Source organism: Amblyraja radiata, chromosome 25 (assembly GCF_010909765.2).
Source record: "Amblyraja radiata isolate CabotCenter1 chromosome 25, sAmbRad1.1.pri, whole genome shotgun sequence".
Classification (NCBI taxonomy): domain Eukaryota; kingdom Metazoa; phylum Chordata; class Chondrichthyes; order Rajiformes; family Rajidae; genus Amblyraja; species Amblyraja radiata.
In genome coordinates, this window is record NC_045980.1 from 29,474,128 (window position 1) to 29,578,587 (window position 104,460).

At 44.2% G+C, this 104,460-nt stretch overlaps 1 protein-coding gene across 2 annotated transcripts; it reads left to right on the forward strand.

The window, feature by feature from the left end:
* The first annotated feature begins 5,644 nt into the window (after positions 1–5,644).
* Positions 5,645–94,346, forward strand: acads (acyl-CoA dehydrogenase short chain). 2 transcript variants are annotated; one of them, XM_033043671.1, is made up of 10 exons: positions 5,646–5,848; positions 11,651–11,814; positions 19,219–19,368; positions 21,758–21,869; positions 24,530–24,681; positions 47,524–47,694; positions 63,424–63,561; positions 65,672–65,767; positions 84,217–84,273; positions 92,749–94,346. In XM_033043671.1, the coding sequence occupies exons 1-10, from the start codon at positions 5,812–5,814 to the stop codon at positions 92,899–92,901; spliced, it is 1,230 nt and encodes a 409-aa protein (XP_032899562.1). In that variant the 5' UTR covers positions 5,646–5,811; the 3' UTR covers positions 92,902–94,346. The 2 variants fall into 2 exon arrangements, with proteins under 2 accessions (XP_032899563.1, XP_032899562.1); XM_033043672.1 differs by lacking the exon at positions 65,672–65,767 and having other exon boundaries at positions 5,645–5,848.
* Positions 94,347–104,460: the final 10,114 nt, after the last annotated feature.

The window sequence follows — 104,460 nt, forward strand, 5'->3', positions numbered from 1 at the left end:
TAATTGCATTTAGCATTCCAGTGAAACTAATGAGTTGTACAAGATTTTCGACTTTGCTGCTTCAAAGCTATATTACCAAAGGAGTCAATGCATAAACCAGCAAAAATTAAGTCCACATTAAAAAAAAACACATGATTGCTTTCTTGTCTTTGGAAGACTGAAACTTTGGATAATTTAACCTTCATATGTTGTTTCCTGGCTTCTTTCTGCATGGGTCCGATATTATAATGCAACATGAAATCGGGCCGCCTGTTTTAATATCTATTATATCCACTAAGTTTCAACCGCAATTGACTAGATTTCCAGAGGATAGCTAAATGTGTGCCTGAAATGTCCAGGTGTGACCATTAGCCTATTTGAATTGCAGTTGCATTGTTGACTCTGTATCAATTGGCTTCTGTTTATGGAGGGGTGCAATGCCATATACATGAAGTGGAGCTGTTTCTGTTGGTGATACTTGATTTGTAGGGGTACAAATATCTGCTGTATAATTTCTTCTTCCTTGGCAAGTGGGCATGTGCTGACAGAATATAGATGAGATTTGATACAGCAAGTGAGAGCAGTTAACATTTATTGCTCATTTGTCTGATTCTCTGCAATGAAGTTCAAGCTGTTCAAACTATACATATAAATTGAAAACTTGTTTTTGTTTCCCATGGGCTATTTACACCAAAACTTCACAGAAACTAAAATGTTCATTTGAACAAGTCTCTAAAGCTAAAACTAATTGAGAATGCATGAAAAATAAGGCAGTTTGGAGATGTGCTTGATGTAATGGTTTTCAAAATCTATCCCTAATATGTTTAGTGTTTCACTTGTATCTTAACACTGTTTATTTTTTAATTGTTCCACTGTTTCATCAAAACTTCGCCCATTCCACATTGGTACCAAATTGAACTGGTGATGTGAAATGTATTTTGGGGGCTTTTATGAAGGGTAATAAATGTTGCTGAGTAAATATTATATTTTTGAATGATAATTTGTTTAATATTTTCACAGGAAATGTAAGATGCATAAATTCACATCTGTGAATGCTTTGTAATTGCATTAGAATGTTGAACTGTATTTTGTAACATCGGCATCAGTTTTTTCATGTTTTAAAGTGATAGGTGGCTTGTTTGTATAAAATGTTATTTTGTCACAACAGAATAGTAATAAAGATTTTTCATTTACAACTTTGCATTTGCTAGTTATGTGATAATAGCCAATGGAGATTTCTGACTAAATATAATTCTAATCTAATTTTAGATTAAAAACCATGCAAGTGATATCCCTGACAACTTCTGCAGAAACTTGTATTACCCATTTGGGATGCAGGAGTAAAGACCATCTGAGCAGCTGTTGTTGTCTTGGTCTGCTTCTCTGAAGTTTTGCACTCCTATAACATCACTTTTCCCAGACATTAAAAAGCACTTCACAGATCACATCTCTGCAAATTCCTCATACCTTATCTACCACAGGATGGAAGGCTTGACAAGATCCCATCATGAAAAACAATCATGTGGGAGACTCGAACAATGCACCTTTTGTTTAATATTGATGAGATATTAAAGTTTCAAGTTAACATTATGAGCATAAACCTATTAACCTATCCCGCAGAATCAAAATCCCACTGCTCTTGCTTCCCCTCCCCCCCCCCCCCATTAAAATATTTGATTACTTCCGGCTCTCTGCCTTCTAAAGCCTCCAACCTTATTCCCCAGTCCCGCATGGCCCAATTTTATCTTCTCCCCAAAATCCAAAAACCGAACTATCCTGGCAGACCCATTGTTTCTGCTTGTTCATGTCCCACTGAATTAATTTCCACATACCTCAACACCATCCTATCTCCACCCCTTTCTGCTTTCTGCAGAGACCGTTCCCTCCGCAACTCCCTGGTTAACTCGTCCCTTCCCACCCCCTCCCCAGATACTTTCCCCTGCAACCGCAGGAGATGCAACACCTGTTCCTTTACCTCAACTCCATCCAAGGACCCTGACAGTCTTTTCATGTGAGGCAGACGTTCACTTGCACCTCCTCCAACATCATCTACCATATCCGCTGTTCCAGGTGTCAACTCTTGTATATCGGTGAGACCAAGCGCAGGCTCGGCGATCGTTTCGCTGAATACCTCCGCTCAGTCCGCCTTAACCTACCTGATCTCCCGGTTGCTCAGCAGTTTAACTCCCCCTCCCATTCCCAATCTGACCTTTCTATCCTGGGCCTCCACCATTGTCCGAGTGAGGCCCAGCAAAAATTGGAGGAACAGTACCTCGTATATCACCTGGGTAGCTTACACCCCAGCAGTATGAACATTGACTTCTCTAACTTCAAATAGCCTTTCTTTCCCTCTCTCTCCATCCCCTCCCCCTTCTCAGTTCTCCCACCAGTCTAACTGTCTCCGACCACATTCTATCTCTGTCCCGCACACTCCCCTGACACCAGTCTGAAGAAAGGTCTCGACCTGAAACATCACCCATTCCATCTCTCCAGAGATGCTGCCTGTCCCGCAGAGTTACTCCAGCATTTTGTGTCTACCTGCAGAATCAAAATCCAGATTGGACATTAAATGCAATATTTAATCTCAAATACATTAAATACTCATGACGAGGAACTTGATGATGACAACAGTGTAGGCAAACTATCATACTTAACAGTGGGAAGCATTTTTTTTTAAAGTGTTCAACTGAAAAGATGTTTTCTGACGATGGAAAAACGTGTTGAGTATCAACGCAAGATTCAATGGATGAATAAACACACGGGAAAAATTTGGCACATGGAAAGAGGTTCACATTGAGTATGTAGAAAGTGGATGATAGATAAGATGAAAAGAGCAAGGGAGAAGTAAAATCATATTAGGGAGGGCTCAGGAACTGTAAAATTATGTTATCAAGAAACATGGAATAATAAAATATTTTCCAAGCACATTGAAGAGAGATAGTTATGGGAATGGGGCCATTAGAAGACAGATAGCACAATGCCACAGATAACCACAGGAAGATGACAGACATATTAAATCATTTTGCTTTTATGTTTACCAGGGAGTTAAATAGGCAATCGTGACATTGGAAGATGAGATGAATAATAAAATGGTGCATTTTCAATAGAAAAAAGGGACGTATTAAATACACTAATCAAACTCACAGAATAAATCATTTTGTCCAGATAGATTGCATTTATGCTTTTTAGAAGAATCTAGGGAAAATAGCACAGAGGTAATACTATACATATTTAATAATTCATCCGTAAAAGGTGTTGTGCCAGAGGATTGGCAGATAGCAAACACAATTCTTATATTTAGGAAGGCTGACAGAACATGTCTAGGGAATTACAGAACAATCAGTGTAGTGATAATGGTGGCAGAAGAAAAATAATGGAATCCTTATAAAAGAATATAGAAGGGTGAAAATTATGATAATAAATTTTGAACATAGATGTCAAAAGATGAAATATTGTTTGACTAGCCTTATTACATTTTTGAAAGATAATAATGTTTCCAAATTGTTATAAGGGTGCATTGAGCTACCCAATAATGCATTAATAAATAAGGCCAGAGTAAGCGAAATGGGAGATAAGAGACAGAATAGAATACTAACTCGCTTTGAAACATAAAGAGAGCAGGTCTTAAGTAAGACCACACTTGCAGACTATTCTCTGCAGTTATCATACCCCGGTTTAAGAAAGAGACACTGGAGGGGATGCAGAAACAATTTATAAAACTTTAAATACCGTCAAGGTCGGCAGAGGAGCGGCAGGTGAAGGAGTGAGTGCGGGAATTGGCTGAGGAATTTAATTTGCAAATCGGTAAGTTAGCAAATTAGTCAAATTATCAGCTCATTTAAGCAACGTTTGCTCTAGTGGAGCGGCCTTGTCGAGGGAAGTGCCTTGTGAGGAAAGTGCGAGTTTGGTTCGAGAGTCTAGTGAGAAAAGTGCGAGTCTTTGGCTCGAGAGTCTTCGGCGAGGAGGCTAAGGCAGGAGATTACGCCAGAAGTTGCAGAGGGTGAGGCGCAGTGAAGAAATGACAGGTAAGCTGATTCGGTGTGATGCTTGCAGGCTGTGGGAGGTCTGGGACACTGATGGTGCCTCTGGCAAAGTGTGTCCAGGTTCAGCTCCTGAAGGACTGTGTTGGGGCATTGGAGAGGCAACTGGATGACCTCAGGAATATCCAGGAAAACGAAAGTTTCATGGACAGGACCTACAGAGAGATCGTTACACTGAAGAAACTGGAAGAGAGAAGGTGGGTGACGATGAGGAAGTGAAGGAAGCTTGGGGACAGGGGTTTCTGCGGCAACAAGCGGGTTTCAAGGATGGTGTGTTGCGTCCCTGGTGCTAGGATCCAGGACGTCACGGACCGATTGCAGGACATCCTCATGGGTAAGGGTGGGCAGCCGGAAGTGGTAGTGCATGTCGGCACAAATGACGTCGGGAAGAAGAGGAAAGAGATTCTGCAATGTGACCAGAGAGTTTGGACGAAGGCTGAAAAGCAGGACCTCCAGGGTGGTTATCTCCGGTTTGATTCCAGTTCCTCGTGCTGGTGAGGGCAGTAACAGGGAGATAAGGGATCTGAATGTGTGGCTAAGGAGTGGGTGCAGGGGGCAGGGATTTAGATTTTTAGACCACTTGGATCTGTTTTGGGGTAAGGGTGAATTGTACAAAAGGGATGGGTTGCACCTTAACAGGCGGGGGACCATTGAAACTGAAACGAGAAAAAACTTTTTCACCCAGAGAATTGTGAATTTGTGGAATTCTCTGCCACAGAAGGCCCATCCACTGGATGAATTAAAAAAAGAATTATCTAATTCTCTAATCTAAAAGAGAATTATCTAATAGGGGCTAGGGGAATCAAGGGATATGGGGAGAAGGCAGGCATGGGTTACTGATTGTAGATGATCAGCCATGATCACAAAGAATGGCTGATCACAATCGAAGGGCAAATGGCCTCCTCCTGCACCTATTTTCTATGTATCTATAAATGGGACATTCACATCAGGAGAGGATAGATTTCTTTTCCCTTTTCCCACTTGCCTCCGTTTGGCCCATATCCCTCTAAACCTGTTTTATCGATGTAGGGCATGTTTTGTTTTTGCTTTACAACACCAGTTCTCGAGATATTATCTGACCCTCCTTTTCACAAAGCAACGCATAGTCACACGTAGGAAGGTACTGAGGATGTGTAAGAAAGAACTGCAGATACTGGTTTAAATCAAAGGTAGACACAAAATGTTGGAGTAACTCAGCAGGTGAGGCAGCATCTCTGGGGAAGAAGACACAATGCTGGAGTAACTCAGCGGGTCAGGCAGCATCTCTGGAGAGAAGGAATGGGTGACATTTCAGGTCGAGACCAAAGATACTAGAGGAGCTTTGGTCGAGACCCTTCTTCAGATTGAGAGTCGGGAGGGGGAGACTAAAGATATGGGAGGGTAAGGTGTGAAAACGACAGATCAAAGCAGACAAAGCTCATGGACATTTTTGAATGGTTCATTGTCGGCTGAAGGGGTTGACAACCCGGCATACAAACAGAAAAAACAATCAGAAGGACAATCAGAAGTTGCTCCTGAACCTGGATGTGACCAATAATGAAACTAGTGGGAGAACTAGGGTGGGGGAGGGACAGGGAGTGAGAGGGAAATCAAAGGTCACTTGAAGTTGGAGAAATCAAAACCAAAGATCTTTGATTAAACGTGTTTGCGTCAATAACTAGTTTCACCGCGATATTCCGCAACTCTAGAGGGACCAAGGGTTCAGGCCGAGTGTTTGTGAGCGGAACGCAGGGCCCGCGTCCGGAGTGAGGGGGGAACGCGCGGCTGGGTGCACCAGGCCAGGCCCGGCCCGATGGCTTCACTGTTGTGGAGAGTCGCCGCAGCTGCCAGTGAGTCTGACACCACGGAGCGGGCTGTTTAGTGAAGGACGCGGGAGGCCGGGACGCGGGGTCGGTAATGGCGGAGAGCGAGGATGGAAGTGCGAGCTGCTGAGAGGTTGCGAGCAGTTTCTGTCGAGGCCTGGCCATGAAAAGTCAAAGCAGAAATGCTGGAAACGCTCAGCCGGTCAGGCAGCGTCTGTGGAGCGAGAAATAACTGCTCACGCTTCAGGTCAAGAGTGTTTTAGTGTCATATGTCCCAAACTAAACAATGAACAGCACGACAGAGTAAACAAAGTTGTCTGCAAACAATATAATAAATTTAAAAAAAATCAGAATACACACACACACACATATATATATATATATATATATATATATATATATATATATACACATACATACAAACACACGTGTGTGTCCGTGTGTATCTCTAATTGTCTAAATAGGTGGTGATTGCCCTAATTAATCAAATCAGGTTGTTTAGTTTTTTATATATATATATATGTATATGTGTGTGTGTGTGTGTGTTTGATATATATATATATATATATATATATATATATGGGTGTATATATACATACATACATATATATATAATATATACACACATACATACAAAGATAGACACTAAATGCTGGAGTAACTCAGGCAGCATCTCTGGAGAGAAGGAAACATAGAAACATAGAAAATAGGTGCAGGAGTAGGCCATTCGGCCCTTCGAGCCTGCACCGCCATTCAATATGATCATGGCTGATCATCCAACTCAGTATCCTGTACCTGCCTTCTCTCCATACCCTCTGATCCCTTTAGCCACAAGGGCCACATCTAACTCCCTCTTAAATATAGCCAATGAACTGTGTGGCCTCAACTACCTTCTGCGGGAGAGAATTCCACAGATTCACCACTCTCTGTGTGAAAAAAGTTTTCCTCATCTCGGTCCTAAAAGATTTCCCCCTTATCATTAAACTGTGACCCCTTGTTCTTGACTGTCTCGACCCGAAACATCACCCACTCTTTCTCTCTGGAGATGCTGCCTGTCCCGCTGAGTTACTCCAGCATTTTGTGTCTACCTTCGATTTAAACCAGCATCCGCAGTTCTTTTTTTATACATACTGATACACGCACCTACATGACGATAGACACAAAAAGCTGGAATAACCCATTGGGTCAGATAGCATCTCTGGAGAAAAGGAATATGTGACGTTTTGACTTAGGACACTTTTCGAAAGAACGTCAACTGTTCTTTTTCTCCAGAGAAGCTGTCTGACCGCCTGAGTCACTCCAGCTTTATGTCTATCTTCGGTTTAAACCAGCATCTGCAGTTCCTTCCTATACATACATACACGTATACACTCACATATACATATATACACCCACACACACATATATACATATCTACACATGTATATACACACCAAACAAACAAACAATAATACTTCAAAAACACAAAACCAATGCCCCCAAGTCTGTAGTTCAGAGCTCATTTGGAGGTTATAGTGTTAAGGGCCTGTCCCACTCTCACGAGTTATTCACAAATTCTCCCAAGTTTTCCCCTTGATTCAAACTCGCAGAATGTTTGTAACAAGTCCATAGGAGGTCGTAAGAGTTCGTAGATATATCGTAGCGGCTCGTTATGCCAGCGTAGGTACCTGTGGCATCAGGTAAGTCGGGACGTTTTTTCCCGACCGGTAAAAAATGTCCACGAGTAAAAAAAATGGTCGGGATGAAAGAAATTGCAACTTTTTACTCATAAGGAGGGCATTGAAATAATCGTGGGAATTCGCAGACATACTCGTAGTAGTTCGTAGAAGTTCGTGAACATAGTCGTGGAAGGTCGTAGGAGTTCGTAGATTACCACGATCTTGATTTTTATTTTAGGTCCTTTAAACTCGGCAGAGGTTTTGAATTAAGTTGTAAAAGTGGGACAGGCCCTTAAATAGGCTGATGGTTGTAGAAGTTGGATATTAAAGTTTTCAGGCTCTTATATCTTCTTCCCGATGGCTAGAGTGAAATGAGTGTGTGGCTAGGGTGGTATTAGTCTCGGATGATGCTGGCTGCCTTTTTGAGGCAGCGACTTGTGTAAATGCCTTCAATGGTGGGGAGGTCAGTACCTGTGATGGACTGGGCAGTGTTCACCACTTCTTCACTCCTGAGCATTTACTGTAAGTTGCCGAAAAAGGCCATGGTGCAACCAGATAATATGCTCGCTATTATCATGTGGGTTTTCTCCAGGCGCTCCAGTTTCCTTCCACAATATAAAGACGTGGGTTAATTGGCTTCTGTAAATTGTAAATTGTTCCAAGGATGTACGATAGTGCTAGTGTTGTGTGCAGTGTTACCACTGAAAAGGCAGACGGACAGCTAGAAGCTGCACCACGTGTGTCCCTGACAGTTTTTAACAACAGTGTGGGTAGTCTCTGGAGGTGTGTGAACAATGTGAAGTCACTTCTGAAGCTGTTCCTGCATGATTCTCTGACGTCAATGGAATGTTTAGTTTAGTTTAGAGATATAGCGCGGAAACAAGCCCTTCGGCCCACCGAGTCCATGCCGGCCAGCGATCCCTGCACACTAACACCATCCTACACACACCAAGGACAATTTACAATTTTGCCAAGCGAATCAGCGTGCAAACCAGTACATCTTTGGAGTGATGTGTTGGGCTCCTGTGAGTATTTCGATTCAGTTGTGGTCTGGAGCCTTGTGTTCCAATTTATGTTGATGCAGGTTAAAACTAACATTACACGACAATTAAAGTCCAGTAGGTACATACACATCTCCTGCTGAGCATATGTCTAGTGTGCTAGGGCCGATCATGACTGGAAGTGTGTATTCATAGATACATAGAAAATAGGTGCAGGAGTAATCCATTCGGCCCTTCGAGCCTGCACCGCCATTCAATATGATCATGGCTGATCATCCAACTCAGTATCCCGTACCTGCCTTCTTTCCATACCCCCTGATCCCTTTAGCCACAAGGGCCACATCTAACTCCCTCTTAAATATAGCCAATGAACTGGCCTCAACTACCCTCTGTGGCAGATAGTTCCAGAGATTCTCACTGAGGCCTCTCCCTACATCCCCCTCACAGGCTGTGCCTTTGCCTTTGATCAAGAACAAACTTGGATATATTATACTTGGTCCCCTCATCTAAATCATTGATATTGATAAGGGACTGTTGGGACTCGCCACTTATCCATTCAGCACCCTACTAGTCACAGCTCTGAATCCAAATTAACCCATTTACTTTTTTTTCTCTTTCCATTTTTTTTGCTGCTATGTTTTCTGGCTGAGAATGTACGAATAAAGATTGCACGATAAAAGAGTGAATTACATATCGATGACATTTTTTCCATGTGGATACAAGGAACTGCAGTTGCTGGTTTATAAGTAGAAACTCTAAAAGTTCTGGAGTAACTCAGCGGATCAGGCAGCATTTCAGGTTGGCTGCCAGTGACTAGTGGAGTTCCGCAAGGGTCGGTGCTGGGGCCACTTCTCTTCATGTTGTATATTAATGATTTGGATAAGGGGATTGAAGGCTTTGTGGCCAAGTTTGTAGATGATTCTGAGACAGGTGGAGGGGCAGGCAATTTAGAGGAAGCAAGGACTCTGCGGAAGGACTTTGACAGGTTAAGAGAGTGGGCAGAGAAGTGGCAGAAGAAATTCAGTGTAGCAAAGTGCGGAGTCATGCATCTTGGTAATAAGATTAAAGGCGTAGATTATTTTCTAAATGGAGAGAGAATCCAGAAATCGGAGGTGCAAAGTGATTTGGGAGTGTTGAAGCAGGACTCGCAAAAAGTTAATTTGCAAGTTGAATCGGTAGTAAGGAAGGCAAATTCAATGCTAGCATTTATATCAAGAGGATTGGAATACAAAAGCAGAGATGTAATGCTGAGGCTCTATAAGGCGTTGGTCAGGCCGCATTTGGAGTATTGTGAGCAAATGTAGGCCCCATATCTGAGGAAGGATGTGCTGGCTCTCGAGAGCGTCCAGAGTAGTTTACAAGATTGATTCCAGGAATGAGTAGGTTAACATATGAGGAGTGCTTGACAGCACTGGGCCTTTACTTGCTGGAATTTAGAAGATTGAGGGGGGACCTCATTGAAACTAACAGAAGGATGAGAGACATAGATAGAGTGAATGTGGAAAGGAGTTAATCTGTGGAACTCATTACCACAGAGGGCTGTGGAGGCCAAGTCAGTGGATATTTTTAAGGCAGAGGTAGACAATTTCTTGATTAGAATGGGTGTCAAGGGTTATGAGGAGAAGGCAGGAAAATAGGATTAGGAGGCAGAGATCAGCCATGATTGAATGGCTGAGTAGACTTGTTGGGCCGAATGGCCTAATTCTATTCCTATAATTTGTAAACTTGTGAGAACACGGATACGTGACGTTTCAATCCGAAAGGTCACCAATCCGTGATCTCCAGAGATGCTGCCTGACCTGCTGAGTTGCTCCGGCACTTTGTGACATGTTTCCCTTGCATGTATTTAGGTAACAGGTGCCTCTTGTAGTCATGCTCACATTTTGTTACCTGTGGATATTTTAGCCATATGGCTCAAGAATGAAACCTTTGCATCCTAAGAGCAGTTGGGCGAAAGTGTCCTGATCTTCACTGCTTACTGTGATTGGCAATCCAATACCACAGGACTAAGCTCTTTCCTTTGAAAATATTTCCCAAATATTAGAATGCATGATTTGCTGTAGCAAAAGGTTAGCTCGCAGATTTAGTGAGTAATTATGGTAGGCAAAAATGGTAGGCAGCATCTATGGAGCGAAGGAAATAGGCAACGTTTCGGGTCGAAACCCTTCTTCAGACTTTGTTTATTGCTCGAGCAATTGAATAGGGAGGTTAAGTAAGGGAGGTTATGCTTCAGTCATGGGCATCGGTGAGGGCACATTGGTGTGGGTGAACACCACAATTGGTGTTGGTCTCCTTATTTAAGGAAGAATGTTGATGTGCTAGAAGCAGGGCATAGAAACATAAAAAATAGGTGCAGGAGTAGGCCATTCGGCCCTTCGAGCCTGCACCATTCAATATGATCATGGCTGATCATCCAACTCAGTATCCTGTACCTGCCTTCTCTCCATACCCCCTGATCCCTTTAGCCACAAGGGCCACATCTAACTCCCTCTTAAATATAGCCAATGAACTGGCCTCAATTACATTCTGTGGCAGAGAATTCCAGAGATTCACCACTCTCTGTGTGAAAAAAGATTTTCTCATCTCGGTCCTAAAAGATTTCCCCTTTATCCTTAAACTGTGAGCCCTTGTCCTGGACTTCCCCAACATCGGGAACAATCTTCCTGCATCTAGCCTGTCCAACCCCTTAAGAATTTTGTAAGTTTCTATAAAAAAACATAGAAGGTTTATTAGACTATAACCGGGAAGTGAAGGTTACCTCTGAGCGTAGGTTGGGCAGGTTAAGCTTGTAACTGGCACACTTTAGAAGAACGACACAAAACACAATTGAAACATAAGATGCTAAGAGATATTGACAGTGTTGACAAGGAGGACATGTTTCCTCATGTGGGCTTACCTAGGTCAACACATCGTTGGGTTCATAAAATGAGCTGGCTATTTAAGATGGACAATGCCATTGTTTTCTCTCAGTGGTGTACAGTCTATGGAATGGTCTGCCTCAGAGGACGGTGGAAACCATACTTGATCTTCATCCATCATTGTCCCAATAACCATAACATGGATGAATTAATCGGACAATTTCGGAATATTCATGATTTTGCTGTGAGATGGCAATGCAAATGTTACCTGTTGTTTCTTGTAATCTTGTGTGTTCTCGTTTCTCCTTCCAGCCGTGAAACCAATATGTTTACGCCGACTGCACACTGTCTACCAGATGGCTGAGCTCCCAGAAACCCATCAGTTATTGAGGGACACCTGCAGAGCCTTTGCAGAAAAGGAACTTGCTCCCGTTGCTGCGCAGCTCGACAGAGAACACAAATTTCCCGCGGAACAGGTAACGATCTCTGAAAACAAACCCATGGATGCTGACGGAAACTGAAGGATGGAATCCTTCCCACGCCACCACCATTGGTATCTGGGTCTCTATTGCTCTCCCTTCCCAGTCAACCCACATCCTCATTTCATGCCTGTATTTCTAAACATGAAAGTGGTCTGGAGAGAATGATGTCAGCAAAATATGTATTTTGCAACTTACTTACAGTATCATAAATAGATGATGGTGAATAAACAATAGACAATAGGTGCAGGAGTAGGGCATTCGGCCCTTCGAGCCAGCACCGCCATTCAATGTGATCATGGCTGATCATCCCCAATCAGTACCCCTGTTCCTGCCTTCTCCCCATACCCCTTGACTCCGCTCTTTAAGAGCCCTATCTTGCACTCTCTTGAAAGTATCCAGAGAACCGGCCTCCACCACCCTCAGAGGCATAGAATTCCACAGACTCACAACTCTCTGTGTGAAAAAATGTTTCCTCATCTCCGTTCTAAACGACTTACCCCTTATTCATAAACTGTGGCCCCTGATTCTGGACTCCCCCAACATCGGGAATTTTTTTTCTGCCTCTAACGTGTCCAATCGTTTAATAATCTTATATGTGTCAATAAGATTCCCTCCCATCCTTCTAACTCCAGAGTATACAAGCCCAGCCGCTCCATTCTCTCAGAATGATCTAATGTTTTCTGCCTCCCTCCCCAACTTTTCTCCTGCCATCTTCTCCCCAACTTGGAATGTCAGAAGTTGCATGGAAAACCTGATAGAAGTGTATCCAATTAAGAGAGCTATAGATAGGGTAGACAGCCAGAATCTTCCTCCCAAGATGGAAACACTTTTCAGTTTTCATATTCATAATCACAATAATCATAATCATACTTTATTAGCCAAGTATGTTTTGCAATATACGAGGAATTTAATCTGCCATACAGTCATGCCATTAAAAAACAACAAAACACATTTTAACATAAACATCCACCACAGTGACTCCTCCACATTCCTCATTGTGATGGAAGGCGAAGATGGAAGTTAAATTCCATCTGCTATTCCTTGGTCCACTTTCCCAGTTTACGTTGAGATGCAGTCTCAACCTGAAACAACGACAGAGATACAGCTTGATCTGCTGAGTTCCTTGGCAGTTTGTTTTCTCGTTCCAGATTCCTGCATCTGCAATCTCTTTTTTTTCTTCAGCGATTATTACTACTGTTTCACTGTAACTGAATCCCCCCCATTGTTCTGATTCCAGAATTGGGTAATTGCTGCCCTTAAGTAGTTTCAAAGATGCCTGATATCTGGTTATTTTGTCAAATATCCTTGAATTCAATGGCTTGCTGTAAAAAACTGTACAGGTATAGGTTTATAATTATAAATCACCACAAATATTACATGCAAAGGGGTACATGTCCTCACCTCAAATGCACCAGTTATTAGCATAATAAGGTTTTAAACCAGGATTTTTTATAAGATATAAATGGCCGATTAAAATGAACAGACACAGAATAAACTGAGTTTTTTCAATCAAAGGATTTGAAGTCATTCTCAGCAGACTCGAGATATGATTTCAGACGCATTACATTCCAGCAGGGTCAAATTACTCATTTATGAATAATGAGAGAGATTTTTACTTTTTCAAATTTCTAGCCAAGACAAAGATTTTTTCTTTAACCCATTGTTAACCCAGCACAGACCTTTGGATTGATGTGAGGACTAAATGGACTGTTTAGTTTAATACCGCTCTGCATTGACTGATTTCTCAAGGGAGATTGGTTGATTGTTTTTGAAAGCTATTTAATGGCAGAGTTAAAATCTTTGGATTATTGTTTCATAGATGTCGTAAACTGTTTACTGTCCATGATTGATTTAGCTGGGAGCAATTGATTTTCTAATTTATTAAATCATTGTCTAATTTTTCCTCAACCAGTTGGTACTGTCCACAGAGATACCGATCTTATTGTCTTCCTGTCTTTTCCAGTAATTAAGATTGAACAACACACCAACATCATCTGTAAGGCAGACTTCAATCATTCACAGATTATAGCGAGCCCATTGCTGGCACTGTTCTTTAACTTCCCTAACGAACTTAGTTTAGTTTAGTTTAGTTTAGAGACACAGCGCAGAAACAGGCCCTTTGGCCCACCAAGTCCGCGCCGACCAGGGATCCCCGTTCACCAGCACTATCCTACGCACTAGGAACAATTTACAATTTACAGAAGCTAATTAACCTACAAACCTGTACGTCTTTGGAGTGTGCGAAGAAACCGGAGCTCCCTGGAGAAAACCCACATGGTCATGGGGAGATCATACAAACTCCTTACAGAGAGCACCCGTAGTCAGGATCGAACCTGGGTCTCTGGCGTTGTAAGTCGGCAACTGTGCCGCTGTGTCACCATGCTGCCCTGAACCAACAGTTCATAACCTTAAAATTCTTCCACTAGGATCGGGAGGATATTAAAAGCAGCAAAATACTGTAAAAGCTGATGTTGAGATGAATAAAAATGCCTCAAAGGTGCAAATCTGAAATATAAACAGGAAAAAAATGAACATTTAAGTTCCACTCGAACCTTGGATCAACACTATCTCGATTACAAATCTAATCATTTATCAGATGCTGCTTAACGTGGTACATTTTAACATTTTGTATTTCTCACAATCATGAGGTAAAATTTTCTCCGTTCAGCTAAAGATTTATGTTGCATTGGTGAAAACCAAGTCTTCCAATCAAATGGGGGAAGAGATAGAGAGAGTGGGTCTGGTGGTTTAATAATGAAAGAGAAAAGTTAGAATTGCCCTTTTGATGCCATTTGTTACATTGCTGTGGATGAATGGTACCCTGCCGAGTGATTTTCCGACATGGATAAAATTGATACATGGAGGCCTGTTAATCGTAATCCCGTTCCATTACTTGGGGACAGCCTGCAGTATTGGGCTTGTAGGAATGAGAAACTAAACTACAGATGGTGGTGTGCAGAAAAATGCTGGAGTAACTCAGTGGGTCTGACAGCATCTTTGGTCGGGTCAGGGCCCTTCTTCAGACTGTCCAGTCTGAAGGAGTATCGGGCTTCAGTTGGACAATACCAGGTCACAGAGGTGAATAAATAGTGGTGTAATATGCAAGATGCTGCATGTAACTTCTGACATAATAAAATAAAAATAAAATCCTGTACATAAAATCATGAGAGGAATAGATGAAATGAATGCGCTGAGTCATTATCCTAAGGTAGGGGAATCAAAAGCCAGAGGACATAGGTTTAAGGTGAGAGGGGAAAGATTTAATAGGAACCTAATGGGCAATTTGTTCACTCAGAGAGTGGCGAATCAATGGAAAGAGCGGCCAGAGGAGATATTTGCAATAACTTCTATAACAGCATTTAAAAGACACTTGGACAGGTACAAGGGTAGGGAAAGTTTAGAGAGATATTGGACAAACGCAGGCAAATAGGGTGAGCTTAGACGGGGCATCTTGGTCGGCATGAGTGAGTTGGGCCAAAGGGCCTGTTTCCTTGCTGTATGACTCCATGACTTGAATTTTCAACATTGCACCTTTTGCACAGTTGTTTTTCTCCTCTTTCTTTAATATATCATTCCATCAGATAGAAATCTTGTGGGTAATGGCATATCATTAGCTAGAGCAGACTCAATGATCTGCCAGAGACATTCCTCACAGTGCTATTTAAGAGTTTTACACATCATAGCTATTTTTCAAAATTCAGTACATTTGTTCTTGGCTAAATTGAAACTTAATTTCTCTCTTAATTATTTTTCTCTCCTTCTCTGGAAGGATGGCTCCGTTAAATCATTCCCAGTGGTGCACACTACCACCTATTTCGTCCCTCAACTTTCCCAGAGTTTCCATGCTACTCCCTGTTTCCACTGGCCCGCTTCCGTGCTGTGTGACCAAGATCACCAGTTGAAGACACAACTGGCGATCTTGGTCACCCGCTGAGATGACGCAGAGACACGCAGCGGACACAACTGGTGACCAGCACAGACGGGGCGACTAGGCTTGTATTCACTGGAATTTAGAAGGATGAGAGGACATCTTATAGAAACATCTAAAATTCTTAAGGGATTGGACAGGTTAGATGCAGGAAAAATGTTCCCGATGTTGGGGGAGTCCAGAACCAGGGGTCACAGTTTATGAATAAAGGGTAGGCCATTTAGGACTGAGATGAGGAAAAACTTTTTCATCCAGAGAGTTGTGCATCTGTGGAATTCTCTGCCACAGACGGCAGTGGAGACCAATTCAATGGATGTTTTCAAGCGAGAGTTAGATTTAGCTCTTAGGGCTAACGGAATCAAGGGATATGGGGAGAAAGCAGGAACGGGGTACTGATTTTGGATGGTCAGCCATTGAATGGTGGTGCTGGCTCGTAGGGCCGAATGGTCTACTCCTGCACCTACTTTCTATGTTTCTATATTTCTAGATAAATGCCTTAATATATTCTTATATTCTACTGAATATTAGGTCATAAATTTGAATTTTTACAAGCATTTTTAATACCCAGAGCAAAATGTGCCAGGAAGAAAAGTTCATTTACATAGCGCCTTTTCACGAGACCAAAACACTTGCGTGAATTAAATATGCATGGGGTGCACAGACGGGTCTTATGTAATTAAATGTGTGTGTCAAACACACAATGAATGTTCCTTTCCTTCATGACACAAATCTAGCAGTACATGGAGAAAGCTGATTGAGAGCAAGGAGCAGATAATAGGTCATGGACATTGAACAGTTGGCCAGTTGCCAAAAATGACTTTGAAAATTGGTGCTTGACCTTTGTGTGTGGAGCAAGTAATAGTCTTGGCTTCTTCCTTCATCTCAATAGAGAACAATGAATTTATAAACAGATTGGGAAAATGGTACATGCACCGTCTCGCCGAGACACTCCCTGTGGATTTGTGACCCTGAGATGGAAACTGCAACAGGGAGATCCTATTTAATATAATCCCTGTCTTAATTGTGCACAAAAATAGAATCACCCAAAGAGGGATAGAAAGCTTAAGAAATCTCCACATGAATTGAATTAAAAGATTTTTTCACAAGTGTGAACAATATGCTGTGTGGAAGAGGTTAAGAAAATGAAGCAACGATACCAGTATCCTACCAAGTGCAGTTTTTGAAATTGGTTATTTATATAAGTAGTGGGATATTTGGTTAGATATTGTCTTTGCACCACTAATAATTTTAAAAAAACAACTATTTCCAAGCTCTTTCTGTGTTATAAGATTAAGAACAATAAGCAGAAGCTTGTGGAACTTCCATAGTCTCCTTACACTAGATACTGGGTCTGGATTTGCACTCTCTTAAAGGGACTGCCATGCTCATATATCACAACAAGAAGCTTTAGAATGGACTCTTATCATATCCTCATTGAGGATCCATGTGCAAACGCCCAACGTTTCGTGTAATAGGGTGGGGAAGGAATTTCAACTGATTTTAGTTTAGTTTAGAGATAGAGCGCGGAAACAGGCCCTTTGGACTATGGAGTCTGTGCCGAACAATGATCCCCGCACATTTACATTACCCTACACACACTAGGGACAATTTACAATTATACCAAGCCGACTGACCTACAAATCTGTACATATTTGGTGTGTGGAAGGAAACCGGAGCACCCGGGGAAAACCCACGTGGTCACCTGTAGTCAGGATTGATCCCTGGTCTCTGGCGCTCTAAGGCAGCAGCAACTGAATCACTGCCTCCCACGGGTGTTTGACTTTCGTATACCTGTGGCTTAGTTGCCATTCACAACTTACGGTGTAATTATTGCAGTAACAACTCCTGCAGGGCCTTAGGAGCCATGCCGTTACGGAAATTTACAATGATCATGAAGCCAGCATGGAGGGTGATGATGAAACATGGCTGATATGAGTGCAATGTGTGTAAACCATGTCAATAACTTCCGTTGCATGACTTTATATGCTGTGTTAATGTTGTTGGAATGTCCTCTCTAGAGAATTTATAAGGAGTCCCATTTGACAAAGCTAAATTAAATCAGTTATTACTGTGCCATTAGAAAGTACAATGCATAAACATTAAAAAAATCAATGCCCAAATCCCTTTGATACTCCTCCTCAGGCAAATATTAAATAATCTTTTTAACAAAATAATAAACTCTTCATGGAATTGGGAATTCTATGTTTATCCCAGCTTATAAATACCTGACAGAGGTTTGCATGCTCCTCTTCTAACCTCATTTACTGCATTTGGTGCTCTCATTGTGGCCTCCTTTACAGAAACTTGGCCAATTTTGCGCTTGGTCAGCCATGCCTGCTGGAGCTCCTGGTTGCTAACTCCTTTTCCAATTCCCATGCCGACCTTTCTGTCCTGTCTCTCCTCCAAACTGGAGGGACAGAGCCTCATATTCCACTTGCGTAGCTTAAAACCCAACAGCATGTACAATGAATCTTCCAATTTTAGGTAACCCCCTTCTTTTACCCTCCCCTATTTTCTGTGCCGCCCTTCCACCCCTTTATGCACTAATTTCACCCCCTATCCTGCCCTCTCCCCATGTCCCCTTCCACCTATATCCTTGCCTTCGGCTTTACATTTCACTCCTCTTCTCTCATATCTGACGCCCTTTAGTCTCCTTTTCATTTCTAACCTTTGTCCACTCATCTGCCTATCTAAACCCCCCTGTATCCACCTATCCCTCACCAGCCTTTGTCCCACCCAAACTTATTTCCCAACTTTCTCCCCCCACTTCATCAGTCTGAAGAATGGTCCCCACCTGAAATGTTGCCTATCCATTTCCTCCACAGATGCACTTGGGCGGCATGGATGAGTTGGGCTGAAGGGCCTGTTCCCGTGCTATATGACTCTATGACCCAATAGTTCAAGGTGACTATCATAAATTCATTTATTCCATTTACCACATGACATTGCAACAACTGTCACACCATGCTTTAAAGTACTTCTCACTCCCAGCAAACATAGTTTACCTTTAACCGTTTACACAGTTTTCTGTGATGCTGCTTGGAAGGCAATAGGTAGTCTTATAATAATGATTTTTAAAATATTAATGGCAGAACATTCCCCATGGACGTGAAAGGATGTACTGGAGCAAGTGATTCAATAGGTTGCATTTCAAAACGTAGAATTGATAAAGGATGTATCAAACACACTGCAACAATACTTCTCCTTCAAAACTATTATTTGTGTGAAAAGTGCTTCTGGGATGACCTGAAGTTCGGAAAGGTGGCCTATAATGCTATTTGTTTTAACAGAAGTGGAAACAATTCCATTGTACAGTTGGACTACGTGATCCATGCTGCTGCTGACGTTTTTCATTGTCACAATAAAGTTGACTTGACTTGAACAAGTTGTCTCTGCTGTGAATGACCCATGAATTTTGAATGCGTTTTGGTTTTGCAATCCTAAGAACCTTTTCACAATGCTCTCCCCAGGTAAAGAAGATGGGAGAACTTGGGCTCTTGGCAATGGATGTGCCGGAGAAATATGGTGGAGCAGGATTGGATTATCTGGCATATGCCATTGCCATAGAAGAGATAAGCCGAGGCTGTGCTTCCACTGGCGTCATCATGAGTGTAAATAACGTGAGTCCGCCATGTCTATCAAGCAAAAATCATAATCGAAGGATTGTTTCAGCACAGGACTTTCTTAATGAACACTAGTCATTAATAATTTAGAGTCATATAGTCGTAGAGTGATACAGTGTGGAAGCAGGCCCTTCGGCCCAACTTGCCGACACTGTCCAACATGTCCCAGCTACACAAGTCCCACCTGCCTGCGTTTGGACCATATCCCTCCAAACCTGTCCTATCCACGCACCTGTCTAACTGTTTCTTAAATGTGGGATAGTCCCTGCCTCAACTACCTCCTCTGGCAGCTTGTTCCACACACCCACCACCCTTTTGTTCAACTACATTTTGAATATTTCACAATTATTGATGTATTTCTGATACTGTTTAACTTCTTTAACTTCCCTGAGTGCTATCACTTGGTTAATAAGTGAGGAGCAAAGCCACAGAAGCTAAGAAATGTTAGTGTCAATAATGATGATTCAATGATTCAATATTGTTACATGGACCTAAGTACAGTGAAATGCTTTGCTTTGCATACAACCCGGTAAAATCATACCGTCGACCTCACCTAGGCAGTACACAAGTGATGCCATGTTTTGGTGCCGACAAAGTTACAGATGTTAACCGGTCTAAACATTGTTGGTGATTTCAGGTGAGAAGGTTAGAGCACCTGAGCAACTCAGTAAGGCAGAAGGTATGTTGTAATTGGTATGAGTATCATTGTTTGGAAAAGGTTGCAATAAGGGGGGGGGGAAGAGAGAGGTGGCTGGCGAATTAAAAACATGTTAGGCTTGTAAGTTCTAAACACCTTGAGCTTTCTGCTGAACTTGCACACATGGGCACTGGATGAAGTTGCCGTGGCTCTGAATGTGTACGCACTGGAGGTGAGTGGCAGTGAAGCAAATGATTTGAAGGACATGATTGAGAATTAAGGGACAGAAGTTTAGGGGTAACATGGGGGGGGAACTTCTTTACTCAGAGAGTGGTAGCTGTGTGGAATGAGCTTCCAGTGGAAGTGGTGGAGGCAGGTTCGATTTTATCATTTAAAAATAAATTGGATAGGTAATAATAATAATGGATGGGATTTATATAGCGCCTTTCTAATACTCAAGGCGCTTTACATCGCATTATTCATTCACTCCTCAGTCACACTCGGTGGTGGTAAGCTACTTCTGTAGGCACAGCTGCCCTGGGGCAGACTGACGGAAGCGTGGCTGCCATTCTGCGCCTACGGCCCCTCCGACCACCACCAATCACTCACACACATTCACACACAGGCAAAGGTGGGTGAAGTGTCTTGCCCAAAGACACAACGACAGTATGCACTCCAAGCAGGATTCGAACCGGCCACCTTCCGGTCGCCAGCCGAACACTTAGCCCATTGTGCCATCTGTCGTATATGGACGGGAAAGGAATGGAGGGTTATGGTCTGAGCACAGGTAGATGGGACTAGGTGAGAGTAAGTGTTTGACACGGACTAGAAGGGCCGAGATGGCCTGTAATTGTTATATGGTTATAGGGTTATAAATATATCCGAGGTGGTGAGAAGTTCCAGAGAGAGACAAACTGTTGTAGAGGTGGCATATATTTGAGTATTAGTTTAGAGATAAAGTGTGGAAACAGGCCCTTCGGCCCACCGAGTCCGCACCGACCAGCAATCCCCGCACACTAACACTATCCTACACACACTAGGGACATTTCTTTAACATTTCCACCAAGCCCCAATTAACCTACAAACCTGTACGACTTTGGAGTTTGGGAGGAAATCGAAGATCTCGGAGAAAACCCACGCGGGTCACGGGGAGAACGTACAAACTCCGTGCAGACTAGCACCTGTAGTCAGGATCGAACCCGGGTCACTGGCGCTGTAAGGCAGCAGCTCTACCGCTGCGCCACAATGCCACAAAAATAATAAAGTAAAAATAATAGAGGCGTTGTGCATCAGTGAATCTTTGGAATTCAATACCACTAAGAGGAATGGACGCAGAGATAATGGTGTATTTGGACTGATGGGGAGTGCAGAGTATGGGAAATAGCCAAAAATGCGGAGTTGAGGCCAAAGTCAAGTGATCCAATGCAGATTTAGTTTCGGTTTATTTTCTCAGAATTTCTTCCCAATCTCTCTTGTCAGGTCCTTGCCGGGTGGTGTTTCCCAGATACTTGATGCCGCAAAGTATTTTTTCAACTTAAAACTGTTCGTCTTCTGCTCATTTCTACTGCCCATTAGATTCTTCATGTGCTCCTTTGGATAGTTTCCGAGCCATCTTATGCCTCGTAACCTTACTACCCCTCATGCTGTTCCTCTTTATTTTGTTCCCGACCATTTTGGCATTTATGTTCTGCTTGCTGTTATGTTATTTGCTGAAAATGCAATAAAATCCATGATTTTCTCTTTTTCCAGTCATTGTATTTAGGCCCACTTCTGAAATTTGGTTCAGAAGAGCAAAAGCGCAAGTGGGTAACCCCATTCACAGATGGAACTAAAATTGGCTGCTTTGGCCTGAGCGAGCCAGGTAGGTCATAGTATATGCATGAGCACAGGTGCATTAAGTCAATACATGCATGTCCCGTCCCTGTCTGGAGGTGTCCGAGGTGGCTCTGGGCTGGCGGCGGCAGCAACCTCCTCCCCCTCCCTTGCCCAGAGTCAGGGCCAGCTCCAACTCCAGGTCGGGGCTGAAGGCCGCCCGCAGAGCGACCCAGTCGAGCGCCGGGCCAGAGGAGGCCTCGCTCAGGCTGGCTCTCTGACGCAGGCGAGGCCGGGGCCCTCGCTCCTCCTCGGGGTTGTGGATGAAGTGGCAGCGGGTACCGTAGGGGCAGATGCCGGTGGTGTGCAAGGGCTTGTACTAGGGATGGCGGCTGATGGAGCACAGCTCGGCCAGGCCGTGGGCGAACTGGCACTTGTCGCTGTAGCGGCCCATCGGGGAGCGGGTTCCTCTGGAGTTGGAGCAGGGTTGGGCTGGAGTTGGCAGTTCTTCTCCACACTGGCTGTGGGCTTGGGGCCGCTGGTGTCGTCAGTCCGGGGCTGTCGGTTGGCCTGGCGGGAGAGGCGGAGGTGAGCTGGGGATGGTGCTTTTCCATGCTGGCTGTGGGCCTGGGGGCCGGTGTCCTGTCGGTCTGGACCAGGGGGGATGGGGACGGCCCAGTGGTGGTTCGGCAGCGCTTGCGGCACCGGGGACCCAGGTTTGATCCTGGCTGCAGATGACGCGCAGGTCTGTGTGCATGCAGCTGCCGAGAATGTCTCTCCGCCAGTCAAGTCTCCCCCATCCCTCCACCTACCACTAGCATCTGCCCCCTCTATCTGTCCCCTGAATAATACAAGCTTGAAAAAAGACCAAAAATCAGACCCAAACTCACTGTATCTACAGCGCTTTGTTCAATTTTTATTTAGAGCATTTGACCCTTTGACAAATCCCATGATTCCTTGCGTTTATCAAACTCGCTTATTTACCAAGGAAAATAAAATGATGCAAAGATAGGTGACGTTTCGGGTCAGGACCCTTCCCCACTCTGACCCAAAAACAGCATCTATCCATGTTCTCCAGAGATGCCTCCTGACCCACTGATTTACTGCAGCACTGAATGTTCTTTTGTGCATTAAACCAGCATTTGCACTTCCTTGATTCTACAAAATAGAACAATGTGCGGTAATAGGAAGTAGACTAAGGCATATTCTAATGCATTAGGGAATGAACTGAACAGTTGTGGTGTTGTGCATGTGGATTTAGTTGTAAAGTATGTCAAATCACAGGATCGTTATAGCAAGAAAGAAACAATTCAGTCTATTAGATCTATTGTTCATTCCCTATGAAGCAATTCAGTATGTTCTGTTTATGCTTCCCATGGTCCTGTAGATTATTTTATCTCAACTGCCCAATCGGTTTAGTTTTAGTTTTGGAGATAGAGCATGGAAACAGGCCCTTCAGCCCACCGAGTCCACACCGACCATCGATCAGTGCTATATTATCCCACTTTCCCCATTCACTCTCTGCACACCAAGGGCAATTTACAGAAACCAATAAACCTACAAACCCACATGCCTTTGGGATGTGGGAGGAAACCAGAGCACGCAAAGGAAACACATGCGGTCATATTGAGAACATGCAAACTCCACACACACACAGATGAGGTCAGGATTGAACCTGGGTCTCTGGTGCTGTGAGGCAGCAGCTCTTCCAACTTATTTTTAAAAAGCCACATTGATTGTTTCCATCACTGCTACGGGTTGAAAGTTCCGTACAATAAGCTTTTTCTGTATCTTGAAAACAAATTCAAGCATGCTCCTGTATATTTTGTCCATTGAACTTGAATTCCCTGGTTCATGAATCCGTGATTGGGAACAGCTCAGCTCCATTTATTCTACCTGAACCCATCATGAGCTTGTATGCCTTGAACAAATCTCAAATCAACCTTTGTTACGCTAGGGCGAACTATCCCTGTATCTTCAGTATACTCTTGTAGAGTATCCCTGGAAAGATTCGTAATCATCACAGCATGGTTTGGGAACAAATCCATCCAAGACTGCAAGAAATTGCAGAGAATTGTGGATGCAGCCCAGACCATCACACAGACCAACCTCCCTTCAATTTTTATACTTCACGCTGCCTCGGCAAGGCCAGCAGCACAATCAAGGACGATTCGCATCCCAGTCACTCCCTCTTCTCCCCTCCGCCATCGGGCAAAAAGTATAGAAGTGTGAAAAAGCACACCTCCAGATTCAGGGACAGTTTCTTCTCAGTTATCAGGCATCTGAACCATCCTACCACAACTGGAGAGCAGAGCTGAGCTATTATCTACCTCATTGGAGACCCTCGAACTCAACAAAAGAGAAAATCGATTTTGAGAGAAAAAATGCACAGTCCAGCTAAATGTCCTTTCATGAAGAGGCTATATAATAAGTTAACAGAGGTCACTGAATTACTTCAACCAAATAATATGATAGACTTGGAACTGGTGCTTTTTAGCTTAGGGATATTTTTACTTCGAAGAATTTTGTGCTCTAAGATACAACCTAACTTTTTTTTAAAAAGCAATCCGGTTGCTAAGTTTAAAGTATTCTTTAAATTGTCCATAAGGTAAATTTAGGTACAATGTGCAAATAAATACTTAATGGAAGCCATGGAATGGTTACTGGAGGCTGACAGAGCCTTACAACACTGTGGCCCTGTGCTTTCAGGCAATGGAAGTGATGCCGGAGCAGCCTCGACCACTGCCAGGCTAGATGGCGACAACTGGATTGTCAATGGCACCAAGGCCTGGATCACAAATAGCTGGGATGCTTCTGCTGCGATTATCTTTGCCACCACAGACAAAGCACTCAAACACAAGGTAAGTGGAAGCGACATGTGGTAGCAGATTCCCCAGTGCAGGGGCTATTTGGATGTGGCATTGGTCTAACGATGGTGCACACAGATTATTGCAGTTTAATAATAATCTGGGCTGGATTTATGACTGAATTTGTATATTCTTTTAAAGGTTAATGTTGGCAGTGTGCATAGCGTCAGGAAGTTGCACGAGGAAGTGACTTTTTTTTAATAATGCCATTTATTTTTAATTCTACACATACCAGCAAGAATTCCCCTGCGTTTCAGGGTGCTTTCTGTGAAAATGTTGTAGACCATTTCCTATATTTTTTTTACTATCTTGAAATAGCCATGTATTTTTTGTTGATAGTGCACTGTAAGGAACTTATCTTTGCAAACCAAATACTAAATACTGAGAAAGTAGAAAAATAATTTTGGTTTGTGGTTCTTTGTTCTTTATATAGAGAATTAAAATGCAATTGTAGCTAAGAGTAGGGCAAGAACAATGGTATGTGTGGATAATGTATAGTGAGAACTTTCCAAATACTTGTATTTTGATTTCAGTAATCTTTTGTATAGGCAGTTGCACATTTGGGTATGGATGGTTTTAAAGATATTTTTCTATGAACGCATCACCAACAAGACCAGTATCCCCCGATATTCAGTTTAGAGATACAGCGTGGAAATAGGCTCTTCGGCCCACCGAGTCTGTGCTGACCAACGATCACATCCTACACATTGGGGGCAATTTACAGAAGCCAATTATTAACCTACAAACCTACACGTCTTTAGAATGTGGGAGGAAACCAGAAAACCCAGTCGGTCACGGGGAGAACGAACAAACTCCGTGCAGACAACACTCATTGTCAGGATTGAACCCAGGTCTCTGGAGGTGTAAGGGAGCAACTTTACCACTGCGCTGCCTTGTGTTCTTCAGTCACTTGCAGTCTTTGTTGAACCATTGTAGTCCATATTGTCTGGACGATCTGAGAGTGTTGCAGGGCTGTGAGTTTCCAATGTTTTGACTCCGGAATGATGAAAGAGTGATGATGATATTGGATGAACAAGATTGTGTGCAACTTTAAAGTGATAGGAATAACATACACCTGTTGCCCCTGCCCTGTAGGTAGACGTGTGTTGAATGGCACTGGTTAAAAAAATAGAGAAACCTGTGTGTATGTAACCCATTGTTAGTACATCGAGGATAGACACAAAATGCTGGAGTGACTCAGCAGGACAGGCAACATTTCTGGAGAGAAGGAATGGGTGACATTTCGGGTCGAGGCCCTTCTTCAGACTGACCCAAAAAGTCATCCATTCCTTCTCTCCAGAGATGCTGCCTGACCCGCTGAGTTACTCCAGCATTTTGTATCTTGATCTTCGGTGTAAACCAGCATCTGCAGTTCCTTCCTACACCATAGGAGACAGTACACATTGGAGATAGTATATGTGACTATACATGGGTATACTGTTTGTGTACAGTGTGAATAGTTATTCTATAGATGTACCATGTTGATATGCTTGATTGCTTAATGATGTGGAACAGTCAATTACAATTACTGGTGTCATTTGAACATTTTCATGATATTTTTTAAACCCAATTCTCAGATCAAATAGATAAAAAGTCCTTTAAAAAGTTGAAGTCAAGATTTAAGTTGCCAGCAGTGAGTCTGAGCCTTTCATCAGTTGCTGACTGATCAAGGATCTGAAAAATAATGACTGATCTCGGAGGTTGCATTGCTCTCTAAAAACCACCCCTTCGGAAGTGTTGCTTGGTGCTCTTCCCCTGGGAAGTAGCTTGACATCTTCCAAAGATTCTGCAGCCCCAATAATTCTGCCGCATTACTCTTCTCATCCGAATGTCTACATTTTTGCTTAAAAAATATCCAATTTCCCTTCCATTTTCTGATATTTTTCAATACATATTTTCCATGTGTGAATATAAAAGCCAAAGGAATAGAAACAATGAAAGTGAATTATTTAGTATTTATTGATTTAATGTCCACATGCAGGAAGTCAATGAAGATCTGGAAGTGATGCCTGACCATCCTTGCATTTTTCTTTCTAAAAAGACAGACACAGAATTATAAGTTTGCTTCTTCAAGAAGTAATCATAGGAAATTTGTTGATCATGTGTGGCGCAGCGATAGAGTTGCTGCCTTACATGCCAGAGACCCGGGTTCGATCCTGACTACGGGTGCTGGCTGTACGGAGTTTGTACGTCCTTCCTGTGGCCTGCGTGAGGTTTTCTCCAGGTGTCCCAGTGTCTTCCCTTAGTTCAAAGCCGTGCAGATTTGTCGGTTAATTGGTTTGGTATAATTGTAAAGTGTCCCTCGTGTGTGTAGGATAGTGTAAGCATGCGGGAATCGCTGGTTGGTGCGGACTCGGTGGGCCGAAGCGCCTGTTTCTGGGCTGTATCTCTAATTCTCCACGCAATTTATTCACAAGAGGTAAAGGAAACTAAAGTGGCAAGACTTGTCTTCTTCATCCCATACTTCACTAATAATTTTTTCCACATGTACTTTGTTAGTGCTGGTGCTGGCTCGAAGGGCCAAATGGCCTACTCCTGCACCTATTGTCTATTGATACTTTTTCTTGTGTTCTCTTTCTGCAGCTCTGATAGAAGCTTTGTAGTTCTATGCTGTGTTTTATATACTTTGCCAAAAAGATATATAACACAGCACAGAATGTATAAGAATACATATCAATATATATATATATATAGACTAGACTAAGTGGGACCCGTTGGGTCCCAGCATCACATAGGAGGGCTGGTCATCCAACGCAATATTCCACCTCTCCACCAATTCTAATATTGGTGGCCAGTTGGGGGGGGGGCTTTCTGGAGCGCTAGTATGGGTGTTGTGGGCTGAAGGGACTAGTTTCCAGAGGGCTAGTATGCAAATTGTACGCCAAATGGATTCTTGGGCTGGCGTCTCAGTCAATCAAGCCTGTTGTGCTGGCAACTCACTCACTCACGGCTGGTGGGCTGGTAGTTGACTCACGGCTAATCCTCGAAATTCTATTTCAAGCAGGGTATAAGGCCACCAAATTCAAGTGCAGTTTCTTACCACTTCTAGCAGGGTGCAAGGCCACCAAATTCAAGTGCAGTTTCATACCATTTGAAGTAGCGTGCAAAGCCACTAAAGACAGCGAGTCGTGACCTCTCCCTCCTCCATCTTGCAGAGACTGAGCCACACCCACATTTCCGGGTTTTATAATCCCCCACCCCCCCCACCGGAAAAGGTGTGGCTTTCATGGAGTGATTGACAGGAGAGAGATTTTCAACATTTTTTAAAAACCTAATAACACTTTTATTTTTAATTGATGGGAAGAATTCTCTGCACCTGCTCTGCACCTGCTCAATATACAGTGCAAACAGGAAGTGCATTTACAGTAGTGCCTTTTAATTTCAAGCCAAACCACCCAAGCCACCATTTGCAGTAAGTAGTGCCTTTCAACTTCATGCTACCATTAGCAGTAAATAGTGCCTTTCAACTTCAAGCCATTGCATCCAAGCCACCATTTGCAGTAAGTGGTGTCCCTCAACTTCAAGCCACACCCAATCCACACCCAAGCCACCATTTGCAGTAAGTAGTGCCTTTCAACTTCAAGCCAAAGCAACCAAGCCACCATTTGCAGTAAGTAGTGCATTTCAACTTCAAACCAAAGCTCCCAAGCCACCATTTGCAGTAAGTAGTGCCTTTCAACTTCAAACCAAAGCTCCCAAGCCACCATTTGCAGTAAGTAGTGCTTTCAACTTCAAGCCAAAGCACCCAAGCCACCATTTGCAGTAATAGTGCCTTTCAACTTCAAGCCAAAGCTCCCAAGCCACCATTTGCAGTAAGTAGTGCCTTTCAACTTCATGCCACCATTTGCAGTAAGTGGTGTCTTTCAACTTCAAGCCACACCCAAGCCATCATTTGCAGTAAGTAGTGTCTTTCAACTTCAAGCCACACCCAAGCCATCATTTGCAGTAAGTAGTGCCTTTCAACTTCAAAGCTCCCAAGCCACCATTTGCAGTAATAGTGCCTTTCAACTTCAAGCCAAAGCTCCCAAGCCACCATTTGCAGTAAGTAGTGCCTTTCAACTTCATGCCACCATTTGCAGTAAGTAGTGCCTTTCAACTTCAAGCCAAAGCAACCAATCCACCATTTGCAGTAAGTAGTGCCCTTCAACTTCATGCCACCATTTGCAGTAAGTGGTGTCTTTCAACTTAAAGCCACACCCAAGCCACCATTTGCAGTAAGTAGTGCCTTTCAACTTCAAGCCAAAGCAACCAAGCCACCATTTGCAGTAATAGTGCCTTTCAACTTCAAGCCAAAGCTCCCAAGCCACCATTTGCAGTAAGTAGTGCCTTTCAACTTCATGCCACCATTTGCAGTAAGTAGTGCCTTTCAACTTCAAGTCACAATTTGCAGTAAGTAGTGCCTTTCAACTTCAAGCCAATGCACCCACGCCCCCATTTGCAGTAAGTAATGCATTTTAACTTCAAGCCATTGCACCCAAGCCACCATCTGCAGTAAGTAGTGCCTTTCAACTTCAAGCCACACCCAAGCTTTAGAACCAATAGTCATTTTTTGGCAAGCTTTAGAACCAATAGACACTTTTTGCAAGCTTTAGAACCAATAGACACTGTTTGCAAGCTTTAGAACCAATAGACATATTTTTGCAAGCTTTAGAACCAATAGACATATTTTTGCAAGCTTAGAACCAATAGAGACATTTTTTTTTGCAAGCTTTAGAACCAATAGAGACACTTTTTGCAAGCTTTAGAACCAATAGAGACACTCTTTGTAAGCTTTAGAACCAATGGACACTTTTTGAAAGCTTTAGAACCAATAGAGACACTTTTTGCAAGCTTTAGAACCAATAGAGACACTTTTTGCAAGCTTTAGAACCAATAGACATTTTTTGAAAGCTTTAGAACCAATAGACATTTTTTTGCAAACTTTAGAACCAATAGACATTTTTTTGCAAGCTTTAGAACCAAGACACATTTTTTGCAAGCTTTAGAACCAATAGACACATTCTGCAAGCATTGTAGAACCAAAAGAGACACTTTTTGCAAACATTTTAGAACCAATAGACACATTCTGCAAGCATTTTAGAACCACTAAGGACACAAACATTTGAGTGGACATGTGTTCAGTGTTATTCACAGCTCAGAGAAACGTGACCCTCTGCCTTCCTCCAGCTTGCAGACACTGATTGAGGCATACCACTTCCTGGTTTTATAGTCCCTCCCCCCTGCCGCCAGCGGGGGCAGCAGAGAGAATGGGGAATTTTGTAAAAACGTTAATATCTCTGTCATTTTTAATCGACGGGAAAAATCCTCGGCACACATGCGGCGGAGGGGGGCTCTGAGCAAGGTGGCCAAAAATGACGGCCGTAGGTGGCGGCGTTCTCTCGGAAATCGCAGCACAGATGGCCAAAACCGGTCAAGAACAGACTTTTAGTAATATACTAGACCAAGTGCAGACCCGTTGGGTCTGTTTCCCCAACGGCGTTTTGCAGGGGGGGGGGGGGGGGGAGGGGGGGCTGCGGCATCAAACTCATATTAACCAACCCCCAAACACACAGGTGGGGGGAGGGAGGGGGGATGTGAAGAGGGGAGGGAGGGGAGAGGAGGTGGAGGAAATGGGACAGATTTGGGAGGGAAAGGAGAGCGGGGTAGGGGGTGAGAGAGGGGGATGGGGAGATAGATGTGGTGGTGGGGGAGGATGGGGAGGTAGGGAAGGAGGGAGGGAGGGGGAGAGGGGTGGGGGAGAGAGGGGAAAGAGTGGAGAGGGAGGTGGAGAGGGGTAGGGGGAGTGATGGAAGAGGGACAGAGGGGTAGGAGGAAGGGGGTGGCGTAGAGAGGGAAGGGGGGTGGGGGAGAGAGGGATGGGTGGGAGAGGGGTTTCGGAGAGGGAAACATAGAACCATTGAAATTAAGTGCAGGAGTAGGCCATTCGGCCCTTCGAGCCTGCACCACCATTCAATATGATCGTGGCTGATCATCCAACTCAGTATCCTGTACCTGCCTTCTCTCCATACCCCCTGATCCCTTTAGCCACAAGGACCACATCTAACTCCCTCTTAAATACAGCCAATGAACAGGCCTCAACTACCTTCTGTGCCAGTGAATTCCAGAGATTCACCACTCTCTGTGTTAAAAATGTTTTTCTCATCTCGGTCCTAAAAGATTTACCCCTTATCCTTAAACTGTGACCCCTTGTTCTGGACTTCCCCAACATCTGGAACAATCTTCCTGCATCTAGCCTGTCCAACCCCTTAAGAATTTTGTAAGTTTCTATAAGATACCCCCTCAATCTTTTAAATTCTAGCATGTACAAGCCGAGTCTATCCAGTCTTTCGTCATATGAAAGTCCTGACATCCCAGGAATCAGTCTGGTGAACCTTCTCTGTACTCCCTCTATGGCAACGATGTATTTGAACATTGGGCATTGTGACATCACACGATGGAACGTTCACCAGGGGCTGGGGCTGGTGCTGCTTCTATGGGTGAGAAGCCAGTTTAGTTGTGAAATATTGGGGGGGGGGGGGTGGGTTAGGATTTGATTAAAAACGTGCACTTAAACACGACGACCAATGGCAAACCCGTTGGGTCTGATCCCCCAACGCAGCCGTTCCCTACCCGTAGCCCCCACTGGGGGGGGGGGTGGGGGGCGGGCGCCTCACACACACTAACCACCCCCACACACAGAGTTGGAAAAGTGCATAAAGACCGTTCCCTACCTGTAGCCCCCAGGGGAGATTTGGTCGTCGAAGTCGGGTCCCTGCCGTCTTAAAATATCGTATCTTGAAGTCGTCGAAGTCGGGTCCGTCTCGGCAACGCGTGGGGGGGGTGGTGGGGGGGTTAGCGGTGCGGCATCACACACACGAAGCTTCGACACACACAGAGCCTTAAAAGTGTAAATGCCCGACCTCTTTTCCGTTTTTCTCTAATTTAATTAAGATGTGCAGGTGGTGTTCTTATCGAGGTTCAGGGGTGAATGACGTAAATATTTTCACACAATATGGGAACATCTCATGTTGTCTTGAAGGCTCCTCGGCCCACATCTGACTCTCTGTACTGTCACTATGGCAACGATGTCTATGAGCACTGGGCATTGTGACATCACACGATGGAACGTTCACCATTGGCTGGGGCTCCTGCATAGGCATATGTAAATGAATCCATTCCGATTGGACATATGTGAAGATTGGGCATTGTGACATCACACGATGGAACGCTCAGCAGGGGCTGGTGCTGGTGAAGGTTCTGTGGGTGTGAAGCCAGTTTAGTTTTGAAATATTGGGGGGGGGGGGGGGGTTAGGATTTGATTAAAAACGTACACTTAAACACGTCGAAATGTAATGAGGAACGGATACTTAGAAAGAAAAGAGAAATCTCTACCAAAATGGAAAAGATGTCGGCGATTCAGCGTTCCCCCTTATCCTTAAACTTTGACCCCTTGTTCTGGTCTTCCCCAACATCCGGAACAATCTTCCTGCATCTAGCCTGTCCAACCCCTTAAGAATTTTAAACGTCTCTATAAGATACCCCCTCAATCTTCTAAAATCTAGCGATTACAAGGCGAGTCTATCCAGTCTTTCTTCATATGAAAGTTCTGACATAACAGGAATCAGCCTGGTGAACCTTCTCTGTACTCCCTCTCTATGGCAACGATGTCTTTGAGCATTGGGCATTGTGACATCACACGATGGAACGTTCACCATTGGCTTGGGCTCCTGCATAGGCATATGTAAATGGATCCATTCCGATTGGACATATGTGAAGATTGGGCATTGTGACATCACACGATGGAACGTTCAGCAGGGGCTGGGGCTGGTGAAGGTTCTGTGGGTGTGAAGCCAGTTTAGTTTTGAAATATTGGGGGGGGGGGGGGAAGGATTTGATTAAAAACGTGTACTTAAACACGACGGAATGTAATGAGGAGCGGATACTTAGAAAGAAAAGTGAAATCTCTACCGAAATGGAAAAGATGTCGGCGATTCTGCGTCCAGTTTCGGAGTTGCAGGGAATCAATGGAAGAAATGTGGCAGCCGGACGGAGTTCCGTTTCGGAATTTTGGGCGAGAGTTTTATATATTAACTAGACCAAGTGCAGACCCGTTGGGTCTGTTTCCCCAACGGCGTTTTGCAGGGGGGGGGGGGGGAGGGGGGGCTGCGGCATCAAACTCATATTAACCAACCCCCAAACACACAGGTGGGGGGAGGGAGGGGGGATGTGAAGAGGGGAGGGAGGGGAGAGGAGGTGGAGGAAATGGGACAGATTTGGGAGGGAAAGGAGAGCGGGGTAGGGGGTGAGAGAGGGGGATGGGGAGATAGATGTGGTGGAGGGGGAGGATGGGGAGGTAGGGAAGGAGGGAGGGAGGGGGAGAGGGGTGGGGGAGAGAGGGGAAAGAGTGGAGAGGGAGGTGGAGAGGGGTAGGGGGAGTGATGGAAGAGGGACAGAGGGGTAGGAGGAAGGGGGTGGCGTAGAGAGGGAAGGGGGGTGGGGGAGAGAGGGATGGGTGGGAGAGGGGTTTCGGAGAGGGAAACATAGAACCATTGAAATTAAGTGCAGGAGTAGGCCATTCGGCCCTTCGAGCCTGCACCACCATTCAATATGATCGTGGCTGATCATCCAACTCAGTATCCTGTACCTGCCTTCTCTCCATACCCCCTGATCCCTTTAGCCACAAGGACCACATCTAACTCCCTCTTAAATACAGCCAATGAACAGGCCTCAACTACCTTCTGTGCCAGTGAATTCCAGAGATTCACCACTCTCTGTGTTAAAAATGTTTTTCTCATCTCGGTCCTAAAAGATTTACCCCTTATCCTTAAACTGTGACCCCTTGTTCTGGACTTCCCCAACATCTGGAACAATCTTCCTGCATCTAGCCTGTCCAACCCCTTAAGAATTTTGTAAGTTTCTATAAGATACCCCCTCAATCTTTTAAATTCTAGCATGTACAAGCCGAGTCTATCCAGTCTTTCGTCATATGAAAGTCCTGACATCCCAGGAATCAGTCTGGTGAACCTTCTCTGTACTCCCTCTATGGCAACGATGTATTTGAACATTGGGCATTGTGACATCACACGATGGAACGTTCACCAGGGGCTGGGGCTGGTGCTGCTTCTATGGGTGAGAAGCCAGTTTAGTTGTGAAATATTGGGGGGGGGGGGGGTGGGTTAGGATTTGATTAAAAACGTGCACTTAAACACGACGACCAATGGCAAACCCGTTGGGTCTGATCCCCCAACGCAGCCGTTCCCTACCCGTAGCCCCCACTGGGGGGGGGGGGGGGGGGGCGGGCGCCTCACACACACTAACCACCCCCACACACAGAGTTGGAAAAGTGCATAAAGACCGTTCCCTACCTGTAGCCCCCAGGGGAGATTTGGTCGTCGAAGTCGGGTCCCTGCCGTCTTAAAATATCGTATCTTGAAGTCGTCGAAGTCGGGTCCGTCTCGGCAACGCGTGGGGGGGGTGGTGGGGGGGTTAGCGGTGCGGCATCACACACACGAAGCTTCGACACACACAGAGCCTTAAAAGTGTAAATGCCCGACCTCTTTTCCGTTTTTCTCTAATTTAATTAAGATGTGCAGGTGGTGTTCTTATCGAGGTTCAGGGGTGAATGACGTAAATATTTTCACACAATATGGGAACATCTCATGTTGTCTTGAAGGCTCCTCGGCCCACATCTGACTCTCTGTACTGTCACTATGGCAACGATGTCTATGAGCACTGGGCATTGTGACATCACACGATGGAACGTTCACCATTGGCTGGGGCTCCTGCATAGGCATATGTAAATGAATCCATTCCGATTGGACATATGTGAAGATTGGGCATTGTGACATCACACGATGGAACGCTCAGCAGGGGCTGGTGCTGGTGAAGGTTCTGTGGGTGTGAAGCCAGTTTAGTTTTGAAATATTGGGGGGGGGGGGGGGTTAGGATTTGATTAAAAACGTACACTTAAACACGTCGAAATGTAATGAGGAACGGATACTTAGAAAGAAAAGAGAAATCTCTACCAAAATGGAAAAGATGTCGGCGATTCAGCGTTCCCCCTTATCCTTAAACTTTGACCCCTTGTTCTGGTCTTCCCCAACATCCGGAACAATCTTCCTGCATCTAGCCTGTCCAACCCCTTAAGAATTTTAAACGTCTCTATAAGATACCCCCTCAATCTTCTAAAATCTAGCGATTACAAGGCGAGTCTATCCAGTCTTTCTTCATATGAAAGTTCTGACATAACAGGAATCAGCCTGGTGAACCTTCTCTGTACTCCCTCTCTATGGCAACGATGTCTTTGAACATTGGGCATTGTGACATCACACGATGGAACGTTCACCATTGGCTTGGGCTCCTGCATAGGCATATGTAAATGAATCCATTCCGATTGGACATATGTGAAGATTGGGCATTGTGACATCACACGATGGAACGCTCAGCAGGGGCTGGTGCTGGTGAAGGTTCTGTGGGTGTGAAGCCAGTTTAGTTTTGAAATATTGGGGGGGGGGGGGGGGTTAGGATTTGATTAAAAACGTACACTTAAACACGTCGAAATGTAATGAGGAACGGATACTTAGAAAGAAAAGAGAAATCTCTACCAAAATGGAAAAGATGTCGGCGATTCAGCGTTCCCCCTTATCCTTAAACTTTGACCCCTTGTTCTGGTCTTCCCCAACATCCGGAACAATCTTCCTGCATCTAGCCTGTCCAACCCCTTAAGAATTTTAAACGTCTCTATAAGATACCCCCTCAATCTTCTAAAATCTAGCGATTACAAGGCGAGTCTATCCAGTCTTTCTTCATATGAAAGTTCTGACATAACAGGAATCAGCCTGGTGAACCTTCTCTGTACTCCCTCTCTATGGCAACGATGTCTTTGAGCATTGGGCATTGTGACATCACACGATGGAACGTTCACCATTGGCTTGGGCTCCTGCATAGGCATATGTAAATGGATCCATTCCGATTGGACATATGTGAAGATTGGGCATTGTGACATCACACGATGGAACGTTCAGCAGGGGCTGGGGCTGGTGAAGGTTCTGTGGGTGTGAAGCCAGTTTAGTTTTGAAATATTGGGGGGGGGGGGGGAAGGATTTGATTAAAAACGTGTACTTAAACACGACGGAATGTAATGAGGAGCGGATACTTAGAAAGAAAAGTGAAATCTCTACCGAAATGGAAAAGATGTCGGCGATTCTGCGTCCAGTTTCGGAGTTGCAGGGAATCAATGGAAGAAATGTGACAGCCGGACGGAGTTCCGTTTCGGAATTTTGGGCGAGAGTTTTATATATTAACTAGACCAAGTGCAGACCCGTTGGGTCTGTTTCCCCAACGGCGTTTTGCAGGGGGGGGGGGGGGGAGGGGGGGCTGCGGCATCAAACTCATATTAACCAACCCCCAAACACACAGGTGGGGGGAGGGAGGGGGGATGTGAAGAGGGGAGGGAGGGGAGAGGAGGTGGAGGAAATGGGACAGATTTGGGAGGGAAAGGAGAGCGGGGTAGGGGGTGAGAGAGGGGGATGGGGAGATAGATGTGGTGGAGGGGGAGGATGGGGAGGTAGGGAAGGAGGGAGGGAGGGGGAGAGGGGTGGGGGAGAGAGGGGAAAGAGTGGAGAGGGAGGTGGAGAGGGGTAGGGGGAGTGATGGAAGAGGGACAGAGGGGTAGGAGGAAGGGGGTGGCGTAGAGAGGGAAGGGGGGTGGGGGAGAGAGGGATGGGTGGGAGAGGGGTTTCGGAGAGGGAAACATAGAACCATTGAAATTAAGTGCAGGAGTAGGCCATTCGGCCCTTCGAGCCTGCACCACCATTCAATATGATCGTGGCTGATCATCCAACTCAGTATCCTGTACCTGCCTTCTCTCCATACCCCCTGATCCCTTTAGCCACAAGGACCACATCTAACTCCCTCTTAAATACAGCCAATGAACAGGCCTCAACTACCTTCTGTGCCAGTGAATTCCAGAGATTCACCACTCTCTGTGTTAAAAATGTTTTTCTCATCTCGGTCCTAAAAGATTTACCCCTTATCCTTAAACTGTGACCCCTTGTTCTGGACTTCCCCAACATCTGGAACAATCTTCCTGCATCTAGCCTGTCCAACCCCTTAAGAATTTTGTAAGTTTCTATAAGATACCCCCTCAATCTTTTAAATTCTAGCATGTACAAGCCGAGTCTATCCAGTCTTTCGTCATATGAAAGTCCTGACATCCCAGGAATCAGTCTGGTGAACCTTCTCTGTACTCCCTCTATGGCAACGATGTATTTGAACATTGGGCATTGTGACATCACACGATGGAACGTTCACCAGGGGCTGGGGCTGGTGCTGCTTCTATGGGTGAGAAGCCAGTTTAGTTGTGAAATATTGGGGGGGGGGGGGTGGGTTAGGATTTGATTAAAAACGTGCACTTAAACACGACGACCAATGGCAAACCCGTTGGGTCTGATCCCCCAACGCAGCCGTTCCCTACCCGTAGCCCCCACTGGGGGGGGGGGTGGGGGGCGGGCGCCTCACACACACTAACCACCCCCACACACAGAGTTGGAAAAGTGCATAAAGACCGTTCCCTACCTGTAGCCCCCAGGGGAGATTTGGTCGTCGAAGTCGGGTCCCTGCCGTCTTAAAATATCGTATCTTGAAGTCGTCGAAGTCGGGTCCGTCTCGGCAACGCGTGGGGGGGGTGGTGGGGGGGTTAGCGGTGCGGCATCACACACACGAAGCTTCGACACACACAGAGCCTTAAAAGTGTAAATGCCCGACCTCTTTTCCGTTTTTCTCTAATTTAATTAAGATGTGCAGGTGGTGTTCTTATCGAGGTTCAGGGGTGAATGACGTAAATATTTTCACACAATATGGGAACATCTCATGTTGTCTTGAAGGCTCCTCGGCCCACATCTGACTCTCTGTACTGTCACTATGGCAACGATGTCTATGAGCACTGGGCATTGTGACATCACACGATGGAACGTTCACCATTGGCTGGGGCTCCTGCATAGGCATATGTAAATGAATCCATTCCGATTGGACATATGTGAAGATTGGGCATTGTGACATCACACGATGGAACGCTCAGCAGGGGCTGGTGCTGGTGAAGGTTCTGTGGGTGTGAAGCCAGTTTAGTTTTGAAATATTGGGGGGGGGGGGGGGTTAGGATTTGATTAAAAACGTACACTTAAACACGTCGAAATGTAATGAGGAACGGATACTTAGAAAGAAAAGAGAAATCTCTACCAAAATGGAAAAGATGTCGGCGATTCAGCGTTCCCCCTTATCCTTAAACTTTGACCCCTTGTTCTGGTCTTCCCCAACATCCGGAACAATCTTCCTGCATCTAGCCTGTCCAACCCCTTAAGAATTTTAAACGTCTCTATAAGATACCCCCTCAATCTTCTAAAATCTAGCGATTACAAGGCGAGTCTATCCAGTCTTTCTTCATATGAAAGTTCTGACATAACAGGAATCAGCCTGGTGAACCTTCTCTGTACTCCCTCTCTATGGCAACGATGTCTTTGAGCATTGGGCATTGTGACATCACACGATGGAACGTTCACCATTGGCTTGGGCTCCTGCATAGGCATATGTAAATGGATCCATTCCGATTGGACATATGTGAAGATTGGGCATTGTGACATCACACGATGGAACGTTCAGCAGGGGCTGGGGCTGGTGAAGGTTCTGTGGGTGTGAAGCCAGTTTAGTTTTGAAATATTGGGGGGGGGGGGGGAAGGATTTGATTAAAAACGTGTACTTAAACACGACGGAATGTAATGAGGAGCGGATACTTAGAAAGAAAAGTGAAATCTCTACCGAAATGGAAAAGATGTCGGCGATTCTGCGTCCAGTTTCGGAGTTGCAGGGAATCAATGGAAGAAATGTGACAGCCGGACGGAGTTCCGTTTCGGAATTTTGGGCGAGAGTTTTATATATTAACTAGACCAAGTGCAGACCCGTTGGGTCTGTTTCCCCAACGGCGTTTTGCAGGGGGGGGGGGGAGGGGGGGCTGCGGCATCAAACTCATATTAACCAACCCCCAAACACACAGGTGGGGGGAGGGAGGGGGGATGTGAAGAGGGGAGGGAGGGGAGAGGAGGTGGAGGAAATGGGACAGATTTGGGAGGGAAAGGAGAGCGGGGTAGGGGGTGAGAGAGGGGGATGGGGAGATAGATGTGGTGGAGGGGGAGGATGGGGAGGTAGGGAAGGAGGGAGGGAGGGGGAGAGGGGTGGGGGAGAGAGGGGAAAGAGTGGAGAGGGAGGTGGAGAGGGGTAGGGGGAGTGATGGAAGAGGGACAGAGGGGTAGGAGGAAGGGGGTGGCGTAGAGAGGGAAGGGGGGTGGGGGAGAGAGGGATGGGTGGGAGAGGGGTTTCGGAGAGGGAAACATAGAACCATTGAAATTAAGTGCAGGAGTAGGCCATTCGGCCCTTCGAGCCTGCACCACCATTCAATATGATCGTGGCTGATCATCCAACTCAGTATCCTGTACCTGCCTTCTCTCCATACCCCCTGATCCCTTTAGCCACAAGGACCACATCTAACTCCCTCTTAAATACAGCCAATGAACAGGCCTCAACTACCTTCTGTGCCAGTGAATTCCAGAGATTCACCACTCTCTGTGTTAAAAATGTTTTTCTCATCTCGGTCCTAAAAGATTTACCCCTTATCCTTAAACTGTGACCCCTTGTTCTGGACTTCCCCAACATCTGGAACAATCTTCCTGCATCTAGCCTGTCCAACCCCTTAAGAATTTTGTAAGTTTCTATAAGATACCCCCTCAATCTTTTAAATTCTAGCATGTACAAGCCGAGTCTATCCAGTCTTTCGTCATATGAAAGTCCTGACATCCCAGGAATCAGTCTGGTGAACCTTCTCTGTACTCCCTCTATGGCAACGATGTATTTGAACATTGGGCATTGTGACATCACACGATGGAACGTTCACCAGGGGCTGGGGCTGGTGCTGCTTCTATGGGTGAGAAGCCAGTTTAGTTGTGAAATATTGGGGGGGGGGGGGGTGGGTTAGGATTTGATTAAAAACGTGCACTTAAACACGACGACCAATGGCAAACCCGTTGGGTCTGATCCCCCAACGCAGCCGTTCCCTACCCGTAGCCCCCACTGGGGGGGGGGGGTGGGGGGCGGGCGCCTCACACACACTAACCACCCCCACACACAGAGTTGGAAAAGTGCATAAAGACCGTTCCCTACCTGTAGCCCCCAGGGGAGATTTGGTCGTCGAAGTCGGGTCCCTGCCGTCTTAAAATATCGTATCTTGAAGTCGTCGAAGTCGGGTCCGTCTCGGCAACGCGTGGGGGGGGTGGTGGGGGGGTTAGCGGTGCGGCATCACACACACGAAGCTTCGACACACACAGAGCCTTAAAAGTGTAAATGCCCGACCTCTTTTCCGTTTTTCTCTAATTTAATTAAGATGTGCAGGTGGTGTTCTTATCGAGGTTCAGGGGTGAATGACGTAAATATTTTCACACAATATGGGAACATCTCATGTTGTCTTGAAGGCTCCTCGGCCCACATCTGACTCTCTGTACTGTCACTATGGCAACGATGTCTATGAGCACTGGGCATTGTGACATCACACGATGGAACGTTCACCATTGGCTGGGGCTCCTGCATAGGCATATGTAAATGAATCCATTCCGATTGGACATATGTGAAGATTGGGCATTGTGACATCACACGATGGAACGCTCAGCAGGGGCTGGGGCTGGTGAAGGTTCTGTGGGTGTGAAGCCAGTTTAGTTTTGAAATATTGGGGGGGGGGGGGGTTAGGATTTGATTAAAAACGTACACTTAAACACGTCGAAATGTAATGAGGAACGGATACTTAGAAAGAAAAGAGAAATCTCTACCAAAATGGAAAAGATGTCGGCGATTCAGCGTTCCCCCTTATCCTTAAACTTTGACCCCTTGTTCTGGTCTTCCCCAACATCCGGAACAATCTTCCTGCATCTAGCCTGTCCAACCCCTTAAGAATTTTAAACGTCTCTATAAGATACCCCCTCAATCTTCTAAAATCTAGCGATTACAAGGCGAGTCTATCCAGTCTTTCTTCATATGAAAGTTCTGACATAACAGGAATCAGCCTGGTGAACCTTCTCTGTACTCCCTCTCTATGGCAACGATGTCTTTGAGCATTGGGCATTGTGACATCACACGATGGAACGTTCACCATTGGCTTGGGCTCCTGCATAGGCATATGTAAATGGATCCATTCCGATTGGACATATGTGAAGATTGGGCATTGTGACATCACACGATGGAACGTTCAGCAGGGGCTGGGGCTGGTGAAGGTTCTGTGGGTGTGAAGCCAGTTTAGTTTTGAAATATTGGGGGGGGGGGGGAAGGATTTGATTAAAAACGTGTACTTAAACACGACGGAATGTAATGAGGAGCGGATACTTAGAAAGAAAAGTGAAATCTCTACCGAAATGGAAAAGATGTCGGCGATTCTGCGTCCAGTTTCGGAGTTGCAGGGAATCAATGGAAGAAATGTGACAGCCGGACGGAGTTCCGTTTCGGAATTTTGGGCGAGAGTTTTATATATTATATGATAGATATAAGATAGATTGTCTTACAGGATATGTTTATAAACCTTTTATTTTCATTTCCCACTTTGTATCGCATCTCCAGATGAATTAAGTTGCCTAGTAAGCCAAGTAGAGCACTTTTCCGCTAGGATTATGTACATATCATGTATTCTACCAGATGGTCCTTTTAACGCTATCATCTCTACTTTTAACTGTTAACAGTTATTTTCTGACTTGTTGCTTTAAAGTCTCCCTTATTCAAATCTCAAAGTAGTTGTTTATGACTATTTTTGTCACTCTCACCTTCGATAAATGTAATCATGATACATCATTGGTTGTCCTGATAGACTTGATGCTCCTTCACTGTTAAATTGTAGATTAGTCCAAGACTAACCCATTGCTGAATCCAATAGAGGTTATATAAATAAAACCAGCAGATGGCACACTCTGACAGGTTTTTATTCTCAACGAGCCAAATTAAAAAAAATAGGAAAAGGGTTAGATAGTAGCAACAATCTTTTATTTTACTGCTTCACACAGTATAATCTTTATTTTCTTTACTTCAGACTTTACTTTAGAGATACAGCGCGGAAACAGGCCCTTCGGCACACCGTGTCCGCGCCGACCCGCGATCATTAGCACTACCCTGCACACTAGGGACAATTTACAATTTTACTGATGCCAATTAACCTACACACCTGTACGTCTTTGGAGAGTGGGAGGAAACCAGAGCACCTGGAGGAAACCTAAGCTGTCACAGGGGGACCTTACAAACCCCGTACGGATATCACCTATAGTCAGGATCGAACCCAGATCTCTGGGGCTGTAAGGCAGCATCTCTACCGCTGCGCCACTGTGCCATCCGATGGTCAGCCTTTTTTGTTGAGGTGGAGTGATTGCTAATTGTTTTACAAAATCCTTTGCTCATTTTATTGTGTATTGAGGCCCAGAAGATCAGCTTGAAAGACGTGATAAATAATAGCATGTTGTTTAGTTTTATCACAGTGGAAATGAAGATGTATCATTTGTTCAACAGATAAGATTGCCCTTAGATGTGCCCAATTAAAGTGTTATTCAAACTCCATAATCTTCAAAAATCAAAAACATTTCTGTAAAGTTTTCATTTAATATCACATGAGACATTCATCCTAAATTAACCTAAATGCTTAAATGCAAACTGGTGTTACTGGCAGAACAATAATTTAATCTAATCAGTATGAGAATCAAAAGTTACGGCGAAAGGGCAGGAAAATGGACGTGACCTATTGCAGCTTTATCTTCCTGGAGGATTCAATATTATTATAGGCCAAGTTAGAAGTAGATTAACAATTACTAAGACAAAGAACAAGATGCTTTTGAACTACTTCGTCACCCTCAAAGAGATATAACTCTTGCAACAATAGGAAGATCAACGATGTGGATAAGTTAAAATCAGTGCATCGTACAACTGTTTGCAACCTTCTCCAAATATTGCGGTGCCCGTACACTGATTGGCAAATGCCTTGATAGGAGAACAGATAGGAGGTTCTGTGGCCGCAAACAGGACTCCAGAGAGGGTTGCAGGAAGGAACTGCAGATGCTGGTTTAAACCAAAGATAGACACAAAATGCTGGAGTAACTCAGCTGGACAGGCAGCATCTCTGGAGAGAAGAAACGGGTGACGTTTCGGGTCGAGACCCTTCTTCAGTGTGGTGTGTTGCCTCCCTTGTCGAGGCCAGGGTCGAGGATGTCTCTGAGCGGCTGCAGGACATTCTAAAGGGTGAGCAGGCGGAAATTGATGTGCATAAATGACATAGGTCACTGCCTTGAGGGAGGGGGAAGGACAATGGACAACAGAGGACCCGGTATAGGTGACCGACGTGGGGGGGGGGGGGAGAACAAAAGGGGGACCCGGTGTGTGGGGGAGTGGGGGGGGGGAGCAAAGAAGGAGCCAGCGTATGTTGTAACTTTGTCAGTGCCGTAGGTGGCTGCTATTTGCATACCTTGGGTATGCAAGCAAAGAATTACACTGTGCCGTGTGACATGTGTCAATAAAGTATTCCTTTCCATAGGTAGGACAAGGGATGAGGTCCTGCGGAGTGAATATAGGGAGTTAGGCAAAAGGTTAAAAATCAGGACTGAGAGTGCAGTTACATTAGGGTTACTCCCAGTCCCACGTACTAGTGAGTGTATGAATACGACAGATGATTGCATGACTGAGGAGTTCAACATTTTGGATCTTTGAAATCTCACCTGGGGCAGGGGTGACCTATTCAAGAAGGACGGGTTGCAGATGAATTAGAGGGGGACTAATATCCTGGCAGACAAATGTGTTAGTGCTACTCGGGGGGGGTTTGAATTAGATTGACAATTGTGTGGGATCCAAAGCAGTAGTGGGGCAGATGAGAGGCTGGAAGTTGATCCAGAACCCTGTTGACAAGACAGATAGCAGCATGACAGGGAGCACGGACTGTTGGATTCAATTGCATTTATTTCAAAGCGAGAAGCCTTGGGCGGCACGGTGGTGCAGCGGTAGAGTTGCTGCCTTACAGTGCTTGCAGCGCCAGAGACCCGGGTTCGATCCCGACTACGGGTGCTGTCTGTACGGAGCTTGTATGTTCTCCCCGTGACCTGCGTGGGTTTTCTACGAGATCTTCGGTTTCCTCCCACACTCTAAAGACGTACAGGTATGTAGGTAAATTGGCTTGGTAAATGTAAAGATTGTCCCTAGAGTGTGTAGGATGATGTAAATATGTGGGGATCGCTGGTCGGCGCAGACCCGGTGGGTCAGGCAGCATCTCTGGAGAAAAGTAATAGGTGAGGATTCGGGTGGAGAACCTTCCTGTACAGGGTGGTCGCTGGTCGGTGCAGACTTGGTGGGCTGAAAGGTCTGTTTCTAAACTGTATCTCGGAAGTCTAAAGTCTAAATGTGAGATTAGCAGATATGGAAAACTGTGTAATTTCATTGCTAGGCAGATAGGACATTCCCTCTCGAAAATAAATGGACAGGGTAGAGGATACTGATTACATACACGCTTCATGAAGGATTCCAGCTTGGTTAACTGGTCCTTTTATTGTTATAGTGTGTTTTCTAGGGTCGATCTGCTTAATGTGCTGTAACAGTCAGTTAGTCCTTAAGGTAATTATCTGTAATGCCTTTTCCATGATACCAAGCTTTAGTTGGTACCGGCTGGTAATGATTTTACATTAGTTTCACTTGGTTAAATTAACACAAAAGGCATACAGAATAGTAGCAATTTGGTTTCCCATCCATTGCATGTTTCAATATAAGTTTGGGGATTTTGGATCACGTAGGTGGAGAATGAACATTAATGGAGCGGGAAGAAATCTAAAGGAATATATAAATGTCTCAATGGTATTTTATTGTCACGTGTACCTAAGTGCAGTGAGATTATTATTTATTTTGCATAGAGCTCAGTGACAATCCTGCTATATATGAGGCACTATCATACTAAGTAAGGTAGTAGACCACACCAAGTCCGCACACAAGAGTCGCCATGTTTTGGCGCCTTCTTATTCCCTTCAAGCCCGATATGTTTGAAAGAAGTTAGTCTTAGCTTGGCTTGCCAGACATGACATCCGGAGATCCATTTCTTGATGTAGATTGTGCATATCCTCGGTTATCAAGTTTCTGCGTAGCCTGCATCCAGGTCCTTGGGACTGAACTTTTGACATTGATCTTCACTGATATCTAGATCTCTTGAGTGACTTTAGGAAGGTGAACCCTCATGAGGTGTCTGCACCTGATGGTGTACCTGGTCGTGTTCTCAATACCTACGCGGGCCAACTGGCTGGTGTTTTTGCAGACATCTTCAACCTCTCATTACTGACGCCTGAGGTTCTCACCTGCTTTAATACCGGTGCCCGAGAAGAGTAAGGTGACGTGCCTCAATTACTATCGAATGCCCAACCACACCTCTACTCCCTTTGAAGATCGACAAATACCCCCTTGAACTTCTACAGGTGTACGGTCGGTCGAGAGCACGTTGACTGGTTGCATCATGGCCTGGTTCAGCAATTTCAATGCCCAGGAATGAAATAAATTACAAAAAGTGAAGAACGCTGCCCAGTCCGCCATCGATACTGACCTGCGCACCCTGACAATGTCTCATTTCATTCCTGCCATCAGGAAGAAAGTACAGGAATCTGAAAACTGTAATGCAAGGTTCAGGAGCAGTTTCTTTCCAGCAACCATCAGGCTATTGAACACTATAAACTCCCAAATAACCAAGAGCTGCCTGGATTTCACTGGGAACTGACTTTATTTTGATTTAGCACTATATCATTTTTTATTATTGAACTTTTTTAGTTAGTTTGTCGTGTTATCTATGGAGTACAGTGTTTACAAACCTGTTCTGCTGCTGCAAGTAGGAATTTAATTGTTCCGTTTTGGAACATATGACGATAAAATACTCTGACTCTCTTGACTGCCATGACTTGTTCCAGCTGTAGCTCATCTCCCATTTTGGAGGTGCAGCCTGCCATTAAACTAATGCAAGCTGCTCATAACACTGGGCCTCTGGACATTCACTAAGGCAGTCAGGCATACTGGATGCTGCAATCAGGATAACGAGTAGGCAGCTCAATTGCACATTTGATTCCGCTGAACATTTTCTAGGGCTGTTCAATTTAACAATGTTTCAAATCGAATTTGTGAAGTATGTGAAAATGAAAAAATACATACAGAGCTGAGGTGGATTAAAGTAAATCGTTTCAGAACAGGCTGATGGACTGGTTAGCATCCTTCGCCTTATCATTTCTGAGATCTTTATATATTTTTTTTCGCCTCAAAAAAACTGGTTTGAATTCATCTTAAACCAATAAATGATGTCCTCACATAAAATGCAATGGCACAGTTTCAACCCAGTGTTTTTGTTTGACTCAGAATAACACATCGCTGCTTGGATTTTGACATTGTTTAGTTAAAAATTGCTCTTTAATTAACCTCGGCATTTCAGCTAGGCACTAATCTTAATGCCAGAATTATCCTTCTTGTTGATGTTTTTCCATCCTTTACAATGCACTTACATCACTAATTTGTGCTGTCTGTATATTCCCGATTGCGTCTGTCATAGAGTCACAGTGAGAAAACAGGACCTTCGACCCAACTTGGCAACACCGACCAACCAACATGTCTCATCTACACTAGTCCCACCCACCTGCATTTTGCCCATATCCCTATTCTATCCATGAACCTGTCTAAATGTTTCTTAAACGTTGCGATAGTACCTGTCTCAACTACCTCCTCCGGCAGCTCGTTTCATACACTGGCCACCCTTTGTGTAAAAAAGGTTTCCCCTCTTTGTCCTTTTAAGTATTTCCCCCCCTCCCCCACCCACCCATGCACCCATCTTGTTCTCGATTCCCCTACTCTGGGAAAGAGACTCCTAGGGTGCGTTTACCCAATCTATTCCTCTCATAATTTTGTACACCTCTATAAGATCACCCCTCATCTTCCTGTGCTCCAAGGCGTAGAGTCCCAGCCTGCTCAACCTCTCCCTATAGCTCTGGCCTTCAATACATGTTTGTATTTAAAAAATAACCTTTGCCGACAATCTCAGGTTATGTCCATTGTTTACATTTATTAATTTTCTTCTTTCATATATTATTGATACATTGTCACATCCACTGGACATCGTAGATCGATTGCAATCAATATTCTTGCGATTTGTTTATTGTGGTTCTCGTTAATAGCCTTTGCATCAGTTATGAATACCCAGCCTTTGATCCTGCCTGCGAGAAACTGACAAATAAACTTGCCCAGGGTGGGCCTTCCACACATAATGAATAAATATCCATCTCTGTCAAGCAAGCAATTAGATTAAATGGTATTTTGAGATGCTTATGGTGCCAGAGGAGATTGGTATTAAAGGGAGAGAAGCGATAAGGGCGAATAAGACTTTACTTTAGACCTTAGAAATACAGTGCAGAAATAGGCCCTTCGGCCCACCGAGTTGACACTGACCAACTATCCCTGTCCTGTACAATAACACACTAGGGACAAATTTACCGCTATACCAAAGCCAATTAAAGTGCAAACCTGTACGTCTTTGGAGTGTGGGAGGAAACCGGAGCACCCGGAGACATTTTACGCGGTCTCAGGGAGAAGGTACAAACTCCGTACAGACAGCTCCCATAGTCAGGATCAAACCCTGGTTCCTGGTGCAGTAAGGCAGCAACTACACTGCTCCACTGTGCCACCGAATATTGTGTGCTGCAGATTATTGTGAACGAGAAACTGAAAACAAATGTTACGTATTCAGTTTTCATATGTTGTTGTACATTAAGTGTTTTTCTTGCAATATGTTTACAGGGAATAAGTGCTTTCTTGGTTCCAATGCCCACACCAGGGCTCTCCTTGGGAAAGAAAGAAGATAAATTGGGAATTCGAGCATCCTCCACTGCAAACCTGATTTTTGAAGACTGCAGACTTCCTCGGGAAAATTTATTGGGTGAACCAGGACTTGGATTCAAAATAGCCATGGTATGAGCTTATACTATTTGAACATCTATGTATATAATTTGTTTTGATTGAAGTTTGGAATATCACAAGACTGACATTCGAATCTTCGGAATTTCACCTCAGTAATCAAAGGTGTGAACACTGAAACAATGTAATGTGAATCGTTGTGTGAGCAGCACCATGTCCAGGAACTGCAGATGTTGGTTTTCCAAAGAAAACACAAAGTGCCTGAGTAACTCGGTGAGGTAGGCAACATCTCTGAAGAACATGGGAAGGCGACATTTCGGGATGGCACACTTTGGCCTGCCCCCTCCTCTCTCCCAGTTTTTCACCCGTACCCCCCCCCCCCCCCTTACAATCAGTCTGAGGAAGGGTGCTGACCCGAAACTTGAAACATCACCTATCCATGTTTGGGTCTGCACCCTTCTTCAGGCTGATGGAGTAGAGAGAGGGAGGTTGTAGAGAGAGGTGAGGGAAAGGGATGGGGCAAGAGCTAATGATAGGTGGTTCCAAGAGAGGTGGCTGAATAACTTCCTCTTTAGTAAACTTTGTATGAATGCAAAGAAAATACACAAATATAGTGCAAAATGTGTAACAAAATGCATCTGCTCGGGAATTGATGCAATGAGAATTAACACCTAAAAGAAAAGGGCATCTACATTTTCTCAGTATTATTTCAGTTTAGCTATTAATATTATTAGGAAACCAATAAGAATGTAAGCAAAGTATGCAAACTTTTTCCCCTGAGTCTCAGTGCTTGGAAAAGGTGAGAGTATCAACATTGATATGTAAATGTCAAGTCAAACTTAACGAGATTAGCTGAATTTTTAAAAGCAATAGCTAACGTGGTACATGAACATTTTTCTAAGGATGATATATATGCTGACTGGTCATAGAGTCATAGAGTGATATAGTGTAGAAGCAGGCCGTTCGGCCCAACTCGCCCACACCGACCAACAATGTCCCAGCTACCCTAGTCCCACTTGCCTGCGCTTGGTCCATAACCCTCCAAACCTGTCCTATCCATGTACCTGTCCGACTGTTTCTTAAACGATGGGATAGTGCCAGCCTGAACTACCTTCTCTGGCAGCTTGTTCCATACACCCACCACCCCCTGTGTGGAAAAAGTCACCCCTCGGATTCCTATTAAATCTTTTCCCCTTCACCTTGAACCTATGTCCTCTGGTCCTCGATTCCCCTACTCCTGGTAAAGGTCTCTGTGCATCTACCCGATCTATTCCTCTCATGATTCAGCACGCAACAAAAGCTTTTCACTGGACCTAGATCCATGTGACAATATACTGAACTAAACTGGATCTGTATAAGCTTCCACATAAGATGTTGATAACAAAACTGGGAGGGCCTTATGAATGGGCACTTAACGAAACAGAACAAATCCTGAGGGACAGAGGGTGCCAAGTGGGTTAGTGGGGATGTGAATGGGGTGGGCTGTGGGGATGCAGAGGAGAGAGAGAGAAAGAGCCGAGGAAGTGACGAGAAGTGGAAGTGGGCACAAGCGAGAGAGGGAAGGGGAAGGGGAAGAGTCCGGGGGAATGAAAAATCAAAGGGGGAAAAACGGAAGGAGTGTGAGAGCGCAGGGTCAAAGTAGAGAGGTCACACATGGGAAGGAGAAGGATGGAGGGAGCTGTAAGAGAGAAAAACGGGGAAATAATAGGAGCCAAGAGGAAGAAAGTTGACATACTTTATTTTCCTCTCCTCACTAGTGTCTGAATGTTTCTATTTTGATGGGTTTTTGTCTTTTTTGTCTCCAGCTGCCAGTTTTTGAGTAATGTTACTTTGATAACGTTAGTCTTCACCCTACTACCACAGGCATTGCCTTGGTTCTCTCCACATCCCCCTCTTAAACAGCTTAAATCACACTTGCTTTCTCACTTTGCCTGCTGTGATGAAAGCTTCTTAACTGGAAACGTTGTCTCTGCTTCCGTCCCCACGGATGCTACTTGAGCCACTGAGCTTTTTTTGTCTTCTTGTGATAACGTTTCCAAAGCAATTTGCTTCTCCATTTGAACATTTTTAGATGTGTGTAAATTAACAAATGTTGAAAGCCTCTGAGTTATAGGATTTGAAAGCATAGTTAGAGAGAGCACGTTTCCCCTGCCAGAAATTAAGAATATTCAGCACATAACCATAAATTAGGCTGTTCTACTCTTCCAGAAAGCTGTTAAGTTTTTTCAGTTGAAAATTTCAGGACTGAATTTCACAAAGAGTATGACGAATAGCTATCTGTGAGATATATCAATCATGATTTATTTAATTAAAGGTGATATCTACAGCGGTCTGATTATCAAACTTGTGGAACTATTTAAAAAAACCCCAATAGTTTAGTTTAGAGAAACAGCCCACCAGGTCCGCCAGGATCTGTATAAGCTTCCACATAAGATGTTGATAACAAAACTGGGAGGGCCTTATGAATGGGCACTTAACGAAACAGAACAAATCCTGAGGGACAGAGGGTGCCAAGTGGGTTAGTGGGGGATGTGAATGGGGTGGGCTGTGGGGATGCAGAGGAGAGGCCCTTCAGCCCACCAAGTCCACACCGACCAGCAATCCCCCATGCATTAGTTCTATGCTACACATTGGGGACAATTTCCAAAAGCAAATTAACCTACAAACCTGCTCGCCTTTGCAAAGTGGGAGGAAACTGGAGCACCCGGAGAAAACCCATGCAGTCACAGGGAGAACGTGCAAACTCGGAACAGACGACCGAACCTGGTCTCAAGCGTGTATGGCAGCAGTTCTACTGCTGCACAACTGTGCTGCATGCAATAGGGCTGTGCAAATGGCCTCCATGTTTTGCTGCTTTAAGTGAATGAATGTGGTTACATAGAAATAGAAAAAAGGTGCAGGAATAGGCCATTCGGCCCTTCGAGTCAGCACTGCCATTCAATATGATCATGGCTGATCATCCAAAATCAGTACACCATTCCTGCTTTCTCCCCATATCTCTTGATTCTGTTAGCCCTAAGAGCTATATCTAACTCTCTCTTGAATACATCCAGTGAATTGGCTTCCACTGCCTTCTGTGGCAGAGAATTCCACAGATTCACAACTCTCTGGGTGAAAAAATGTTTCCTCATCTCACTCCTAAATGGCTTACTTCTTAAACTGTGACCCCAGGTTCTGGACTGTCCCAACATCGGGAACATTTTTCCTGCATCTAGCCTGTCCAATCGCTTAAGAAATGTATATGTTTCTATAAGATCCCCTCTCATCCATCTAAATTCCAGTGAAAACAAGCCCAGTCGATCCATGGTTGGGATCCATGTTTGGTTGTCCAGTTGTTGGAATCTTGCAAACCAAGCACTTGTGTAATTGAGCATCTGAGAGGAACAAGTGCATGCCCTCAACAATAGGTCACAGTCTTTATTTAGACCTGAATAAAATAATTAATTTCAAGAAAAAGCTTACATCAAGATGTTTAATGCATGAAAATGTTGAGGCTTCCTGGTAATAAAAACAAACTTCCTCAATTTTGAAATAATTTTCTTTACACCAGCAAACCTCATGTAGGCATATCCTGATCTACCCACCAAATAAAAGGCAAGGTATAAGTGCAAACACAAGGAACTACAGTTGCTTATTGACAGGAAAAAAACCACACAAAGTACTGGAGTAACACAGTGGCCCGAAACATCACCTATCCATGTCCTCCAGAGATACTGCCTGACCCGCTGAGTTACTCCAGCATTTTTTTTTCTAGGTATAGAAGTGCTGCTTTAAGATGAGCTTGTTCTAATCATTTGACAGAGTACAATATTATATAATGCTGTGAAAAAAAAGAGTGCTAGAACAACTCAGTGGGTCAGGCAGCATCTCTGGAGAGCATGGATAGGTGATGTTTTGCTTTGGGTCCCTTCTTCAGACTGGTGTAATATAATGTTGTTGCTTGTTTGCAAAGACATAATTTTAAATTACATTTTGCTTCATGAAAGCTATGTTTTAATTTTTTTATTTTGCTACTAATTGGTTTTTCAGTTTAACTATTCTGAGTATAGAAGTTGGGAGGTCATGTTGCAGTTGTATAAGACTTTGGTGAGGCCGCATTTAGAGTATTGTGTGCAGTTCTGGGTACTATGCAACAGGAAAGATGTTGTCAAGCTGGAAAGGGTATAGAGAAGATTTACTAGGATGTTGCCAGGACTGGAGGGCCTGAGCTATAGGGAGAGGTTGAGTAGGCTTGGACTCTATTCCTTGGAGAGCAGGAGGATGAGGTGTAATCATATAGAGGTGTATAAAATCATGAGAGGAATAGATCGGGTAGATACACTGAGTCTCTTGGCTAGAGTAAGTGAATCGAAGACCAGAGGACATCGTTTTGAGGAGAAGGGGAAAAGATTTAATAGGAACCTGAGGGGTAACTTTTTCACACGAAGGGTGGTGGATGTATGGAACAAGCTGCAGAGGAGGTAGTTGAGGCAGGGACTATTCCAACATTTAGGAATAGTTAGACAGGTACATGGAAAGGACAGGTTTGAAGAGATATGGATCAAATGCAGGAAGGTGGGACTAGTGTTGTAGGGACATGTTGTCCGTTGTGGGCATGTTGGGCTGAAGGGCCTGTTTCTACACTGTATCACTCTATATTTACTCCATAAACCTCTGCCTATATGTTCTGTCAAATGGCTTTAGGTATTTCTTGGGTTAGACAAGGAATACAACGAGCATAACCATGCATTCAGAGATCTATCCTTGGCGTGAGAATGTAAGTTGGGGCCAGAGACCATAAACAAAGTACTGCTTGGTTGGATTCTCCATGTAGCAACTGAATAAATGCATCTGTAATCTCTGGATCATAATTCAAGGCATTTCATTGTCATGTTCAAAAGATTAAGTGTTCAGTACAGCATGCCTCTGTGCTCTTTTTAACATCCTATTTTTATTGGTACACCAAACCTTTTTTTTATAGCATTCTTGGCCATGAAAGCTAGCTAGTGGAACTGAATTAATTCACCAAGTTTCTTACATTAATTACGATTTTAATTTTAGTTGCCTGGTGAGGAGGTATGGGCTAAGGTGCAGAGTTTCCAATCTGAGATTGTTGTTCTATTTTTGTGCTTTTTTTCGGATTATTTGTCACTTCTGAGTCATACACAGTTCATACTATACAAGGTCTATACTTAGACTTGTTCTTGCTTTATAATGTGTTATTTGTTAGCAACTTCAAAGATTTTTCAGAGAGAGAAATTTCTTGCCTTTCTCTATCTTCCCTTCCATTAGACTCTTTCCAATTTATAGTACAACAATGCATGATGCAATGAGCTTTGTATGTCCTGCAAGTCTCTCTTTGTATAAAATATGGGTACTGGTGCACCAAGGATTTTCCAACACCCTTGGTTCCAGAGCCTTGCCGGATGCTCCATTTTGCTGGTCCACGTGATAATAGTTCAACAATCTGACCCACTAACTAATTGTACCTCTCCCGTGTCTCTTAAGCACCATTGACTGCTAGAAACCTAAATAAAGGATTACTTACTTACTTACTTACTTACTTACTTACTTACTTACTTACTTACTTACTTACTTACTTACTTACCTGCTGCCTTATTCTGCCTCCGGGCATGTAGGGCAGCAACGAAGGCCCTCCACTCAGTAGTGTTGATTCCTTCAGTTGCTGTTTCCGTAACATATTTGTTTTACGAGACAGGGTTGTTAGCCCCTGTGCTCAACCTCCAACCTGGAGGACCAGTGAATCGCTCTTCGTCTCGCCTCTACCCTTCGACCTGTCCAGCATGCGAGACCCCTAACAGGAGACGAATCTCCCGCTCTGGGCGTCACTGAGACACACAAGCTCCCCGACCACGACAAGGTTGCAATCGAACGGGGAGAAATAGAGAATTAACAATTAAAAAACAAGTTAACAATGACCCCTTTCAGCATGGAGGCACTCATCCCAAAAGAAAGTGCGCCACACACAATGCTGTCGTAATTTTGTCTGGAATAATGGAGTTGCCTGACCTCCATGCGCTGGAAAATCAGTGGTGGACCTGTATCTAACCAAGGGTCCATTTTTGTTGCAGAGGTGTACAGTTCCAGATTAATATTTACAAGGGAGAGAGGAGAGTAGGTGGCAATCAGCAGGAGTCTTTCTTACCCATATTCTATTTGATGCCATGAGATTCATAGGATCTAGAGTTGATTTGGAGGACCCCCCCATCTTATTTCCCACTGTACAACGAAATGCAGTTAGCATCTCCCCAGAAGAACGAACATAGAATATGAGCAATAAATATATATACATACATACAGTCTTAGTAGTGCAATTTTTCTGGGGGAAGGAGTGTCCGGGGGGGGGGTGACTGGCAATCACCGAGGTACACAGTTACCTCGGTGGTTGGCCCACCGAATCTGCACCGACCAGCGATCCCTGCATGTTAACACTATCCTCCACACACTAGGGACAATTTACACAATACACCAAGCCAATTAACCTACATACCTGGACGTCTTTGGAGTGTGGGAGGAAACGGAAGATCTCAGAGAAAATACACGCGGTCACGGGGAGAACGAACAAACTCCGTATAGACACCACCCGTAGTCAGGATCGGACCCGGTTCTCCAGCGCTGTAAGGTAGCAACTCTACCGCCAGTCCACTGTGCCGTCCACAATTGCGTTAATGTTGTCGACTCTGTAAGGATTGCATCACATCTTACAAAAGTGCAATTTTGCAAGATCTAAGGTAGGTCGCTTGTTTTGAAGGAAGCCACAGTTAGAGATGGTGGTTGGCAATGTACACTCTTTCTTTCATTACATAGCCTTGTTTTTATTCAATGGCTTACTATATTACAGGATCTTAGATAGTTAATAAAGGAGATACTGAGATATTAATGGCCGCATGAAAGTACATCATTAATTTCCTCCATAGTTTCCCCGTTCACTATACCGTACCCACTATGTCTTTTTCCACCTATGCACCTGGAGGATCCATCTATAAACCACCGGCTGCCCTCAGCCAGAGGTTGCTCTTCTAAGTCTTCTCTACTTTTTGTCTGATCTACCGTGAATATCTTTTTTTCTCTTGCTTTGCTCTTTTTAAAAAAACACACAAAGACTATCTCAACAATGTTTTGATGATCTGTCCTAATAACTTCTAATGTGGCTTGGTGTCAAATTATTATTGACAATGCTCTTGTGAAGTGTCAAGAGTTGTTTTATTACATTGAAGGGAGCGGATAAATGAAAGTTGTTGATGTGGAAAAGAAGGCACTGTTTGCCACACCAGAACATCAATCCTGTAGTGAAATATTGCTGCTTTGAAGGAAGTGGAGGCAACCTGGAACTGTCCGTTAGCTGTCATGGGTGGCACGGTGGCCTAGCGGTAGAGTATTGCAGCGCCAGAGACCCGGGTTCGATCCTGACTACCGGTCCTTGTCCGTACGGAGTTTGTACGTTCTCCCTGTGACCTGCGGAGGTTTTCTCAGAGATCTTCGGTTGCCTCCCACACTCCAAAGGCGTACAAGTTTGTAGGCTAATTGGCTTGGTATAAATGTAAAATTATCCATAGTGTGTGTAGAGTAGTGTTAATGTGCGGGGATCGCTGGTCGGTATGGACACGGTGGGCCAAAGGGCCTGTTTCCACGCTGCATCTCTAATCTAAACTAAACTAAGTTGTTTGTGTTCATACAACAGGTGGCACTTCCTCCCTTTTTGCTGATCCGGAGTTTATTTTATAGTTTGATCTCAATGGTTTAATGGTTCAGTAGTTCTTTATTGTCATGTTCACTGCACAGTGACATTTTTTTGCGTAGCTTACACATGGACGGGTCGCCATATTTTAGCACCATTTGCAAAAGTCCAAAGTCCGTCCGACACGCTCTATATACTGGAGCGACTCCCGATCCAGGTAAGGCCCAGGCTTCTGCAGGGCCTCCTCCGTCGCCCTCGACCAGCTCGGCCCGCGAACTGATGTCCCTCTCCTCGCCCACCCGACCACCTCTGTGACCCGGGGGTGCCTCCTGCTGCCATCCTTGCAGACACCGGAGCAATTCCCCAGTCGGTCCCTCTCCTCCGCCTCGCGTCCGCCGTCGTCAACGTTTCCCTCCTCCTCAGCTCTTCTGTCTTCGAGGCCGAGCTCGATGGCTTCTCCCTTGCAGGCTGCGGCCTGCCGGGTCCTCCTTCGCAGCGACGAGCCCTATCCTTATTCCTATTCATTTTTGCAAACCGGCTGCATTCGGGGCATTACTGACCTAACATTTAATGCAGTCCGGCAGACCTAAAATGGTTGTGTCGGAAAAGAGAAACAAAAACATGCGGGTGGGGAGAAAAGCAGACTTGCATTTATTCCGCATCTATCTGAGGTACATAAAATCTGGGAATCTTGAGGTTAATAATAGATGCTTCAATCTCCAAGCACCAGCACTCGCACAAAGAGAACAAATGAAAAGCACAGCGCAGAATTTGTGTGTCAAGGTGTTTGGGGGAGGGGGATCTATGAATGGTATTTAGCAGCTGCCATAGATTTTCACAGAGTGGGCCCATTGTTAGCAGTTGAAAATGGTGCTAGTTTACTTTGATATTTTGCTCACGCTTTTCAACTGTATATATGTGACCACAGGGCAGAAGGAAAATAAAGAGTTTGGCAGCAAAGAGCTAAATCAACTATTTTTAATTCTGTTTTATCAAAGGGAACTATTCAGTGGATTCTGAACCATCAACCCTCATCCTGCATTTTTGTACTATTTGTAACCTTTGGTACAGAAATCAGACCTTCCTCTTGCTTAGTGTTACCACCCACACAATGTAGTCTCTTCTCTCTGAAGTAGAACCTGCTTATTTCTGTGTTCTTGCATAGAGGGGCTCCAAAGTGAATGCAGAAATCTTGTCATTGGTGTCTTTTGTTTAAATTTGCATCGTGTGCTTTAGAGGGCCATTGTACAACATTTTATCAGCTGGGACATTAACATGACTTAAAAAGCGTGATCTGTGAGTGCTCGGAACAGGCAGCATTTTTGAAAAGAATCCAACAATGGTTAAATCGGATCAAAATATTCTTCAACGGCGAAAATAACATTTTCAGTGCCAGCAAACTTGTTACCTGTAAATAAAACACGAATCAACCATTTAAAAATGAAGAGCCCTTGAACGCACCAGCCCTAATGTTTACTGAAGCATTTAGCTGGGAAGTACAGGTACTTCATGCCATTGTATGGGTTTTAATGTTGGTCTTTCAACTGTTAGAATGGAAACAATAAAGCAGCAGGGAAGCTTGGACTAGTTTTCCCTTTTTTCATTTCATCTTGTTTCCATAATGACATTAAATGCTGTTAGTCCCACCATTATTTTCAATACAAATCATAAGTTTAGTTTAGTTTATTGTCATGCGTACTGAGGTACAGTGAAAAGCTTTTGTTGCATGCTAACCAGTCAGCGGAAGGAAAATTCATGATTACAATCGAGCCATTCTCAATGTACAGATATATGATGAAGGGAATAATGTGAAAAGCATTTAGTGCAAGATAAAGCCGGTAAAGTCCGATCAAAGATAGTCCGAGGGTCTCCAATGAGGTGGATCGTAGTTCAGGACTGCTCTCTAGTCGTTGCTAGGATGGTTCAGTTGCCTGATTACAGATGGGAAGAAACTGTCCCTGAATCTGGAGATGTGCGTTTTCATACTTCTGTACCTTTTGCCTGGTGGGAGAGGGGAGAAGAGGGAGTGGCCAGGGTGCGATTCATCCTTGATCATGCTAGAGGCCCTGCCGAGGCAGCGTGAGGAATAAATGGAGTCTATGGAAGGTAGGTTGCTTTGTCTGAAGCACAATAGGATAAATTTATTTGTAAAACCATTATACAAACATAGTCATACAGCGGTCGAAACAGACCCTGTGGCCCATTGAATCCACAGCAACTATGGAACACCCATTTATGCTAACCCCACACTAACCCCATTTTGTTCTGCCCACATTCCCATCAACACCTTCCAATTCTATCACGCACTAGTGGCAATTTACAGTGGTCAATTAACCTACCAACACACACACACATCTTTGAGACAAGGGAGGAAACCAGAACATGCAGACTCCACATGTACAGTACCCAAGATCAGGGTTGAACAGATGTGTAGGAAAGAACTGCAGATGCTGGTTTAAACCGAAGATAGACACAAAATGCTGGAGTAACTCAGCGGCACATGCATCATCTCTGGAGAGAAGGAATGGATGACATTTCAGGTTTGAATGTAAATTGACCCTAGTGTATGTAGGATAGTGTTAATGTGCGGGGATCGCTGGCCGGTGCGGAGCCGGTGGGCTAACGGGCCTGTTTCCGCTCTGTATCTCTGAACTAAACAAAACTAAAAATTATGTACATCTTCTGCATTAGTCTCCACCTGTAGCCCAGCAACTCCTGATGGGCCCAGATCTGCAACTTCCCAGCAGTATTATGCATTTATCTGCTGATTGCATTTTTAAAGTACAGTGAGTCCTAATTCTGTGCTTCAGTTTACTGGTTATATTCACGTGTATTCTTCATCAGCGTGGAAGGTGATAGAGTAAAATGTTGACACCATATACACCATCCAAGCAGATCAGATATACAAAACATAGATGGAATAATATCAAACTCAAGTACTATATGATGGAGCAAAGGGAAAGGTAGAGAGTGCAGAATATAGTTTACATGAAACAAAGTGCTGGAGTATTTCAGCGGGTCAGACAGCATCTCGTGGAGAACATGGATAGGTAATGTTTCGGGTCTCAATCCGAAAAGTCACCTATCCATGTTCTCCAGAAATGCTGCCTGAGTCGCAGAATTTTGTGTCCTTCTGTGTAAACCATCACCTGCAATTCCTTGTTTCTACGTCTGTAGTTCTCAGCATTGTAGGTTGGAAAACAACTCAGAGGAGCATTACAATAGTCTTGCGAGTGTTGAATTAGGTCTGGTTTTAGTTATAAATCTGCTGGGTCCTCCAAAGTAATCAAGGCAATGAAGATACCAGAATCTAGGATGTGTTATCAGTGAATTGCCCTTGTTGCCCAGTAGACAATCATCAGTTTGCTGTGGTCATCTGCTAAACAAAGGCATCATGACTGTTGTCAGTGCACTGAGCATTGATGTGCATGATGTACCAAGTACAGCCAAATGAAGAAAGGTCTCAACCAAAAACATCACCTATTCCTTTTCTCCAGAGATGCTGCTTGACCCGCTGAGTTACTCCAGCTTTGTGTGTCTACCTACAGCCATAGACCAGATGGACATGATGGGATTGGAATGACTTTAACTTGTGGTGCATTTCCAGAGTTGGCATGTGGTGCCTCCAAGCACTAGCTGGCTCCAGCACCATGGAGAAGCAGTCAATCCTCACTAAGCCATGTGGCTGTTCCATCTGCTGTTTTCCGACAAGAGAAAACAAAAAGCAACATCTCTGGATGGAGAATGCCATTAATCTCCCCTGCAAAATTGGAAGGCAATACCCATACTTTAACATTCATAGTCACAGAAGCATTACCAGTTACTGGCAGCGTCTTTCATGCCTTGTTTAGAGATTGTAGGTATGGCTGCAGTAAGATGAAGGAGCCTTCGTCAAGCACGGACATCTATACAATGTTTCTTCACTGAGGTTTGTGTAGACGATTTGCTGTCTGAACACATTGAACAAATTAGGGTACTTGCTAAGAGGACTCTACGCCATCTACACTTAGGAGTTTGCTTCCCTTCTTCAGACTCAACCTGAGATGTCACTCATTACTTCCCGCTGAGTTACTCCAGCACTTTGTGTCTATCTTCGGTGTAATATATTTATCGCACCGAAGATAGACACAAAATGCGCAGCATCTATGGAGAGAAGGAATAGGCGACGTTTTGGGTCGAGACCCTTCTAGACTATATATATACAAACACACAGTGAACTTTTTCTCGTTTATTATATTATTTACAGAGTACAATGTTTACGTTGTTACGGTTCCGTTGCAACCGCAAGAAATGCAACACCTGTCCCTTCACCTCCCCCCTTGACTCCATTCAAGGACCCAAGCAGTCGTTCCAGGTGCGACAAAGGTTCACCTGTATCTCCTCCAACCTCATCTACTGCATCCGCTGCTCTAGATGTCAGCTGATTTACATCGGGGAGACTAAGCGTAGGTTGGGCGATCGTTTCACCGAACACCTCCGCTCAGTCCGCAATAACCTACCTGAACTCCCGGTGGCTCAGCACTTCAACTCCCCCTCCCATTCCCAATCCGACCTCTCTGTCCTGGGTCTCCTCCATTGCCAGAGTGAGCAACAGCGGAAATTGGAGGAACAGCACCTCATATTCCGTCTGGGGACCTTGCGTCCGGATGGCATTAACATTGAATTCTCTCAATTTTGCTAGCCCTTGCTGTCTCCTCCCCTTCCTTAACCCTCTAGCTGTCTCCTCCCACCCCCCCATCCGCCCGCCCTCGGGCTCCTCCTCCTCCTCCCCTTTTCCTTCCTTCTTCCCCACCCCCCATCAGTCTGAAGAAGGGTTTCGGCCCGAAACGTCGCCTATTTCCTTCGCTCCATAGATGCTGCTGCACCCGCTGAGTTTCCCCAGCAATTTTGTGTACCTACAATGTTTACAATGTTGTGCAGCAGCAAGTAAGAATTTCATCCTTCTGTTTGGGACATATGACAATAAACACTCTTGACTACTTTGGATGTCTGCTTGTTCTTCTAGTGCAGTTGTCATGGGAAATGGCTACTAATGCAGATCAGTCGAGATTCATCTGGTTTGTATAATAGCCTGAAGTTGGAGCAGTGATTTCACCATCTGGCACACAACTCCCTCTAGAGAACACTTGTACAATCATAGCAAGAATCATTTGAAATAAATTAGAAATTAACCTGCATGGATTTGATAATGTATAAATTGGCCTACAGTCCCCCCCCATGTTCAGCTGTGCAGGGTTCAGCTGGAATGTTAAGCTCCAGATAGCAGTGGTGGTACCAAGTCAATGTTGCACAGTCATTGACATCAAACCTGTCTTGATTAGTGCGGGTGTCAGAGGTTATGGGGAGAAAGCAGGAGAATGGGGCTAGGAGGGAGAGAATCAACCATGATTGAATGGCGGAGTAGACTTGATGGGCCGAATGGCCTAATTCTGCTCCTATCCTATGATCTTATGATGATTTCCTCCAGTCTGGAGAAGATTCCCGACCCGAAACGTCACCCATCCTTTTTCTCCAGAGATGCTGCCTGACCCACTGAGTTACTCGGGCACTTTGTATCTATCTGGTTTAGCCACGCATGCCCTAACACCCTCAGTGATAATGGTCCAGTGTAGTATGCGCACAAATGTGGATACAATACTGGAACCGATTTAGTAACCATCACAAATGCATGCTGTGGGAGTGAATGTTTCAGCCTGAGTATTATATTTTACCTGTTGGCTTTTTTTTTCCTCAAAAGATAATCTCATCTATAGAAATGTAATACAATCTTTCATAATGTGAACTTTTAAGTATTGAGGCTCATTCTAGAATTTAGTATACTGATCTCTAAATACAATTATACTAATGAAAAGACAAATGTAAAATGAAAAATAATAGTGTGTGCAGCAAAGAGGATTTACCTGAAAACAATCAAAAGCTCAGCTGTCCTGTATTATTACAGCTGAGCTTTTGATTGTTTTCAGGTATTTTTGCAACAAGACCCAGAAATCCTTGCTGGGAGATTACCTGCATAATAAGCGAATAGACTTCAGTATTAACTAAATTACTTCCTGTGATTTTGTTTTCCCATTCCTGTTTTGATAAATGCCCTGCAACAAATTGCTGAATGTAATTGCGGCTCAGAAGATAGATTTATACAATTCCAGAGAATTGTGGTGTAGACTTGCTTATATTAAATTGGATGTTCTCTTGTAACAACAGGAGTATTATCCTATTTAATGGACCTGTGCGTTTTCAATTGCTGCAGTGGATTTTGGCCAAGCCTTTTACCGCTGCACAGTTTAATTCCTGTAAGTAAGCGCAGTCTGGGACCAACCCATGCTTAATTAGTGTTTAGGGAGAGAAGTTTGCAAATGTAAACATACTTTACCAGCTTTCAGACCAAAACAAGAGCTTGAGATGACTGCCATTTCATTTATAAACCATTGAAGCTTCAAAGATCACACATGCGGTCAAACAGTTTTAGTTGTAGATTTGATAAATGATTTTACATTATATTTAAACCTATATTTTCTGTTCCAAATTCTCTATGAACTGCGGAATTATGTCGGTATTCTGGTATATTTTCAAGAATGATCTCAGCGTACTACATCTTTTTAATTTTTGTGCTTCTTTCCTGGAGTCAAATAGCCTATTGTGTTCACTAACAGTCTTCACTCTTCAGTGACAGCTACTGAATGGGTAACTGGAAGATCAGTGTTTATGGAACCATAGCCAACCATTATGGAACCATATCCAAGGGGGTCATTATTTTAACATGTGTAGGGTGCAGAACACGGAAGAACAGTACTTTTTCAGATAATTAACTTGAACTGATAGTATGTAGTGTGACTTTTCATTTAAGTTTAGATTAATTTAGTTTAGAGATACAGTGCAGAAACAGGCTGTTCGTGCCACCGAGCCCGCACTGACCAGCGATCCCCCCCACGTTAACAATGCCCTACGCACACTAGGGATAATTTTACATTTACAACCAAGTCAATTAACCTACAAACCTGTACATTTTTGGAGTGTGGGAGGAAACCGAAGATCTCGGAGAAAACCCACGTGATCACAGGGAGAACGTACAAACTCCATACAGACAGCTCCCATAGTCAGGATCGAACCTGGGTCTCTGGTGCTATAAGGCAGCGACTCTACCACTGCACCACTGTGCTGCCCATAAGTGTGCCTGAATATTTTGCCTCAATATTAGCACCTGATGCCGTGCCTACAGTTTGCATGCACTGATCCGTTTCCATATTACTGAACCATTTCTGACATCTTACTCAGATCAGCTTTGCTCATGAATCTGTATCATTTCATCTTCTGAGTGAGTGGAATGGCCAAAGTAGCTATTCATCTTGCTCACGTGACAGGAATTTAACTTCAAAGTGTCTAAACTTGTTTGCCTTTAATTTGAGGAAATTAAGTTTGTCAATTGTCAGGACATTCCATAATGGAGTCGATCATCTTGGCTGTGGCAGGCCACGTGAACCTCACACTGCAAAGTCTGCCCGCCCACATTAACATAGTTACGTTTACAGCTGAGCTGATCCTTCATGCCCAAGAGTTATCCTATGAAACAGAATGGACCACGGGAGGTGACACATCCTCTGACAACGGATCCCGAGGCACCTCTAAGAATTCTTAAGCCAACCATCATTGACATTAATGGAGCGCATTTTGCCTCTCAGCTTGACGTGTTGGTGATTAGTGGTGAAGGAGATGGCATGCATTGGCGTCTGACCTCTTAATTCATCACAGACGTTTAGGTTTAGATCATACAACCACCCCCCGGACACCAGTTCTTTCTTACGCACTAGGGACAATTTACAGAAACCAATTAACCTACAAGCTTGCACATCTTTGGAATGTGGGAGACCTGGAGACAACACATGTGGTCACAGGGAGACATACAAATTCCATACCGATCGAACCCAGGTCTCTGGTGCTGTGAGGCAGCAACTCTAACACTGTGCCACTGTGCTGCCCCTTCTACAGTTCTATAGGCATACAACCTGGTGCTGACTAAAGGCATGTATGATCCAGTCCAACTCTTGTTCTTGGTGCACAAATGAATAACAGTGTTTCTCGTTTTGACATTTTTGCGATTTGTCTTTCAGCAAACACTGGATGCTGGTCGGATTGGTATTGCCTCACAGGCCCTCGGGATCGCACATGCAGCCCTGGACTGTGCTGTGGATTATGCTGAGAAAAGAATGGCGTTTGGCTCACCTATTTCCAAACTCCAGGCCATACAGGTAAAATCAGCTCGAGTTTTCCTGAGGAAGGTCACCCACTTCTCTGTTCGGAACTTCTCGGAGCAGAATTAGGCCATTTGGCCCATCAAGTCTACCCCACCTTTCAATCATGGCTGATCTATCTTTCCCTCTCAACCCCATTCTCCTGCCTTCACAAAAATATAAATTTGGAGAAACTATCAGACTCTCTCCCTCGCTAGGTTGTTTAGAAAGTTTTCAAAAAAAAGGATGTTCAGTGAACACGGCAAGAGATTTACCTACAGATTTTAATTTAAACCCTCTAGTAGTGGATAGGACAGTTTTAACATGGTTAGGATAGGTTTAAAGGGATATGGGCCAAACGCAAGTAGGTGGGACTAGTGTAGATGGGACTAGTGTAGATGGGACATGTTGCTGGTGTGGGCAAGTTGGTCCAAAGTTAGACTCTAGTATTACAAAAATATACATTTTGGTGACTTTTTCCAACGTTGGCATATCTTCTTCAAAACAATGGCAAGGCTTAGATTGGATCGCAGCCCTTTAGTTCTTTGTTTTACTCTACAATATCACTGGTTTCAAAACTCATGGAAGTAATATGCGGGAGTAAAAACATTCACGTTGGAATGATGAATTTTGTTGAAATCATTGCAGACATAATTTCATCCAAAGAAATATGAAATTTGTAGGAACTATGAGGAGAGGTTAAAAATAGTCTGGCAAAAAGACCGCAAGAGTATAAAAACTCGAAGGTCTGTTCCAAAATCCTTAGTGATGGAAAGACAAAGGACCCCCCTGGTCCTCAATAATACGGGTAATGTATGCAAAAGCTGATTTAAAAAAAAAAAAAGTTCCCAAACGATTGTGTCCAGTTTTGGGCGCTACATATTAGGAAAGATGTCTAAGTCTTTGGGAAGGTGCAGAAAAATACAGACCCCAGGAGGGATGAGATTAAAAGTTATAACAAGAGTAGTCGAGTTTAGGAGCAAAGAGGTCCTTCTGCAGTTGTACAGAGCCCTAGTGAGACCACACCTGGAGTATTGTGTGCAGTTTTGGTCCCCTAATTTGAGGAAGGACATTCTTGCTATTGAGGGAGTGCAGCATAGGTTTACAAGGTTAATTCCCGGGATGGCGGGACTGTCATATGCTGAGAGAATGGGGCGGCTGGGCTTGTACATTCTGGAGTTTAGAAGGATGAGAGGGGATCTTATTGAACCATATAAGATTATTAAGGGTTTGGACACGCTAGAGGCAGGAAACATGTTCCCGATGTTGGGGGTGTCCAGAACCAGGGGCCACAGTTTAAGAATAAGGGGTAAGCCAATTAGAACGGAGACGAGGAAACACTTTTTCTCACAGAGAGTTGTGAATCTGTGGAATTCTCTGCCTCAGAGGGAGGTGGAGGCCGGTTCTCTGGATGCTTTCAAGAAAGAGCTAGACAAGGCTCTTAAAGATAGCAGAGTCAGGGGATATGGGGAGAAGGCAGAAATGGGGTACTGATTGGGGATGATCAGCCATGATCACATTGAATGGCGGTGCTGGCTCGAAGGACCGAATGGCCTACACTTGCACCTATTGTCTATTGTCTATTGAGATCACGAGGAGATTTGACGATCAAAACTCTCAATTGCTTTGTTGCAGTTTAAAAAAGAGAGCCTGTGCTCCAGACTTCTCTGGTTATTGGCAAAAGAATCTGGTGGAAAAATAAGTTTTATTTGAAGCCAGTCACGACTTGGAACGTGTCACTGACAGGAAGTTGGAAAGTGTGTCTAGCACTGTCGTTCAAAAAGGAAGTGGATAATTACTAAAAGCTACAAATAATACATGGCAGCTGATTAGGTAGCCCCACCTAAATAACTAGCACAGGCGCAGTGGCCCAAATAACATGCTCTGCGCTGCGCGTTCCACTATAATTCTCTGTTCAGAATTCCTACCAATTCACCGTGACCCACTGACCTTTTGGGAAATAACTTGTGATTTGACTGAAAGATCCATCACTGAGATTCCAGGCTTCCATTCCTGTTGTGAAAACCCAGCGCACAAATGCTGACCTACATCTGCAACATCTTTGATTAAAAAAAACTGTACTTTGGAATAGTCAGTGCGGGTGACTTAAATTTTATTTTGTTTACAGTTCAAATTAGCTGATATGGGCCTGGCGCTGGAGAGCGCACGCTTGTTGACTTGGAGAGCAGCTATGTTGAAGGATAATGGAAAATCATATGTGAAGGTAATACAAGAAACTCATGTTAAATCATCACACGGCTTTGATCTTCATAAGGTCATAAGGGATAGGAGTAGAATTAGGCCAATTGGCCCATCAAGTCTACTCCGCCATTCAATCAAGGCTGATCTATCTCTCCCTCCTAACCCCATTCCCCTGCCTTCTCCCCATAACCTCTGACACCTGTACTAATCAAGAATATCTATGCCTTAAAAATATTCACTGACTTGGCCTCCACAGACTTCTGTTTCAAAGAATTCCACACATTCACCACCCTCTGACTAAAGAAATTTCTCCTCTCCTCCTTCCAAAATGAACCTCAAAACTGTTATCTCTCTTAGGTAGACAAAAAGGTTGGAGTAACTCAGCGGGGCATCTCTGGAAAGAAGGAATGGGTGATGTTTCTGGTCAAGACCCTTCTTCAGACCTGACATTAAACGTTGGTTATTGGACGGTTAAGGGGTTATTGGAGGGTTCAGGCCCAAGACTGTTAACGGCAGAGCAACAATAATTGAGGATGCATAGGGGCAGAGCCCAGAAAAGACATCATCGTCTATATCTCTCGTTTCCCTTATTCCTAACCAGTCTGAAGAAGGGTCTCGACCCAAAACCTCACCCATTCCTTCTCTCCAGAGATGCTGCCTGTCCCGCTGAGTTACTCCAGCATTTTGTGTCTATCTTCGGTTTAAACCAGCATCTGCAGTTCCTTCCTACACGTCCCAGTTAGGTATTACCTTCTGTAGAAAGGAACTGCAGAATGGCAGCACATATTTTGCATGGCATCCTACAGCCCAGTGGTATGAACATTGATTTATCTAATTTCATGTAACCCCTGCACTCCCTCCCTCCCTCCCCCCCCCCCCCCCCCCCCCCCCCGCACCCATCCTACTAATTCCCCTTTGCATCGTTCTATGGCTTTGTCATCACCTCTTCCCCAGCCAACAATGGGCCATTGTGGATGCCCCCTTCCTTGGTCATCTGTAGCTGGCCCTGATATGTTCAGGCCTTTTCCTACCTCTAGTTCCCTCCCTTCTACTGAAGAAGAGTTCCGACCAGAAACGTCACCCATCCTTTTTCTCCACAGACGCTGTCTGACCCACTGTAAACTCGTGTGGCACCCAAAGCTGCCTTTTCCTTCAGATAGACACAAAATGCTGGAGTCAGCGGGCTAGGCAGCATCTCAAGAGAAAAGGAATAGGTGACATTTCGGATCGGAACCCTTCTTCAAACCCGGAACGTCAACCATCCTTTTTCTCTAGAGATGCTGCCTCACCCGCTGAGTTACTCTGGCACTTTGTGTCTATCTAGAAAAGGGATAAACAAAATGATTGCCCTTTGATCTCATACCAGTGATGGAAATTACCACAGCTTATTGTTAAGCACAGAATTATTTATTATTTGGAAAATGATGGAATAAAAATGTATGATAGAGAATCAGCAAAGGGTCCTCGTAGACAAATGAGTTAATTTGAGAAGTTTATTGAACTACGTGTTTATATGTAGTAAGTATATATATATATATATATATGTATATATGTATGTATGTATGTATATATGTATATATATGTGTGTGTGTGTGTGTGTGTATATATATATATATATATATATATATATATATATATATTGTGTGTGTGTGTGTATTCTCAAAGAGTATTTCACTGGTAGCATAAAGTGAAGAATTTATAAAATAGAAGCAACTAATTTAGTTACTCAATTTATCAATTTGCAGATGGTTTATTTGATAATACAATAAATAGTAGCAGGTTGCAGCGGAATAGAGACAGATGGTGTAATAGGCCAACATATGGCAGGTGTAATTTAATGTGTATATGTGAAATGATGGACATTTTGGAGAAAGAAGGTGGATCATTTAAATGATGCTGCTTGGTTGGGGCTGCCTGTGTACTGAGACATGATACGCATTCAGTAAAGTTGGAAGGTGGCAGAGGGAGATGATAAGGACGTTTAGAAAACATATGAGAATCTTGTTTTTTTTTTAAATGGGGCATTGAACACCAAAGGCATGATATTTATATTAAAACTTTAGCAAGTTAGCAACATTGTGTATAATTCTGGGGCAGCACACTTTGTTAAAGTGTTGGAGAGAGGGTATTGGAGGTGTTCTCAAGTAACGACAGATGGCACAATGGGCTAAGTGTTCGGCTGGCAACCTGAAGGTGGCCGGTTCGAATCCTGCTTGGAGTGTGTACTGTCATTGTGTCCTTGGGCAAGACACTTCACCTACCTTTGCCTGGGACTAGAGACGGAAATTAGCTATTGATTGGCTACAATCTCGCATATTTACATGCAAATGTTCATTAATATGCACTGTCCCTATAAACAAAACATATTATATTATATTAATATTGAGCTGGATGATTTCACTTAAGTGGAAGAATGGAGAAGCTGGGAATGTTCTCTGGAACAGGGAAGATCATTGAGAAGCTAAGTATTTGCACTCAAAGACAAGAGGAGCTTTGACCGAAGAAAACTGCTTCTTTAGTGGGTTTAGTTTAGTTTAGAGATACAGTGCGGAAACAGGCCCACCGGGTCCACATCGACCAGCGATCCCCACATATTAACACTGTCCTACACACACTAGGGACAATATTTACTAAGCCAATTTTACCTACATACCTGTACATCTTTGGAGTGTGAGAGGAAACTGAAGATCTCGGAGAAAACCCACGCAGGTCATGGGGAGAAAGTATACACTCGGTACTCGGGATCGAACCTGGGTCTCTGGTGCTGTAAGCATTGGAATGCCCCTGTCCCACTTAGGAAACCTGAACGGAAACCTCTGGAGACTTTGCGCCCCACCCAAGGTTTCCGTGCGGTTCCCGGAGGTATTTGTCAGTCTCCCTAATGGTCGAAAGTGCTTTCTCGATTCTTCTATGTTGTACTGCTGCGACACTGTTGCCAACCAAGGTTGATAACCAGAGCTCGTTAGAAAACTATGGCAAAAGAACAGGAGTGGAAATGAGGGAAAGCTTTTTCCTCAGAGAAGGTTGTTATGATTTAGTATGCACTTCTTAGAAGATTGATGAAATGGGATTCCATGGAAACTTTCAAAAATCAATTGGAATAGTTTTCAAAGGTAGGTAACTTGAAAGGTTAGCAAGGAAACAGAGGAGTGGGATTAAATGATGCAGAATGCGTACATTTTATGATTCTGCATTTGATGTGGTAATGAGTTGGGCTTTGCAGTCTTTGCTACGATGATGAGTTAGGCCATGCAGCCCCTAGCGTGGCAACAAGATGGGCAGTGTGACCCCTGATGTAGTAATGAGATGGACTGTGCAATCCCTGGTGTGGTAACAAGAATAATAATGCAGTCGCTGGTTCTGTAGATAGACAGACACTTCATTGTCGCATGTACCGTGATGGTACAGTGGAATTCTATGTTTCTGCATACACAGTACACAAAAGAGTCGCCACAAGGGGAAGACAAAGTTACAAAGTACCCGTAAATATTGTTGGTTCCTCCTTCGTCTCATTCTCGGCGGCCCCCCGCCCCCCCCTCCCCCCAACTCTGGGTCCCCTTTGTTGTTCGTGACCTCGGCCCCCAGGGACTCCGACATGTTCCACATCCCTCCTCGATTCTGGTCATTGCCGGTGGCCTGGGGCCCGTGTTCGGAGTCCGTGATGTGAGTCTTACCGGTCGACAGTCCGCGGCAAGTGATTCTCGGTCCGTGGCGAGCCGTCCTCTGTCGTCGTCGGTCCGCGGCGTGCAGGGCCTGCACAAAGGCTCCTCTGGTATCCTTGGGCCTGCCTGCCTGCCGGGCCGCACCCGTTGCCGTGCAGCCCCGTGGCAACAAGTTAGAGTATGCAGTCACTGGTGCAGTAATGAGCTGGAGGACTGTGTTATCTATCCCTGGTGTGATAACAAGTTGGATTGTGCAGGAAAGTGTGACTGTTAGCGCAGGTTAGTCTTGTACTGAACTAATCAGTCTCCGATGGGTTGCAGTTATGATTTTACAATTATCTTCCCAAAAAAAGCACAAAATATTATTTGCGTGCAAATTCCTTGCCACACTTCCTACACTACAACAGCGGTTGCAATTTAAAATGACATGTTTATAAAACACGTTAAAACCTGAGATTGTGAATGGTGCAGTATAATTGTAAGTCTGTCTTTCTATTTAGGAGGGAGAAATAACATTCCAAATTTCTGCTCCATTTGCCATGCTATGACCTTCGTTGCAAGTGCTTTTTTTTGGATGTTGTTTTTGCAATTAAAGATCTGCCCTCGCACTCTAATCCTGTTTTTGGATAGTAAAAAATGCTATTAGCAGCTTCCCTGATAGCGTGCTGTAAAAAATAGTTCTCTTATTTCCAGAATATCCTAATTTAGTTTGTGCCGAGGCATTTGTTCTACACCACTGTGACAATGAAACTGCAATTACCTCTGATGAACATCAATCTGAGCTGTTACCCTCGATCTTCATTTTAAACTGCTTTAGACTGTAAACCTCAGAGATACAGCGTGGAAACAGGCCTTAGGGCCCACCGACTCCACGCCGACCAGCCATCACCCCATACACCAGCACTATCCTACAATTTACAATTTTTACATAAGGCAAATAACCTACAAATCTGTACGTCCAGGACTGTGGGAAGAAACCATAGCACCCGGAGAAAACCCACGTGGTCGCAGGGAGAAGGTACATAGTCCGTACAGACAAGCACCCGTAGTCAGGATCGAACCTGGATCTCTGGAGCTGTAAGGCTACAACTCTACCGCTGCGCCACCGTGCTGCCCAACTTTTAGTTTGAGACAGCTTGGATGTTAACTTTGGGTAAGGATGAAATAGGATGTGACAGAGATCCCTCTGCAGCAGGATACCTTATTGTAATTCACCACTGTGTCCCACCTAGGAAATATGACTAGTTTAGTTTAAAGATACAGCATGGAAACAGGGCCTGAGGCGACCAACTCCATACTGACCATGGATCACCTGTTGACAATCGTTCCGTGTTATCCCACTTTCACATCCACTCCCTACACACTGGGGGCAATTTACAGAGTTCAGTTTAATTTAGTTTATTGTCACGTGTACCGAGGTACAGTGAAAAGCTTTTGTTGCGTGCTAGCTAGGCAGCGGAAAGTCAATACATGATTATAATCGAGAGTGTACTGATACATGATAAGTGCCAGATAAGGTCCAATCAAAGATAGTCCGAGGGTCTCCAATGAGGTAGACAGTAGCTCAGGGCTGCTCTAGTGTCTGGAGTTATGGGGAGAAGGCAGGAGAATAGGGTTGGGAGAGAGAGAGATAGATCAGCCATGATTGAACGTCAGAGCAGACTTGATGAGCCGAATGGCCTAATTCTATTATTCCTTTTGACCTTATGGCCTCTCGTTGTTGGTAGGATGGTTCAGTTGCCTGATAACAGCTGGGTAGAAACTGTCCCTGAATCTACAGAGGCCAATTATCCCACAAACCCGCGTGTCTTCAGGATGTGAGAGGAAACCGGGGCATCGGGAATAAATCCACATGGTGAATGTGCACTGAGATGTGCCCCCCCCCCAGGGGGCGTCACGGTGGCACAGCGGTAGAGTTGCTGCCTTACAGCGAATGCAGCGCTGGAGACCCGGGTTCGATCCCGACGACGGGTGCTGTCTGTGCAGAGTTTGTACGTTCTCCCCGTGACCTGTGTGGGTTTTCTCCGAGATCTTCGGTTTCCTCCCAGACGTACATTGCTTAATTGGCTTGGTGTTAGTGTAAGTTGTCCCTAGTCTGTGTGGGACAGCGTGAATGTGCGGGGATCGCTGGTCGGTGCGGACTCGGTGGACCGAAGGGCCTGTTTCCGGCCTGTATCTCTAAACTAAACTTAATAAGTAATGTATGGGATGTGGAATTTGGTTACCGTTTAATCACATTTACAAAAATAGTGGAGTTCCTTTTATTTTGACGAAAGAGGGAGCAGTTTTGAACTGAGCAAGCAATTGATTATTTCTGACATAATCTTCAAAGCTACAATGCTGCATTCTACAGAAACACAGCTGCAATTATACAATACACAGAAAACATCTTTTTTTTTGTTGCAATCTGACAAAATGGAAAATTCGAATGCCGGGGTGTTCCCCCCCCCCCGGACGGAATTGCTCCTGATCTGCCCTGCTCACAATAATAACAAAACACTCATTGCTGAAAGGAAAAGGAATGATCAATTTCAAAGTTGTGACATTGCAAAGTATGATTGAAAGCTATTTCTGTAAATTCCATTATTGTTCACACGTTGCTGCTAGAGACAACTTGTTTCTCTTTCGGTTAACTGCCTCGAATAAGAAATTTCTACTTGATGAATGATGGAGAGAGAGAGAAAAAGAATTGACTTCTGGATCAATACGTTGAGGAATCATCTAGGTGCAGGCCGTGTAGGTCTAATTCTGTAGCAACTGGAAAGAGATAATTAATGATGGTAGACAAAAGTGCTGGAGAAACTCAGCGGGTGCAGCAGCATCTATGGAGCAAAGAAAATAGGCAACGTTTCGGGCTGAAACCCTTCTTCGTACAGCGATCACCCCTGTACACTAGCAATATCCAACATAGTAGGGCCAATTTACGATTTTTACCAAAGCCAATTAACCTACAAACCTGTATGACCTTGGAGTGTGGGAGGAAACCGGAACATCTGGAGAAAACCCACAAGAACTGCTATCTAGTTGTGGGAGGATGGTTCAGTTACCTGATAACCTGATTGCCAGTTGCATGGTCATTGATTGCATTCAAAAATAGAGATTAATAATTTTTTGGATCTTGGAAGATTCAAGGGAAATGGTGATGGAGCAGAGAAATGATGATCAGCCCCATCATGTCACCCTAGATGGGCTGAATGGTAGTCCCTGCTTATGCTTACTTATACACCTGAGAAAATAGGTTTGACTTTCCGGTATAGAGGGTTTACCGTTAGAGCAAAGAATCGAGTGGATTGAAAAGATATATCTGTTTAGTTCCAATTTGGTTCCTACTTTACTCGAGGAATGAATACAAACTGGCAGAATTTTATCAGAAGAGGGAATAGGGTTATTTAATAATATAACGAGTTTGAACAGAATGTTTGTGTCCTCATTCCACATGTCGCACTCTGTGGGGATATTATTCATTCCCAAGTATTGCTTTCATCGCATCTCAGGTGAGTACTGAAAGCGTTTAGAAAATCATCTTTCCCCTAGATCTTCACTGTGACAATAACGTACATCATTATAGCAGCTTTTAATATAGAAAATTGTATTACATGCAAGTGTTATTGAGCAGGAGAGCCAAATGAAACGAAAGGGGAAGAGTCATAAAGGAACATATTAAAGGATGCAGTGGCACTTTAAGGGGTTATTGGAGGGTTCAGGCCCAAGACTGTTAACGGCAGAGCAACAATAATTGAGGATGCATAGGGGCAGAGCCCAGAAAAGACATCATCGTCTATATCTCTCGTTTCCCTTATTCCTAACCAGTCTGAAGAAGGGTCTCGACCCAAAACCTCACCCATTCCTCCTCTCCAGAGATGCTGCCTGTCCCGCTGAGTTACTCCAGCTTTTTGTGTCTTATCTAGAAAATAGTGGAGTTGGAAACACATTACAGAGGGTGCAATGAAATTCTGAAATCAAATTAGTAAAGTTGCAACTGAAAATTGCTAGGAGGTTGTAATTAACTGTTCAACTTATCTACTGTCGACCAATTCAGGAAACCCATCAGCAAAATAATCAACCAATGCAGACAATATGCTCCCTTGGCATTGTATACATAACAGATACTGAGATATTTCAGAGTTCAGAATTGTCAGCAAAATATTAACTGTGCTTAGTTGACTGGAATACCAATTTCCTCAGGACCAGATTAAATCCGATAATAAAAACTGAAATTGTCAAATATAAACTTCAGTATAATAGTTTGTCAGTGCAGTATGAGGGGATGTGAGGTCCATTGTTGCATTTTCAAATAAGCTAGGGGTGGGTGGAACATTTCCATTAATTTATATTTAGATTGCACTGAAACCTGGTTCACAAAATAAACACTGATGTATGCATAAATTGCTGTATTGGAGGCCTTTCCAGGATCTCAGGGAATTGAAGGCTGTGGCCAATTTCTTGTCACTAACAGGATAGTTTATAGTAATTTATTGCTTCTTAACAAAGATTTCTCCTCACATAATGTTCACTTAGATGAGGTTAATTCGTTTAGTTTATTGTACCGAGGTGCAGTGAAATGCTTTTGTTTACTAGTATAGAACTAGTATACTGGTGATCGATCGCTGGCCGGCGTGACTCGGTGGGCCGAAGGGCCTGTTTCTACACTATCTTGAAACTAAAAATAAATAAACTGAAGTACGTTGTGCAACCTAAACAAAGCCCACTGTAGATTGTTGCTGAGGTAGGGTTGTAGTTAGAGTTGTGCAATGTAGTTCAGTACCCTGATGGTTAATGTGAAGAAGCTGTTCTTGAACCTGGAGGTCACGGTTCTCAGGCGCCTCGACCACATTCCCAATGAGATGAGAATGTGGTACAGATGAGAGTGGTGTGTATCTTTAATTATATTAGCTGTCTCTCTGAGGCGGCAGCGTTTCCTGTAGATCCCTTTGATGGTAGACCTCTGAAATTCACGGCAGAAGAGGTGGTGAAGTCGGAAGCAGTCACTACATTTGAGAGAGGTTTAGACAGGCACTAAAAAAAGCAAGGATATGGAACAAATGGGATCAATGTAGAGAGACAAAAAGTTTACTTTAGTTTAGAGATACAGAGTGAAAACAGGCCCCTCGGCCCACTGAGTCTGCGCCGACCAGCGATCCCCGCACACTCACACTATCCTACACACACACGAGGGACAATTTACAATTGTACTAAGCCAATTAACCCACAAACCTGTGCGTCTTGTGGGAGAGTGTGGGAGGAAACCGGAGATCCTGGAGAAAACCCACGCAGGTCACGGGGAGAACGTACAAACGCCATGATACAGACAAGCAGCCGTGGACAGGATGGAACCCTGGTCTCTGACGCTGTAAGGTGGCAACTCTACCGCTGCGCCCTGTTGCAATGGATGTGGTCGGCCAAAGGGTCTGTTTCTGTGCCGATCAGCTCGGACTCTTTGACATCTTCTCAAGGAAGATTCGAAATGGGCAATTACTGCTGGCCTTGATCATGACATGCACATCCTGTGAATGAATCTTTAAAACTAAAACAGAGCAAGCACAGTGATCCATAACTCATTAAGTCAATCATCATGCAAATGTAAAATGATCTAAGTAGCTGTCTTCTGTTCATGGCTTTTTCCTAAAGACACAACTTTGAACAACCATCTGCTCTGGCTTTGTGCCCAGTCACAATGCACAGCTGCCCTCATGATACCCCTGTATAATTGTTCCTTTGTCATCCTCAGCTGTGTGCTCGGGAGGCAGCTGTGTGTTAAATCACTTACAAACACCTGCAGTTGTTAAAGAAGCACTGTCCCCAAACTTTCCCACCTCCTTACCTGTTGTTGCCTTAGAATCTACCACATCCCTTCTGCTTGTCTGCAGATAAGAAGCCTCGGAGTTCCCCAGCAAATGTTCCGATTTAACAGAACCACCACCACCATTCATTACAAAAATCTATAGAGCTTAGTCAAGTTAAGTCTCTATTTTTTCTTGAGCATGCCATTGAATTTTACAGAGGCCTCTTTGTGTCAGAAGCTATTCAGTCCATACCAGCGTGAACTGTAGATAATACCAAGGCATCCATCTGAAGGCTTTTGTATAGAATTGCCGAAAAGAAACCAGGAACAGCAGGAACATTGATCTTTCTTGCCTAAGCTTCCACAGACAGAATATAGAAATCATAATACTCCAGGTTTAAGTAAGCTTGTAAGGATTATATTCTTCAAGTTTTTGTTTATCTCAACACACATTGTGGAATGATGCATTAATGATCTGAGCACAAATTAATATTAGGGAACATAGGCATAACATTGTTTTTTTTAAACATTTCCTTGTGATGTGCCCCCCTTTGGAAACTTTTTCAAATCCAAGGCAGAGATTCAGAGTGTTGCGGATAGATAGCACAGCCTACTGGCAGAAGATGTGTGTAGGAAAGAACTGCAGAAGGGCCTCGACCCGAAACGTCACCCATTCCTTCCCTCCAGAGACGCTGCCTGTCCCGCTGAGTTACTCCAGCATTTAGTGGCTACCCACTGGCAGAAGGTCTCTGTGATGAAAGGGGCAAGCTCAGTGTGATCAACGTCATCCAGAATTTTAGACACAAAGTGCTGGAGTAACTCAGCGGGTCAGGCAGCATCTCTGGAGAAAAGGAATAGGTGACGTTTCGGGTCGGAACCCTTCTTCAGACTTCAGTCTGAAAAAGGGTTCAGACCCGAAATGTCACCTATTCCTTTTCTCCAGAGATGCTGCCTGACCCACTGAGTTACTCCAGCACTTTGTGTCTATCTTCGGTATAAGCCAGCATCTGCAGTTCCTTCCTACTCATCCAGAATTTAGCTGCGCAACAGTTATCAAAACGGGTGACAGTATTTTGCAAAGGGGTTTCGAAACAGAAGATGGATCCCCTCCTTAAGGGACAAGATAAAGCCTGCTTCAATAACCACAGGTAGCATCCCTTATTGGAAACGTAATGAAAGCTGACTGAAGATTCGATTACTGCTCCAGTCCATTATTTGGGGCAAACTGGCACACTGAGATACAATTTGAGTTGTCATGGTGTGGAGGGAAGTTTATTTAGTTAAATTTATTCTTCAGTTTCTAAAGGTGGGGGAGTCTAAAACTGCAGATGCTGGTTTAAACCGAAGAAGGGTCTCGACACGAAACGTCACCTATTCCTTTTCTCCAGAGATGCTGCCTGACCCGCAGAGTTGCTCTGGCACTTTGTATCTATCTTCGGTATAAATCATAATCTGCGGTTCCTTCCTACACACTAAAGCTAAAGGATCTAGGTTTAATGTGAGAGGAGAAATAGTTAAAGGAGATCTGAAGTCTGAAGAAGAGTCCTGCTCTGAAATGTTGCCTGTCCATTCCCGCCACAGATGCTGCCTGACCCGTTGAGTTTCCCCAGCACTTTGTTTTTTTTTTCAAGATTCCAGCATCTGCAATTTCTTATGTCCTTCAAATTTGTTCATGAGTTGTTTTGTGCTACCATGCTTGCACCTGCACATTTTTCATCTACAGCAAGGGACCATAATTACTTAAGAAGACCGTGTTAGTGGAATTTTGCCTCCCTGCGCGAGATTACATTTGCAGAGCTCTCAAGGGCCTGTCCCACTTGGCCGTCATTTACGTGACAGGCCGGTAGTGACTGACGTGCGACGGTTGCACGACGGTCGCGCGCATCATCACGCGTCTTCATGCGTCGGCACAGCCGTCTAGAGCGCGTGACATCATTTGAATACCCAGTTTATGATATTTACCCAGTTTATGATATTTATGGTGATTTTCTAAAATGTTCCAGCTTCTTGAGTGGTGCTAGCAATTGTAAAACTGCAGATGCAATGCCCCTATTCAAAAAAAGAGATGAATGATAAGTAGCAAGCTGCAGTCCAAATTAATCTGTAGGAAGAAACTGCAGATGCTGGTTTAAATTGAAGATAGACACAAAATGCAGGAGTAACTCGGCGGGACAGGCAGCATCTCTGGAGAGAAGGAATGGGTGATGTTTCGGGTCGTGACTTCTTCAGTCTGGAAAAGCTGACTTGTGCTTCTATTACTTTCATTTTCGAGAGATACTTTGCTGCATGACCATTGTGTTTTAGAAGAGACAACGTTCCTCGCCAGGTTCTTCCCCGGTGCCCCTGCCCCTGCCCCTTGACTTTAACCCAAGGCAAAGGCAACTTCACATTCTAGACTGCACTGTAAAGTAATGCCTTGCATCCATCGGTACCTTTTTTTTCAGATGAACACAAAATGCTGGAGTAACTCAGCGGGTCAGGCAGCACCTCTGGAGAAAAGGAATAGGGGACGTTTTGGGTCGGATCCATCTACTTGGGCCTCTCGTTAGAAAGCACAACTCACAATTCTAAGCAACAACGCTCTTTTCACATTCAAGGCTCACCCACCGTTCAGATCAGTGATGTATTTTTATGGACATTAACTATTTCCAAGAGTTATTTTCTTCCATAGATATGATTTTTTTTTTAAATGTTTGCAGGCTTCACCTGCCTATGGCCTTTAGGAAATATGGTGAGCTATTCTGAAAATCTTTCTTCTTTTAGTTATTCTGAATGAGTGATCTGTTCTCTCTTCCATCAGTGAATACCATTGCCATGATTGATCCTTTTTTTCTGTGTGCGTTCCTGTCTTTGAATAACAGCGGCTTAGAAACATAGAAACATAGAAAATAGGTGCAGGAGTAGGCCATTCGGCCCTTCGATATGATCATGGCTGATCATCCAACTCAGTATCCCATACCTGCCTTCTCTCCATACCCCCTGATCCCTTTAGCCACAAGGGCCACATCTAACTCCCTCTTAAATATAGCCAATGAACTGGCCTCAACTACCTTCTGTGGCAGAGAATTCCACAGATTCACCACTCTCTGTGTAAAAGCTATGGGATAGGTATGTGTAGGAAGGAACGGCAGATGCTGGTTTAAACCGAAGAAGGGTCTCGACCCGAAACGTCACCTATTCCTTTTCTCCAGAGATGCTGTCTGACCCACTGAGTTACTCCAGCGTTTTTTGTCTGTCTTTGGCTTGGAATAACAGTTGGCCTTTGGTGATCTTGTCTTTGAAAAGAGTTACAGAAGCAGTTGCAACAGAGCTTTTCATGAATCAATTGAATGTGTGCATTTGGAAAGGGGATAACTCTAAGGCTAAGGAGAAATTATATGGAATGATAGCTTTTTCAAAGAGCCAGCAGAGATACAGAGATCTGGGTGGCACGATGGCACAGCGGGAGAGTTGCTGCTTTACAGCGCACACAGCGTCGGAGACTCAGGTTTGATCCTGACTACGGGCATGCTTCCCCGCTGTATCTCTAAACCAAACTGGATGTTGTATTCATCCATGATAAAGAGGCACAATTATAGATTGCTATGAACACTACTGTGTACTGTACCGGTCATTATAAAGGCTTTCCCTTTGGTTTCCCTTCTAAATTCTGCTAGAACAGGGGCAGAGTCCTGGGTTCGATCCTAACCTCCAGTGCTGTCTGTGTGGAGTTTTCTCATTCTACCTATGACCGCGTGGGTTTCCTCTGGGTGCTCCGGTTTCCTCCCACATCTTAACCACATGCTGGTTTGTAGGCTATATGGCCAATGTAAAATTGCATCTAATGTGTAGGGAGTGGATGACAAATTGGGACAACATAGAACTAGTATAAATGGGTGATCAATGATTGATGTGGACTTGGGTGGCCGGGTTGTATCTCTAAACTAAGCTACATGAGCAGCTTCAAGGAAACCTCAGGCTTCCATACTTAAGACCCGTTGAGTTACTCCAGCATTTTGCGTCAAGATTCATTGAATGAAGTGAGGATGTTTCCCCTGATGGGGAATCTGGAACCAGGGGACATAGTCTCATGCTAGACAGTGGGAGTAAGTTTTTCTCTGAGAATTTTCATCTTTGGAATTCTCTAGTTCCCTGAAAGGTCCAAATTCCAAGTCATATTCAAGGTGTTTCATTTAGTTAAGTTTAGACATACAGTGCGGAAACAGGCACTGTATCTTCGGCCCGCCTAGTCCGCGCCTACCAGAGATCCCCACACACTAACACTATCCTACACACGCTAGGGACAATTTACATTTATAGCAAGCCAATTAACCTACGTCTTTGGAGTGTGGGAGGAAACTGAAGATCTCGTAGGAAACCATAGCTGTCACGGGGAGAACGCCCAAACTTCGTACCGCAAGCACCCGTAGTCAGGATCGAACCCGGGTCTCTGGCGCTGTAAAGCAGCAACTCTACCGCTGCAAACCTTGCCGCCGTGGATTTTGGGCCTAAAAGTCTGGAAATATTTTTAGGCCAAAGGGAAATTAAGGGTTAAAGGGATTAGAAAGGTGAATTGAGAGCAATAATCAGAATCAGCTGCAAGTTTATTGAATAGCAGAGAAGACTCGAGGGGCTAAATGGTCAGATCCTGCGCCTCTTTCCTATGATCTAACAGAGAGCATGTCTTTCCTACGTCCTCCAGTATTACATTTGGATTAGAAGGGTAATGTTTTCTTACAATGTAATGTCTCTTAGCAGCAGAGCAGTTCAGATGCTCTGATTGTTATTTGGATTATATGTGATCAAGGAGATAACACACTCACAGTAAGTCGATGTTTTTAAAGCTGCATCTGGGATTCAAGGTCAAACTATGCCTTATCTACCCAGAATGAATTTAATTGGTGAAAACATCTAAATCTGTATCATTACTGTTTTGTCGTTTATAGACTGACTTGCAAAGGGTTGAGAGGCTGGCTGATTGTCTGGGTCGGTTTTATATTACATCAGAAAAGCCCATTATGTGGATTGGAGGCATTAGAATTGAGAGAGGATTTCTGTGAAATGTGTCAACTGGACCGTTATTTCACTGCATCGTCTCATGCAATTTGTATCTTGGCATTTTTAGTAGTCAACTTAAGTGCACTGTATCTTTTCAAAGGACTCTTTGTCTTTAATGGAATATAAAGTACTTTGTGCTTCCGGGGCGACCCAGTGGTGCAGTTGGTAGAGCCACTGCCTCACAGCGCAGGAGACCAGGGTTCGATCCTGACCTCAGGTGCTGTCTCTGCGGAGTTTGCACATCCTTCCAGTGACCACGTGGTTTTCCTCCGAGGGCTCTGGTTCCCTGTCTAAATGCTGCTTAAATGTTATGAAAGTATCTGCCTCAACTACCTCCGCCGGCAGCTCGTTCCATACACTCACAGCCCTTTGTGTAAAAAAAGTTACTCATCGGATTCCTATGAAATCCTCCCACCTCATCTTAAACCCATTGTTTGTACGCGGCACGGTGGTGCAGCGGTAGAGTTGCTGCTCTACAGCACCAGAGACCCAGGTTCGATCCTGACTACGGGTGCTGTCTGTACGGAGTTTGTACGTTCTCCCTGTAACCTGCGGGTTTTTCGCCGGGAACTCCGGTTTCTTCCCACACTCTAAAGACGTACAAGTTTGTTGACTAACTGGCATGTAATAAATGTAAATTGGCCCCGCTAGGGTAGGATAGTGTGAGTGTGCGGGGATCACTGGTCGGCACATATTCGGTGGGTCTAAGGGCCTGTGTCCACGCTGTATCTCTAAACTAAAGCATGCCCTCTGGTTATCGATTCCTGCTCTGGACAAAAGACTGCGTTTACCCGATCTATTCCTCTCACGAGTTTAGTTTATGATTATGTTATGTAGTGTGTCTAAAAATTAAACAGGAAGATGTAGAGCCTCATCAATATCTGTCACCATGTTAGTGGATTTATATTGTATAGGTTTTCTTGGAGACTTTGAAAGCAGACAGCCTCTTTGAGACTTCATTGTTGCACTGCATTGGCCCGCACTGCACTGCTCCTTCACACAACCATTGATGATTCAAATAGCATTGGGTGACATTTGTGAAAGCAGCGTGCATCAGATCATGAAGGGATGCTGCAATTCGGCCCAAGCATTTCATCAAAATGGTTCCTGCTGAGCTTTACTGTTTAATTTCCACATTTCCTAATTTCAGTCAATTCAAAGCAAATTCTCGCAGTTGGATTGCTTGACAAATGCCCCCGCATGTTGCTCTTCAAGTGTGATTGTTTAACATTTTCCAAGTTATGTGATGCTTTAATACAGGCTTTTAATTCATCTGCTCGGTCCCATCTGCTTTGTAAAATTACTGCTCACGTTTGATCAAAATTTTCAGCTAACACTGAAGTAACACCTCCCATTAAATTATTATTGTGTCTAAGATCTTGCAATGTTTGATCGAATGCCTCAGTGGTTACTTTGTGAGCGCTTTCATCTAAGACAATGTTTACAATTTCTGGCATTTGTTTCTTTGCAGCTCCTGACCAGCATTACATAGAAAATAGGTGCAGGACGAGGCCATTCGGCCCTTCGAGCCAGCACCGCCATTCATTGTGATCATAGAAACATAGAAATTAGGTGCAGGAGTAGGCCATTCGGCCCTTCGAGCCTGCACCGCCACTCAATATGATCATGGCTGATCAATTGCCAAATGGTGGGCCACAAGCTTCCGGCCATTACTTTCTCCCTGAACTCCACACTTTTCCTATCCCGGTCATTCCCACCTCTCCCCACTCCAGACGGGCAGAAGGTACAGAAGCTCGAAAGCACGCACCACCAGATTCAGGAACAGCTTCTTCCCCTTTGTTATCAGGCTTTTGAACGGTCCTCCTATAAGCTGGGGTACTGGCCAATTCACTTCTACCTTTTGCAGACATTGTACCATGTTACATTCCAAAGCAGAGAACTGTATTCTGCCTGCTGTATCTTTCCCTTTGCTCAATCATGGCTGATCATCCCCAATCAATAACCCGTGCCTGCCTTCTCCCCATATCCCTTGATTCCACTAGCCCCTCGAGCTCTATCATGTTCGAGTCTAGACATTTTAGTCACATTTAAAGGGAGTTTAAAAGCTGAATATTTAGTTTAGGGATACAGCATGGAAACAGGCCCTTCGGCCCACCGAGTCCGCACCGACCAGCGATCCCCGCACATTAAGACTATCCTACACACACTAGGGACAATTTAATATTTACACCAAGCCTATATACCTACAAACCTGTCCGCCTTTGTAGTGTGGGAAGAAACTGAAGATCTCGTAGGAAACCCACGCTGTCATAGGGAGAACGTACAAACTCCCATACAAACAGCAGACGTAGTCAGGATTGAACCCGGGTCTCTGGTGCTGTAAGGCTAATATTCAGTTTCTCTTTACGTTCAGGTACACCAAAGGTACTATGTCAATTTCCACCCAAATAATGACTATTTCGTAAATTGATCTTTAAAATAAAATGGGGAAAAGTGAAAATTAGGGCTCATTTGAACCGTGGAAGGTCTTCATGGGCGAATTTAGAAAAACTAAAGTGGAGTACACATCCTTATGATGAATGTGACTGAAAAGTTTCGGACTTCCGGGTTTGTTTTGTTACTGATCAAAGTGCAGAATACGCGGCCATTTAGTTTCATAATAAATCTTTAAATCAGTTTAGTTTTTTGTCACGTGTACCGAGGTACAGTGAAAAGCTCTTGTTGCATGCTAACCGGTCAGTGGAAAGACAATACATGATTGCAAAGATAGTCTGAGATTCACCAATGAGGTAGATAGTAGTTCAGCACCACTCTCTGGTTGTGGTAGGATGATACAGTCGCCTGGTCACAGCTGGGAAGAAATTATCCTTGAATATGGAGGTGTGCGTTTTGTGCATAATGTGCATACCTTTTGCCTGATGGGAGAGGAGAGAAGAGTCCTTGATTATGCTGCTGGCCTTGCCGGGGCAGCATGAGCCGTAAATAGAATCAATGGAAGGGAGGTTGGTTTGTGTGATGGTCTGGCTGCATCACTGCAATTTCTTGCCATCTGAGATGCAGCTGTTCCCAAACCAAGCTGTGATGCATCCAATAAAATGCTTTCCACGGTGCATCTGTAGAAGTTAGCGAGGGTTGTTTGGGGACAAGCTGGACTTCTTAAGCCTTCTAAGGAAATCACGGCTTGGTCACGATTTATTATACGCCCTTGTGATCATCTTGAAAAGCTGTATATTACATTTTACTACTTTACCAGTTTTCTATTTATAATTTTAATACGTTCAAACCTGTTAATTGACTGGTATTTGTCAGCTCTAGTTTCAGGAGCTATTGTAGCGCCTGTCACTTTAACGAACCTCTGACATTTTGTATTGTCTTCATAAGGTTTTATGTTTTTCTTAATAGGCTGCTAAATACACAGAGCATTCCAGGTTGCAGTGTACCACTTAATGGGGGGGAAATAGACACATAGTTAAAGGCAATGCATCCTCTTGTCTATTTAATAACGCTGTATAACTAACGGCAGCCCTGACTTGCTGTAAAGTAAATGAGATGGTGCCACTGCAAGAAACACTGATAGTGCATACAGAGAGCTGCCGCCCGCCTGCTACTGTTTTATTCCAGCTTCAAACCTACTAAGCATCCAAGACCATCTGTACAGACCTGTGGGACAAACACTGGCCAGAAACGGAAAGTGATGATCAAAAGCTTTTGAACGTAAAAAAAAACATGAAGAGCCTTGGCACTTGTGCAGTTGGTTCACTGTTGCTACAACTGCAGAATTCATCAAACAGTAGAATTGAGTCTCTTACCCAAGAAACGGGAACCTGGGAGCAAGGCATCATCACGTTCTCCGGATCCAGTCCTGCCACTTAAAGCGGGGTAGAAATGTATTCAAATAGTTGCAGAGTATATTTAATATTAGCATTAATATAAATGTTGAAACTGGCAGTGAAGTCTGAACATAATGTATAAATTGTGCGTGCATTAAAATGCTACTGATGCTTTGACATGTTCCCTCCTCATTTACAGGAAGCTGCAATGGCCAAACTGGCAGCATCAGAGGCTGCAACATCTATCGCTCATAAAGTAAGTGTTGAGGTTCTTCATTGCCTAGTTTTGATTGCAACATGCATTAGGTCAGTTATAGCATTTTGTGGTAAAATGGTGTGCCCATATAGGGTGTGGCTGCTAATTCTCACCAGAATTTCCCCGTGCAATGAGTTCCTCATCTGATTCCCTAGTTCTGATTTTAATCAGAATTTGTAGTATGGTTAGGGTACGCGTCTAATGGGATATAGATGATTTGGATTAGTTTATTGTCACATGTACCAAGGTGCAGTGAAAAGCTTTTATGCTGGGTGCTATCCAGTCAACAGAAAGACTATGCATGATTACAATCAAGTCATTCTCCATGTACAAATACAGGATAAAAGGAATAACGTTTAGTGCAAGTTAAAGTCCAGTGAAGTCCGATTAAAGATAGTTTGAGGGTTTCCAGTAAGGTAGAGGGTGAAAAGGAACTGCAGGTGCTGGTTTATACCAAAGGTAGACACAAAGTGCTGGAGTAACTCAGCTGGTCAGGCAGCATCTTTGGAGAAAAAGGATGGGTGACGTTTCGGGCCGGGACCCTTCTTCAGATAGTAGAATGGTTCAGTTCTTGCTCCCCATCTCTGCACGTCTAGTTACAGAGCAATGCTGGCGGCATTTGCCCACTCTGATACCTGGTGAATATTTTGGAGAACAGTGAAATCCTATGAAAGTTCTATGTGCACGTATTTCAAAGTTTGTATCCTGTCGTTGTTTTTCTGGGCTATTATGTTAGATTTCATCACTAAAATTATTGAGGGTCGGAAAAGTGGCAAGCCATTAGAAATGCACGATTAGCTCCTTAATGTTCTGTGAATGTGCCTTCACATTTGTACATCTTCACCCTCGACTTCACTCCTACATAATTCCAAACATGCTCGGCATTTGCTTCACGTCTGGGATGCTCTTTGGAAGCAGATTCTCTGTGATACACAGGGCCGATCTCTTCACTCAACTTAAAACAGAAATGGCGTTGAAAGCTTCAAAGAAGCTAAAATTAAAGAGAAAATCAAATACAATTGTCAGATAATAATATGATAGGTGAGCACAACATTGGGGTAGGGTTCTGACTTGGAGGCGTTCAGACATCATCTCTCAGATGTGAGTTTACTGTACAGGCCCATTGAGTCCGAGCCGACCAGCGATATACACACACACACACACACACACACACACACACACACACACACACACACACACACACACACACACACACACACACACACACACTCTCACTCTCACTCTCACTCTCACTCTCACTCTCACTCTCACTCTCACTCTCTCTCACGGAACAATTTACAATTACAATGAAGCCAATTAACCTACAAACCTGTACTTCTTTGGAGAAGAAGCGCTGACTCCACTGCTCCGGGCCTGTGTCCCGTCAGTCCAGGGCTGTCGGTTAACCCTGCGGTACAGGAAATTAGCCTGGTCCGCCACTGCTCAGGGCCGGTGTCCAGTCAGGCCAGGGTCATCGCGGACATCTCCAGCCGCCCCCGGACAGGGATGGGACACTCGGGAGGGGATGGGGACGGCCCAGTAGCAATTCAACAGCGCTTGCAGCGCCGGAGACCCGGGTTCGATCCTGACCACGGATGAAACGCAGCTCTGTATACGTGCAGCAGCTCAGCACCCGAGAATGTTTATCGCGGTGACCTTTGACAAATCCCAAAAGTTTCCTTGCGTTTTTCGGGATACCAAACTCGCTTATTGGGTATGCGTTATTCCGCTTTACAGCCCGGATACTTTCTTCAAAACCAACCCTGTTGGATTAGATGTGTAGGAAGGAACTGCAGGCACTGATTTATACCGAAGATAAACACAAAGTGCTGAAGTAACTCAGCGGGTCAGGCAGCATCTCTGAAGAAAAAAGATGGATGACTCAAGACTGAAGAATGGTTCTGACCAGAAACGTCACCCATCCTTTTTCTCCAGGAAAGCTGCCTGACCTATGGAGTTACTGCACCATTTTGTGTCTATCTACTGCTGGATTAGATATAAATGTGATTTTTGTTTAATGCATATTGGTTCGCTTCTTGAAGCATAAAAAAAGAAAAACTATAAATAGTCAATGGGCCAGAGCCTCTCTAGAGTTAACTAATGTATTGCCTGTAATTTATTTAAATCCTCTACTGACTCTGAAACAGATGATGAGAGAAATTTGGCTCAAATTTTATTTTTTTAAATGAATTCTAAATTGTGCAAAAATGACAAAAGGAACTTCTACTGAGAGGGAAATTCATTTTGACGGCTCACATTAATAAAACCTGAAAGAGAAAAAGGAAAGGTTTTTGAAACACTTAACAATCGAAATGAAATGCAATTGCCAAGAAAGCTTGATTAATTACACAGGAATGATGAAATCTCTGTTCACACAGAGCTCCTTCGAATGAATATAACCCTGATTTCTGAATTTTGACTCTCATTATTTCTTTGGTTACGTAATGCTGACTGTAGATACTTACAGTATATCATAAAATGCATTCGCTTGGATAGTTTACTCTGGGACTGGAGCAATGAACCTGCTGAGAGCCTGCAAATGATGAAGATGCAGAGGTGGCACCAGAGGTGGTGCAGTGGTAGTGGTGCTGTCTTATAGCGCTAGAGACACAGGTTCGATCCTGACTTCGGGTGCTGTCTGTACGGAGTTTGTACCTTCTCCCCGTGACTGCGTGGATTCTCTCCGGGTGCTCCAGTTTCCTCCCCCACTCCAAAAAAATGTACAGGTTTGTAGGTTATTTGGCTATGGTAAAGATTGTAAATTGTCCCCAGTGTGTAGGATAGCGCCAGTGTACGGGGATCGCAGACTGTTTCTGCGCTGTATCTCTAAACTAAACTAAATTTAAATAATTGTGCGGTAATACAAATAGGAAGAGGTAAAACGCAAAAATGTTTTTGACATCAGCATCGTTTCCTGACAAGCCAGTGAAATTGTTAGATTGGCCAAAGTAGCCTCCTTCAAAAGAAAGACACTCTATATTAGGCAGACAAAAGTGCCTGAGAAACTCAGCGGGTGCGGCAGCATCTATGGAGCGAAGGAAATAGGCAACGTTTCGGGCCGAAACCCAGAAGGGTTTCGGCCCGAAACGTTGCCTATTTCCTTTGCTCCATAGATGCTGCCGCACCCGCTGAGTTTCTCCAGCACTTTTGTCTACCTTCAATTTTCCAGCATCTGCAGTTCCTTCTATATTAGATTGTGCAGGAAGGAACTGCAGATGCTGGCTCATACCAAATATAGGCACAAAATGCTGGAGTAACTGGAGTAACAGGCAGCATCTCTGGAGGAAAAAAATAGCTAACGTTTCAGGTCGGATTATGTTGAGTCTGAAGAAGGATTATGTTGAGTCTGAAGCCTCACCTATTTTTCTCCAGTGATGCTGCCTGACACGCTGAGTTACTCCAGCTTTTTGTGTCTATCTCTAGATTCGATTTGTTTATTGTCATGTACACCAGGGTGCAATGAAATTCCTTGTCCGTATGAAGCTTATAGCGTAAACTATAAAGTTAACAAGTAAAGTAATAAATACAATGACAAATGCAAAACAGCAGATGGTGCAGAGATTGTAGTGCAATCTAAAGTCGCGTAGAAAATAACCCTGGTGTGCAATAACAGAATAACCAAATGAGGTGTAGTTTGGTTCAGTTTAGTTTAGAGATACAGCGCAGAAACAGGCCCTTCAGCCCACTGTGTCTGAGCCCAGTGATCCCCACACATTAACACTATCCAACACACACTGGGGACAATTTGTACATTTATAGCAAGCCAATTAACCTACAAACCTGTACGTCTTTGGCGTGTGGGAGGATACCGGAGCACCCGGGGGAAACCCACGCAGGTCACGGTGAGAACGTACAAACTCCGTGAAGACAGCCCCCGTAGCCAGGATCGAACCCGGCTCTCTGGCGCAGTAAGTGCTGTAAGGCAGCACCTCTACCGCTGCGCCACCGTGCCGCCCTGCGTAGTTAAGAGTAGGATTATGTGGCAGCAGCTCTGGGAAGGGAGTGTGAAAGAGGTGATTAGTTTGGGAGTCTAATCGCAGTTAATAATGGAATTGTTTTAATATTGTCACTGATCGGGTGAGAAAACATTGTATGCATACTATCCAGTCAACATACCATGCATGAGTACAAACAACCCATATATCAGGTAGTGCAAAGAGAAAAAATAACCATAGTGCAGAATATAGTATTACAACATACAATGTTACAGGTATAAAGAAAGTGCAGATTTTTTTTTAAGTGTAAGGGCGGCAGTGAGGTAGGTTGAGAGATCGGACTACACCCGTAGCTTATGAGAGGTCCATTCACTAGTCTGATAGCAGTGGGGAAATTGTTCTTCCTGAATCTGGTTGGTTGGTGCTTTCAAGCTTTTGTATCTTCTATCCGACGGGAGAGGGAGAAGAGGGAATGACGGTGATGTAAGTGGTCCTTGATTACATTGGCTGCTTTCCCAGGGGGCAGTGTGAAATGGAAATGGAATCAATGGAGGGGAGGCTGCTCTATGTGTTGGTCTGGGCTGCATCCACAACTCTCTGCATTTCTCTCAGCCAAGTTGTGATGCATCTGTATAGGATGCTTTCTGCAATACATGTAGAAATTGAAGCAGGTTGGCACAGACATGCTTCTTCGTCTGCTAAGGAAGAAGGCATTGGCGGTCAGTCCGCCTAATCCTACCTGATCTCCCCGTTGCTCAACACTTGAACTCCCCCTCCCATTCCCAATCAGACCTTTCTGTCCTGGGCCTCCTCCATTGTCAGTGATGCCCAGTGCAAATTGGAGGAACAGCACCTCATATTTCGCTTGGGCAGCTTACACCCCAGCGGTATGAACATTGACTTCTCTAACTTCATATAGCCCTTGCTTTTCCTCTCTCTCCATCCCCTCCCCCTTCCCAGTTCTCCTACCAGTCTTACTGTCTCCGACTACATTTTATCTCTGTACCGCCCACTCCCCTGACATCAGTCCGAAGAAGTCAGAAATGTCACCCATTCCTTCTTTCCAGAGACGCTGAGTTACTCCAGCATTTGAATAGGTGACGTTTCGGGTTGAGACCCTTCTTTAGAAGACAGGTCACCTTTTTGTGTCTATCTTCAATTTAAACCAGCATCTGTAGTTCTTTCCCACATATTGGTGTGTTTTCCTCATCTCGGTCCTAAAAGATTTCCCCCTTATCCTTAAACTGTGACCCCTTGTTCTGGACTTCCCCAACATCGGGAACAATCTTCCTGCATCTAGCCTGTCCAACCCTTAAGAATTTTGTAAGTTTCTATAAGATCCCCCCTCAATCTTCTAAATTCTAGCGAGTACAAGCCGAGTCTATCCAGTCTTTCTTCATATGAAAGTCCTGACATCCCAGGAATCAGTCTGGTGAACCTTCTCTGCACTCCCTCTATGGCAAGAATGTCTTTCCTCAGATTAGGAAACCAAAACTGTGCGCAATACTCCAGGTGTGATCTCACCAAGACCCTGTACAACTGCAATAGAACCTCCCTGCTCCTATACTCAAATCCTTTTGCTATGAATGCTAACATACCATTCGCTTTCTTCACTGCCTGCTGCACCTGCATGCCTATTTTCAATGACTGGTGTACCATGACACCCAGGTCTCGTTGCTCCCCTTTTCCTAATCGGCCACCATTCAGATAATAGTCTACTTTCCTGTTTTTGCCACCAAAGTGGATAACCTCACATTTATCCACATTATACTGCATCTGCCATGCATTTGCCCACTCACTCAGCCTATCCAAGTCACCTTGCAGCCTCCTAGCATCCTCCTCACAGCTAACACTGCCCCCCAGCTTCGTGTCATCCGCAAACTTGGAGATGGTGCATTCAATTCCCTCGTCTAAATCATTAATATATATTGTAAATAGCTGGGGTCCCAGCACTGAGCCTTGCGCTACCCCACTAGTCACTGCCTGCCATTGTGAAAAGAACCCGTTTACTACCCGCTTCCTGTCTGCCAGCCAGTTCTCTATCCACATCAATACTGAACCCCCAATACCGTGTGCTTTAAGTTTGTATACTAATCTCTTATGTGGGACATTGTCGAAAGCCTTCTGAAAGTCCAGATACACCACATCCACTGGTTCTCCCCTATCCACTCTACTAGTTACATCCTCGAAAAATTCTATAAGATTCGGCAGACATGATTTACCCTTTGTAAATCCATGCTGACTTTGTCCAATGATTTCACCACTTTCCAAATGTGTTGCTATCCCATCTTTAATAACTGATTCTAACAGTTTCCCCACTACCGATGTTAGACTAACTGGTCTATAATTCCCCGTTTTCTCTCTCCCTCCCTTTTTAAAAAGTGGGGTTACATTAGCTACCCTCCAATCCTCAGGAACTACTCCAGAATCTAAAGAGTTTTGAAAAACTATCACTAATGCATCCACTATTTCTGGGGCTACTTCCTTAAGTACTCTGGGATGCAGCCTATCTGGCCCTGGGGATTTATCGGCCTTTAATCCATTCAATTTACCTAACACCACTTCCCGTCTAACCTGGATTTCACTCAGTTCCTCCATTTCATTTGACCCCCGGTCCTCTGCTATTTCCGGCAGATTATTTATGTCTTCCTTAGTGAAGACAGAACCAAAGTAGTTATTCAATTGGTCTGCCATGTCCTTGTTCCCCATGATCAATTCACCTGTTTTTGACTGCAAGGGACCTACATTTGTTTTAGCTAATCTTTTTCTCTTCACTTTTGCAGTCAGTTTTTATGTTCCCTGCCAGTTTTCTTTCATAATCTATTTTCCCTTTCCTAATTAAGCCCTTTGTCCTCCTCTGCTGGACTCTGAATTTCTCCCAGTCCTCTGGTAGGCTGTTTTTTTCTGGCTAATTTGTATGCTTCATCTTTTGTTTTGATACTATCCCTGATTTCCCTTGTTATCCACGGATGCACTACCTTCCCTGATTTATTCTTTTGCCAAACTGGGATGAACAATTGAAACAGATCTGCTGTTTGCAGAGATTCTCTGAGAGAGTTTAGCATTGTGTTCAGTACAGACATTGTTAGCCAAAGAGCCTGTACTTTACTATGATCTACGAATATGTAACTCACTGTCAGTTAAGAATACTCATGTGCCAAATCGGAAGCTGAGGGGTATGAGAGTCTGAGCATATTATCTATTTTGCCTTTCAGTGCAGGATTGCGGGAGGGCTATGGAACGGACTATGGGTTATAAGTGGCACTTTCACCAGTGGGAAACGGGTGAAAAGCAGTAATTGTACTTCAAAATAACACAAGTGCTTTTGGGAATCTTTAGAAATGTGCTATAAAATGGAGTCGAGTGGACTATAAAACCTCGTTGCAGAACTAAGTAACACATTTCTGAATTGTAAATTCTATAATAAAGCTCATAGATCATTACAGATGTTGGCAAGCATTTGCAATTCAAACATAACTTGGCTGCTGTGAATAAGATTGTAAAACACAATGCAAATAATCAAATATGGCAGTGTGTGATGAGTTTGCATGTATTTATGTACATAAATCATAGTTTGGCAACTGTGTTATTTCAACTATGTGTTTTGATGTGTAAAATCCTGGATATTTTTAAAGTTATAAAATGTAATCTTGCCAGCTTTAAAGTGCCCTTTGCATTGTTAGTTGTGGAATGTTTCAAAGTATTTGAGTTTATAGAACAGTAAGTTGGAGGAAACAAGTTTCTATCCTTGCAACAGAGTGACTCACAATTTGCTCTGAATTACTGGTAGATATATTGTTGAGCTGTTTCCAGTTAGGTGTGTTAGTGCAGTTCACCTAATGAATCTACTGAAGTGACTTGATTCTAAATTCCTTGCAGAGTTTCACGTCCCTTGTTCACAACTGGGCTCCTGAAATATAGCTCAGTTCACTTGGATCCCACTGTGATTTTCTATGAATTTCGTTTAGTTTAGAGATACAGCGTGTATACAGGCCCTTCTGCCCACCATGTCCGCGCCGACCAGCGATCGCCCATACACTGGTTCTATCCCACACACTCTAGGGACAATTTACAGAGGCCAATTAACCTACAAGCCTGCACGTCTTTGGAATGTGGGGAAAAATCCCACGCGGTCACAGGGAGAACGTGCTAACTCCGTACAGACAGCACCCGTAGTCAGGATCGAACCTGGGTCTCTGGCGCTGTAAGGCAGCAGTTCTATCGCGGCGCCACCGTTCTACCCTAATTTCTACTGTTAATGTCTTGAAATTGATGTTCCAACACCTTGACTAGCAATGGTTACAGAAATTAACGACTTGTAATCGATAAATGAGATTTGTGGGTCCCCCCAGCATGTCCCTAATATACAGAGCCTGATTGTGTCTTTTACCTTCTTCTAAGTATAGCATTAAAAAATATATATTCTTGATTCTCATAAAACCCCTACGAAATGCACGTTGGACTATTTAACAGGCCAGCCTTATTTACTGTGTTGTCGGTTGTATAACTGGGTTTGATTTCTGTTTCCCCGTTTGTTTAGGCCATGCAGATTCTCGGAGGTATGGGCTACGTAACGGACATGGCAGCAGAGAGGCACTATCGCGATGCTCGCATAACCGAGATCTATGAAGGAACCAGTGAAATCCAGCGTCTGGTCATAGCCAGCCAGTTATTAAAAGCATACCAAGGTTAAGGATGTCCCTGTGAATAATCCATTAACAAACCTAAAAAACGCTTAATGTAACTGTAATGATAGACAGGAACTGTGATTCCAATCCAATACTGTTGCTCTGTGATAAAACTCTGATATGTTCATAAGTTTATAAAGTTGCAGGGCAGAATTAGGCCATTCGGCCCATCGAGTCTTCTCCGCCATTCAATTATGGCTGATCTAGCTCTCCTTCTCAACTTGCCTTCTCCCCATAACCCCTGACACCCGTACTGATCAAGAATCTATCAATCTCCACCTTAAAAATATCCATTGATGGCCTCCACAGCCTTCTGTGGCAATGAATTCCACAGATTCACCACCCTCTGACTAAAGAAGTTCCTCCTTGTCTCCTTTCTAAAGGTACGTCCTTTTATTCTGAGGCTTTGGCCTGTGGTCCTAGACTATCCAACTCATTGAAACATCCTCTCCACCTCCACTCTATCCAGGCCTTTCATTATTCGGTACGTTTCAATGGGGTCCCCCCCTCGTCTTTCTAAACTCCAGCGAGTACAGGCCCAGTGCAGTCGAACGCTCATCAGAAGTTAACCCAATCATCCCTGGGATCATTCTCATAAACCTCCTCCAGACCCTCTCCTAAGCCAGCACATCCTTCCTTAGATATGGGGTCCAAAACTGCTCACAGTACTCCAGATGCAGTCCGGGCCAGTGCTTCCTGTGCATCCCAAGTATGGAGATGTTTGTTTGCAAATCGGAAATACATTTGTTAGGAGGTAACGCAGGCTGAACTATGATGTCAAACGTTGCAAGAGAGAGCTCCATGGATATTGATCACACTTCAAATCAAAAGGAAAGAGTGATTTTTTTGAGTTGAAACCATCAGTGTCTTTCGATCCAATTGAAGTCACCTTGATTTATTTTCTTCCCTGCCAATAACCTGGTGTAGCTGGAAAGTTGACGTTATTTGCTCTCTTCCTTTCACTTGGGATACCAGATGGGCCCTGTAGTCCCAAATGTTCACTTCACGATGGTATAAATGTACAGAAGCTGAAGGGATCAGCAATGGAGATGATTTCTCATGAGACCAAAAATTATAAACAAGATTAAAAAAAGTATGCCCAGAGAAGTTCACAAAACCGTATGAAGGCAATCTTCCCTATGTTGTGGATATTATAATGATATTCCGTTTGATTTTTCATTTTCATTGCCAATGCACATCAATTTATATTTTATAAAATGTCATTGAGTTCTTATTCAGTCAGGCAGAAAGGAGCCGGTAAACATATTTTCTCCTTGACATCTTTTAATTTGGTGTTATTATTTAGCAACTGAAATTTCCACTAAAATGTCATTGAAGTCGCAGAAAGCATATTATCATAATTACTTAAAGGAATTTGCTGCTGAATCAGTAATTGAAAATACTGTGTGTTGTTGAAGAACAAATTAAATAAACGATATATTTTAACAGACATGCAAACTATCGATTTTATATACCTTTAAATGTTAAATAACGATTTTTATTGCAGAATCTTTGGGGTTAACGTAGAAACATAGAAAAACAGGTGCAGGAGGAGGCCATTCGGCCCTTCGAGCCAGAACCACCATTCAATATGATCATGGCTGATCATCTAAAATCAGTACCTCATTCCTGCTTTCTCCCCATGTCCCTTGATTCTTTTAGCCCTAAGAGCTAAATCTAACTCTTTAGTCAAAAGTGATATAAACAGTAACACTGTTTGATCAAAGTTAGACACAAAAAGCTGGAGTAACTCAGCGGGTCAGACAGCATCTCTAGAGAAAAGGAATAGGTGACATTTCGGGTCGAGACCCTACTTCAGATGTGGTGGTTCATAAATTCATGTTATTGGAGCAGAATTAGGCCATTCGGCCCATCAAGCCTACTCCACCATTCAATCTTGGCTGATTGAATCTTTCCCACTCAACCCCATTTTCCTGCCTTCTCCCCAAAACCCTGGTATATGATCCCAATAATCATGAACTGAATCAGATCGGACTAAACTAGGAGACGTTTTGCATCAGGAGGGAGTCTGAACCAAGATATAATTGAATTAGGGATTATGTAATCACTTGATATTAGCTGTCCCAAACAGGCTAAAGACGTCAATTTACAATTCCTGTCCATGAATTGATTACTCACTGAGGTACAAGAAGGCAGGTTTTCCATACGGGCTCTCAGAAGCAGGATGAATGCAATTGGAACATTATCTGGCCATCTATGAAGTTGGATGGTGAATTTTGATCGACAGAAGCAGGAGAGGGATCAAGGATGCTTGGAAGATCCAGAAGTAAGTGCACAATGTCCCATTTTACTTCTAAGGATTTAATCAACTTCTTATCATTTAATCAGGGCATCAGGACAACTCTTGTACAGTTGTCTACGTCATGGGTGAGGCTGCGTTTGGAGAATTGTGTTCAGTTTTGGCCACCCTGCTACAGGAAGGATGTTGTTAGGCTGGAAAAAGTGCAGAGAAGATTTACAAGGATGTTGCCAGGACCTGAGGGGCTGAGATATAAGGAGAGGCTGGGCAGGCTGAGGCTATATTGCTTGGAGTGTGGAGATGTATAAGATCACAAGGCAGATAGATAGGTGAATAGATGCTGCTGCACCCGCAGAGTTTCTCCAGCATTTTTGTCTACCTTCGATTTTCCAGCATCTGCAGTTCCTTCTTAAACTCCAGAAATGCAGTCTGACCCGCTGAGTTACTCCAGCCTTTTGTGTCTATCTTGGGTTTAAGCTGCAGTTCCTTCCTACACATGATATTGATATGATCCGCTTTCACTGTTTAACTTGTAACTGGATCCAAGTCTCTTAGTTTATATGCTCAGTCATGTTTTTATTTATTCATCCATCATTAACACACGATCATGTTCTCCATGGTCACTCCTCCTTTTGTCGCACCAGCGAAAGGCAGAGGTGGACCTCCGCTCTTGGTTCAGTTAACAGATGAAGGCACTGAAGATACAGGCGAGTCTCCAGTTCTCAGATTTCTGGTGACAGACTTAAGTATCAGGCAACAACAGCGCATGCAAGATTCAGTCACATTGGCTTCCTAGAGTGATACAGTGTGGAAACAGGCTCTTCGGCCCAACTTGCCCACACCGGCCAACATGTCCCATCTACACTAGTCCCACCTGCCTGCGTTTGGGCCATATCCCTCTAAACCTGTCCTATCCATGTACCCGTCTGTTTCTTAAACGTTGCAATAATCCCTGCCTCAACTACCTCCTCTGGCAGTTCGTTCCATACACCCACCACCCTTTTACTGCATTTCCCAGGAAGTCTGACCTGAGGCGTAGTCGAGCATGTGTGCATTTTCGATTGTAACACCGCTGGTTGATGGATGAACGTTGACTTGGTCTCGAGTGAAAATCCTTTTCCCCCCCTGCTGAATGCATCTTTCATAAAGCCTGCAATAAACAAAGGAGATGTTTTAATCTCCTGCACAGCAGTCATCTGTGCAGTAAATAGGAAGCAGTTTCACTCTTTGTATGCCTTCGTTATCACCTTCTCCACAGCCAACAATGGACCATTGTGGGCTCCATGGCTATCGGTGTCGGCTCTGATTTGTCCTGTACCTTTTAATAGCTCTAGTTTCCCTCTCCCCTGACTCAACCTGAAATGTCATCTATTCCTTTTCTCCAGAGATGCAGCCTGCCCCGCTGAGTTACTCCAGCATTTTGTGTCTATCTTCGGTGTAAACCAGCATCTGCAGTCCCTTCGTACTAATTTCGTACTATCCGTAATTTAACATTTTAGTTTAGAGATACAGCATGGAAACAGGCCCCTTGGTCCGCAGAATCCACGCTGATCATCGATGAGCTGTTCACACCAGTTCTATGTTACCCCACTTTAGCATCCACTAGGCTGAGTTACCTACAAACCCGCTCATCTTTGTGATGTGGGAGGAAACCGGGAGACTCACATATCTGTACAGCAGCATAAGTTATCTAATCATCCTGGAGCAATGCTGTAATGGAAAGTGAGCTGGCGTAGAGATAGAAACTGCCTAATATTAAAGATAATGGATAATTTAATTCACTTTAAATCCCTTGATTTAAGGTTGGAGTGAATGTATGCCCAGTTAATCGAAAATATAATTATTAGGCTGTGAGTCAGAGATTACCAGAAATAATAGGATTCTTATCTTGTGTGAACGAGTTATAATAATGGTGAACAGCTTGGTGCAGTCTGTCAATTTGATTTGTATTTGTAACTTTGATCCTGTATCATACTTTAATAGATTTTAAGGACTCAAGGGTTTAAAATACAAACACTCACTGCCAACCATTAGAGCAGGCAACAGTAATCAGACTCATAAATACTACACAACACTAACCTCGACAACTATATACTTCAATGGATTGTTTCGTTTAGTTTAGAGATCCAGCGCGGAAACAGGCCCTTCAGTCCACCGAGACCGTGCTGGCCAGCGATCTCCGCACACTGACACTATCCTACACACACTAGGGCTAATTTACAATTATACTGGAGCGGAGACTGCAGGACCCGGAGCTGGGGCGGCGGCCTGGAGCTGGGGCAGCAGCCCGGAGCGGAGACTGCAGGACCCGGAGCTGGGGCGGCGGCCTGGAGCTGGGGCAGCAGCCCGGAGCTGATGCTGTGGCGGGCCGTCTCGGAACGGAGACGGCGTTCCGGCTTTCGGCGGCGGCGACATCACCACGGAGGTCCGCCGGACTGGATAGCGGCATCTCCGGCCTGGATCATTCGCCTCAGCGCAGAGGGAGAACAGGGAGGGAAGAGACGGAGACTAAGACTTTGCCTCCATCACAGTGAGGATGTGCTTGGTGAACTCACTGTGGTGGATGTTAATTTGTGTTTATTGTATATTTTGTTTTTATTGGTTCTGTGTATGACTGCAGGCAACATAATTTCGTTCAGACCGAAAGGTCTGAATGACAATAAAGGAATCTAATTCTAATTCTAATTCTATACCAAGCCAATTAATCTACAAACCTGTACGTCTTTGGAGTGTGGGAGGAAACCAGAGATCCCAGTGAAAACCCAGGCAGGTCACGGGGAGAACGTACAAACTCCGTACAGACAGCACCCGTAGTCAGGATAGAACCCGGGTATTTGGTTGTACTAGGACTTTGGTTTTTGCACCAGTATTATGGTTGTTAATTTTTTTTAAATCAACATATTATTTGTGTATGGTGTATACAGGCATGTTATGCTGCTGCAAGTAAGAGTTTTATTGTTCATCTGGCAATTAAGCACTCTTGATTCTAGAGGTTATTCATCTGGCTTTTTTAGGCACAGTACCCCATTCTTTCCAGGTTTAGCTTGCCAGGCAATGAGCACAAAAGCCACACAAGCAGGAGCACTGGGATAATCCCAAACTTTACAATCTCACACTACACCATTTAAAAAGACAAGCATCTCTAAACAACCTGGGGGGGGGGGGGCACGGTGGCTCAGCGGTAGAGTCGCTGCCTTACAGCGCCAGAGACACGGGTTTGATCCTGTCTACTGGTGCTGTCTGTATGGAGTTTGCACGTTCTCTCTATGACTGCGTAGGTTCATTCCCACATGCCAAAGACCAGGGACCAGTAGAGCGTCCGTTGTAGCCAAGGTCCGGAGGGCAAGGAGCACCGCCACTCCACCTCTGGCCCCTAGGGGGAGGAGCGGCTCTGCTGTCAGCGACCGGAGGACTGGTGATGGGATCTAGGGAGTGGGCAGGGCCGACGATGTCCTGGTTGGGTTGCTCCTAGGCCTGGCCAAGCTGGCCATCCGCGAGTCACGGAGCCAGGCGGAAAAGGGCTTTGCCCGAGTCAGATGCTTGCCCCTTTTGCCAACTATTGCCCCTGGTGTTAGAGACGGACATAGTTGTATCGTAGTTATTTAGTACTTTACCCTTTACACTGGCATCAGCCAACCATCCCTGTCCCGCCTGCAACTGGTCCAAAACGCCGCAGCGAGACTTCTGAAAAAGGGACCACATCACCCCGATCCTGGCCTCTCTCCACTGGCTCCCAGTGCAGTTCAGAATAATTTTCAAGCTCCTCCTTTGTGTATACAAAGCCCTTAACGGGCTTGCCCCCACCTACATCAAAAATCTGCTAACCCACCACTCTACCTCCAGGTCCCTCAGGTCGGTCGACTTGGGGCTACTGACTATCCCGCGGTCCAGGTATAAGCTCAGGGGCGGTTGCAGCCCCTAGACTGTGGAACAGCATCCCTCTCCTCATCAGAACTGCCCCCTCCATCGACTCCTTTAAGTCTAGACTTAAAACTTATTTCTACTCACGACCGTTTCTTGAGGTCCTCTGAGGGAGCACTGTATGTGTGTATTTACGTATGTATTGTTAGATCTATGTACCACTGCATGTAGCACGTAGGTACCTGCACATTGGTCAACGAGAGTTGTTTTTAAATGTGCTATAGAAATAAAATTGACTTGACTTGACTAGTATATTTGTAAGGAATGTAACATAGTTGTTTTGAAAATGTAGTGCCTAGATAATTTGGTGATTTTGAACTACGGTGGTGGGTGTGTGACCATGGTTTGGTTTTGTATCGTGATCATAATTAAATCAATTATTTTTGACACTACAAAATAAAAAGACGTGCAGATCAAACCCGCGGAGGGAATGGACAGGCAACGTTTCTGGTCGGGACCTTCCTTCAGAAGGTCAGGGAATTATCAAGGCCTTGTGACATGATGCTCGGGATGTTATAGAACGAGTTGAAAGTTACAGTGCTGGAAAAAGTCAAAGATAGAAACATAGAAAATAGGTGCAGGAGTAGGCCATTCGGCCCTTCGAGCCTGCACCGCCATTCAATATGATCATGGCTGATCATCCAACTCAGTATTCTGTACCTGCCTTCTCTCCATACCCCCTGATCCCTTTAGCCACAAGGGCCACATCTAAATCCCTCTTAAATATAACCAATGAACTGGCCTCAACTACCTTCTGTGGCAGAGAGTTCCAGAGATTCACCACTCTGTGTGAAAAATGTTTTTCTCATCTCGGTCTTAAAGGATTTCCCCTTTATCCTTAAACTGTGACCCCTTGTCCTGGACTTCCCCGACATCGGGAACAATCTTCCTGAATCTAGCCTGTCCAACCCCTTAAGAATTTTGTAAGTTTCTATTATGTCGTAAATCCTCTCTTTTCGAAAGACAAGTTTGCAGACCCAATTATTGCAGACCGACTCTCTAATTAAGATTCCTAATCCAATGCCTTTTATCCATCCATTCATTGCAGATCATGTTTTCATATGATGGTGTTCTTTTCACTTTTTATCAGTGGATGCCTTTTGTATTATTTATCTGGTAATGAATTATTAATTGCTCTTGCATGTCCTCCTTAGTGGAGTATTACAATTGTACCATAACAGGATTAGAGGAATTCAGTTCACAGGGGATTACAGCTTTTTGTGATTATATTTCTGTAATAAATCTGCAGGGTTAAATTATGGGGACACGAAGCTTAACCTGCCATTGCCAGGACAACGGGCTTTTATGGCCAAGTCAAAACTAACATTTTTAAAAAACTTTAGACTTGAATGAAAGGTGGAATATGGTGACTGAAACGTGGCTACTCTTGTGTACTGACTCAGTGTGATCCACTGTCTTACATTCTTATTCATAGTATGATAGTGCCTAATGCATACTAGGATTGTTCATAAATTCATAGGTGATAGGAGCAGAATTCGGCCATTCGACCCATCAAGTCTACACCATTCAATCATGGCTGATCTTTCTCTTCCTCCCAACCTAATTCTCCTGCCTTCTCCCCATAAACCCAGACACCTGTACTATTGTCATAGAGTCCTACAGTGTGGAAACAGGCCCTGTGGCCCAACTTGCCCACACCGGCCAACACGTCCCACCTACACTAGTCCCGCCTGCTTGCGTTTGATGCCCGTGGAGAGAGAAGCCGTCACACTTGGGAACACGGACCCTTCATCAGAACAAGGGAAGTGAGAACGGAGGCAGGCGTGAAGTCGTAGAGAAGGGGAGGGGTGGAGAGAACTGCAGGATGCTGGAGACCAAAGTGGGTCTTGGTAGCGATTACATTAAAAAATGGCAGGTGGTGACGTACGAGGGGAAAAAGAAAGAACTAAAATTGAATGGTACAGCCCAATCAAGACCATTGTGGTTGGAGGGGTTAAAAAACAAGCAAGGGTGGGAATGAAAAAGGGACAGAGAGATTCTCGTAATGTCAATGTTGGAATGTGTTCAGATGGAAAACGAAGCTCTCCCCATTATCTCCTCCCTCTCCACCTTCCTTAGCTTTCTCCCTCCCTCCCTCTCTCCATCTCCCCCTCCCCACCAATCAAATCTGTTTCCTTTGACACCATTGGAATATTGAAAGGGTCGTTTCAGGTATATTGATAATAAGGAAATCGTGTATGAATTTTTGTAATGGTATTTCAAATTATCACACTGGATTCATGACTGATAATCGTGCAAATGTGGAAGAGACATCTCGATTTAAAAACAGTTTTTACCCACACGCAATCCGAATTCTGAACACACTATGATAACAGCACATATCCTCCCCATGCATGTACTGTATATTGTATGATGTTGTGTTTTATGTTATGTTTGACGGGAATCAGCCTACCTTGTAACATCCTGTACTGAACCTGAATTCCACCAGCATGACTGTGTGGTCATTAAATAATCTAATAATCTAATATCACCAAAGGCACTTGGCAAGGTGACAGGTCAGCTCCAAGGTCCAAACCCACTGATAACCCATTTAACATCATTTCCTCGGTACACAAAAAAGCTGGAGAAACTCAGTGGGTGCAACAGCATCTATGGAGCGAAGGAAATATGCAACGTTTCGGGCCGAAACCCTTCGGTGCAGCAGCATCTACGGAGTGAAGGAAATAGGCAACGTTGCCTATCTCCTTCGCTCCGTAGATGCTGCTGCACCCGCTGAGTTCCTCCAGCTTTTTTGTGTACCTTCGATTTTCCAGCATCTGCAGTTCCTTCTTTAACATAATTTCCTGATGAGGTAACTATGAGGTGCTCAATTAAGTTGAAATTAAATGTCAGCACCTTCAGCTTTCCTTTGTCTTGGTGTTATTAGGTATTCAGACAAAACCTTGACTGTGAGGAGAGTTTAAAATGAGCCATTTTCCGTTACAATTGATTTAATGGCGGGTGAAATGCTCCATTCATCAGAGCAATGATGTTCACATTTCAGTCAGTGTTCGCTTTGCTAGACAAGGGTCAATGGTCTCTTCCAAACAATTACACATTATTTGGAAATAGGGAAGATTTGTGTTTAAGCTATGTTGGTGTAATAGGAACCAGCTATGAGATCGGTCTCGTAAATATGACGACTTAGATATACAAACCCTAACTGTGGAACTCTCTGCCACAGAATGCAGTTGAGGCCAGTTCATTGGCTATATTTAAGGGGGAGTTAGATGTGGCCCTTGTGGCTAAAGGGATCAGGGGGTATGGAGAGAAGGCAGGTACAGGATACTGAGTTGGATGATCAGCCATGATCATATTGAATGGCGGTGCAGGCTCGAAGGGCCGAATGGCCTACTCCTGCACCTATTTTCTATGTTTCTAACCTCACATCTTTGTACCATAAAATGGAGAAATACTCTACATGTGCCGTTTTGTAGAAATAAACATTTATTAAAGACACAATTAGTGCATCAGCAGCAAGGGGGAAACAAATTAAAACCCTGTTAATCAACATGCAACCCGATTGAGCCAAAGATAGACACAAAGTGCTGGAGTGACTCAGCGGTTCAGCCAGCATCTCTGGAGAAAAAGGATGGGTGACTTTTCGGGCTGGAACCCTTCTTCAGGGGAACAAACTGGAGGTAGGCAAAGGCCAGAGAACAAAGCAGGGCTGGCCAAGGAAGGGTGGAGCCCATAATGGCCCATTGTTGGCTGGGGAAGAGGTGATAACAGAGGGATACAAAGATGCGGAAAGTGGAACTAGTAGGATGACCAGGGTGGGGGAAGAGGGAATTGAAATGAGAGAAATCAACATTCATCGGGTTAAAGTTGGGGAACCAATGCCATTAATTGAACAATTAAGATTGCTTCAGGGTCCAGAATTGTAACAACACAGATATCTAAGAGAGTTATTGGCTGGGGATAATATAAGTACAGAAATAAGAAAGAGCAAGGCTGTGGAGGGATTTGAAATTGTAGATTAAAAATGTAAACGTTTTGTATTCTTAACTGGGAACCAAAGTAGATCATCAAGACAGGTATAATACGTGAATGGGGCTTGGCATGTGCTGGTATTACCTAGAACCTTAGATTGGGTCAGAGAACAACGTGGATGGCCAATTCAACACCAAATAACTTGAGAACGAGCCAAAATGTAAAATTGACAGTCTTAGCAACAGCTCAGATAGTTGCTCAGTCTGGAGGTCATCTCCAGGTTATATATAGCACTGATTTTGCCAACAGTCTGTGCATTCTCAGGTGCTGTAGACAGAGATGGCTGGTGATAATCAACAGAATTTGTGACATCGACCATGGTAGAAATATCTGCTCATCTGATGCCGAATATCAAATAATCTGACCATTTTGTGTCTCTGTACATGTCATTCAATTCAATTCAACTTTAATGTCATTGCACAGATACAAGTATGGGTACAACGAAATGCAGTTTAGCGTCAGTCCGTAGTAATAGTGCAATATAGAAATAAAAATACAGAATAAGCAAACAATGTGGATGGAGAGGCTGGAGAAATCTATCGGCGGGACTCCGAGTTCAGCAATGTGATAGTGTTGTTGTAGAAGCTGTTCCTCATCCTACTAGTACGAGACCTGAGGCTCCTGTACCGCCTCCCTGATGGGAGGAGGGCAAACAGTCCATGGTTGGGGTGGGAGGGGTCTTTGATGATCTTCCCAGCCCGTCTCAGACACCGTTTTCGGTGGAGGGCATCCATGGCAGGGAGCGGGGCACCGATGATGTACTGAGCGGTTTTCACCACCCGTTGTAGTGCCTTCCTGTCCGCTACGGTGCAACTGCTGTACCATACCATGAAGCAGGTGGTCAGGATGCCTTCGATGGTACAGCGGTAAAAGTTGGTCAGGATCTGGGGGGACAGGTGAGCTTTCTTGAGCCTCCTCAGGAAGTAAAGGCGCTGCTGTGCCTTTTTGATCAGCTTGGAGGTGTTGAGGGACCAGGACAGATCCTCCGAGATGTGTACCCCGAGGAATTTGTAGTTGGAGACGCACTCCACCTCAGTCCCGTTTATATGGATGGGGGTGTGTCTACCCCCTCTGTTCTTCCTGAAGTCAACAATAATTTCCTTCGTCTTCTTGGAGTTGAGGACGAGGTTATTGTTGGCACACCAGGTTGTCAGGTGCTGGACCTCCTCCCTGCAGTGATCGTGAGACTGAACATACAAAAAGTCAAATTTGGGAGAATTACAAATGAACTGTTGGGCATTAATACAGATTGAGATACAATGCAAGTGCTGAGTTGCAAACTAGAGACTGACAAATTAATAATGCGCAAAACACAAAGTGCTGGAGGAACTCAGCAGGTCAGGCAGCATCTGTGGAGGGAATGGACAGATTCGATCAGGTCTGGACCTTT

What these genes read in the sequence shown, in the direction of transcription:
- acads (XM_033043671.1), top strand. Translation starts at nt 5,812, where the DNA reads ATGGCTTCACTGTTGTGGAGAGTCGCCGCAGCTGCCA. An exon ending in ACAAATTTCCCGCGGAACAG is followed by an intron (nt 11,815 to 19,218) that starts GTAACGATCTCT and finishes TGCTCTCCCCAG; the next exon opens with GTAAAGAAGATGGGAGAACT. An exon ending in CCAAACTCCAGGCCATACAG is followed by an intron (nt 63,562 to 65,671) that starts GTAAAATCAGCT and finishes TTTTGTTTACAG; the next exon opens with TTCAAATTAGCTGATATGGG.